At 45.4% G+C, this 121,896-nt stretch overlaps 2 protein-coding genes, 2 long non-coding RNA genes and 1 pseudogene across 6 annotated transcripts; 1 reads left to right on the forward strand and 4 right to left on the reverse strand.

Annotated features, from left to right (window-relative positions):
• Positions 1-45,763: 45,763 nt before the first annotated feature.
• On the reverse strand, positions 45,764-50,875 carry FOXI3 (forkhead box I3). Its single transcript, XM_047851242.1, has 2 exons — positions 50,152-50,875; positions 45,764-47,518 (listed from the first exon to the last, which is right to left on the reverse strand). Exons 1-2 carry the CDS (start codon positions 50,873-50,875, stop codon positions 46,899-46,901), a joined length of 1,344 nt encoding a protein of 447 aa, XP_047707198.1. The 3' UTR covers positions 45,764-46,898.
• On the forward strand, positions 50,571-115,956 carry TEX37 (testis expressed 37). 3 transcript variants are annotated; one of them, XM_047851245.1, is made up of 6 exons: positions 50,571-50,635; positions 63,998-64,059; positions 69,488-69,628; positions 111,765-111,801; positions 112,721-112,813; positions 115,392-115,956. In XM_047851245.1, the coding sequence occupies exons 3-6, from the start codon at positions 69,576-69,578 to the stop codon at positions 115,818-115,820; spliced, it is 612 nt and encodes a 203-aa protein (XP_047707201.1). In that variant the 5' UTR covers positions 50,571-50,635; positions 63,998-64,059; positions 69,488-69,575; the 3' UTR covers positions 115,821-115,956. The 3 variants fall into 3 exon arrangements, with proteins under 3 accessions (XP_047707201.1, XP_047707200.1, XP_047707199.1); XM_047851244.1 differs by lacking the exons at positions 50,571-50,635; positions 63,998-64,059; positions 69,488-69,628 and adding an exon at positions 110,857-110,943; XM_047851243.1 differs by lacking the exons at positions 50,571-50,635; positions 63,998-64,059; positions 69,488-69,628 and adding an exon at positions 110,860-111,341.
• LOC125163195 (uncharacterized) lies at positions 78,984-79,101 on the reverse strand (annotated as a pseudogene).
• Positions 90,411-91,766, reverse strand: LOC125161559 (uncharacterized). The gene is made up of 3 exons (XR_007150668.1): positions 91,691-91,766; positions 91,504-91,602; positions 90,411-90,631 (listed from the first exon to the last, which is right to left on the reverse strand). It is a non-coding gene; the product is annotated as an uncharacterized LOC125161559 (long non-coding RNA).
• On the reverse strand, positions 110,333-110,854 carry LOC125161558 (uncharacterized). The gene is made up of 2 exons (XR_007150667.1): positions 110,608-110,854; positions 110,333-110,459 (listed from the first exon to the last, which is right to left on the reverse strand). It is a non-coding gene; the product is annotated as an uncharacterized LOC125161558 (long non-coding RNA).
• Positions 115,957-121,896: the final 5,940 nt, after the last annotated feature.

Genomic DNA, 121,896 nt, shown 5'->3' on the forward strand with positions numbered 1-121,896 from the left:
GGTTACAGTCAAGAAGACGACCAGGGCTTCATCATCCGAAGGCTGGACTGGGGCTGAGGGATCTGTTTCTAAGATGGCTCATTCACACTGACTGGAGATCTCAGTTGCTTGCTACCTTGGTCTCTCCATAGAGCTGCTTGAGTATCCTTACAACATGGCAGCTGGCTTCCAAAAGAGGGAGTGACCCAAGAAAGCCAGGTAGAAATGACAGTATCTTTTATGACCTAGCCTTGAAAATCACTAACCATCACTTCTGCCATATTCTACTGGCTACACAGACCATCCCTGAAACAACGTGAGAGGGGACTGCAGAAAAGCCTGAATATCAGAAGATAGGGATCACTCAGAGCCATCTTGGATGCTGGTTACCACATAAGGACACAGATGGGTTTCTGATAAGCAGTCTCTTCTCTGGCCATCTATAGTGACTTAACAACTAGTTTTGTCAAATCTCTCTGGGAAGCTTATCGCCCAGCAGTTTCTCTCCTAGCTACATTATATGGAGATCTGTATATTTATGAGCAAGACTATCCTTACAAAGACTGTAATAGCCAAAAACTGACCAATAGCCCAAGTGCAACTCAGCAACTGACTACACATATTGTGCTACACTTACATGACAGCATACTCCACAGCAACAATGGAGTCACACGCAAAAACGTAGCTGAATCTTGGGGCACTCGGCTGGCTCAGTCGGTAGAGCATGCAATCCTTGATCTCAGCGTTGTGAGCTTGCGCCCTACATCGGGTGTAGCGATTACTTAAAAAAATAAAATCTTAGGACAAGCAAACAGTGTAGATGCATCTTACAATGTGGAGCAAAAGAAGCCAGGCTAATATACACTATACGAATCCCCATTTACATACAGCTCAAAAACAGGGACAAGAAAACCAGTGTTTAGGAATGCCATTTAGGGGCACCTGGGTGGCTCAGTCATTAAGCATCTGACTTCAGCTCAGGTCATGATCTCATGGTTCATGAGTTCAAGCCCCATATCAGGAGAGCTCAAGCCCCGCTTTGGGTGAGCTCAAGCCCTGCTTCAGGTAAACCCTCTCTCTCTCTCTCTCTCTCTCTCTCTCTCTCTCTGTCTCTCTCTGCCCCTCACTCACTTGTACCCTCTCTCTCTCTGTCTAATAATAATAATAATAAAGGAATGCTCACTTATGTAGTGAAACTATAAAGAAAGCAAGGAAATTATTAGCATAAAAGTCAGGTTGTGATAACCTTTAGGGGTGAAGGAAGAGGTTGTGATCAGGACAGGGCAGAATGGGGCTTCTGGCAAAGTTCTGTTTCTTTACCTGAGTGCTGACTACAGGTGTTCTCTTTTGAATAATACCTTCAGCTGTACATTTATGTTTGATGCACTTTTCTGTATATTTGCCATATTTCACAACAACAACAAAAAAGCTTTAAAAATGTCTTTGGAATGGTTTTAGTGATAGATTCTGGGTTTCATGCTCTAAGATCTGGTCTCAGAAAATAATCAGCAATGATTAGAGTAAGAATTAGTCTAATTATGCACAGTAGGCCCTGATCTTGTATTAGTGTGGGTGATGGGGATTTACAGTAAGCTCAAGAGGTATGGGGGAACTTGTTCCTTCAGATCAGTGGCACACAGTGCACCCTAACCTATGGCACCCACCGTTACAGAGTCTCCCATCTGGACACTGGGAACTCAACCCTTATTGTGGTGACCTCTGAACTTCTCCTTCTAGAAACCTTGGTGCTGGAGGAACTTCAGTCTGGTTCTACCATCATGGGTTCTCCCCACCCCCATCCGTCTTTGCCTGCTCCCTCCCACCCCTTTCTAGTCTAGCTCTTCTGAATTTCTTTTGTTAAGCTGACAGAAGCCATAAATGAACCCACCGACAAGAGCTGGACTGTGCTTTTCTCTCTCTTTTCTTTTTTTTTTGCAATCTACAATGAACCTTCCAAGTTCATTACCGCAAACGGTCTTGGTCAGGACCCAGGGGCTGGTGGCAGAAGCTTATTATCCAGCCTCGGGGACAGTGAGAGCTGGCTGGCAGCCGCAGTCATTCTGAAGCAGTCATGTCCAATTAGAAGGAACATTAGGCACTTTCCTTCTGGAGCCCCATTAACAAATTAGTCCTACCACAAACTGAGAGGGACTGGATGGGACCGAATACCTTTTGACCACGGGATAATTTGATAATTTGGAGAAGAAACAGTGCAGAACACTGCTGTGTGTGTGAGTGCGTGTGCATGAGTGTGTGAGTGAGTGTTGGCAATAGAGTGTAGACAGGTGGCTAGGGAAGAGGAGTTGGTCCTGCATTCCTGTCCTACCCGGGAATGAAACCTTTCTAATACCTGTTCTTGGGTTACAATAGTCAGGGAACCTGGAAGAATGGCCATCTTTTCTGAGGTTAATACTTCACCCCCGACTTGACGTGATGGGCTGGAGGAGTGGATGCACACGGCCTCAGCCTTGCTTCCTTATGCAGTTTTCCAAGCTTGAGTTCCAGGAAGTTCACGGAGAGAGGGCCAGGGAAACGTGTCTCATGTACTTGCTGTGCTAAAATATCCTTAACTCAACTATTAAAGCTTATCTTAAGTTTTCAAAATATTGGTTATAAATGGCTTGCTCGGGGAAAAGTACTCATTAGACCTCTGAGACCTTTAAGAGTCTGAATCACAAATAAATTTTCATTGCTAAGGAAATAACTATGTGCAAATTACCAGTGCAAATTCAAACTGCCATTTTAGGTTCACTTGCCATAGAGCAAAAGATTGGAGCAAGTCCTCTACAAAGGAGAGCAGGAAAGGAAATAAAGTAAAGAGGAATGAGAAAAGTATTTCTGTTTCTGACCAGAGGCTGAAGATCTAAGAATCTAGAAGCAGAGGGGGCTCCTGAGTGGCCCAGTCGGTCAAGCGTCTGACTTTGGCTCAGGTCACGATCTCAGGGTTCAGTTCATGAGTTCAGCTGTGTTGTCAGCACACAGCCCGCTTCGGATCCTCTCTCTCTTGGGGCGCCTGGGTGTCTCAGTCGTTTAAGTGGCCGACCTCAGGTCATGATCTCTTGGTCCGTGAGTTCGAGCCCCATGTCGGGCTCTGTGCGGACAGCTCGGAGCCTGGAGCCTGCTTCAGATTCTGTGTCTCCCTCTCTCTGACCCTCCCCTGTTTGTGCTCTGTCTCTCCCTGCCTCAAAAATAAACAAAACTTTAAAAAAATTTTTTTAAGAAAAAGCGGATCCTCTCTCTCTCTCTCTCTGCCCCTCCCCCCAAGAATAAATAAATAAACTTAAAAAAAAAAGAATCTAGAAGCAGAGGACCACAGAGAAGACTCAGGCTATCTCTCTTCCCATGACAGTTTGTTAACCCTGGAATTTCCCACTAGAAAGATTATCTTAGAGATTTTCTGCCAACTCCCATGTAGGGCAGGAGGGCTCTTTCTAATGAATAACTTCATACAATGTAATAAAAATCCAGATAAAATGGATAAACTCAAAAACATAACTTACCAAAACAGACAAAGGAGAAAAAAAAAAAAAAAGCTCCATATCTATTAAGTAAGCTGAACTTATAATTAAAACCCACAGAGAAATCTCCAGGCCCAGATGATTTCACTGATGAATTCCATCAAACATTAAAGAGAGAAATAATACCATTGTACGCAAACTCTTTCTGAAAAATAAAGAAGAAACACTTCTCAACTTGTTTTACGAGACCCGTGTAAGCCTGATACTAAAATGTCAGTAGGTGCAAAAAAAGAATTTGTCAAAATTCTTTCACAGTCAAAGCCCTCAGCCACCTAACAGAAGGGGGCTTCCTCAACTTGATTAAACGAACAATGGGGTGCCTGGGTGGCTCAATGGGTTAAGCATCCGACTCTTGATTTCGGCTCAGATCATGATCTCACAGTCATGGATTTGAGCTCTGTGTGGGGCTCCGTGCTGAGGGTGGAGCCTGCTTACGATTGTCTCTCTCTCTCTCTCTCTCTCTGCCCTCCCTTGCACACGTGCGCTCTCTCTCTCTCTAAAAATAAACAAACAAATAAATAAATAAAAATAAAGAGTGACAATACTTACAGCTAATATCTTAGTTCGTAGAGACACATTAATCCATTTCTCACTAAGTTTGAGAACAAAGCAAATATGTCTGCTTTTACCAGTTTTATTCAAAATTGAGGCCCCCCCCCAAAAGAAATAAAAAGCAGAGGGGCTGGAAAGAAAAAATTGAGGCAGTCAGTACAAACAACTTGACTGTGTATGTGGAAAACATGGGAACCTGGAGAACAACTACTGGCTCTTGAAAGAGAATTTAATGAGATTGCAAAATACAAAGTCCACCTGCAAAAACTGTGTTTCTAGATATTAGCAACAAACAAGAAAAAACTAAAACTTTCCAATGCACCATTTATGGGGCGCCTGGGTGTCTCAATCAGTTGAGCATCCGACTTCAGCTCAGGTCATGATCTCCCAGCTTGTGAGTCCGAGTCCCCAGTTGGGCTCTGTGCTAAGAGCTCAGAGCCTGAAGCCTGCTTCAGATTTTGTGTCTCATTCTGTCTGTCCCTCCCCCGCTTGCTCGCATTCTCTCTCTCTCCCAAAAATAAATAATAAAACATTTAAAAAAAATTTTTTAATGCACCATTTACAATAGCATCAAAAAACATCAACTATCTGGGATGAAATTTAGCCAAAAATGTGTAAGACTTCTGCCCCCAAAACAACAAAACACTGCTCAAATTAAAGACCTACAAAACAGAGACATATGCTACGTTCATAGATTAGAAGCCTCTAGTGTTGTTAATATTTCCATTGTCCCAGAAGAACTGAACAGAGTCCAGAGATGAACCTGCCTATATGTGATCAATACATTTTCAACCAAAATGTTGTCAATTCAATGGAGAAAGCAAAGTCTTTTTAAGGCTCACACGACTATGTAGTTTAGGGGGAAAATATGAACCCCAACCCCAATCTTACTCCATACATAAAATTAAGTTGAAATAGATCAGAGAGCAACATAATAGCCAAAACTGTAAAGCTTCCAGGGGAAAAGGAAAACAAAAAGCAGTCTTGGGGTGAGCAAAGATTTCTTGGGCAGGACACAGAAAATATTAACCATGAAAGAAGAAAGTCAATTGACTTCATCAATGCTTCTGTTATTCAAAGACCACGAAAAGGCAAGCCACAGACTGGGAGAAAATATTCTCAATGCATATATGTGACAAAGGTCTTCAATCCCTGTTGAAAAGAATCCATATGACTCAGCAGTAAGAAAAACAACCCAATTGTTTTAAATGGTCCAACTCTTGGGGCACCTGGATGGCCCAGTCGGATAAGCATCCGACTCTTGATTTCGGCTCAGGTCTTGATCTCACGGTTCCTGAGATGGAATCCCACGTCAGGTTCTGTGCTGACAGGGCAAAGCCTGCTTGAGATTCCCTCTCTCTCTCTCTCTCTCTCTCTCCCTCTCTGCCCTCTCTCCCTCTCTGCCCCTCCCCCTCTTGCACTCACATGCTGTCTCTCACTCTCTCAAAATAAATAATAAATAAACATTAAAAAAAATAATAAAACAGAATGGTCAAACTCTTGACCAGAAATTTCATCAAAGAAAATACACAAATGGCTAACATGCATCTGAAATTATACCCAACATAGTAAGTTATCAATGAAAATGATATGAAAAACGCATATGAAAAAATGCAATCATAGCGAAATTTTATTTAATTTCTTTCTTTATTTTTAGGTAGGCTCCCTGCCCGGTGGGGAGCCCAACACAGGGCTTGAACTCACAAACCCTGAGATCAAGACCTGAGCTGAGATCAAGAGTCAGATGCTTCACCGACTGAGCCACCCAGGTGCCCCTCATAGTGAAATTTTAAAAGGCTGATAATTACAACAGTTGGCAAGGATGTGACACAAACAAAGGGTCATTCAAAGACGACAGGAGAGTAAAAGGGAATAACCCCCTTTGAAAACCAGATTGTGACTTTCCTATAAAATTTATAATCGCATCTCTCCTAGGTCAGCCAATTCTATTTCTACGTAAAAGAAACATGTCCACAAAATGACTTTCGTATAAATGCCCATTGTAGCTTTATTCATATTAGGGCCAAACTGCAAGCGATCAGACGTCCACCACTGGGCGAACAGATAGATGAACACATTGAGGTGTACCTACACGAGGAAATACTGCTGCACAACAGAAAACAATGAACTGCGGATACAGTCACATGGATGAGCCTTCACAAGTCCACGGAGTGAAAGAAGCCAGACAAGAGAACGAACATACTACGTATTCCTTTTGTACCAAGTTCTCAAGTAGGCCAAGTGGATAGTCGGTGACAGGAATCGGATTGTGGGTAGCTGGGGTGGGCAGTGACTGAAAAGGGGCTTGGGCTTCCACAGGGGATTCCCGACTCCAAATGGAATGAGTCCTGAACAGGAGCCTTGAGGCCGAGTGACAGGCAAGCTATCTCCCCGAGAGGCAACGGGGAAAGCGAAATCTGGGTGACACCCTCCCCAGGGGGATTATTTCCATTTTTAAGAACGTTCCTTTCCTCTCCTCCCTCCCTCCCATCCTTTCTTCCTCCTCGATCTCTCCTTTTCCGTTCTTGTCCAATTGAAACCTGTGGGAAAGGCTGGTATCCTCCTGAGCCGAAACCTTTTAAAAATTTTTTTATCTGATTTCAGAGAGGCATCTGCTGATCCCTCCATTGTCTGTGATGGAGCAAAATCTCAGACCCGTAATTATCTCTTCTCCTGCCAGGCCTTAAGATGAAACAGACAGGAAGACCTGAACGGATTCTTCCCAGATGCCACCTCTTAGCACCGGGCTTTGTGAGCCTGTTATTTGGGGCACTGCAGAAGGCAAGGCCCGATCCCGCCAAGGATCAATGCGAAAATAAGCGGTTGCTCGTGCAGAGACTGCGGTCTCCTGCCGTTGTCAGGCCTCCTGGGTAATGGCTATTTATCCCCACTTAATTGCTACCTGGGCTCCCCGTCATTCTGTGCTGGCTGGCACTTCCCAACGCTGCCACCCCGGGCAAACTCGGGGCAGCCTGCAGAGGGGCGGCGTGCGAGCCGGGCACCCCCTTCCCAGAGGCCGGGCGCTGCCCACGGTGACCTCGGCCAAGGTGATGGACGTACCACCTTCCCGGACTCTCTCCCGGGGGGTGTCGCCTGATTTCCAGGGCCGGGAGACAGCTGCGCCAGCAGCACTGGCCATGCTAAGCGTCCAGGCGTTTCGTGGGGATGCCAGACGAGTAGGGTGGGCCGTTCTCTTGGACGACGAACGCGCCGGAAAAGTAAGTCTGCATTCTCAGGGAGCGGAAGAGCCCAGAGGACCTCAGAGGCAGGGAACCCCAAGCCCTCCTGCATCTGGACTTCTTGCTGGGTGGGAGGAGAAACGGATGCCCTTCTCTCAAAAGGAGAAGAAACACGTTAGCACATACGCAAAAATCCCACCCCAAATATTATAATCCAAACCAGGTATTATATCATAAGCACATTATATCAGGAACAAATTTGCCCAACGTAAACCAGTGTGAACTTGGAAAATCAAGTACTGTGATTCACAATTTAACCCCATTAAAATAAAAAGCTTAAGATAAAAAAAAAAAAAAAAAAGCCTTTGTTCTCTTGCCGGGCTCTCTCAGAGAGTTACATAGTCATTTAACTCGCCTTACTACCTGTGGGATTCACTTGGCCTCCACGGGGTTAAGCAAACAAGTCGCGGTTTTGTTCCCATCCAGTCTGAGTGCCTGGTGGGCCTGGAGACCAGTGTTGGGGACGATTGTGAGGTCTTCTGCGAGCTTGGCAGGAAAGAGGGCCCGGTCGGAGCAGCGAGCTCTGCGGGGGCCCCAGGGTGGCAGGTAAAGGTGCCCAGACCCTGTATCACATGGTCAGACCGCCTGCGTTAGAAAGTATACAACACTTGCCCAAAGTCTTCTTGGGAAAGAATCAGCTTGTTAGCCCAATTCTGCACACCAGAAAGCGGAGACCAAAACAACAAACTGTAAACCCTCACTGGTTAAGCTGTTTTCTGGTATTTCTGCATTAATTTAGTCCCCTCCGGGAGTAAATGGAGAACTCTATTGCACAGCCATATACTCAAGCTTCCGAAAAAAGTTTTACCTCTTTGGGCAAGTCGTCTGTAAAAGCTTTACCTCTTAGGTAAAAAAGAAAAAAAAAAAGAGCTTCAATTACTCTGAATCCCACTTTTATAACTCAACAAACATTTTGCCTACTTACCAGGTAAAAGGAGAAACAATGCTAGGTCCTATAAGGAATAAAAATTTTAAAGTCGAAGGCATTGTGCCAAGACATTTGATGGGAAAAGAATAGTTTTTTCGATTAATGATGCTGGAAAAACTGGCTATCCCCATGGAAATAAATGAATTTGGACCTCTATCCACACCACATAACAAAAATTTACTCGAAATAGATCAAAGACTGAAATTGAAGAGTTAATATCATAAAACTCTTAGGAGGAAGCACACGCATAAATGTTCCCGACCTGGAATTAGGCAAGGATTTCTTCGATATGACACCAAAGGCACAAGCCACAAAAGAAAAGAATAGATAAGCTGGACTTTATCAAATTAAAAATGCTTGTTCTTCAAAGGACACCGTTAAGACAACTCACAGAACAGGAGAAAATATTCGCACATTATATACTTGCTAATGGTCTAGTGTCCAGAATATGTAAAGAGCAATTATAGCTCAACAATAAAAAGACAATCTGATTTTTAAGTTTGAAGAAACATTTCTCCAAAGGAAATCTACAAATGGCCCATAAGCAGGTGATAGGGTGCTCAGTACTATTGGTCATTAGAGAAATGCAAATGGAAAAGCCACGATGAGATACCACTGCACATCTACCAGAATGTCTGTAATCAGATGGACAAAATTAACAAGTATGGACAGGATGTGGAAAACCTGGAACCCTCATACATTGCTGCCGAGAATGTAAAATAGCGCAGTCATTTTGAAACTGCCTGGCAGTGTCTCAAAGAGTTAAACATAGAATTACTATGTAACTCAAGACTTGAACTCCTTGATACCTATGGGAGAGAATTGAAAATGCATGTGCACACACACCTGGGCATGAATATCCACAGCCGCATTACTGATAATCACCAAAAAGCAGAACCAACCCAGATGTCCATTTACCAATGAATGGATGAAGAAGTCATAGCCACACAGTGGAATAGTATGCGGCCATCAAAAAGAACTTGGTGCTGATACATGCTACAGCATGGATGGACTTTTAAAACATGGTAAGTGGGGCGCCTGGGTGGCTCAGTCGGTTAAGCGGCCGACTTCGGCTCAGGTCACGATCTCACAGTCCGTGCGTTCGAGCCCCGCGTCGGGCTCTGTGCTGACCGCTCAGAGCCTGGAGCCTGCTTCGGATTCTGTGTCTCCCTCTCTCTCTGACCGTCCCCCGTTCATGCTCTGTCTCTCTCTGTCTCAAAAACAAATAAACGTTAAAAAAAAATTAAAAAAAATAAATAAAACATGGTAAGTGAAAGAAAGACACAAAAGACCACATATCGTACGATGCCATTTACGTGAAGTGCCCAGAAAAGGCAGAAAGTAGGTCTGTGGGCTCTGGGACTGGAATGAGTGGACAATGGCAAGTGACTGACGACGGGCAAAGCCTTCTTTCTGGGGTGCTGAAGATGTTCTGGAACCAGAGAGTGGTGATGGTTGGGCAAAGCCTTCTTTCTGGGGTGCTGAAGATGTTCTGGAACCAGAGAGTGGTGACCGTTGCACAACTTCGCGAATATACTAAAAGGCACTGAGTTGCACACCTTAAATTTCATCATCTGTGAATTATGTATCAATTTTCTCTATCACTCATTTTAAGTCTAAGGCCTAGTCGTCAGTCGCAGACAGCTGACAATATTCCTGTTCAACACTACCTAATTATCAACACCATACTCTTTTATTTTCTGGGGTGGTCGCAAATCACATTGTTCTTGGTGCGTTAATCAACTCGTGACCTAAAAATTAAAAAGATAAGTCAGTCTACAAATACAGTGCATCAGGTTTTCAAGTCTTAATCAGAAAGAATGGCGCATTTTGCAATAAACGTTTTTCTAACCCACAAGGAAAATCCTAGTCGTATCAGTGGACCTGAAGACATCCTCATCTGACAGTGTTAGAAGTGATTCCGACTCAAGTGTAATAGAAAAGGCTCTCATGTTTTTATGTGTTCATTCGTTCCTCAAAACCTTATTAGGTATCATTATCTCCTGGGCCTCGGGGAGAGACGGTGAGTTCCTTCAGGGAGTTTCCCCAGGGAGCTCAGTGTCTAAGGTAAGAGGAAAGCTTGTGTACAAATCTCTGTAAGACTACACTAGGAGAGGGGCGCCTGGATGGCGCAGTCAGGTGAGCGCCTGACTCTTGATCTTGGCTCGGGTCATGATCTCACGCTTCACGAGTTCGAACCCGTCATGGGACTCTGCACTGACTGTGCAGAGCCTGCTTGGGATTCTCTCTCTCTCCTTCTCGTTCTGCCCGAATCCTGCTCTCTCTCAAAATAAATAAACTTAAAAAAAAAAAGTTAGGAAAAAAGGCAACTGAAGTCTGCCTCATCTTCCTCATCTGTACAAGGCCCCTGCTGGCGTTTTTACTGTCTCTAAAAGAAGCCTTAAGCAAAGGGCACAGCCTGGTGGCCAATGGCCAGACTTGGCCCACAATCGTGTTTTCGTTTGGCCCGAAGAATGTTCCCCAGTAAGAGTTCGACGTCATAGTTGGGAATCACCTGCCAATTCTCCCCAGTCTTCGCCTCCCACCACGTTGTTATTATTATCTGGCCCGGTAAGGGTTTATGTTCCTTATTTTGTCCATGTAAGTATCTGAATTTTAAAATCTAAGACAGGAGGGATGGTGGTTTTATTCAGTATTTATGCTGGCAGGTAGACTGGCATCACTGATCGTCAAGGGTCTTGAAATCCTGTCTGTCCATCGAGCCTTCCTGTTGGGAAAGATGGTCACACTTTCCATTTAGTGGCTTTTGTGAGCGCCTTCCTAGTTGGGGAGTTTAAAACAGCTCTTTATCTTTCCTCAATTTTTTTTTTTTTTTTTTTTTTTTTTTAAATTTTTTTTTTTTTTTTTTTTTTTTTAATTTTTTTTTTTTTTTTTTTTCAACGTTTATTTATTTTTGGGACAGAGAGAGACAGAACATGAACGGGGGAGGGGCAGAGAGAGAGGGAGACACAGAATCGGAAACAGGCTCCAGGCTCTGAGCCATCAGCCCAGAGCCTGACGCGGGGCTCGAACTCACGGACCGCGAGATCGTGACCTGGCTGAAGTCGGAGGCTTAACCGACTGCGCCACCCAGGCGCCCCTTTTAAATTTTTTTTTTTTCAACGTTTATTTATTTTTGGGACAGAGAGAGACAGAGCATGAACGGGGGAGGGGCAGAGAGAGAGGGAGACACAGAATCGGAAACAGGCTCCAGGCTCTGAGCCATCAGCCCAGAGCCTGACGCGGGGCTCGAACTCACGGACCGCGAGATCGTGACCTGGCTGAAGTCGGACGCTTAACCGACTGCGCCACCCAGGCGCCCCCTTCAATTTTTTATCAAACGATTTATTCTGCGTGATGCCCAGCATCGTCATTAACACCATCACCGTCTCCGACGATGCCTGATTGTTATTAAATGTTCAACAGAAGCAGGTAACTCATGCTGCGACCAAATATGGTTGATACTCAAGGAAATGCAGGAAGTACAAGATTACTTTGAAAAATTCACAACGTTTCTGGCAGAGGAAGAAATGCAACCCAAAATAGGTTTAAGACATTCTTATAGCCCTATTAAGCTGATTACAAAAATTTTTAAAGGTAACGTTCTGTGATTATGGGGAAACAGATACACTTACGAATTGGTTGGGAAAGTAACTTTCAAATGTTACAAGAGCTGCGGTCAGATCATTCCACTTGGAAAATAATCTCCCAAGGAAATAACCAAAAATGAAAGGCACAAAGATAGTCCCACTAGGTGCCATTTATAAGACAGAGGAAAATGTGAGCAAACCCCATGACAAAAACAAATAATAAACTGAGAAGACTCTGGTTTATTAACAAGGTGGCAAACTATAAATTCTTCGAATGACGGTTATGTAGATTATGGGCAATATATAATGAGCCTGGGAGAGAGAAGAAGAAGCGGCTAAAACAAAATGAAACTGAGAATAAGTACACACTGATTTCATATGAATAAAAAAGTAAGTGTGATCATTGACAAAGGTCAGAAGAGAGTATGCAGAGGCTCCAAGGGCTTTGCTTTGAAGTTCATATATGGCACAGACCACTATTTTATTTTATTTTATTTTATTTTATTTTATTTTATTTTTTATTTTATTTTTTTAAATATGAAATTTATTGTCAAACTGGTTTCCATACAACACCCAGTGCTCATCCCAACAGGTGCCCTCCTCAATGCCCATCACCCACCCTCCCCGCCCTCCCACCCCCCATCAACCCTTGGTTTGTTCTCGGTTTTCAAGAAGCTCTTATGTTTTCACAGACCACTATTTTAAAGGGGAAGTTAGAATCGGGTTTGCTGGATGTAAAGGATGTAACATGGTGACAGCATTGTCCTCGTGTCGATGAGGGGACAGAAGCAGAACATGTGTGGGGAAAAACAGCCCATGAACACAGAGGTGTGCGGAAGAATTTGCAGAAACGCAGCTATTACCGAAACACCCAGAAGCTAACAGTCACTGTTATTTATACAAACTGGGCATGGGCTTCGCTTGTGGATTGAATTTCTTAGGGTGTGAGGTGGTGGTTAACCATTTCCCTCTCCTGTTTTTCGTAAGTGTGGTAGCAGGTCTCCATAACAGGTGCCGATGGTACAGGTGTGAGGCGACAGTGAATTCTGTCACCGGCAGGAGAATGCCAAAGAGGGGTCTCGGGAAACCGCAGAGAAGAGGTGACATTTGAAGTGGGCCCGGAAGGAAAAGCTGCAATGTTGTCAGAAAGACCGGAGGAAAGGGTGATTTAAGGAGAGGGAGGAGCCTGGGCAAAGGCATGGGAACCTAGCGTTTGGGAAGTGGTAACAGGCAGAAACTGAGCAGGTTGGGAACAGCAAGGTTTTGTCACAGAGAAACTTGCTGCACACCCACAATCTCTCCCTGTAGTCCACGACTACTTGTACCCCATAAAGCCATCCAAGGATAAAAATAATGTAAACAAATACACCAAAGCTTGAACCATAGCACCCCCTGGCACGTAAGACAGCTACAAACTCTCTCTGGTTGTTCTTTCATTGTTTCTATGAATATGTCTTGTCAGCCCAACCCAATTGTAAACACGTTTCTTGGAAAGAGTATACGGAGCGCAATAGTTTGTGCAGTCCGTAACCTATACAACTGTTCCTGCCCATCCTGATTATGGTTAGTATTAAATGTGGAGGTTAAAAAGTTCTCTGGCTCTGAGATGCTTTTACTGGAGACTCTGATTGACTTCTCTGATCCATCTGCTCCTAAGAGATACAAGGAAACATCTCACCTCTCAGGATTACCTGAAGCCATCCCACCACCTTTTAATTAGATTGCTCTTGATGATTTAATTTATTAAATAATTTATTTAATAAGCATTATCTGAGTAACAACTATGGGCCAGGCTCTGTGCCCAAGCAATGGAAAGAATTAAACTGATGGCAATGAGAAAGTAAGACATGAACTTATCCTCATGGGACTTAGAAAATTAAAGTGAAAAGAGATCAAATATCTCTCTCCTTTATTTTCTGTTTGAAATAATACACAAACTTCCCATAGCCTTTTTAGACTTCTCGCTTCAATCAGCACCTATTCACTCTTCTTTCTTTATCTGCAAGATGAAGCTAGAGATGTGAATAATCTCTATTTCATCAGCAACAAGCCATTTAACCGAAAAACAGCAAAGCAGAGGATAGGGGAAGTTCATGATCCAATAAACTTGGAAGACGAATCAAGTCATACTCTATCTTAGAGATTTACCTTCATGTTCACTAATTAAAGAATCTGTAAAAGAACTTTTCACCTTTGGCTAATCCGGGATTTCCAAAACTTATCTGACCCTAGAACTATTTTTTTTTTTTCATAGATTTTCTAACTCTAAACTTAGGGAATAGTTCTCAGAGTGTGAACAAGCCATAGACATTCTACATGGGAATCACCTGAGGGTGCATTATCAAAATCCTGCAGAGAGGCTTTCAAGGGTATAAGTTAACATTTTAAGATCATTACTGCTTTATAGGCAATAGTGAGTTCACGACTGGCAGGACTGATAACCAGTAACGGAAATGAGCAGGATTGAATGTGGGCAGTGTCCCTGGGAAACTCTGGGCTGGGAACAATAGGACGGAATTAGGAGTCAAACACCTAAGTTCTGATCCCGGTGTCCCTTTGAGTTGACTCAGTGTGATCTGGGGGAAAGTCACTTCCCTCCAACAACCATCTGTAAAGTTCCGGGTTCGAGATTACACTGGGTGGACTGCCCCATTGGGCATTGTGGAAATGTTTGAGGACAGTATTTTTGTCACTGCCTGGGGCTCACCACTGACCCCTACACAGGGGCTATGAGTGCCAGAGGTCTGTGTGGTGCGGGATATTTCCTCACTTTGCATTACCCTGCCTGCTGCATGATTTTCTGATGTTCCTCTAGATATTCACGGAAGAGATGAAAAACCTACTAGCGGTTATCTGAGCCCAGAAGTGCACATAAATGGTTTAACATGCACTGAAATTTCCAGAAATGCAACGACAATGTGAATGAAGAGAAGATTGCACCTCATACAGTCAGAACTTTACCACAGTTTTGGACAATCACAGTACCGATGGTAAAATCACAGGTTTTAATTAAATTGCTAATGTTACGTGCCTTGCAGCTCTCACGTTCGTGTTGATTCTATGGTGCAAGCATCTGATGAGTTCTCTATGTCATCTAGAGCAATGCTCCTTGACATGCCAGTGCACTACTTGATAAGGAACTTGCACCAGAATGTACATCAATATCTCGCTTCCTTCATCAAGAAAGTCTTGCTATGAAAAAAAAAAAAAAGTCAAACTAAATAGTGTGCTTAGTCATGCAGTCAATTTTCATTTCTGGTATAAGCTCTTTATGTCATGGAAGGTCAGTAACAGTTTCATGTTTGTGGCACACGGATGTTTTTATAGCCATATATATAAATGAACCTTATTATCGATGTATTTTATTTCGGGAAAGGAAAGGGGACATAACAAATATTGGTTCCTAAAAAAAGAAAAGTGGGTCCAACATATCTGATGATCGGTGGGTCAAACGATTGCCAAGGGCAGCGTTCGGGGATGGGCTTCATCAGCTGCCTCCCTCCGTCGTCTGAGAAGACAATAGAAGATTTCTCAATCTTGCATAAAGTGGGTGATGGCCAGCTGCCACTTTGGGACACCCCTTTCAACCAGAACATAAGTCCCACTTTCTGTAGAAAGCCTGGAGCACTTGCTAATGATGTCTGCGGTCTTTTTCACACTTAAAAAAAAACAAACAAACAACTTACTCCTGTATCTTTCAAATGTTGCAACTCTAACTTCACATCTGAACGGCTGCCCAAGTCACAGAAAGAACCCGTGCTACTGTATCCACAGAGCAATTCAATGCCTTCTCTTCTGCAGAACAAGGACAGTCACCTGCTCCGCGGCTCCATCCCCTAAACGTGTACTAGAGGGTTGACGAGAGTAAAATGTCTTTGCTCCACAGTCAACGCGGTTCAGCCCAGCAGGGGTTAAAGCTGGCTTCTCATCTCTGCTGGGGAGCCAAGCGGGATGGGGCTCCTCCTGTAATGGGCGCAGATGCCGCCATGCTTTGTTGATTACAGTCTCCCACACCAAGGAAGCTTTGACTAGGTTTGACATAATCAGCTCACAGCCTCTGCCTGCACTCTTTCACAAACAGGCCATTTTCACATCTTTTTCATGGAATCCGACAAGCGGAAAAATAATTAATGTTACCTCAGCCCAACAATGACCCTGGCTCTGATTCAAAAAGAAGGCATGTTGCATAAACTGCCCTTTAATTGAGGGTTGGGGGCAGACCCCACATACTCCTGTATCGGTTCTGCCTCCCTGGCCAAGGCTGATTAAGGCTTTCCTAAGACTGAGGATCCATGGTCACTGAGTACTACTCAGTTTCAGGTTCAAAGAGTTTCTGTGAAAGAATTCTGTTCATGGTATTTAGCAAGCACAGACCTGTTGTGCCTGCCAGAGAATTCCAGATGGTACTGTGGGTTGCTCCCATTTTATTGATAAAGAGGAAGTGACTTGCTTTTTTGCACAAGGTACGCCATTAGAACCCGCAACTATATTTCAATATGTTTCCTTTCCTTTCTTTTGGAAAAGAAAATACAAATGTATTTTACTATAGAAATCTACATGGTCGATTACACAGTTGTGAATGGTGTGGGTCCTTCAAGTCGCAAAATGGTGCAGCCACTTTGATAAATAATTGGGCAGGTCCTCTAAGGTTGAACATAGGGTTACCAAGCAACTCCACTGCTAGAATTCTTCCAAGAGAATTGAAAACATGTCCACTCAAATTCTTGTACAGGAACGTCCAAAGCAACAATGATTCTTAGTAGCCCCAAAGTGGAAACAACCCAAATGTCTCCCAACTGACAAAGGTGGTATATCCACACAATAGAATAGAATAGAATAGAATAGAATAGAATAGAATATCCACACAATAAAAAGAAATGAAATATATGATATAATATGAACAAACCTTGAAAACATTATGCTAAGAAATCAGTCACGCACAAACACCACTTATCCCATGACTCCGTGTATGTGAAATGTCCAGAATGGGCAAAGAGAGAGAAAGTAAGTTAGTGATTGGTTAGGGCCGGGGAGAATGGGGGACTGGGGAGTTAGATAGCTAAGGGGTGCTGAGTTTCTTTCTGAGGTGACGAAAATACATCCTAAAATGGGTTGTGACGTCGGTTGCACAACTCATAAATACACTAAAAATCACTGAATCGTACACTTTTTTTTTAAAGTGTAGAATTTGCTAATTTTACTCCAGAAGAATGATTGTCAAATTGTGAGCCGAGGAACCTGCTGATTCTCAAGATCTTTTGGGGATGTCTGTGAATCCTTACCTTTCTAACTATATACCCACATGAGGCTGGATTTTTCTTTCCTCCTCCTCCTCCTCCTCCTCCTCCTCCTCCTCCTCCTCCGTGTCTTGCACAGTTTTTTAAAGTTTATTTATTTATTCTGAGAGAGCGAGATAAAGTATGTGCCAGCAGGGGAGGGGCAGAGAGAGAGGGAGAGAGAGAATCCCAAACAGGCACAGGGCCCAAAGTGGGGCTTGATCCCACAACCCTGGGATCATGACCTGAGCTGAAATCAAGAGTTGGACACTCAGTGTATCTGGGTGGCTCAGTCAGTTAAGTGGCCAACTCTTGATTTCTGCTCAGGTCATGATCTCACAGTTGGGTGAGTTCAAGCCCCACGTTGGGCTCTGTGCTGACCCTGCAGAGCCTACCTGGGATAGGCTCGCTCGCTCTCTCCCTCTCTCTCTCTCTCTCTCTGCCCCTCCCCTGCTTGTACTCCCTCTGTCTCTCTCAAAATAAATAAATAAACTTAAAAGAAGGATGAGGGTTGGCACTCAACTGACTGAGCCACCCAGGAACCCCTGGGTTGTATAATTTTAATAACATAAGGAAATGTCATATAAATAGTAATGCACAATTGCACATTAGACATCAATAAAGTGTAGCAATCTTCGATTATGTGTAAATTATAAACAAACAAAAAAGCATATGAGCCAAAAGAAATATTTGTGGCCATTATTCGCAAACATTACATTTTAACATCTTAAGTAAGCTGAGTGTTTACAGAATGTTGTTTGCTTTTAGACCCCTTCTCAGCTGTTGTACACAGATTTTCTTCCTGGCAATGTTAAACAGTCATCAAGTCCTAAAACAACCAATAATAATTTTTTTTTTTAATTTTAATGTTTATTTGTTTTTGAGAGGGAGAGAGAGACAGAGAGACAGGGAGTGAGGGGGGGAGGGGCAGAGAGCAAGGGAGACGCAGAATCCCAAACAGGCTCCAGGCTTCGAGCTGTCAGCACAGAGCCTGATGCGGGGCTCGAACTCATGAACCACAAGATCATGCCCTGAGGCGAACTCTGACACTTAACTGACTGAGCCACCCAGGTGCCCCAACCAACAATAATTTTTCAGACAGTCTTATTTTCTCTCCTATTCAAATGGCCAGTTTGTGAAAGAGTCTTTTTGGATGGATCTTGCATATAAATACCATATACTTTTTCCCACTTTTATGAACATAGTTTCTTTTTCTATTGACGTTGAAGTTATTCACTGTTCTTTTTTTTTTTTTTCCTTCCATCTTTCTCAGTCATGTTCTTACTCCTTTTATTAAAGAACTTGAATCATATTCTCCTAGGACAGAGTCAAAGGCTGTTTGAGGTATATCATATAGTGTTATTCTCTAACGATCCTCCCTGCCAGCAATGAACATTTCCTCCAGGAAAATGCCCAGGGTGGATATTTCTTTATATATTCAGCAACACAATATATAGAGTGCAACAAATTGAATGCAGACACAGATGCGAGAATGTAGCTTTTTTTGATCAAACCATAGAAAAGACTTTCAAATATGTAGAAAGAAAGAAAAACCTCTACACGGTCACTGTGGAAAATCTGGGAAAATCTGGAAAAGAAAAGTAGAAGACAGTAAGTATCTTTTGTGATCTGACCAACCGCAGATGACCACTGCCAGCATTTTGACACATTTCCATTTGGTCTTTTTTTCTGACTCCTTGAGTTCTGAGTCTTGTAAAGTAGTGAAGCTCTGGAAAGAGACTCACTCTGTTGAGCAAGCCCCTTCCCTCTGTTTGTTCTTGGTTCTCCTCAAAGTGAAGTATCTAATAACCTCCTTGCTGAAGGTTGGTTGGGGGTAGAGGAAACCCTGATTATACTACCTCAAGGCCATGTTTACTTCCTGATTACAAAAGTAACCGGTGGTGGGGCACCTGGGTGGCTCAGTCAGTTGAGCATCTGACTTCAGCTCAGGTCATGATCTTGCAATCCGTGAGTTGGAGCCCCACATCGGGCTCTGTGCTGACAGCTGAGAACCTGGAGCCTGTTTGGGACTCTGTGTCTCCCTCTGTCTCTGCCCCTCCCCCGCTTACACTCTATCTCTCTCTCTCTCTCTCTCTCTCACTCTCAACAATAAAATAAACATTAAAAAAATTTTTTTAAGTAGCAGGTGGTTATTGTCAAAAAATATTGTGCACATGTGCACATGTGCACATATCTGTGTATCGTGAATATATAAAGCAGAAAACAGAACACACATCTTAAACTCTCCAACCCCAAATCCCTTAAAATGACAGAAAAGTGACTTAGAGAATAAGCTTATTGTAGCAAATGAGAACGGATGTCATGAGCAGACCAGAAATCCTGAAGAATTCCCAGAAGACGGAATGAAGAAAGGGAACAGATGAATAAGAACAAATAAACGACAGGAGAAATTCCAAACACACTCAAACAAAGCTGCAAGTGAGGAAAAACAAATTCACAGACACACCAAGCTCCAAGTCAGATAATGAAGATTCATAATCCCATTTCTGCAATTCCTAAATCCAAAATCTCTCAAAACAAAGTGGTTTTTTTTTTTCTTCCTAAGTTTGGCACAAACTCATTTGCAGCAAAACCTGACTAGAAATGATATGAAGCTATTTCTAGACTTCATCTATCTCACTTCATGTGAATATTCATTTATTTCTTTGCAAGAAAAATTGTTGTATCCGATTTCAGGGTACTGCACCACATCCTGCTAGCAATGTTATGAAATATTCAGTAAGTACAATGAACTACCTTTTTAAAATCCAAACAATTCAGAGTTCAAAAACAGGACTGGCCCCAGGGATCTGGATAAAGAGTGTGAATTTGTCCCTGTATCAGGAGAGGTCCTTGGGAGAAAGTAAGAATTGCTTTCCTATCAACAAGAGAATAAATAAGTTGGAGTATAGTCTAGTGAAAGTAAAGACATGCTGATTGGAAAGGAAGAAATAAACTGTTCCTATTTGCAGAGAACATGATTGTCTAGAAAACTCCAAAGACTCTACCAAAAAACAAAACAAAACAGAACAAAACACCACCACCAAAATTGCCTAGAACTAGTGAGTTTAGGGGCGCCTGGGTGACTTGGTTGGTTAGTATCCAACTCTTGATTTCGACTCATGTCACGATACCAAGGTTCGTGAGTTCGAGCCCCATATAAGGCTCTGCACTGACAGTGTGGAACCAGCTTGGGATACTCTCTCTGCCCCACGCCTGCTCGTGCTCACTCTCGCTCTCTCAAAATAAATAAATAAAAACTTAAAAAAAAAAAAAAAGAACAAGCGAGCTTAGCAGATTTTCAGGATTCAAAGTCAACACACAAAAGCAATCGTACTAACAATCAATGCTATCAATGAGCAATTGGAAACAGAAATTAAAGCACAATAATATACCTGATCTATATACTAAAAACTACAAAATGCTGATGGAAAAACTGAAAAAAAACAACACCCCCTCAAAACAAACAAACAAACAAACAAGTCCTGAATAAATGGAGAGACATACTACATTCACTAGTTGAAAGACCCAACATAGTAAAAATGGCAATTATCCCTAAATTAATCTATCAAAATCCCAGCAGGAGTCTTTGTAGATATAGACAAACTGATCCTGAAATTTGTATGGAAAGACAAAGAAACTAGAATAGCCAAAACAATTTTGAAAAAGAATAAAGTAGGTGAATCACACTACCTGCTTTCTGAGACTTATTTCTACAGCGAGGATGATTAAGACAGTGCAGTGTTAACAGAGGAATAGATACTCAGGTCATAGAACAGAAGGAAGTCCAGAAATAGATACACACAAAGTTTTGCCAGCTGATTTTTGACCAAGGTGCAAAAGCAATTCAATGAAGCAAATATAATCTTTATAACAAATGGTGCTGAAAATATTGGAAATTTGTAGAACCTTGGCCTGAATCTCATAACTTCTACAAAAATTAGTTCCAAATAGATCATAGATTTAAATGCCAAACTTAAAACTTTACAGCTTTTAGAAGGAAACAGGAGAACATCTTCCTTCCCTGGGGTCAGGTGAAGAGTTTTTAGACATGACAATACATGATATTCTTCAAGTGACAGAATGGCAGTGAAGGAAATCAGATCAAGAGTTGTAGTAATATCCTGGCTGTGTTGATGGTTACTGTAATCTACACAGAATAAAATTTCATATAACTGTTTACACACATACAGAAGAGTGCATATAAAACTGGTGAGGTCCAAAAAAGGTCTGTACCTGAGTTTATTTATTTTTTTAAAATTTTTTTTTTCAACGTTTATTTATTTTTGGGACAGAGAGAGACAGAGCATGAACGGGGGAGGGGCAGAGAGAGAGGGAAACACAGAATCGGAAACAGGCTCCAGGCTCTGAGCCATCAGCCCAGAGCCTGACGCGGGGCTCGAACTCCCGGACCGCGAGATCGTGACCTGGCTGAAGTCGGACGCTTAACCGACTGCGCCACCCAGGCGCCCCCTGAGTTTATTTTATTACACTAACCTTGACTCTCTGGCTTTGATGATGTATACTGCTTATGTAAAATATTATCATTGGGGGAAGCCCAGTAAATAGTACACTGGGGCTCTCTCTATTTTTTTCACCCCTTCTTCAGAGGCTGAAGCTATTTTAAAATTTAATACAATGTTATTAAAAGAAAAATAATGGAGGGGCGCCTGAGTGGCTCCGCTGGTTAAGTGTCTGACTTCAGCTCAGGTCATGATCTCACGGTTCGTGGGTTCGAGCCCCACATTAGACTCTGTGCTGACAGCTCAGAGCCTGGGACCTGCTTCGGATTCTGTGTCTCCCTTTCTCTCTGCCCCTTTCCTACTCGCACTCTGTCTGTCTCTCTCTCTCAGATATAAATAAACATTAAAAAAAAAAAAGAAAAACAATGGAATGATCATTGCAAAACTTCAGAAAGTGGTTACCCAAGGAGAGATGCAAGAGCATAGAATAAATAAAAATCTAAAATTAGATGGGTGGCAGGGGGGGTGGTGGGGGTGGGTGCCTGGATGGTTCAGTCAGTTAGGCAACCGGCCCTTGATTTCAGCTCAGGTCATGACCTCACGGTTCTGTGGGATAGAGCCCCATGCCCAGCCCTGTGTGGACAGTGTGGAACCCGCCTGGGATTCTCTCTCCCTCTCATATGCACTCTCTCTCTCTCAAAATAAATAAATAAACCTTAAAAAAAATCGATGCAAGTTACTAGTTATGCTGTGGTTCTGGGTTCACTGGTGTATTTGTGACAACTCATTGTCTTGCAATGCTTTCTATAGACATAGAGTTGGGTACAGATGTTGATAGAGATATAGATATAGATGTAGATGTGGAAATAGGGAGAGACAGAGATCTCATACCTAAACTTCCCTGCCCATCAAGACGATATTCTAAGAGTTAATGAAGAAAAAGAATGTAAATAGAGAGTTCTAAAAGTTTATGTAATAAACTTTTCATTCAGATTTAAAGAAGAAAAACCTCTGTTTCTATATTCACATATACGTGTTTAAATGCGCAGGAAAAAGCAGAGAATATAGATCCAAAGACTAACAAAGAGTCTGGTGACAGAAATGGAGTGGTGCATAAACAGGGTAAGGGAAAAATAAGGAAGGAGGGTAAATTGAGATTTTTCCCCCTTTTATTCTCTATATTTTGTGTTTATAATTTTTTAAAAAATATTTTTTAATTTATTTACTTTGAGAGAGAGAGAGCATAAGTGGGGGAGGAACAGAGAGAGAGGCAGAAAATCCCAAGCAGGCTCTGCACTGTCAGCACAGAGCCCAGTTTGGGGCTTGAACCCATGAGCCGTGAGATGGTGACCTGAGCTGAAATCAAGAGTTGGATGCTTAAGCACCCAGGCGCCCCTACAATGTTTTTTCCCAAGAGAATTAAGTTTCACGGCACCCCTGCTGCCATGTTTTTTTCTGAAATAGACCCTTACTCTTCACATGGATGTGCCGTCCTGTCCACATGCTTCTGCTAATACCCTCACCTGTTGGGGTGCCTGGGTGGCTCAGGTCATGATCTTGCAGTCTGTGGGTTCGAGCCGTGCATCAGCCTCTGTGCTGACAGCTCGGAGCCTGGAGCCTGCTTCGGATTCTGCGTCTCCCTCTCTCTCTCTCTCTGCCCCTCCCCCATTTGTGCTGTCTGTCTCTGTCTCTCTTTCTCTCTCAAAGATAAACATTAAAAAAAAAAAATTTTTAAAGAAAAAAAGAAAACCATTGCCCGTGGAGTTACAGAGTGCTTGGTTCACCTGTATTCACACAGCACTGCTTCTGACCGAGGGATTCTTCGTCTTCTAGCAAATGAGGATAGGGATGGGCTTATGAACACAGAATTCACTTGCCTTATCATGCTCCCTGTCATTCAAAAGCAGAGGCTTCACAGAACAATTGATGGCCTTTGAAGACTCAGTTGTGTCATCGACTGGGTGACATTCCTGGCCGAGTGAGGGCAATGTGTGCTCCAAGTCAGTGACCCCTGTGCTGCTGTTGCTCCCACGGTCAGGATCCACAAGCCCCGGGATCAAGGAGTGGAAATGGCAGTGGCTCCTCTCACTGTCATCCCTTGTGACCCACAGACAGCGTGCTGCTTCCCACTTTCACGACTCTGGGCCCTGCTGGTGGAGAGCGCTTAGTCCCCAAACAGGAGTTCCGCAGGGGACACAGGAGGGGGTCCACAAAAGTGGAAGTTGGGACTGCCATCTGGCCACGATGGCTCCTCACTCCAGCGATCAACAAGCAAAGGGGTCGCTGTACTGTTTGGGGTGATTGATCCTGACTCTCAAGAGAAAATCGGGCTGCTTCGACACAATGGAGGTCAGGAGGAATATGTCTGGAATGCGGGGGCTTCCCTGGGGCTGTGATTCAATTCAATGGAAAACTTCAGCAGCCCGATTCAGACAGGACTGCTATTGGCCCAGACCCTTCAGGAAGAAAGGATTGGGTCACCCCGCCAGGCAAGGAAGCTGGGCCAGCCATGGACAGGCCAAGATGTTCTTCGAGGGCAGAAGGAATATGGAATGAGCGGTGGATAAACTGGCAAAGGATTAAGAAAAGCTGAACTAGCTGCTGGCTCCCATGTTGCCAACTTTTTCTGGACAAACAAAACAATAAAATCCACTAGGACGGTGGTTCTCAAATTCTGGTGTGCATCTGAATCACTGGGGGAAGCTTTTTAAAAATGTTGGGTCTAGGGGCACCTGGGTGGCTCAGTTGGTTAAGCATCCGACTCGGTTTTGGCTCAGGTCATGCATGATCTCACAGTTCGTGAGTTCAAGCCCTGCATCAGGCTCTGTGCTGATATGCAGATCCTGCTTGGGATTCTCTCTCTCTCTCCCTCCCTCTCTCTCTCTCTGCTCCTCCCCTGCTTGTGCTCTTTCTCTCTTTTTCTCAAAATAAATAAACTTTAAAAAAATTTTTTTAAATGTTGAGTCTAGAAGCCTCTGCTAGGCTTCCTGCTCAGAACTTTCCAGGTGCGGTCAGGACAGCTCGTATTTAGTTTTCAAGATGATTCTAACATACAACTGTAGCCAAGACCATTGTACTGGGAGGTGGGTACTTGGGGAACATTCATGCCTGGCCGCTTTGTTCCCTGGCTGCCCAATAGAATCGTTCATTTGATATTCCAAATGAGTGATGCCCCCTAGAACATAGCTCCATAACATGAGAAGATGTACAATGCTCCAAATTTTTGGAACTCAAAATCTCCCCAAGTCAGTCCTCATGTATATTGCTTCAATGAGTAAAATAGAAAATTAAGAAAAGAAAAGAAAAGAAAAGAAAAGAAAAGAAAAGAAAAGAAAAGAAAAGAAACAGTATACACTAGTAAAGGTATTCTTTTATCTTGCTTATGATATTCAAACTAAAGCACCCATAGGATTGAAATTCCCTGGGGCCTGACTTCACCATCCAAGGTGACTGGCTGCTTGGCTGATAATTCAACCCCATTTATGTGGTTGTTGTTGGTAAATCAATAGCAACAATAATAATGTACAAAGCACAATGCTTCCTACGACCTTAGCACTAATCCTCACGGCACCCCCGTGACATGGGTTGAATTGTCTCAATTTCATTTTCTTTTTATTTTTTTAATATTTATTTTTTTGAGAGGGGGAGGGGCAGAGAGAGAAAGAGAGAGAGAATCTCAAGTAGGCTCCACACTGTCAGCACAGAGCCCGATTCCGGGCTTGAACTCACAAACCGTGAGATCCAGACCTGGGCTGAAATCAAGAGTCAGCCGCTTAACCGACTGAACTACCCAGGCGCCCCCAAACTGTCTCCATTTTAAAGATGCGAAAAGTGAAACTAAGAGCCCACAGCATTCAAAAGCCAAAAAGAGACAGTTAAAATCAAGGACTGCCTTCTCCCTAGTCTGAGTGTCCCTGGTAAGATGCTTATCTCTTGCTCCAAATTCCCCCCATCACCACCACCACCACCATATGCCTTATATTAGGTATCTCTGGGAAATGCAATCTTTTCTGTTTTGTTCTGTTCACTAAAGTCCCTACTTCATTCAGATTTTTTTTTTTAGTTTTTACCTAATGTCGTTTTAAGGAAAATACAATCTTAAGTCGTTGTTTCCCAAATTCAGCTAACGATAAGAATTTATCTGTAGACCCTACTAAAAATATGGCCTCTGAAATCCTAGCCCAGACCACTAAATTTGAATCTTTAGCACAGAGGCCAGGGAAGCTGCATTTTTTTTTAAATTTTTTTTTTCAACGTTTATTTATTTTTGGGACAGAGAGAGACAGAGCATGAACGGGGGAGGGGCAGAGAGAGAGGGAGACACAGAATCGGAAACAGGCTCCAGGCTCTGAGCCATCAGCCCAGAGCCCGACGCGGGGCTCGAACTCAGAGACCGCGAGATCGTGACCTGGCTGAAGTCGGACGCTTAACCGACTGCGCCACCCAGGCGCCCCGGGAAGCTGCATTTTTAATGGGGCATCCCCATTTGTGAACAATTGTCATGATCAGAGGGATTTGTACAGCCTGAAAGCCGGATGAAGTAAATCACTGGTGGGGAGAAGGGTCCTTAAGGAGCTCGAAAACCCCACCAGATACAATCCTCCAGGGAACACTCTGGAAGTAAAGGTGGGGGAGGGGGGAAACGAGAGCAAAGGTGCAGGTTCCCCACCCTGAAGCTTGATCTTGGCTAACGTCCCACAGATGACCAAATAATGATCTTTTTTTTTTGACTAAGAATTGTAGGGTCATGCTCCTGGAGTTTGCATCCTGGCTCCTCAACTTCTAAACTCTGTGACCTTGGATGGGCTACCTGACATCTCTGTGCCCCAGCTTTCTCATCTATAAAATGGGGGTAATATTCAGAACCAGCACCTAAAGATGTCAGAATGAAATAACAGGATACTTAAAATAGTGTTCAGTACGTAGTAAGTATTCAACAAATATTATTTGTTACTACGGTGTTAGATAATAATATCAAATGGTAAAAAATAATACTACTAAAGCTCAGGTTCATATAATGCTCATGGCACAAAAGAACTTTCACCTCTTCATTTTTTTTTTTTTAACCTCCCACATATAAACTTCTAAAGTATGTCTGGCATTGTGTCAAGTGCTTTACACATAATTTGAATTTTTTTATTTTGAAGTAATTTAGATTCACAAAAAGTTGCAAAAATAGTACAGACTGGCCTGCATATGCTCTCTGCAGCTTCCCCCAGTAACATCTTATATATACAGACATAAATTTTTTTAAATGTCTATTTATATTTATTTTAAGAGACAGAGAGAGAGTGTATGGGCGAATAGGGGAGGGGCAGAGAGAGAGAGAGGGAGGGAGAGCATCCCAAGCAGGCTCTGCACTGTCAGCAGAGATCATGACCTGAGCAGAAATCAGGAGTCAGACACTTAATCAACTGAGCCACCCAGGGGCCCACATACAATTTTTTTTTTTTTTTTAAGATGAACGTTTCCAGATGAAGAAACTGAAGTGAGGTGAAGCAACTTGCCTAAGACCAGACAAATTCAAGGTCTCCAACTAAAGAAAAATACTGCCCTTAATTTGGGGGTGGGCATGAGGGGAGTAGGCAACAGAGAACAGATAATCAGAAAATAGGGAATTCTCCTTTGGAAGAGGCCTGAGCACTCTCACTGACAAAAGCTTTTTGGACATGGCCACATATTTTATCTCATTTAATTCCTGAAAACAGCCCTATGAGGTGGCAGGGCAGATAATGTACTATCCTAGCTTCACATATGAGGAAAGTGATGTTTAAGCAGTTTGTCTCAGGGCGCCTGGGTGGCTCAGTCAGTTGAGCGTCCGACTTCAGCTCAGACCATGATCTCGAGGTTTGTGAGTTCGAGCCCCGCGTCGGGCTCTGTGCTGACAACTCAGAGCCTGGAGCCTCCTTCAGATTCTGTGTCTCCCTCTTTCTCTCTGCCCCTCCCCTGCTCACGCTGTCTCTATCTCTCCAAAATGAAAAAATGTTAAAAAAAAAAATTTGAACAGTTTGTCTAGAGTCACATGGCAGACTCAGAGACAGTTGCCTTAAAAAACGTGCAGAAAAAGAGTTACCTAAACAGGTACTGAGTCTATGGTTTCATTCTTGTCGTCTATAAATGCTTGTGAGGGGGCGCCTGGGTGGCGCAGTCGGTTAGGCGTCCGACTTCAGCCAGGTCACGATCTCGCGGTCCGTGAGTTCGAGCCCCGCGTCAGGCTCTGGGCTGATGGCTCAGAGCCTGGAGCCTGTTTCGGATTCTGTGTCTCCCTCTCTCTCTGCCCCTCCCCCGTTCATGCTCTGTCTCTCTCTGTCCCAAAAAAATAAACGTTGAAAATGCTTGTGAGAAGAGCAGAAGCATCAGTGTGCTGAGTAAGTGGAGACCCTTCCCCATTTCCTCCTAAACTCCTCTCAAATGATGGCAAGCACACTTGTAATGAGACACAGACACGTGAGCTCATGCTTTCAGCCTGGAAGGCACAGCACAGGGACCACAGGAAAGAGAAACCACGCCGGCCTTTTAGCCGCCCAAAACACCTCCGAGGAAGCCTTTATGCTGGAAAGCATAAAAGTGAACTTGGCTCCCTCTTAAAAACCCGCGGACCAAATTGGATTTACTCTTTGAGTGCAGGAAACTTTACCAAGATTATGGAAACAGAAAAGAATTCGAGATTAACACATACTGTACATTTCAGTACAGGTGGCAGGACAATTAGAAATCGAGTTAAGCTACGGAAAATCTCCATAAATCTGGGAAGGATTTAGGTCTGGGTGTGCCCTGGTGTAACCCATCATCAGATGCATGTTGTACTCGGTCTCTGAGCATCCAGACTCCCCAGGTGCGGGGAAGATGATGTAAAGGGGAAGAATAAAGAAGCGATTTTTCTCTGATCCACCTTTTGTGTGGGGCAAGCAATTAGGTGGCACTGGTGCCTACGAGGGGACCTGAGGGAGTCCCTGAACGCTGCCTTGTGTCTCTGTTTTACAAGTTTCACATTTTCCTTGTAGAAATAACTAAGAGGAGGGGCGCCTGAGTGGCTCAGTCGTCTGAGCGCCCGGTTTCAGCTCAGGTCGTGATCTCGCAGTTCGTGGGTTTGAGCCCCTGTGTCAGGCTCTGCACTGACAGCTCGGAGCCTGGAGGCTGCTCTGTGTCTTCCCTCTCTCTCTGCCCCTCCTCCACACTCTCTCTCTCTCTTTCTCAAAAATAAATAAATGTTAAAAAATTAAAAAAAAAAAAAAAAAGAACTAAGAGTAGTCCCACAGAATTAAAAAACAGCCAAGAGGAAAGAAAAATGGTCAAAAGCAAGGACTACCCTGGATATAACTCCTCTGGCCACCTTATTGGCACATTCACCAAAATGAAATAATAATAATAAGAACACATAATTTTCATTGACCAGGAATTGAGCGAAGGTCTACTTACGTGTGAAAGCTATTTTGCTTCAACAATGCCAAATCAAGGGCTCTACTTTATCTATGATCTCAACCAATAGCACGCTTTTCTTGTAAAGTGCCAGAGAGTCAATATTTCAAGCTTGAAGGATCACATGGGCCACATGGTCTGTGTCCACTGCTCAGCCTTGCAGCGGGAGCCCCTCAGGGGTTTGGGATAATATGTGAATGCATGGGAGAAGCAGCACTCCAATAAAACTTTACTTATGGTGACATTTAGATTTCGTGTAATTTTCACGTGTCACGAAAGTGTATTCTGATTTTTCCCCACATTTAAAAGTGTAAACCCGTTCTTAGTTCTCAGGCCGTACAAAAACAGGCCTCACGGGGGATTTGGTCGAAGGGCCATGGTTTGCTAACACTTTATCTAGACATGATCCCCCTCTTAAATCTCTAATGAAGCGATCCATGTGGGGTTGAGGAAGATAGAGGCGACTCAGGTCTGTGTATGGGTCTGTTTCCCAGTTTGCTGGGGTCCAAATCGTTTCTTCCATATATTCTGACCTCCTGTGAGGCCCATCAGACTTGACCTCTCTTGATAGGATTCCCCATTCCACTCAACGATTACTGTTCCCAAGCATGGGTAAAACATAACCATCGCACATTGATGGGTATCTTAGAAAGCAGCTTTAACCTCTGGATATTGAAATGTCTTCCCAACATTCTGGAGTCTGTCAAGAAGTTATAGTCGCTCCACACTGGGCACTCCCAGAGGCGTTTCACACAGGGTGAGGATGTTTGTCCAGAAAGCAGGCTCAGAGAGGCTAGGTCAGGCTGAGAGAGGTGCTTTCTCTGACCAAGAGAACTGAGGACAGAAAGCCCCCTGCCCTTTTATCAAGGATTTCTGTTGGGTGGGATGAAAGACTGCCTTAGGGTACTTTGGGAATTAGATTTTTATCTGCTTGAGTCAGTTCCCAAATGGGAAGCCAGCAAACATACCTTGAATGTCAGAGAATGGAGTTTCCTGCAGGGAGAGTTTTGCAAGTCTTTCAAAATTCCAACCAAGCCCTGGAGGTTCAGCCCTGTGCCTTAGACCAGAAATAGTCCCAAACTTGGGGAGTCTGGGCTAGCAGCAGCCTTCCCTGTACCCCCAAGGTCAAACCGAGGAAAGGAAGAGAGAGTTTTGCCTTGTCTGGGAATGGGACCACCATTGAGAGGGAGACCCTGGATAAGGAGCCAAATGAAAAAAAATAAAAAACTTCCAAGAGACTGCCAGTCCAGAGAAGGGCAAATAACGAAGGCAGGACCCAGAAAGCACTGATGATAGGGCCTCCTGTGACCAGTGAAGCCACAAATGTACCAGGAGTTGCTTCCAGAGTAACAAGTCCAAATTCCTGTGTGTTAGGGTGGAGCTCAGGGCCACATTCCCTCTCCATCTGCTGGCTAGGACACTTGTGCCTCTGGTCTAGACAGAAATAGGGTGGAGCAGGGAAAAAGGAAGGTCAAGGTAGGGTGAACAGAAGATAGGGGTTGGCGGGGGGAGGGTGCGGGAGTAGAGGAGACTTATAACAAAGCAGTTCTATCCAGGCTCTGGTATTGGCCTGACCAGCCCTGAGCCTTTCTCTGTAGGATTTTGCCAGAAGTTAGAGGATTTTGTTTAGTTGGTTGACTGTCTAGTTTTCCCACTAGTAGAAAACATTTAAAGCCTCAAAAGCAAGCCAAACTGCACAGCCCTCTTTCCATGCAAAGCTCTGGCATGCAATCAGCAGTAGGAATTCATTGTTCTGACAGGAACCAATTACCAACGGTTAGCAGAGGGCAGACAGAAGCCCAGAGGGAAAAGGGTCCCCTGTCCCTTGAAGACTGAAGAAATTGAACTCAGAAACTGAATTCGAGGAAGACTGTAGCCCAGTAAGGGTTTCTAAAGAATTGTCAGCAAAGATGAGGCCCCGGGAGACAGTCAGTAAATATTATGATTTTTGTTCTGTGGAAGATGAACCGGGGGACCCCGAATTGAAGCAGCAGGCTTGAAGTCGGGTCAATAAACAGAGGAAGAGAAAGAAAAGAAGACATTACAGTCCTTGCGGTACGATGTAAAAATGAGACAGAACAAAACAGCAGAGCAGAAAAATAATTAAATAAGATGACAGAAGTTAGATCGAACCCTTGTGAAAACAAATGTGGGTGTGAAAAGCTCACCCATGAGAGAGCAAGGTTTTCAGAAGGCCCCGGATACGAAATTCCACAATATGCTGTGTGAAAGAATCATCACTTCAATAAAAATGGATGTCCAAAGGTTGTACTGTGGAAGGCAGGTGAACGGACGCCAAGAAATGCTGAGGCAAGAGCAAGGTTATACATGGATAACAGATGATATTTGTGCGTATCTTTTTTTTTTTTTTTTTTTTTTTTTTTAATGTTTGTTTCTGAGAGACAGAGCAGGGCAGGGGCAGAGAGAGGGAGACACAGAACCCGAAGCAGGCTCCAGGCTCTGAGCTGTCAGCACCGAGCCCGACGCGGGGCTCGAACTCACAAACCGCGAGATCATGACCTGAGCCGAAGTCCGATGCTTAACTGACCGAGCCACCCAGGCGCCCCAAATAAGTGTGCTTTAAATTTTGGTATGGATGCTGCCCTCGGAATTGCTAAGTAGTAGGACCAATTTATGTTGGCACCGATAAGATATGAGAATACACATCACCCATGTTGAAACTTATCCATCTTTCTCGATTTGTTCAGATGAGTAAAACCCACTGTTACTTGTTTTCATTTGCATGTCCCTGACTGCTAATGAGGCTGAGTATCTTTAGGGATATAGTGGCATCTTGTATTTCTTCTGTGAATTGCCTGCTCTATATTTGTTGTTTACGGGTTTGTTGCTGAAATATATGGAAAGTATTTACCTTTCATATGCAGATATTTCCAAGATTATAAAAATATCCCCTTATATCTTCTTGTGATAATTGTATACTTTTGTATTTGTTTTTATGATATTTCTCTTTAATTCATCTGGATGTTATTTTTGTGTATGGTACAAATTTATGTTTTCTTTATGGAATCCAATTGCTCTAACTCTCTGAGTGTTTTGCCTTTTCTCACTGGTTTGAAATGGCCCTCTGATAATATTTTAAATTCCAATGTGAGATGTGTCCCTTTGTGGAATCACCAAACTGTTTCCTTCATCCATTTTTATTTCCTACACCCATACATGCTATTTTGGAGTTTGTAAGTGTTATGTCTTAATAGCTGGTGAGGGGTCGAGGAAAATACATGTATCTTCTTTTTCCAAAATTGTCTCACATATTTCCTGGTCCAGATAAGCGTTGGAATTCATTGCTTCCATTAAAAAATTCTTTTGGTACTTCCACTGCCATTACATTAAATCTATTAATTGTTTGGGGTGGGGGGGACAGTGACATCTTTACATAGTGAGTTTTCCTATTCAGGAATGTGGCATTTTTTTAAATGGCATTCAGTAATATTTTGTGGATTTTACTAAAACTATTTACCTATACTGTGGAGCCTGCCTTTTCCTTGTCAGATTATTCCCAGGAATTTTATAGATTTTATTGGTATTAGAATGGGACTCTTCATATCCATTTTCTAATTGATTATTGACTCTATTTAAAAGCCATGACTTTGTCATATATAAACTTTGTATCTGATCATGATCATATTACTTCACTATCCCATTAGTTTTAATAATTTTTTAGATGACTCTCTTGAATTGTTTAGAGAGTAGTGTTGCCCGCCCACTAGTAAAATGGCAAATCTTTCTCTCCTTTTTCAATATTTATTCCTCTTGTTTATTATTCTTATTGACCAGTTAACTCCAGTTCAATGTTGAATAGTATAGGTAACAGCGTAAAAATTTTCCGTGTTCCCGTCTTTAACAGGAATGCTTAACAGTACTGTTGTTAGTTCCTGGTAAAAACATTTTCTTAAACTAAGGAATGTTTCTTTTATTCTTAGCTCAGGGGCACCTGGGTGGCTCAGTTGGTTAAGCATCCAACTTTGGCTCAGGTCATGATCTCACAATTCGTGAGTTCAAGCCCCCCATCAGGCTCTTTGCCAGCAACACAGCCTGCTTCACATCCTCTCTCTCTCTCTCTCTCTCTCTGCCCCTCCCGCACTCGTGCTCTCTCTTTCCTCTCAAAACTAAAAATTTTAAAAATACTTTTGTTGATGTTCACTGTTTTATTTAGCTTTAATAAGAAATAAGTGATAAACGTTAACACATGATTTTTTAGCACATGCTTTATTTTATTGCTCTTTTTAAAAAATATTTTTTAATGTTCATTTTTGAAAGAGAGAGACAGAGTGCAAGTGGGAGAGGGGCAGAGAAAGAGCGAGACACAGAATCTGAAGCAGGCTCCAGGCTCTGAGTTGCTAGCACAGAGCCAGACACAGGGCTCGAACTCATGAACTACGAGATCATAACCTGGGCTGAAGTTGGATGCTTAACTGGCTGAGCCACCTAGGTGCCCCTGTTGTTCTTTTAATAGTCACCTATGTTAATAGATATTTCGGCGATGATTAGCTTGATTAACTAGAATAAATCCTATTGTGCCACGATTCGTGATCTTTTAACACATTGCTGAATTCAGCCTGCTGATAGCTTACTTAAGACCTTATTGAGAATTGTAAAAGGTCTGAGATTTTTTTTCCTTGCTTGCAAGCTAACAAGATAGCTTGCCATAGCATCATACAAGTTGACAGAATACTCGAGACTCCGGGACACAGATTGATGCCATACACACAGCCAGCCTGCTTCACAGTCAAGAAACTCTGGGCTTCAGGAACTGGAATCTTTTATAAAAAGGAAGTAAGCAAGATTACTGGAGGGCGACATTGTTTTCATCATACTTACCAGTAAGCAAAACTGCTTTCTCTTCCAGATGGAGGTTCTATCACTATCTCCAAGGCTGTTCACCATACAAACATCTTTGAAACAAAGCGTAGTTAGTACCTCAGTTTGCAAGCCATGTAGAAACACAACAGTCCCACAGAGTCTGTCTCTCAGCAGGCTTTTGTATTGGCATAGATTTGGAAGTGAAATTGGGCACAGTTTTCTTTTGGAGCTATCCAGTTTAGTAGGTATCAGGATTTTGCTGGCTTTCTAGAACAAATTAATAAGTTTTTGCATTTGTACATGTTTAAAAGTGACATGGGGATAATACGGTCTTTGAAACATTGGTAGAGCTTATTCATAAATCTGTCTTGGCCTAGTGCCTTTTATAGGTGCAGATTTTTGACTAGTATTCACATTTCTCTAGATCTGGTTATTGATCTATTCAGGGCTTCTACCCCTTTTGTGTCAATTTTATTAATTGATCTATTCCTAGAAATTTTTCCATTTTGTCTAGATTTAAGTATTCACTGTAATACAGCATTCAATATGCAGGAACTTACTTTTTTATGTTATTTCTTTAATGGAGAACACTGTAGAACTTTATTTTCTGGGCAGAACACAACTTTAAATCTGGCTTAATTTACTGATAGGGATACAGTTATCAGAGAATTTTCATTCAGCGTGTTAGCTTGGGTAGCTGATGGAGGCTATAATAGTTTACTCGATACACTCATGTACACCTGGATCAATTCTACCCCACACTAAATAATATTGAAATATCAGAAAACTTTGGCACAAGAAAGATGCAAGATTGATTATACTTTTCATACTCACATTTAGTTTTCCAGTTAGGCAAGTATAAAAAGTAAAGGGCTTAGCTTATAGCAATATATTATTATGCACTTAATGTGATAATAACTCTAATAACAGTTACCATTCAAGATATCTCTCTATTAGAGAAAATCAATATAGCTTCATTATCTGATATGGAAGTCTTTAGTGGACAATATTTTTCTTCATTCAATAAACAGAAAATGACAGGTGGTTTACTTTTAGCTGGCAGGAGTAACTACAGACCTCAACAATTCTGCCTAGGGTATATGCTAATTCTCTAAGCGCACGCTGCAGGTTTTACGGGCTGGTAATTTACCATTTTATCGTCTCCCAGGACATCGTGCTAGTACTCTCCATTAGTGACATAACAATAATGAAAAGCAAGAAGTGACTAATCATATCTGCTTTTACAAGATACATATATGGGAGGAAGCCAAAAAAAAAAAATAAATCTTTAAAAACATATAGGGCCACGACTAATGAAGTTTCTGTAGGACATAATCTGCAGCATGACAAATATCCACCCAAAGTGAAAAACTAATTTGAGCAATCCGTACCCTCTATAACAACAAAAAAGAAGCCCTTACTTGATGGGTCAACATACCTGCTCCAAGGGTGAACCTACAATCTGACATCTTTGAATGGAGCCCAGAGAAAGAGAAAGCTCTCTAGTTCCCTCCCAAGTGGAGTAGCCCCTTCCTTGTCTCGATATATACATGTTGCTTGATGTGTCCAACGCAGATTGGAACGGAGAATGGAGCCTATGACAAGTTGTTACTGGAGGATGGTTGAAGCTATTAAAAATCGTTTAAAGTTTCTTGATTTATTATGAGAGAGACAGAGGCAGTGTGAGTAGAGGAGTGGCAGAGAGAGAGAGGGAAACAGAAAATTCCAGGCAAGCTCTGTGCCACCAGCGCAGAGCCCAAAGTGGGGCTTGAACTCACAAAGCTATGAGATCATGACCTGAGCCGAAACTGAGTCTGACCCTTAACCCACTGAGTCACCCAGGTGCCCTGAATCCTTGTCCTTAAATAGCACTTTTATTATTTTATAAGGACCACATTTGTTTAGATTTTACCCAAATGTTCATCACTTTCTTTGCTCACCATCTTTTCTTACATTTCTTCACAGATGTTTTCTTTTATTTTTTTTAGTGTTTATTTATTTTGAGAGAGAGCGAGAAAGAGAGCAAGCACACGTGCACACAAGCAGGGAAGGGGCACACAGAGAGGGAGGGAGAGAATCCCGAGCAGGCTCTAGGCTATCAGCAGAAAGCCCCACTCGGGGCCAGACGTCATGAACCGTGAGATCATGACCTGAGCTGAAATCAAGAATTGGATGCCACCCAGGTGTCCCAGGTATTTTCTTTTTTGCTGAAGTAAATCATAGGGATGTTCTTTCAGTGAAGTTCTGGTCAAACACTTCCTCAGTCTTTATTTATATAGAAATGTTTCATTTTACCCTTGTACTTGAAAGATAGTATGTTTTCAGGACACAGATATCGAGGTTGACATTTGTTTCTCCTAACTCTTTAAGGATGTTATTCCATATCATTTGGCCTGGGGAGGATCTCTGTCTAAATCATCTTCCCAGGGAGGCCTTCCCTGACCATCCTATACGAAGTGGAAATTTCTCCACACGCACTAGCCCCTTCTTCGGCTTTTCTTGTCTCCACAGCCAGCACCAAGAGTGTAGACAAGCCCAGGGCCCCTATTCGCACAGAAACCAACCACTGCTCCTCCCCGAGCACAACTACAGGGCTCTAGGCTGTGCCCTATGGAGACCTATCCATGGTACCTACCATTGTCTATACCTTCAGGGCACACTTATCCACAGATCTGCAACCCTTCTCAAAATTTTGGAGGCCAATTGTGTTTCGTAATACTGAATTTTTCAAATTTTGGAAAGAAACAGGGTACCTGTACTAGATTTTATAGACCACCGTGGTTCCAGGGACAGCATCTCCAATCACATCCGTTAACATTTCCACTCTCAAATATGAGACTATTCTCGCCATTGTGTGTCCAGCCCAGGGCACAGGGCCTAACAAAAAGCAGCTGCTAAGAAATATTTACTAAGTGGCTAAATTAAATCTTTCACCCACATTCTGACACCTCCCAGATTTATGTGGCCAGCCTGGCCCCACCTCCTGATCTCAGCCTAAGGGCTTCAGCTCCTGCTGGAAAGGTCCTCCCGGGTGACCCACAGATAGTCGCTCCTCTTCTGAAATGTCCCGATCTGGTAAACACCTCACCCTATTGCCTCAGGCAGAACCCCAACAGTCATCTTGGAGTCTTCCTTCTCCCTCAACTGCCACTCTCAGGAAATCACAAAGCCTCCCCTTCCTACTTCCTAAATGTGTCTGAGACCTCCCACTGTTTCCTTCCCTGTAGTCCCTGCCTTACTGCACACTCCCATCACCTCTTGCTTGTTCCTCTACAGTAGCATCCAGAGGGGTCTGTCTTAGGAGATCTTGCCCTTCCAGAGGATTCTCCACAAAGCACTCTATTTGAAGTACAAATTTCATTTTTTTAAGTTTATATATTTTTGAGAGAGAGAGAGAGCGCGCACAAGCAGGGGAGGGGCAGAGAGAGAGGGAGAGAAAGAATCTCAAGCAGGCTCCACACTGTCAGCGCAGAGCCCGACTTGGGCCTCGAACTCACGAACGGTGAGATGACCACCTGAGCTGAAACCAAGAGTTGGATGCCTGACTGACTGAGCCATCCAGATGCCCCCAAATTTCATACTTAAAGTGAAATTTGATCCATGCCTATCTGTTCTGTTCTGCTCAGTTCTATTCTCTGGACGGCTTATTCGACTAATAGATTCACCTTGCGTGTCCCCCACTGCCCTTCCTCACCTGAAACTGCAGAGTGCCACCTGCCTCCAAATACAGCTTCTCTCAGTTCCCCATGGGAACCATGGCCTCTCATTTCCAGCCCCCCACTCTGCTTCCGCCCCCACCCAACACCTGCTGCCTCCCTCTCCGCCCTGTTCACCTCAGCAACTCCTACTCCGGTCAGGGTTTTGACCTCTCCCATGAGATTCCCATGGCACCCCACACTTCTCTGATCAAGGCACTCGTCGCCCTACTGTTCTCCCCCTCTTTGCTTCTCCTCCGCTAGAATGTAAGCGCCATGCTTACAGGGACCTTGATTTTAGCCGTGCCTCCTAGGAGGTGTAGGAAGTGGTCAGTAAAAATCGCTGAACGGAGGAAGGGACGTTAAATCTGGAAGCATCAGAATGAGCCGTGACGGTGCCCTTTCGAGGAACTGAGCACATAAGATGCTGGAAAGGAGGATTATTTACCACACGAGTGCCAGCAGCGCTATGACTTCATCAATGCTAATAATCCTGTAAAGGTAGGACGTGTATGTTCTCAGTAGTTCCTGAGCTAGGAAACGTAGATGTAACAGGGCGTCGGAACACATCCCGAGCAGGCGGTGGACGTTGCTAGGGTTCCGTGGCCGACATTGCTATTGTAAGTGGCAGTCATTGTTGTTAATCCCATGGAAGGAAGGTTTTCTAAAGCCTTTGCTGAAGTAGCAATTTTTTGGCTTTTACCACCAGTAGGCAAGGAGGTGTGCAGGGTAACAGCGGCTATGGGTGTTTTTCCCTTCCCCGAACCTGCCGAAGGGGAGAACTTGAAAGTCTTCTGGATGAAATGAGAGCAGGGGGCAGCTGTTGCCTACTGATCAAAGACTGCAGGTGTTTGGCTGAGACTCGTTGCCAGGAGAATGCAGGGGAGGTAGGAACGCGGAAAGGGGGGAACTGATGTGTGGGGGGACGGTTGGGCTCTAAATCCAGGCTGAACATAGCAAAAATTCTTGGGGTTTTGCCCATCTAAAACCAAAGGACAAAGACAACTTTTTCCATTTTATGTACTGAGGGATGCCACAGTCAGCAAGTGAGGTACATCATAAATGAGTCTTGGGAAAATGGATGCCCCATGCCTTGGTTTCCCCAAACAGGAAGGAGGAACAATGTGCTTTTTCTATAAGATCAATTAGACAATCATTTCTCTCGGACATAGGCTTTCTTTGTATTTATTTATTTTTAGGGGCGGCTGGGTGGCTCGGTCGGTTAAGGAGCTGACTTCCGCTCAGGTCATGATCTTCCGGTTCACAAACTCGAGCCCCGTGTTGGGCTCTGTGCTGACAGTTCGGAACCTGGAGCCTGCTTCAGATTCTGTCTCCCTCTCACTGCCCCTCACCTGCTCGCACTCTGTCTCTCTCTCTCTCTCAAAAAAAAATAAACATTAAAAAAAATTAAAATTTATTTATTTAAAAAAAAATTTTTTTTTCAACGTTTATTTATTTTTGGGACAGAGAGAGACAGAGCATGAACGGGGGAGGGGCAGAGAGAGAGGGAGACACAGAATCCGAAACAGGCTCCAGGCTCTGAGCCATCAGCCCAGAGCCCGACGCGGGGCTCGAACTCACGGACCGCGAGATCGTGACCTGGCTGAAGTCGGACGCTTAACCGACTGCGCCACCCAGGCGCCCCTAAAATTTATTTATTTTTAAAGATTTTTTAAATGTTTTTTATTTATTTTGAGGGGGGCAGTGCAGAGAGAGGGAGAGAGAGAGAATCCCAAGCAGTTTCTGCACTGTCAGCGCAGAGCCTGATGCGGGGCTCAAACTCACAAACCATGAGATCGTGACCTGGGCCGAAATCAACAGCTGGACACTCGATCGACTGAGCCACCCAGGTGCCCTTAGGCTTTCTTTTTAAATATGGAGGAGACAGACCTGAGGGCGCCCATGCTGGCTCCTGTTCCTCTGCTCACCTCTCACCCCCCAGAAATGATCTCATTGAAATAATGCTTTTGTTTTATTTTTTAAGGCACAGATTTAGTTATAATGGGAAGAAAACTGTACAAAAGGCAGCTTGAAGGGAGTTGGTGGAAGAGGGGAGGGTTAGAAGCTCAGGGACAACTGCTCCAAAGGCCCGCCTTTGAGCAGAAGCTTGACAAGATCCGGGGCATTAAGCTTGTGCAACTGCGAAGACCCTAAAACCGAAGAGTCTGGAATGTTTGAGGGGCTCCAAGCAGTGAATGGCTGGAGCCCAGTAGAAGGGGGATGTGGGAGAGGGGCAGGACCTAGTTCATGCAGGGCCACAGATGAGCTTTGGAGTTTGCTAGTAATAGAGGTTACAGAAAGGTTCTAGGCGGGAAAGCAATATAATCGTTATCTGTTGTTTGAAAGATTACTCTGGCTTCTGAGTAAAGGATGAGCTCAGAACAGCAGGGGTGAGGGCAGCGTGAATAGCAGGGAACTAGGGGTTGAGGCCGGGAGCCAGGTAGGAGGCTGCTGCGACCTCTGGGCACAGACCTGGTGACACAGGTGAACAGGGCTGAAGTCATGGGCTGGAGACCAATTTTGAACATGAGAGCCAACAGTTCTTTTCCCGGGCTTGGATGTGGGGTTCGAGGCAAACAGAGGAAGCAACATAAGAGCTGGTCAGTGTTCGGTACACTTAGGGACAGACCGGTGAGCGAGCTGGAGTCCACGAATATGTGACTGTCCCTTTCCTGTGAGATTTCCTCAGCTTCCGGCGGCTGGCTGTTTGCCAACCTTATTCTGTTTTTGCCTTTCTGTAATATGAGGCTAATAATACTCACCCTTCAAGGCTGCGGGGCAAAGGCTCCTCCTTTCTGAGGAGAGACAGGAGGAAGTGGATGCTAAGGCCCTTCTCAAGGGTACTGTGGGGCAAGCACACAGATTCAATACAAAATAGATATGTTAACCCTCTCGACAGCGCTGTGAGGCAGGGATTGATTGCTTTTGTCCTTTTTCCTGAGGGGAAGACTGAGGCCCTGAGAGTTTGCATGTCTGGCCTCAGTCGCGGTGCCTGTGGGCCGGCCCAGACATGGAGTTGGAAGTGGGCAGCTGAGGAACAGGGTCAGTTGGCATCGTCCTTGGAGAAGAGGAAGGAAAGAGATCCTCTTGCTTGTGAATGCCCCAACCCCCACCCCATTCCGATCCCAGATCCCAGCGAGGAGCAGGAAGATCCTGGGGCTGTGCTTTGCTTAATGCACATCAGGAAGGTAAACTGGGAAGGAGAAAACCCCAACATGGCAGGTAACCTTCTTTGAAGTGCGGAGCAAAGAAGCCAGGCTCCGCTCCCACCTCAGGTTGGGGCTGAAAGCTGACGACCAGGAGTGTTGATGCACAGACACCAGGAGGGAGTTCACACAGGCCAGGCCCCAGGGCCTTGAAGACAGTCCACCTGACTACGGTTGCTTCTGTCGCTTCTGTCAGCCCAGAAGCATCCCTGCTTTGGGTAACCCCTGGTCCTGGTCTCCCGGCACAGGCTGCACGTCGGGGAAGGAGTGTAGGCAGGACTCTGGGGAACCTCCTGCCGCTCTTCCAGAAGGTGAAACCACTCATCTCCCTCGGTGGACACTGGCAGCCAGTCGGGAGAGCACAGGCCGACCCTGTGGATCCTCTGTACCCTGCACACATCTGCTCTGGCCCTCAGACGTGCTCGCTAAGTGTCCAGGTGGGTCTCAGTCATCTTACTGTCCCCAGTGCCCAGCACCGGGACTCGTGCCCAAAGGGATTTGCTGAGTGCGTACTCAGTGCGTACATTTCCTGAGTGCAAGGTTCCAAACCAGCGTCTCCAATGTCTGGCTTCCCTTGGCAACTTCAGAGCCCAAGATGTGGGCCATTGACTTAGCTGCTGGCTGATCCTGCAAGGGAGGACATGTCAAGGAAAAACAACTTCCCTTCCCACTGCTTACCTTCCTGTAGCCACGAAAAGGGAGCCCCAGATGCAAAAACCAACCTCAAGGAAATGCCTGCAGGGAACGTCACTGAGTGGGTGGGGGTGGGTGGCAGGGCAGGAGCCTGGGTTCTGAGCCCCCAAACCTGCAACCAATAAGATGTGTGGCCTTGGGCAAGTCACTTAACCTCCCTGTGCCTCTCCTTTCTCATCTTCAAAAGGGAGAGACAGGGGCACCTGGGTGGCTCAGTCGGTTAAGCATCTGACTTCGGCTCAGGTCATGATCTCGCGCTCCGTGAGTTCGAGCCCCTTGTCGGGCTCTGTACTGACAGCTCAGAGCCTGGAGCCTGTTTCAGATTCTGTGTCTCCCTCTCTCTGACCCTCCCCCATTCATGCTCTGTCTCTCTGTCTCAAAAATGAATAAACGTTAAAAAATAAAAATAAAAAGGGAGAGACAGAATAGTTTAAGGGCAGGTACGTCCTGACATCACATAACCTGACTTTGAATGTCCGGCTTCACCACTTACCTGCAGCAGCTACTTAAAGAGTTTTGACCATGGCCCTGGTATTAAACAAACTCTGTGGTCCTCAGCATTCTCATTGGTCAAATGAATATTAACAGTGTTTCCTTGGGGTGCCTGGCTGGCTCAGTCGGTAGAGCACGCGACTTTTGATCTCAGGGTTGTGAATTCAAGCTCCGCGTTGGGGGTAGCGTTTATTTAAAAATAAAACAAAACCCTATGTCTACTTCATAGAGTTGTTGCTAAGATAGCTGTTGATTACATTCAATATATTTATTTTTGTATATTTTAGGACAATGCCCAGCACCTAGTAAGTGAGTTATTATTATTGTAATTTTTGCCTTTTTTAAAATAATAAAGGACTGCTCTCCAGGCCTCCTAGGTTTTTGGTAAGGATCCCCAGACATCATGAATAAAAAAGCAGAGAGGAATTCAGTAGGTAGCTGGTCTTTTTGACCTTTTTTTTGTTTTCAAATCTGACAGGAAATTCCTTCCTTCTCCAGCCCTGCCTGCCACCCAGCCACGCACCCCAGCTGACCACTTTCCATGACAAAAGGCCAGGTCACGTGGGCGGCCGGTTCTCGGCCCCAGAACCCGCAAATCCCTGCCTCAGGTAAACCACTGGGAGTTTCTTCTTTAAAAGCCTCTAGGTTTTTAGCTACTAGAGCAGCTAAAGAAAACCAGTTAGACCCTGTGGACTTAGCCTCTTTCCAAGTTCTGGGCAGTCGCAGGGAGGAAGAGAACAGCTTTAGTGATGTTCCTCATGGCCAGAGCTTGGCCCACTTTGCTCTGGGAGGGACTTGTCAGGGCCCTGGGGAGCTGGAGAAGTTGGGGTGCAGTTCCTGAAGCCTCTTGGCCCCCCTTTCCTAGTAAGTTTAAGAACAAGATTAAGGTTCTCAAAGTATCCAGAAGGAAATGTGAATCCGGTTTAGTAGTTTTTAAAATTCTCCTTTGGCCTTGTCTTATTCTAGAAGGTACACTACATCCCAAAAGGCTGGAAGGCGGCTGCCTTCACTTACTTATACATGTGCCCAAATGGTCTCAACGTGGGCTGCAACTCGACGTCAGTCCCCCGGTCCCTGGCCACCCCAGAGAAGGAAGGTCACTCATTTATAGGCCAAGGGAGCACATCTTTCCCTCTGCACTGTCCCGAACAACAGAACGTGAAATCTAGCTCAGATCCAGAATGTCTGACCTGGTTCTCAGGCAGACAACGTCACAGATGCAGGAAACCGGTGCCAGCTGTAGGGCTGGTACAGACTTTGACCTGGAAATCTCACAGGCATGGGCAGCTTCCTCGGGTAGCCTTGGGTCCCATGCCCAGCAGGAGGCAGTTCCCTGATCGAGACTTGCCCACCTTACAGTTTCTTCAGTCCCGGGAGTGGAAACTGAGCGGCCCTGCCACCCTCCGCGGCTGTTCAGCAGGAGAATGACACGGATTCTGCTCTTCGCCTTTGTCCTCATAAATGCCATCATCCTGGCCTTTCATACCAACCACTCAGATCTAGATACTTCCAAATATGGGTTACTCATGTGCTTTTTGCATGTCTTTCTTTCCAAGAAATCCTTATGCCTGTCTCCATTACCGCCCCCCCCCAACCTCCGACCATGCCAAAAAACAAACAAAAACAAAAATAAAATCCCAAAACTCGGGTAGCTTATTGTTGGTCGAAATTATTCCGGCCTAGATCTCTATTAATAGAAATAATTAGATGTCAAGAAGGAAGCTGCCATAAACAATCTATAGTCAGCAACTAAAATATTGAAGGAATCTACCTCCAATGTGACAGGGCAAACCAGTGGATCTCAGTTCTGAGAGAGCAGCTGATTTTCTTTAGAAGAAAAGGCATCTCAAAGGACAGAAACCGTCCTACGCCAAAAACCCAGAGGCCTCCTTCATCCAGGGCTCAACAACTAACTAGCCCACAATTTTCCAATTGTGGGTGTTAGTCTAGATCAGTGGTTCTCAAGCAGGGTTAATTTGGTCTCCCCCCAACTGGCCAGGAACATTTGGCAATGTCTGGAGACAGGTCGTCACCATGTGGCCAGGGCCGGGTGGAAAGGAGGCACTTCTAGAGTCTAACGGGTAGAGACCAGGGAGGCTGCTAAATACCCTGTGATGCACAAGGCAACCTCTACAATGAATTACCCAACCCTAAATAGCGGTAGTGCGGAGGCCGAGAAACCCTAGTCTAGAAACCTCGTTTTCCTGGTTTCTTCTAGATGGGGGCCCAGTCTCAATAGTTTCCTATTTCCTTGGCAGTGTGCAGTGATGGGCTGCCTGTGGCCCCATTGGGGGCCACCACACCCAGGGCTGCGGAGGCCACCTGAGGACTACTGCCAGCTGGTGAGACCTCACAGCACCATTTCATTCTGGAACAGAAGTTGTCTGGTACACTTAGGTTGGTTGATCTAAGACAGAACTGTTACTCTGTTAAAAATCAATAAAATGGGGGCGCCTGGGTGGCGCAGTCAGTTAAGTGTCCGACTTCAGCCAGGTCACGATCTCGCGGTCCGTGAGTTCGAGCCCCGCGTCAGGCTCTGGGCTGATGGCTCAGAGCCTGGAGCCTGTTTCGGATTCTGTGTCTCCCTCTCTCTCTGCCCCTCCCCCGTTCATGCTCTGTCTCTCTCTGTCCCAAAAATAAATAAACGTTCAAAAAAAAAATTAAAAAAAAAAAAAATGGGGCGCCTGGGTGGCGCAGTCGGTTAAGCGTCCGACTTCAGCCAGGTCACGATCTCGCGGTCCCGGAGTTCGAGCCCCGCGTCGGGCTCTGGGCTGATGGCTCAGAGCCTGGAGCCTGTTTCCGATTCTGTGTCTCCCTCTCTCTCTGCCCCTCCCCCGTTCATGCTCTGTCTCTCTCTGTCCCAAAAATAAATAAACGTTGAAAAAAAAATTAAAAAAAAAAAAAAAATCAATAAAATGCTCACATGCCTATAGACCATCCCCAAGAGTAACTGTTTTGTTCCAGCCTTTCAGACGTGGGTAGGTGGGACCAATCCAATGGGAACATCATTTGCTTTTGCTCTCAACAAAGTCCCTGTAGTGGCTTCAGTGTCATGCCCCTTACATCTCTATTCCTTTAGGAGAAAGACGCTGAAGACAGAAACACAGGAACGCGTAAAGGTGGCCAGAAATCATCCCACTTAAGAGTTTATTTCATGTGATTCTCAGCATGCAGTGTACTTTCTTGGGAAAAAAAATTTTTTTTTGTCCCAGTTCACATTATAAATTAATTTACAAATATAGAACTGTGTTAGAAATAATATTTATAAAAGTCCCTACGATTTTTCACATAGAAAAATATCCACAGAAACAGTTTTTTTGTACACACAATCTGGGGGGTAGGTAGTCTCTTTGGTTGTCTTCGTCCATAATATTTAAAAAGTAACGGTGATGTTATTTATACCTCAATAAAACTTTAAAAAATAGTTTTCTGTATTGTGTATTTCAAAATAAAAATTTAAGAGTAATGCTGTGAGTCTCAAAAAAGAATACACAGGGAAAAGTTAAAAATTTTTTTTTACAATATACTTACTTGCATTCCGTTTTCTAAAAAAAAGTAAATCCCCAAACCAGCAACTCTCCTATCAAAGATCCAACAACAGGGAACAAAGGCAACTCAGGACATTATCAGCTGTTCCAATGAAATCAACAATTATCTACATTTTAATTAGCACTTTTTGGGTGAGTTCAAAAGGTGGCTAAAGATCTGCCAAGGACCAGACACTCAGCTGGGCACTGGGAGGGTGACCATAAAAACTATTCAAATGCAGGTACCTCTTGAGAAGTAAAAGGGAGTGCTAAAAAATAAATTATATTAAAAAATTTTAACAGACGGTTTATTAAGAAACTATTAAAAAATTCCATTTCAAAACTATTTTTTAATAACATTCTAATATTGTCTTAAAAAATGAAAGATCTAGGACACATGCTAAAAGGGACAGGACACCAAGTTAACTAGGACAATGGTCACCCTGGGCATATGGCAGCAGAAGGCAGAGGGAGGTGTCTGTCCTTGTTGCTCAGGAGAACATCTGCAATGGTCACTTATTTCAATCTTTGGTCAAATGAGATGTAGCTCATTCCCACCCCCTGCACACTGTGTCTGCCTATGGATAACGGCACCTTTTGTTTTTTTCAGGACCAGAACAAATCTACCAGCACCAGCTCTGGAGCCAGACTGCCTCGACCTGATCCTGGCTCCTCGACTTCTGTGTGACATCTTGGGAGATGCACTGGCCTCATATAGAGAGCACAGGGACAGTAATAATACTGATCTCCCAAGGCTGCTGTGGGATCACACGTCGAGTGTCTGTCTGAAACGGCACTCCGCACACAGCTTGCCTGGGCAGTTCTATTGCTATTAGTATCCACCGAGTCCCAGAAGCGGAGCCTCAGCAGAGGTGATCTGTGAGCTGGATGCAGCTCGGAGGATTTGTGGTGTTTCCCGGTACAGTATTTTAAGAACTTTAACTGGTGGCAAAGAAGGCAAATGGAGGTTTTCTAAAAAAAAAATCCAGACACCTGACTTTTCCAGAAAAATCAAGATGCTGCCAGGCAGGAAAGAACTAGCTGCCCACAGCGGCCTTCAGCTGGTCAGTCGCGACCGCTCCCCACTGCTGCAGTTACCAACTGCGACCTTTTTTCCTACCCAAGACACTTCATTCTTTTGTTTCTTAGCTGCCCCGTGGGCACATCTGAGCTTGTAACCCTGATATACAGCGATGAGCAAAACAGACGCTGTCCAGGCCCTCGCAGGGCTCGCAGGTACTGGCCCAGAACAGAGGTGGCTTTCTCTCCAGGGAGGCCCTTCTCCAGAAGAAACCTGTGACAGCTTGCTGGGCTGTAGAAAGAGTCATCTACGACTCCCGTGCGCCTCCAGATGTGGCCAGTGGGCCCACGGGATCACCCGGGGCTCCAGGGAGAGGCAGAGCCTCCCTTCCTGCCCCAAGACCTACTGCCTGGGAAATCTGCATTTAACAAGATCTCAGGTGCGCATATTCAAGTCTGAGAAGCTGAGGCTGGCGCGTCCTATACCTCGGAGCCCTCGCGGGGGTAGATGAGGCTGTTGACCATGCTGAAGTTGTAGAAAGGGCTGCTGAAGGGGCTGCTTTGCCCCCCGCTGGAGCCGGCAGGGAAAGGGCTGCAGTAGGAAGGCCTCTGGCTGCTGCTGCTGGCGCCGGAGCTCAGCGGCAAGGTGTCCGGCGCGGCTTCCGAGACCGAGCTGGGGGGGAAGGCGCTGCTGGAGGGCAGCTGGGCCCCCTGGATCCCCAGGTGGCGGCCGCCAGGGAGGGCCCGCTGGGTGCCCCCACTGCCGCTGACACTCAAGGTGCTGAGGCTGCTGAAGAAGGTGTTGAGGCAGGGGGTGGAGGTGAGCAGGGAGCCTCCCGGGGACGAGGCGGTACTCTTGGTGCCCTCGGGAGGCTCTGGGGACTGGGACGGCCTTAGCAAAGCCGTCGGGCTGTCCCCTTCCGGCTTCGCGGCCACTCCCGACCCCAATCCTGAGGAGAGCCCGTCTTCCGATTTTGTGGTCCCTGGGGCCGCCGCGGAGGAGCTGCTGGCTTCGGAGCGGCGCTTCCGCTTCCGACGGAAGTTCCCGTTGTCAAACATTTTCTCACAGTTTGGATCGAGGGTCCAGTAATTCCCCTTCCCTACGGGGTGGAGAAAGAAACCCAGGTCAGAGAAGGACCCAGTCCGTGCCCTCGAATTATTCAGCCTCAGTCCCGGAGGGAGGACGGACTCTCATGAAACCCTGACAGACATGCTCAGTCCCCTCTACTGGTTACATTTGTCCTTCCGGGGGAGGTTTTATTCTTCACCTCCAAGGAGAAATCTTGAACCCAGATGTTCTGGCCACTTCCACTCTCTCCTGGCAGTGCCTGCTACTTAAATCGTGAGACCTAATTCTAGGCCCAAGACATTTTTAATGCCCCAACACCTCCCCCTCCAGACTCATGGCGTGCGCCCTTGCAAAATCCTGGTGCTACTTAAACGTGAGCCTACATTTCTTGATTTATAAAAGCAGGCATGAGATTATACCCATTTTACAGATTGGCCGTGAGGGTCCTGGTACCTGTTATTATTATTTGCTCAAAGGGTACAATATTTGTCCCTTAAAACAAAATCACTCCACTGGAAAAAGGCAACCTCAAATACCACAATCATTTGTCTTGCCAAACAAAAATCACAAAAGTTATTACTGGGTAGTCAGTTGTTTTCACACCACCTTGGACAACGTGTGTTCAGGGGACAAGGGAGCTCCTGGAATCTACATCCCTCCCTCCCTCCCCTTCAACAGGAGGTGCCCCAGGTCTCTTTCCAGCTTTTCCTCCACCGGCAAATCTCAGACCAGAGCCCCATTTAGTGCATGTGGTGCTAGTCTTCTGCTTAGAAAATCCCCCTCACTATCTAGCATAATCGAGGGAAAAAAGATCCACCCTCTTGGAGGATCTTCTCTCTCAACAGCTTTTATCACTTCTGGTAAACAGAATCTTTGGCATTTGAAAAGTACTGGTAAGCACTTGTCTTGTAGAGTGCTTTCCACGGGCAGCTTCGGTTGCTCCTCTCAGCTCTGTGGAAACAGGCCACATTGGTTGTTAGTAACCTGCTGTGTTCCCAGTTAGCAATGGTAGAGCTGGGCTTTAAGCAGGCTGCTTCTAGACTCCGCATTCTTACCTAAACACTGTGTTAGGTTGCCTGCATGAACCAGCACTCATTCCTCCAAACCCAGGATCTTCAGTAACACATTTTTTGCAAACAGTTGCAAAAAATTTTTTCTTTATTCATACAGCTGCCATCTGAATACCAGCACCTGTACCTATCAGGATATTTAGTGCTTTGACAAGATACTAGCTAAAGACGCTAACTTTTTAGACAGTCCAGAAGAATATACATGACCGTTAACATGACAATCTCAGGTGCTTTACGGGCCAAATGGGGAAGGTATCTAGAAGATACCTTCTAGAACTGTATGCCCTGTCCAATACAGTAACCACTTGTCACACATGGCTGTCGGGCACCTGAAAAGTGGCTCGCTAGTCCAAAGTGCCCTGCAGAATCAAGCACACACAGGACTCTGAAGACTTAATATCAAACAAAAAGCATAAAGTATCTCACTAATAGCTTTTATATTCGCTGTTGAAACAATATTTTGGGTTACTTAAAAATAATTCCACCAGCTTCTTTTTACCTTTTTAACGTGGCTGCTAGAAAATTTGCAATCACACACGGTTTGTACCGCATTTCTCTTGGAAAGCACCGCTCTCGAGTGCTTTCAAGGTGCGAACGCTCCAGAGCATTTACACAAAATCCTGCATCTCTTTTTCCTATCACGCCTCTGTCCCCACCTCCTCTCTCCCCAGCTCCTTCTGAAAACCTCAAGTAGAATCCTGTTCTCTCGGGTTTTTTTTTTTTTTTTTTTTTTTTTTTTTTTGAGCTTTTCTTCGGCCTCCACTGCTCCGATAGAGGAAAACCACTCACAGCGCTCCACTGCAACCCAGCCCTCCTCACCCGGGGCGGGGGGCTCGGATCAGAAATGCAGTACACTTGGGGTTTTCATTTTTACATTTCTAAATAGTGAAGGCACCAAACCACACTCTGTAGGACCCAGCTTTAGTTCTCGGATTCCTCTATTCCCTGTCCCCGGATGCCTGTGCCACGACTTCAGTCGTCTCTCTCAAGGCGGGCGCCTACTCCACGAAGGACACAGAGAGGACCCTGGTGCAGGAAGAGGGTCTGTTAGGACCCCGGTGCAGAAGGAGGTGTCTCCAGGGGCAGCTGGGACGGCCGGCTGTTGCTCGGTCTCTCACTACCTATTCCGTGAAATGTGCCGGGGCTCTCAGCGCTCCTGAATCCCTTTATAGTCGTCCCTTATCCGAGAGCCCACGCGTGTTCCTATTGCTAATCTACCTCCCTGTACCTTGGTCCCTCCCTTCCACTGGCACCCAGGGGTGGCTTCCCGTTTGAGGATACTGGCTTTTTTCGTTTTTCTCTAACCGGCCAGCCTCTGCGCGTGTGTGTGGTGGGTGTGAGTGGATGCAAGGGGCGAGCCCCCCACCACCGGGCCCCCGCGCTCGTGGGTCCTCTGATAGTTCTCTTTGTCCTCCGGTTTACCCCCGCCCCAGCCAGACGAGGTTCGGGGTTCGGGCGGTTGTTCCGTCCGCTCTGGCTCCCAGTCCCAGTTAGCAAGAGAAGACTCCGCATGGAGCTCCATCCAAGTCGGCCCCTGCCCGGGCGCCGCCTCCCCGCCCTCCCGGCCGGGGAAGCACCTGTCCCGCGCCCTCACCTGGGTCGTCCTCGTCGCGGGGCACCTTCTTGAAGCAGTCGTTGAGCGACAGGTTGTGGCGGATGGAGTTCTGCCAGCCGGCCTTGCTGCGCTGGTAGAAGGGGAAGCTGTCGGCCACGAACTGGTAGATGTGGCTGAGCGTGAGCTTGCGCTCGGGCGCGCTCTGGATGGCCATGGCGATGAGCGCCGAGTACGAGTAGGGCGGCCGCACCATCTTCATCAGGTCCTCGCGGCTGGCCATGGACAGCCAGCCCAGCTCGCCGGGCGCGGCGGGCCCCGCGGGCGAGGCGGGCGCGGCGGGCGCGGGCTGCGCGAAGGCCCGCTGCGCGCAGCCGAAGGTGCCGGCGGCGGGGGGCGGCTGCAGGAAGGGTCCGGCCGCGCCCCCGGGGGGCGGCGGCGGCGGCGGCGGGGCGCCCAGGTACGCGGCGGCGGCGGCGGCGGCGGCTGCGGGCGGGCCGCCCACGCCCGGCCCGTTGAGCCACAGGTAGGGGTTGGCGGCGGCGGCGGGCGGCGCGGCGTAGTCGGCCAGCCCGTAGGGCGCCCTGGAGGCCGGCGGGGCGCCCGGGGCGGCGGCGGCGGCGGCGGGCGGGGGCAGGCCGGGCTGCGAGTACACGCCGAAGTTGTCGCCGCAGTAGAGGGCCATGTCGGCGGCCGTCGGCGGGTGCGGCGCGGCGGCGGCGGCGAGGGGCGAGCGGGGCTGGTGTCGCCGCTCGGGCGAGAGCATCCCTTTGGGGGAACCTCCCTGCGGCCCCGCCTCGGCCCTCGCTGGGCGACCGGTGCCGGGGCGGGGGTCGGCGGAGGCGCGCGGAGCGCCCGCGAGCCGGCTTCTTATAACCGTCTGCGGCGCGGCTCCTCCCGGGCCGGCCCGGGGCTGGGCGGCGGCCCGCGGGCCCGGGCTCTCCACGCCCCCGCCACGCCCCACCTGCCCGCGCATCCCGGCGGAGCGCGCCCGAGCCCTCGCGCCGCGCGCCCCGCCCACCCCGCCCCTGGAGCCCCTCCTCGGCGGGCCCGGGAGCCCGGGAGCCCGGGGGAGGCTGGCGCAGGCCCGCGCCTCCAGGTTGAGGGCGAAAAGCACCCCACTGCCAGCCGACGTGTTCTTAGCACAGGGGTGGGATAAAAGGACGAATGTGGAAACCAGGAGAAGGTAACCCAAACAGTACAGCGGTTTTCTAAAAAGTGCCCAAGATGAGTTTGGGTGGCCACTCAGACCACCTGCTTAGCCCCCTTTGGTTTTCTACCTCGAGCTTCTGCACCCTTTGTGATTGAGTTCCAGGATTCACGGCCGGTCTCAACCGATCGGCTTCCAGTCGAAAAGAATAGACGCGATTTACAACTCTTTGGGGGCTTACGGTAGATTTTAGTAACGGGCATCCTTGGAGTGTCCCCACCTCCTGGGGGATTCTGTGATGGGAGGGACTGAAATTGGTTTTTAATTCTTCTAACCATGTCTCTAAACACATAACTATATGTCGTTCACATTCGGGAAGTATTTGTTCATTTTAAGTCCGGTTTGTGCAGTCCTTTGGCGCGATTTGTTTTCTTCAAAAACAGAAGGGTGTATGTTTTCAGAGACATTTAAATAAGTGGGTTCGGAATTAGCATTTTAAAGCCAACTGTAATTTAAACTGTGCAAGAAGCGCTCATTTACAAAAACGGTCTTAACGAATTATGGTACAGGACTTGCTTTCTACTTCTGTAAGTTTTGAAATGTGGTTCCTGCCCGGGAAAAAAAACAAAAACAAAAAACAAACAAACAAGCAAAACAAGTAAGATACTGTGGCAACCCCACATGTCACACAGTCATTAGTTATTGGCTCCGAACAACAATAAGAAAACTGCTTCTTTTACAATTAAAATCGTTCCTAAATATGTTCTTACTAGGTAGTGACAAGTCTGAGATTCGCATTTAAGGGAGAGGGGTGGGGGGAAGTTTTTTGTTTGCCCATTGCAGACTGACAGTTCAGAATATTTAATAGTTTGGAAATCCACCCCCCTCTACTCCACTCTTATTTTCGTGATATAAAGTTAGTTATGTACTTTACAGAACGTTATCATCATGTGTTATCTCATTTCTTAAAAAATGATATCCAGAGATACTTAACTAGTAAATTTAATACCTAAAATGCAAACCACAGTTCCAAGTAACTATTTTCTTCATCTTTTCTGGACTCAGAGAAGAGTTATTCTGACCTCTAAATTCAGCACACTGTTTCTTTTAATCTCTTGGCAAATGCTATAGAATGGAATAGTGTTTAATTGTATTTTGATTTAAGGATCTAAATTTGATCTAAATTTTTCTTAGAGAAGAACAACGTGTGTGTGTTTTCTCCTTTCCCAATAGTACAAAACAAAGTTGTTTTATTTCTTTTGGGATGTTAATAAAGATGACAACTATAACCCAGGAAATTTTAAAGCAATTTTTAATAAGTTATAATGCCCCAATTTAATACTTGTTCTTAAGTTTAAAGATCTAAAAAAAGGGAGAGAGAGAGACAGAAAGTCCAAAAGAAACTCTAGAAACTGAGATGACAGTAAATTAGAAAACATTTGTAACCATCTCCCCTTTAGTCATTGATGTCCTTAAGGCTCTCACACCCTCCCTTATTTTTTAACAAATGGCTTATGTGTACAGACTTTGCAGTTTTGCAGGGCTGTTGTTGTTGTTCTTGTTCTTGTTTTAGTCTAATTCTTAACCCAATAGCTCCAAATTATTTCTGAGTAAGAGGCCATGATTGCAAATTATCATCTCTTGCTTTGATGAGAGGTTCTGCCTACCAGAGATTTTGTTCCTTAATCATGCATGATCTTTTGCGGACTTTAGTCTTACTTAAAAATGACAGAGCCACCTAGTGGTTCTTTGCCTGTGTTACAGCATACATCTAGGCAGGGATCTGTAAGGTGTGATACCCCCTCTAGGGATTTGGAAGTTTTACTTTTCTATCCGTTTTCAATCACATCTTAGTTAGATAAGGTTGAAACTATTATTGGTCGTGGCCTGGGGTTTTTTTAATGTCAAAGTTAAAATAATTTTTAATCCCTATTTTTTAAAATTAAAATGTAAAAGCATGTGGGTGCACTCAAAAACAGGATAAATAATGTACTTAAAATGCAAGCACCCAATAATAACATTTTGTCAGATCGCTTTTTCACAAAAAAGATGTAATCAAGGCAATTGATTAGTGCTTCCATGCCAATGGGAAATGGTGAGGCTGTTACATGTTTTCATCACTGGGAAAGAAAACATTTGGGGAAAATACGGTAAAAAGTAAATAAACTCTGGTGCCAGTGGAGATGAAAAATGAACCAGAGGAGGTGAGAAAAGAACTCCAGAAAACTTAGATTGTAATTGGAGAGTACAGTTTGGGGAATCATGGAGGGAAGATAACCACCAAAATATAGAAGGCTAATTAGCGCATTTGTTGTTTCCATGAGGAGAGGATAGATTAAGGTGTTGCTGACCAACTAGAGCTGGACCCGTCGCCTCATTTTTTATTTACTGTCATGTTTTTCCAACTTCCGACCCCTTAATCGGTTCCAGTTTTAGAGCTGGGAGTATCGTTAGTTGGGGGGCACACCGAGGAGCCTGTCCTGTCCTCTCCAGTCCGTACCTCAAAGGCTGGGACCTACAGATGGAAACAGAACTCAGAGGGACCACGCATTTGCTCCTTTAGCGAATATTTAGGGCTCTACTTACTGACTGTAAGCATTAGTGGAAAACTGAGGCAGCTCTTTCCCCTCCAGGAGGACAAGCCTTCCACCAACTTGAGATATGTCTTCTGTGCCAAGAATATTTTTCTCTTATAAGCCCTGTAAGTTGACGTTGGCCAGATTGCCCCTGCCAGTCACCCCGCTCAGCCACCTGGGAGTCACGGAAGACTGGAGTGAGCTGCAAATATGGAATGGGGCAAAAATCCAACCCGGGGAGGTTCAGAAGCAAGGGCGTGACCCAGGGACCACCCAGCCACCTGCCGGCTGACCCCAAAGTTCGAGCCCCTCTTCCTCAAACATTAGGCATGACGAGTATAACAAAAAGGATGAATCCTAAGGACCCTAGAAACCTGAAACATCTGAAGATACCACAGAAGTTCTGTGTACTTAATGCAGAAAAAGAAGAGAAAAACTACGGGCCGAAACAGTGGTGCTCCCACAATTCCTTTGAGCAAAGTTGTTCATAATTGGCTCCTCTGCTTGATCCCTACACCTCTTCCCCACCGCCTCACTCTCCCCTCCGCAGTTCTCTGGAATGCTTCCTGGCCTCTGGCTCTCCCTGATTAGCCCCGTTCTTGGGCTTCCTCCGCTCACTTCTCAGACTCCTGCTTCTGCTCCAGACCAGGCACCCAGGGTGCCTCCAGCGGTCCTAGGACCGCTTGCCTGGCAGAGCCTGCCTGCACTGAATGCATCTCCCAGGATCCTCCCAAAGTGTCCTGAGGCCATCTCAGCTGAAGGCTGCACTTCCCTCCACTCTTCCGTCCTCGTCCTCGTCCTCGGGGCAAGAAGGCCCTCAAGCCCTGCCCTCCCGCTGGGTGGTGCCAGCATCTGCCTGGGTGGCTCATCCAGCCCCCTGGCCCCTCATTCCCAGTAACCAACTCCTCCCCTCCATTTCAGTCACCCACTATACTGGGTGTTCTGGATGGAGGATGGGGACTGGGTCTCTTCTCGCTCCCTTTTTTTTTTGGCACTAACAATTAAGGAATGTGTGCCAAATACCTAACACGGGGCTAAGCACTTTACGTGTATTATCACATTTAATCCTTCCAGCAGTCCTGTGAGATAAGAACTGTTAGTCCATACTTCACGAATGAAGCAACGGAGAGAAAGGTTAAGTGATTTAACTGTGGTGTCCCGACTTCTAAGCGGGGAGCCAGGATTCAAACAGTGCGGCTGAGGAGCCCATGCCAATAGCACTCAGCTTTAACTGCCTCCTGCATTATTTCCTTAGCGCCTAGGCCAGTGCCTGACATTAGTAGGTGCTCAATTATTGTTTGTTGCTTGAATAAATTACAAAGTTAAAAAGAGGGGAGCCCCGGTGGCTCAGTCAGTTAAGCATCCGCCTCTTGATTTCGGCTCAGGTCATGATCTCACAGTTGTTCAGATGGAGCCCTGAGTCGGGCTTTGTGCCGACAACGCTGAGCCTGCTTGGGATCCTCTCTCTCTACCCCTTCCCTGGGTGCTCTCTCTCTGTCTCAAAGTAAATAGATAAACAAAAAGTTAAGAAGCATTAAATGGTATCGCCTCTATGACATTAAACGGTGCGACCTCTTTCCCTCTCTTTACGTAGTCTCTCTCACCAAAGGCAACCACTTGCCCTCAGTTTCTTATGCTCTCCTCCAGAAAATGTTTTGAAATACTTACCAGCACAGCTCTATATGTATTTAAATATGTACAAAAATGGCTTCCGTGTTGTTCACCTGGCTCTGCACCTTATACTTGCATTAACACGTTCTGGAGAACTTTCTAAAACAGCCCGTATGTCCAAAAATCTACCTCATTTTGTTCACCTGGTGTTCCCTTTTTCCCAGGATGTTCAGTGGGGACCCACCAGTATGGCTGTATGGATGGTTTCTAGCCAGTGTCTGTTCTGATTTGTTGGGGCCCCTCCATACCTGGTGGGCAGTATTTTGAGTTTAACTTTTTTTTTTTTTTTATGAATCTCTGGATTATTTCCTTTTTAATTTTTTTTTTTTTTTTTTTACGATTTTCATTTCATTTTTTTTAAGGAAGCTCTACACCAATGTGGGGCTTGAACTCAACCCCCGAGAGCAAGAGTTATATGCTGTACTGACTGAGCCAGCCAGGCACCCCAGAATTATTTCCTTTTTTTTAATGTTTATTTATCTTGAGAGAGAGAAAGCATGAGTGGGGGAGGGGCAGAGAGAGGGAAAGAGAAAGAATCCCAAGCAGGTTCCATGCCCAGCGCGGAGCCCAACTCGGGGCTTGATCCCATGAACTTTGAAGTCATGACCTGAGCCAAGATTAAGAGTCAGACACTTAATGACTGAGCCACCCAGGCGCCCCAGGATTATTTCCTTTTTTTAAAAAAAATATGGCTGAATTTATTTGTGATAGTAAATCCCTAGCTGGGATTCGTTGGGTCAAAGAACCTGTACCTTTATTATTTTTTATTTTTTAATTTTTTTTATTTTTGTTTAGAACACGTACCTTTAAATGTTTGATTCCAACAGATTGTTCTGCCAGAAGGTCCTGCAGTTCATACCACCGGCAGGTTCCCCATGGATGCCTATTTCCTTTCACCTTTACTAACCCTGGATTTGTGCAGGTCTTTTTATTTTTGCCAATCTTAAAAGCACAGAGAGGCATATCTTGAAAATGTTTTGGTCTGTTTTTCCTTATGAATGAATTTACCTGGTCATAGGTCATTTTAATTTCTTTTTTTATGAACCGCCTGTTCTGGGGGCGCCTGGGTGGCTCAGTCGGTTGAGCGTCCGACTTCGGCTCAGGTCATGATCTCGCGGTCCGTGGGTTCGAGCCCCGCGTCGGGCTCTGTGCTGACAGCTCAGAGCCTGGAGCCTGTTTCAGATCCTGCGTCTCCCTTCTTTCTCTGACCCTCCCCTGTTCATGCTCTCTCTCTCTCTCTGTCTCAAAAATAAATAAATGTTAAAAAAAAAAAAAAAAGATTTGAACTGCCTGTTCTGATTTTTTGCCCATGTTTCTATTTGTGTGTCTTTAACAACAACAACAACAACAACAAAAGGTGTGTCTGAGCTTCTTGCAATTAAAGACATTAACTTTTTTACTCCTGGGTGTTGCACATCATGGTTTCTCTGTTAAAACTGTCTCTTCTCTTGGGATCTGCGGTAACACACTGTCCTGGTTTTCTTTCTTTCTCTCCTGCATCTACCGAAAGGATGTCGGTTTCTCATCTTTCATTCTTTGCATATTGTTTTTTGTTCCCTCAGGGCCCTAACCTTGGTCTTCTTCTTTTCCTCTACATATTCTTCATGGGTTGCCACACCTTCTCCCGTGGCTTTAATCATTGGAGTGGGCCTGGCTTGTTGTAGTTATTATTGCCTGTTTAGCAACGCTATAAAGAAACACTCTGTCATTACTCCCAGTTTTTGAGGTTTGCATGGGATGGGCTGGGGACTCAAACTTGGTCCTTGCCCATGTTACTTGCCCCTACACAAGTGATTTGTTTGAGGTGAGTGAGTGATTTGAGGCAGGTCATTTAAGATCTTTCTCAGGACTGGGGCGCCTGGGTGGCTCAGTCAGTTAGGCATCCGACTTCAGCTCGGGTCATGATCTCGCGGTCTGAGTTCGAGCCCCACATCGGGCCCTGTGCTGACAACTCACAGCCTGGAGCCTGTTTCAGATTCTGTGTCTCCCTCTCTCTCTGACCCTCCCCCGTTCATGCTCTGTCTCTCTCTGTCTCAAAAATAAATAAACGTTAAAAAAAAAAAATATATCTCTCTCAGGACTTCTGCTGGGCTTGTCAGGAAGAAGTTCCTTTCTTCACACGGATTGGTTCCTGTACAGAGGTTGTAATGCTAAAATGGCTACCTTTGGTACCATGAGGGAGGGAGCCTGCCTGAGAATGCAGGTGACACCAAGTAAAACTGAGTGGCAGAAATGAAGACACATTCTGGATGCAAGATTTGAATCCCTTGATCCAACATCCTTCTTCGTCCCCTTGGTTTCATTAGCCAACAAATTTCCTTTTTGATTCAATAAGTGAGGATGCTGTTATAGGCTGAATTGTGTTCCCCCAACATTAACATGTCAATGTTCTAACCCCTCGTACCTCAAAATGTGACTATTTTCTAATGTTGATTTATTTATTAAGTTTATTTATTGATTTTGAGGGAGAGGGGTGGGGAGGAGAAGCAGAGACAGAGAGAAAGAGAGGGAATCCCAAGCAGGCTCTGCATTGTCAGTGTGGAGCCTGACATGGGGCTTGAACTCACAAACCGTGAGATGGTGGCTTGGGCTGAAATCAAGAGTCGGATGCTTAATTGCCTGAGTCACCCAGGCACCCCATATTTACTTATTTTTGAGAGAGAGAGAGACAGAGAATCCCAAGGAGACTCAGCACTGTCAGCGTGGAGTCTGACATGGGGCTGAAACTCATGAACCGTGTGAGACCATGACCTGAACTGCAATCAAGAGTTGGACATTTAACCGACTAAGTTACCCAGGTGCCCCAGAATGTGACTGTTTGGAGACAGGGTCTTTAAAGAGGTAATTAAGGTAAAAATAGGTAATTAAGGCAGGCCTTAATTTGATATGATTGGTGTCTGTATAGAAGAGGGGAATTTAGGGCACAGACATGTACACATAGAGGGAAGACCATGTGAAGACACCAGAAGAAAACGGCCATCTGCAAGCCATGAGGAGGGGCCCTCAGAGGAAACCAACCCTGCCAATACCTTCATTTTAGACTTCTAACCTCCAGAACTATGAGGAAATAAGTTTCTGGAATTTAAGCCGCTCAGTCTGTAATACTTTGTTTTGGCAGCCCTAGCAAACTAATACCGGTGAGTGTTTATCCCTTTGAAATGTAAGTGCTGGGGCGCCTGGGTGGTTCAGTCGGTCGAGCATCTGACTCTTGATTTCAGCTCAGGTCATGAGCTCACAGTTCGTGAGTTCGAGCCCCGCATCGGGCTCCACGCTGGCAGTGCAGAACCTGCTTGGGATTCTCTCTCTCCCTCTCTTTCGGCCCCTCCCACCTGTGCGCTCTCTCTCTCTCTCAAAGTAAGTAAACAAGAAAGAAAGAAAGAAAGAAAGAAAGAAAGAAAGAAAGAAAGAAAGAGCAAAAGCAAAAGAAAGGAAGGAAGAGCGAGCGAAGGAGAGAAGGAAAGAAAGGAAGAAAAGTGCTGGTGACTTCCGGTCCTAATTTCTCACGCAAGCTCCTGGCCCAGTGATCAACTCCTACCGGACCTTCCTCTTCATTGTTTTGTAAGTTGCCTCAAATCCAGCGAGTCTAAGCAAGTAATCTTGATCCTCGTAAAACCTACATCTCCTTCTGTATTCCACACCCCTGTGAAACCCTCTCCCCAACTGAGCCAGTTATCTAAGCCAGAAACCAGAAGCTCTTCTACTTCGTTGACCAAGTCATGCCATGGTCACTCTTCACTCTCTCTGTCCTACTGGCAACACCGAGCGTTAAACCACCATTACCCCCTCCCCTGGATTATTGCCATCGGCCCCTCTTGTCACCTCCCAATCCTCCCTCCACACCACCTTCTTAATGATTTTTTTTAAATGGCAAATCCGATCACAACACTCCCCTGCTCTCAGGTCTTTAGTGGCTCCTGCTGCTCTTAGGACAAAGTCCAAACTCCATAGCGTGGCATACGTGATCCCAGGAGAAGGAGCTCAGGTCGTTAGCCAGTCTGTTTCCCGTGTCTCCCCTCCATGCTCGCTCTGATCTCTCTTCTAAAGCTCAGTGTTTCCCCAAATCCAGTCATTCTGGTATCCTCTTCGTGATTCTCTGTATCATACATGCTTTCTTCCTTAACATTTTTCTCTTAAATTGATGCAGTTTTTAAAATTAAATTCCACTAGGGGAGGTAGGTGGGGAGATGGGTAAAATAGGCAATGGGGACTAAGGAGCGCACTTGTCGTGAAGAACCCTGGGTCACGTATGGAAGTGTGGAATCACTATATTGCCCACCTGAAACTAACAACACTGGATGTGAACTGTGCTGGAGTTAAAATAAAAATAAATAAGTAAATAAATAAAGTAATTAAATTAAATTCCATTATTTGGAAAGGCAACCATATGGCACTACTGTAAATATTATACTGTAAATTTAATATTATACACACACAGATAGAAGCTCTGCCATATGTAGAAGGTAAACAGTTTAAATGGATCATTGATATTGCTGATAAAACTGGTCCCTTAAAAAATGTTGATAAATTTCAGGGGCGCCTGGGTGGCGCAGTCGGTTAAGCGTCCGACTTCAGCCAGGTCACGATCTCACAGGTCCGTGAGTTCGAGCCCCGCGTCGGGCTCTGGGCTGATGGCTCAGAGCCTGGAGCCTGTTTCCGATTCTGTGTCTCCCTCTCTCTCTGCCCCTCCCCCGTTCATGCTCTGTCTCTCTCTGTCCCAAAAATAAATAAACGTTGAAAAAAAAAAAAATTAAAAAAAAAAAAAATGTTGATAAATTTCAAGAAAGTTTTAAAATAAAAACGTAAATAATGTAGGGGCACCTGGCTGCCTCAGTAGGAAGAACACGCAACTCGATCTTGAGGTTGTGAGTTTGAGCCTCATGTTTGGTGTAGAGATTACTAAAAAGCAAATTAAAAAAAAAAAAATATATATATATATAATGTAATACAAGTAAGAGTAAACTTAATTTCATTAACAAAGACCCAAATCTGAAAATAAATTCCTCAATAAGAACAGCACTGCTTATAATGTTTAGTAACAAAGGGATGTTCAGTTTAATAATGCTTATTTTATTTTTAAATGTTTACTTAATTTAGAGAGAGAGAACATGTAAGTGGGTGAGGGGCAGAGAGAGAGAGGGAGGCAGAGAATCCCAAGCAGGCTCCGGCCTCTGAGTTGTCCGTGCAGAACATGATGTGGAGCTCAAACCAACGATCCATGAGATCATGACCTGAGCTAAAGTCAGAATCTTAACCTATTAAGCCACCAGGTGCCCCAATGGTACTTATTTAAAATTAAGGTGAAGACAAACTTCCACATTAGTAGTAAAAAAAAAATTCTGTTTTTTGAACCTTTTTTAACCAACATAAAGACTTGCAGTTTACAGGGGCACCTGGGTGGCTCAGTCGGTTAAGTGTCCGACTTCAGCTCAGGTCATGATCTCGTGGTTCGTGATTCGAGCCCCACATCGGGCTCCATACTGACAGCTTGGAGCCTGGAGCCTGCTTTGGATTCTGTGTCTCCTTCTCTCTGCCCCTCCCCTGCTTGCACTCTGTCTCTCTCTTTCAAAAATGAATAAACATTTTTTAAAAATTAAAAAAAAAATTAAAGAATTGTAGCTTACATGTGTTTCCATGGGAATGGAAAAGGATATTAATTTGCCCCATGTGATAGGTTTGGCTAACTTTTATTTTAAAATGTTGGATTCATGGGGCGCGTGGGTGGCTCGGTCCGTTAAGCGTCCGACTTCGGCTCAGGTCATGATCTCACGGTCCGTGAGTTCGAGCCCCGCGTCGGGCTCTGTGCTGACAGCTCAGAGCCTGGAGCCTGTTTCAGATTCTGTGTCTCCCTCTCTCTCTGCCCCTCCCCTGTTCATGCTCTGTCTCTCTCTGTCTCAAAAATAAATAAACGTTAAAAAAAAATTTGTTTTTAAATGTTTGATTCAGGAAACCATCTGAGGTACTTACTCCTTGGGATCTATTGTAAATTTGTGAAGACATAATCCATGATGATATCCAAAAAGGAACAGAGAGAGGATTTCTTGTGCCCTGACAGCTGCCACTGGACAATGTTTATGAAATATTTTTATCAACCTTGTCCAAGTGTTTTCCATCCCCTGCAGAACATTTTCAGCAAGTATTTCAGGTTGAGTTTAAAATTAGGTTCATTTATAAATTCAAGAAGGATCATTTATGAACTCCAGAAATATATATTGAGCATGACAGATCCTGGCCCTGGCTCCAGGCAGACATGATAAGCCATGAATCTCTGCACTCACATGGCTTTCAGACAGGAGAAAGTTCTGACTCTGTATGACCCAGAGGACCAAGGGACCCAGGAGACTCAGGCTACCGGTTTACAATCCCCAAGGTCACTTTATCTTGCCTGGGAATACTGAAATAAGCATGTCTTTTAAGGATAAATTAGGCTTTCAGATGAGCAAAACTTATCTATAAGATATGCTAATTTATAAACCCTCACCCAACCATGCATATGATGTCTATGAAGATAGAAGTTTCCTCCTAGGAGAACTCAATTCTTCTCCTATCTTGAAAAGACAGGTGTGGAGCTTCAGTATGAAGCAGTGGTCCTTACCCAACACTTTCCAAAGTTGAAATGGTTAAGAATTCTGTGACCTATGTTTAATGTAATTAGTAAATTTAACTGCTATCTTCTTATCTTCTATCTTCCTGTCTTCCTGTCTATCTTCTGTGACCTAGACTTCTCCACTGACAGGACAATGGATAGTCTTGGCCATCCAGCCTGAATGAAAGGAGTCCATTCCCCTACTGAAACAGCATGGCCCTAGCACCCTCCATGGTTTGCCCAATGCATTGGTCCTAAACCTGTCATGGTTTGCCATGCATGAATCAAGAAGTTTAAAAACCAGTTCTCTTCTTTAGTTGTATGAATTGACAGGTCAAGATGTAACCAGGATCTTAAGTCAACCTGTGTCTGGCAAACAGAGAAAGATTAGTGGATTTTATAGTATCAGTGGCTCTATCAGTTTGCTAGACTCCATTTTACGTAAACTTTTTGTATAAGCATCATATATTTTACTACCTCACTGTACCTCTTCTTACCAACCTCCAATTGAACTAAGATTCATTCCTCTAAAATCCCAGTTCCCAGGGGCACCTGGGTGACTCAGTCAGTTAAGAATCCGAATTTTGATTTTGGCTCAGGTCATGACCTCATGGTTTGTGAGTTCAAGCCCCACATCGGGCTCTGTGCTTACAGTGCAGAGTCTGCTTGGGCTTCTGCATCTCCCTCTCTCTCTGCCCCTGCCCCGCTTGTGCTCTCTCTCTCAAAAACAAATAAACAGTTCCCAGATTTTCTATCCTAGGACCTTTGCTTTGTCTCTACCTTTTGAGAATAGCAGTTACTTTCAAATAATGGGCACTCTATCGATGGTTTTTTGATGGCGATGATGATGAAGAAGGAGAAGGAGAAGAACCACCTATGGCTTGAACCTTGAACCTATGGCTGCTCCCTTAGTCTAGATCTTCTTGAGTTGACCCCACCCAGTCAAGGCTGAGATTGGAGAAGCTGGACTGACCTAATTTTCCAACCAGTGCTTCTGAGTCCTGTGTCAGAGTCACCCAGAGAGCACATTCCTTGACTCTGCCCACATGGAGTCTGAACCCTTAGAGTGGGATGCCTGCAGGCTGTATACTTTTTAATCTCCCCCTCACCCCCACAATGATCCTGACATTTGAGTTTGGGAGCATAATTACCTATTCAAAACTTTAAAAATGAGGAAAAGTGCTGCTTTGTAGATACACATAAGTGATAAAGAAGTGATTCGCAAGTTGGAGAGATCAGTGAGAGGTATCCGAATCAATCAAAGTCTTCCTCAAATAGTAGGACTCCTGCTCTTGTCTCATTTGGAGGTGACATGGAGAAGCCATGGCTACCATGTATGTGCCTGTAGCGTCCGTCAGAAGCAGAGAGGCAGTGGGAGACGGTTGAGAGCCATGCTAAGGAGCAAAGAGTATACAAGTGGTGGGAAAGTCAAGGAGCACTTCATATGAATGCATTAATATGTATTTGGGGGAAAAAAGATGGTTTGAGGGGAAAGGAAATCTTAGATGGAGATTTGGGAGGTGAAAATGGAGTGAACTTGAATTGAGGGAGCGCATGTCATTGTGGGGCACTAGTTAGATTGGTCCTTCTAAAGCAGAGCCTCTGAGGAACCTGTGATGGAAGGTCTCAGAAGTATTTCTGGCAATCAAGCAGAATGTTCCAGTTCTCTGGTTTCTGAAGACAGAGAGACCTGGGCTCCGGACTCAGCTTTGGTGCATATTAAACTCAGGGAATAGTACCCCCAGCTAAAAGCCACTTGCATCTACTTGATTTTCTCATGTATGAGGTATAGATGGCTATAACCTAAATTGTTCGAAGGGTTACATGTGATAACGTGTGTAAAGCACTAAGCATTCAGTAAATAATAGTGTTTATTGTCTGAATGCCTATTTTTTATTTTCTGAACAGATAAACTTGGGAATGGAGTAGACTGCCTTTGATCGTGGATGAGTCACAGATGAGAACACAAGGTAAAGATTAATGGACACCTTCCTGCTTAGAAAAAATAAAATAAAATACATGATTTGCCTGAGAGCATTGTTTGGACCGATCTTCTTAGGTGAGAAAGCATTTGGCAAATGAAACACTAGACATTTCAACGTTTATTTATTTTTGGGACAGAGAGAGACAGAGCATGAACGAGGGAGGGGCAGAGAGAGAGGGAGACACAGAATCGGAAACAGGCTCCAGGCTCTGAGCCATCAGCCCAGAGCCTGACGCGGGGCTCGAACTCCGGGACCGCGAGATCGTGACCTGGCTGAAGTCGGACGCTTAACCGACTGCGCCACCCAGGCGCCCCTATTTTTGAGGGAAAGAGAGAGTGGGAGAGGCAGAGAGAAAGGGAGGCAGAGGATCTGAAGCAGGCTGCCAGCGAAGAGCCCAATGTGGGTCTCGAACTCATGAACGATTAGATCATGACCTGAGCCAAAGTCAGGCTCTCAACCAACTGAGCCACCCAGGCACCCCACTCAAAGCTTTTTATATTCAAAAATCCGCTGTAATTTATTTGAATGAGAGCTGAGGATTCAACTTTCTTTTTTCTAGAAGGCCACCTGGGGTCCTAACATCATTTATTGAATAGTCCCCTTAATTTATTGGGTTTGTAGATAATATAAACCAATTTGATGTTGAGTTCTGAGATGAAAGAGTCCTTGGTATTCATTAATATTGACCCTGAGTCATCAACAAAAGATTAAATCATGTTGTATAGTCTCTAAGAGGCAAGGGGAGTGAATGATTCATATGGAATAATTTTAAGCACTCGTGTTAACACTTTTTGTTTTGTTGCTTAGAGGCCATAATTTCAAAAGTTTGCATCTTATCTCCCCCTAGCCAAGATAAATTTCTTGGTAACTAAAACTAAAATAAATATGAAAATGTCAGAGAAAGCCTGTTTGTAGTGACAGGTCAGTGGCTGGTCAAATGTTGTTCACGTCCAGGATCAGCTGGCTAGTTATTCGCACCCCTGCATTTATCCTAGATCAGAAACCCTGAGAATGTAAAGCATTGTTTTATTTGGAATTCAATGATTAGTTCTGAAACTCTGGGTCAGAAGAAGCCTCATGCTAATTAACAAGCCCATCAGCAGCATGAGAGACTGTTTCCTCACATCCTTATTCAAGATTCAATATAACCAAAGTTTACTAATCTCATAGACAAAAAAATATCTCCTTTCTCATTTCCACATTCACTTCTTTAATTATGAGTGATTTTGGCCATCTTTTCGTATGTGCGTTCTTCTTCTGTGAACAATGTTCTTGGCAAATTTTGTTGGACTGTTTGACTTTTTGTTATCCATCTAATAGAATCTTTGCATTAACCCTGTCAGGGAGAAATCACAGCCTCTCTAAGCCTGTTTTCTGGCCAGGAGATTGAAAGCAGTAATGTTAATGTTAAGGATAACCGTCGGGACGCCTGAGTGGTCCACTTGGTTGAGCGTCTGACTTTGGCTCAGGTCATGATATCGCGGTCTGTGAGTTCAAGCCCCGCGTTGGGCTCTGTGCTGACAGCTCAGAGCCCGGAGCCTGCTTTGGATTCTGTGTCTCCCTCTCTCTCTCTGCCCCTCCCCCATTCGTGCTCTGTCTCTCTCTTTCTCTGTCAAAAATAAATAAACATTAAAAAAAATAATAAAAAAATTTTAAAAAAGGATAACAACTGTCAACTTCTACTGAGGACCTACTTCGGGTACTTCGCTCAGCATTAACTCATTTGAGAGCTCCTCGTCCATAAGTCACCTTTGCACCAATTAGACAAAGGCATCCCTACCTTTGTGCGGGCATAGCCTGCCCGACTGTTCAGAGCAATGCCGTCTCATCTAATTTTCATAAATAATCCTACGAAGAAGGTATTACTATCCTTATTTTAGGTCATTTCCCCCAAGCCGCTCGGCGAATCAGCGGTGAATTTGGAGCGCATGATTGGTCATTGTGCTGTATAGTGCCTGCTTCACATGGTTACAGTCAGTATTACTCAAGACAGTCTCATAAAGTACTCAACACAAGTGGTAAATAGTTACTAAAATATATGTAGTATTAGCCTGTGGTCTGTCGTGTGTTGCAAATATTGCTTTCCAATTTTGTCATTTGGCATTTAGTTTGGCTCGTGTTTGCTAACCAACAAAATTTTTCTATAATCAGATTTTATCTTTTCGATTGTGACTGTGTTCATGACTTCTGTTTTGGTTGGCATTATAAAGACAAAATAATTGCGTGAGATAACCACTCCCGTGTTCATGAGGGGACGGGCTAACTTAAAGAGAGCCCTAAATTGAAGACCACATTTGCCTGCTCGGCCACGGAACAGCCTTGATGTGGGATGTGCGCTTTGCAGCACAGGCCTCCCGGTGACCCGGCTGCTTTTTCTCTGTTGGAACAGAACACGGGAGGAGAGGGGGAGAGGAACTGGAAAACAAGCAATTTCCCTCAAAGGAAGGGACATTTGTTTCCACGTGAATCCCATTGGAACTTAATCAGGTGGACGCACTTGACTTTGAAAAAAGCTGGAAAATGTAGTCTCGGGCTGGGGGGGCTGTGCCCTGCGGAAACAAGTGATATGGTGGGCAGGGGCAGAGCTTGTGTACTAAAAGAGAGGAGAGCGTACCAGGGTACGAGGAGCACCCCTCCCCAAACCCTGCGGCCTCATATGTGAAAGTCCTCCCTTCCTGAACTAACTTCTGTGTAACTTTTGCTCAGCAAAGAACTTCAGGTCTTGTAGATGCAGTTCTTTTCTTTTCTCTACCCCCCCCCCCCCCGGCCTCTTTTTGTTGGGGATAATTACAAGAAGTAACTCAGAGTTAAGAGAAGAAATAATACTCCTTGCCTCCTGAGGGTCTTGGCAGATTCTCCTTCCTGGGTCTGGACCACTTTCCAGTCTTTCAGCCAGTTAATTGCTACCTGTTCTTCAGATGCCAGCTTCACCCTCAGAGAAAGGGCCCTAGCTCCTTCCCTCACCAAACAGACAAGGGCTTCTTCATAATCATCTCCTAGTATTTTTCATTCATAGCGCTTTTGCAGTTGGTAACTGGGGTGGGTTAGCGTGACTGTTTGCCTGACATCACGCTGGTGGCACTGGACTGTGGATTTCCAGGGGGCGGGGGCTCACCTCCAGGGACAGAGCCTAGCACTGGGCACAGAGTAGGTGTTCAATAAATGTTTGCCGGACGAATGAATGGGTGTTGAGAGTCAGGCAGCTGAGCTCTGAAAGAAAGGAAGGAGGCTGAGACAATAGCAGCTGATACCTTAGCACCTCCTGGGTGGCCTGTCTGAGGGGAGGGGCTGAACCCGGGGAAAGGGCGGGCAGCACCTGACAGGCCTGATGGACCCAGGTCCAGAAGCTGTCTATCGGCAGGGCTGGCAAGGGGAAAGCCCTTGCAGGGCAGAGGGGTACGGGTGGGAAATGCCTGCTCAACTCTGGTGCCACCATTGAGGCCTCTGATCCTTTAGAAGAGGCACCCACACCTACTAACTGGTGAATTGATGAAATGTTATGTGTTGGGATTTTCCTGCCTCTTCTGAGAAATAAAATTACTCGCTCCAGAACTTCATTCATTTTTCTGGAACGAAGCTAAATCCTCTGCCAGACACTTATTTGGACAACTTGCATTTCAGTCTACAAGTGACATTGACATTTAAGGCAAATCTGTGTCAGGAGTGGTGGTGAAACCAAAGTAATTAGGATTTCATCCTCTCCTATCGTTGGTGCACTTTTGGACGTTACTATTGACGTTTGACCGTGTCCTAATCAATAAGGTAGATAGCATATTGACCATCAAATTAAACCGCAGAGATACTGTTTCATTTTGGGCAGGCGTGGGCTACATCATCTATATCGCATTCATCTACCTATCTCTCTTTTTTTGTAACCTCGGTTCCTCAAAGTTTCTGCCTCTTTTGTGGGAATGGTAAGTCAACTAGAAGCAAAGATAAGAGAAACAAAACACTTTGGAAAGCATACAGAAAAGGCAGTTGACATGAAGTCACTTATAGGATGGAACCTCAGGGCGGTTGCAGAAATGCACCTTGGGTCAACTTTTCTTTCTTTTCTTTAAATTTTTAATGTTTATTTTTGAGAGAGAGAGAGCGTGCGAGTAGAGGAAGGGAGGAGAGAGAGGGAGACACAGAATCCAAAGCAGGCTCCAGGCTCTGAGTTGTCAGCCCAGAGCCCGATGCGGGGCTTGAACTCATGAACTGTGAGATCATGACCTGAGCTGAAGTCAGACGCTTAGCTGACTGAGCCACCCAGCTGCCCCATCAACTTTTCTTTTTTAAATTCCTCATTTGATTTCATGTCCCAGTGCACATGGAAATGACAGCTGCCAAGAGAGGTACAATGTTGGAAAAGATTCGGGGAGAATCAAAGGGCCTGGGGTTGTACTCTGGGAGTCTCTTGGGCTTCTCTTTCGTGGTCTTACTGTCATCTGTCATTATCACCCAGGAGGGTGAGTAGCCATAGTAACCGCTGGTGAAAATGCCACCCAGCGTCTTCACCTCTGGGACTGTATGTACCTATTCTTTTTTTTTCTTTTTTAATTTGTTTTTTTAGTGTTTATTTTTGAGAGACAGAGACAGAATGCGAGTGGGTTAGGTGCAGAGAGAGAGGGAGACACAGAATCTGAAGCAGGCTCCAGGCTCCGAGCTGTCAGCACAGAGCCCGACGTGGGGCTCGAACTCACAATCTATGAGATCATGACCTGAGCCGAAGTCGGTCGCTCAACCGGCTGAGCCACCCAGGCGCCCCTGTATCTACCTATTCTTGACCAGTGAAGAACCTTTGCATTTGTTCCATTTGGAATAGGAAAGCACTCCACAATAGACCATCTTCCTTCTTGCTGCTTAGGTTTTCTCCCGTCCGATGATTTCAGCTTCAGGGAGGTGAGAGAACAGAAGAGCCAGAGCGGGTGGGTCAGGAGCTCCTCCAACCCTCAGTCCGTTCCATCGCGTAATCCAGGCACCGTTGGCTCTTGCAAAAATTATTACAAGAGTAAAATGTGATTCTAACTTTCCCTTATGAACACCTGTGCTAGATTTTACTGCCTGGATAATCAGTCCATTTTTACTGTTGACATTATTTCCGGAGAGTCCTTGGAGGAAAACCATTTGAAAATAAGGCTGGTAACCTCAGCCTGATGCATCTGATGACGCTTTTGTTCTCTCCGTTGAGTCACGTCTGACAGAGCATTCGAATTGCAGCTGCTTGAAAATAGGCAGTGTGCCTGCTTCCGAGCCTGTGACAACGCGTCTCGGTGTCACTGTGTTTTCTAGTCTTGTGTGGCAAGAGGGGTAGATCTGAAAAAGAGAAGTAATTCCAAGTTTAGAGAAAGTGGTGGGGCAAAGCAGAAGGACCACGGCTAGAAGCACCGGCCTCAGATGGTTTATTTACACACCAAAGCCGTCTTTCCAGGGGCAGCGTTCCGCATTTCCAGAAGAAACTCAGATCAGAGGCTTGGCTGGATCGCGCCTCCAGACTTGAAGGAACAGGAGCTGACGCTATGCTCTTCACACTGCGCAGAGGAACCTGGCCTGGGCCCAAGGCCTTTGTCAGGTGCGCTTTCTCTATTGTTCCCCAAATGGCGAGGGATTAAGATGAGGGGGTTGGAGTGGCAATTTTTTTCTGACTCTTCCTAAGCCAGAAGAGACACTTTTCTTAGAGAGCTGTGGGAAGGAATGCAGACTGCTGAGTGCTTTGGGGAGCTTGTTTCCAAACACCTGGGGTGTGTGTGTAATCCGCACTTGAAAACAGCTGACTTCTGCTTCCTCCAAGCCACCTCCCTCCCCTCCCTTCCCTTCACCACTGCTCTTCCTCCAGCCTCCAAAGCCCCGCTCTTTGAGTCTTAGGACTAGAAGGAGCCCCACCGCTCACAGCTACAAGTGGGGTGCGACCTCCTTTATTTAGGCGAACCGGCTAGCTTTGCCGCCCTCCATCCCAACCACTGAGGTTGCAAGTAAGGGAGAGAGTTGGATTTTCAAAATGATCTGTGCCTGGCTCTGAGCCTCTCATGCAAATGTGCGCCGCAGGCTTTTGGGAGGTTAGGACACCTCTGGTGTTGGTATGGTTGATTATTCATCAGCACCTTTGAGCCCTCAGAGAAAGGCCCGATAGAAATACAGAGAACAGAAGGTGGCTCCTCGAACTGCACCTGGCCCCACTTTATTGGTCAACTTACTCCCTCAGAAGTCCTGAGAGCCAGAATAGAAATTACCATATTGCACAAGATTCTTTTTTTTTTTTTAAAGATTTTAATTTTAAGTGATCTCTACACCCACTGTGGGGCTCGAACCCACGACCCCCAGACCAAGAGTTGCATGTTCCACTGACTGAGCCAGCTGGGTGCTCCTACACAAGCATCATTTTAAATTTATTATTTTCTTTTATTTTTAATATATACTTTTAAAGTTTATATGTTTATCCTGAGAGAGAGAGGGAGAGGGAGAACGAGTGGGGGAAGGGCAGAGAGTGGGGGACAGAGGATCCAAAGTGGGCTCTGTGCTGACAGCAGACAGCCTGATGCAGGGCTTGAACTCACGAACCATGCATGAGATCGTGACCTGAGCCGAAGTCGGATGCTTAACCGACTGAGCCACCCAGGCGCCCCTAAATTTTTAAATTTAGGGAATTTTCCCCTCTCAATTTGGGTTTGGTGGCTAGGTACTCAAATAAATCTCCTGTACAGCTGACTTGTCTGTAAGCCCTAAGAAATAATAGCTGCCAACCTCGCTGCTCAGAGATTTAAAGCTGCCTGAAAAGGTTTTTTTAAACTTCTCAGAAACAAAACTGGTTCTGTGAGTAGCATGTAAAGGATTAGAATCAGTCCCGCTTCCGAGAGAAGTAAATCAAGCAGGACACCGGACTGGTCAGCTGCACTCTGTCCACAGTGTGCAAAAAAACAATTAAAAATTGTTTAATGCTCCTCACCCAGCTCTGGAGTCCCAGCCCGTGTGGCACCGGTGATCACCTGTGGGGACCCCTTCTCTCCGTGATCAGCATGTTCACGGAGGGCGAGGGCTGTGGCTGCTGTGTCCCCTGCTCCAACGTGGAGTCTAACACACTGACAGCTTGCTGACTAAATGCTTGCTGGTGCGTCTTGTTATTAATCGGTGAGAGGGTCTGACAACGCCGTACCTCCGCAAGTGTGTTCGTTTAGCTTCTTAAAAATCTGCTGCTGTGAAAGGTAAGCTGTGTTTATTTCGAATCTCAAGCTTACCCCTGAAGGAGTCTGTAACTGATGACGGCACTGAAGGCTGTAACTTACTTTTGTTCTGCTGTTTCCACCTACGAAATACGCAGGATGGCTGATCTGATGATGGCCTCTTCTGTGGCAGGTTGTGGGCTTTCTGTAGGAAATGGGCGTGTTCAGATGGTGCGGGAAAATTGCATATTCTCGACCATTCCTACACTCTTGCATCTATAAATCCAGTGTCTCTTTGCCATAAAGATTTTATATAAAATGGGGAGTATCGAAACCATTTTTCTGTTCATATCAGTCCAGGTTTGCATTTTATCTATTTATTTTTTTATTATTATCTTTTAGTAATCTTTACACCCAACGTGGGGCTTGAACTTACGACACCAAAATCAAGAGTCACATGCTCTTCTGACTGAGCCAGCCAGACGCCCCTCTCGGTTGGCATTTTAAAACAGATTTCTAAATACATACTTTCAATAAAAATAAAAGCTCTACTCAGTTAAGTCACTACTTTGTATTATATTCCAGTGCATAAATAAGATTAATCCTAGACAGTAAGTCTTAAAATGCTTAGGAAGAAACAATTGAAGTGTAAATAATGTAGGACTTTGCCCCGGTTTGTGTTTGGAGCCCCGAGATCCTAGGAACGGGATGCGGTAGGGTTACAGGATTCAAATCTAATTATTAATTGAGTTGGAAAAATAACTACTTGGAAAGAGAAAATGTCATTGCTGGAAAAAAATAACATGCTATCCAGCGGTTCTCTCTTACCAAGCAGATATATTAAGAGTACAGCTGCCCCTTGAACGACATGGGTTTGAACTACACACATCCACTTACATGTGGATTTTCCCAGTAAATACAGTACAGTGCTGTAAAATGTATTTTCTCTTTCTTATAATTTCCTTAATAACATTTTCTTCTCTGTAGCTTACTTTATTATAAGAATACAGCATATAATACAGATAGCATACAAAATATGTGTTGACTGTTCGTGTTATTGGTAATAGTCAACAGTAGGCTATTAGTACTTTACAAGAGGCTATTAGTTGTTAAGCTTTGGGGGAGTCCAAAGTTACTCATGGATGGGAATGCAAACTGGTGCAGCCACTCTGGAGAACAGTATGGAGGTTCCTCAAAAAGTTAAAAATAGGGGCGCCTGGGTGGCGCAGTCGGTTAAGCGTCCGACTTCAGCCAGGTCACGATCTCTCGGTCCGTGAGTTCGAGCCCCGCGTCGGGCTCTGGGCTGATGGCTTGGAGCCTGGAGCCTGTTTCCGATTCTGTGTCTCCCTCTCTCTCTGCCCCCCCCCCCCCGTTCATGCTCTGTCTCTCTCTGTCCCAAAAATAAATAAACGTTGAAAAAAAAATTTTTTTTTTTAATTAAAAAAAAAAGTTAAAAATAGAACTACCCTATGACCCAGGAATTGCACTACTAGGTATTTATCCAAGGGATACAGGAGTGCTGATTCGAAGGGGCACATGCACCCTGATGTTCATAGCAGCACTATCGACAATAGCTGAAGTATGGAAAGAGCCCAAATGTCCATCAACAGATGAATGACTAAAGAAGATGTGCCATATATATATACACATATATATATACATATGTGTATGTATATATACATGTGCATGTATATATGTATGTATATATGTATATATACATATATGTATACACGTGTATACATACATATGTATGTACACACATGTGTATATGTACGTATATGTGCACATATATGTATATACATGTATATGTATATATACGTGTGTGTGTGTGTGTGTGTGTGTGTGTGTGTGTGTATATACACAATAAATGACCCGCCAGGCACACTATCACAGAATTTTAGTGTTAGGAATGGAGAGAATATTCTGAAAGATGATAGAGTAAAAGTTAGAAGTCACACACACAGGATTCCATAAGATTGCAGTAATAACTGGTCAATAGGGGAAGATACATGGAAGTGTCTTCAAAATTCAGAAGGATGTGATGTGGATGGAGCGAGAATGTATTATGCTGAGAGAAATAAGTCAGTTAGAGAGAGACAAATACCATATGATTTCACTCATATGCAGAATTGAAGAAACAAAACAAATGAACATATGGTCAGTTGGGGGGCGGGGGAGAGAAGAGAGGGAAACAAGCCACAAGAGACTCTTAATCATAGAGAACAAACTGAGGGTTGATGGAGGGAGGTGGGTGGGAGATGGGCTAGATGGGTGATGGATCCTGAGAAGGGCACTTGTGATGAGCACTGGGGGTTGTATGTAAGTGATGAATCACTGAATCCTGCTCCTGAAACCAACATTGCACTGTGTGTGAACCAAAATTTAAACTCAAAAAGGAAAAAAATAAATTGGTACATTTGTACTGGAAAATGTTATGACTATACCTAGCAATATCTTCATAGCTCTCGTCCTGGAATCCCACTTATGTTCCTAGTGAATAATTTAGCAGAAGCAAAAATAAATGAGTAAGTAAGTAAACACATAAAGAGCCATGTTTTTGAAAAAAAAACTTCAAAGGGATAACAAAAAAAGGAGAAACAACACAAGAACCCATTAGCTGATGAATGGATAAATAGAAGTGGTATAGCAATGCAAGGGACCTTGTCTGGCAGTAAAAAGGAATGAAACACTGTTACTTGCTACAACATGGATGACGTTGCAGGCATGATGCTCAGAGACTACATGTTGTAGGACTCCATTTATATGGGGGGAATGGGGAGTGACTGCTAATGGATACAGAGTTTCTTTGGGGGCAGCGAAATTGCTTTCCACTGGATTCTCAGGGCTAATCACTGTTCCAATTTGATGGTTTTATCATCATACTCATTTGATATACTCATTTGACCATTATCACTCGGTGGCTTTGCATGCTAACGTCTCTTCAAGAGTCATCAGACTAAATGGAAATGTCCTTTGGAATGGGTACACTTTATTAGTAGCTAACACATCAGTTAGTTAATCCTTTACTAGAGTTTAGCTGCCTGGGGGCATGTGAGAATCTCTCAGACCCAAGCTTGCCAGTCAGGGATGCTTGTACCTACCCACCTGTCCTTCAAAGACCAATGACGAGTGGTGGGAACGAGTCTTCTCAGGTGGCTGAGACATGAGGTGATGAGGAAAGCGCTCAGCTCTCCCTGCAGTGGAGACAACAAAGAGGAGAATCTTTCTTTTAGGTATCTGCACCTGCAAAGACATTTAAAGAATCGTTTGATTCATATATCTACCCATCATTCTGCTGGCCACCCCCTGGATGCAGGTACTGTGCCAGATGCAGGAGTAGAGAGACTAGAATAAGCTATCGCCTGCTCCCGGGAGCTCTTGATCTCTTGAGCAAAGTGTGGGGATGCTTGAGACATAGTTCCTGGTATTTCTGTTCCTCATATTTTTGCCAAACTTGGCCTATTCCTGTAAGAATAGATCGCCCTTCCTCACCTCTACCCCTTTGGTGTCATTAATTGAAAACTAAGTCAGCTTCTTGTTTCATAGTAAAATATGTGTCATGGAAGGATTACCTGGCTGTGACGCTGTGCCCCTCCGACTGTCTGGGGTGACCCGTCCCTGTAGGCTGGCTAAGTCTGCATCAGTCAAAAAATATCCATCAAGCTGCTTCTATGGAATAAGACTGACGAGGTCCCTTCACTCCGGCTGGGGGAGGAGGGAGGTGAAGTGAGGGCTACTTTGGATAGAATGAGCAAGGGCAGACAGACCTCTCTCAAGGATGAGCATGAAGACAGCCAGGCTATGAGCTGGAGAACAAGTATTTTCCACCACACCGCACCGGAGGCAGGCATTATCAGTCCAGCCTCACAAGGGAGGAGTCCCGCCCCCAGAAGATGAGGAGCTCATCTCGGGTCCTGCAGCCTTCAGCTGGCAAAATAGACATTCACCTCCTCTTTCTCCCCCTCCACGCTAGCCATTCTCTCTCCACCACCTCCCGTGTCAGCTGGAAGTGAAACAGCAGAGGGCCATGAAGTCGGATTGGGGAGGGAGAGAGAGCCAAGTTGAATGTTAAAGAACAAGAGGGAAGTGGGCGTGGCCCAGTGGAACAGGATGGGGTCATAAGCAGGGTTCCTCTTGCTTCTCTGCTGTTCTCTGGTCATTTTCCTTAGACACTGCACGTCTCCAAAGAATGGAGTCTTATTCTTGCCCCAAGAGAAAGCTTGAACAAAACACTGGACTGAGTTTTGAACATCAGAGAAGTGTGTGGGAATCTCCCCTGCCCAAGCTTGCCGGCCAAGAATGCTTGTATCTCCTTACCCGTCCTTCAAAGGCCAACGACAGGTGGTGGAAACTGGTCTGTTCAGGTGGCCGAGGAGAGGGCAGGGGGGCGGGGGGACACCCACCTCTCTCTGCACAGGAGGTAACAGATAGGATGGGTTCCCATGTTGTGCCTGCAAACATTAACGCACATTCATAAAAAACGGGGCTTTCACAAAGCATGAGGCCCCCAGTCTGTCATCAGCCAGGCTGGGAAACTGGGGTCCCACCTGAGCCATCCTTCTTCTTCAGGACACTTCACCAACCAGGCCTCTGAGAACCATAAATAAAGATCACTGCGAATGGCTTTTCTGTCTGACCCTTTAACCTGAAATAAAAATAAAGCTTGGAGAATGTAATCCTGACTCAAGTCTCCTTCGTGGGCTCCTCCTTCCCTTACCTGTTGACAGGTGCCTGCCAGACCTCACAGTTACCTTTGATTTAGCCGTAATGGCATCTCCACACTTAGCCGAGGTCTGCCCTGTAATCCTTCCCAAAGCTTAAGTCAATTTATATGGTAACCTGAGAGCCATTTCTTGCTTCCAGATGATGTCACTGTCTGTTAACACCTACTGGAATGATCACCATACTCATGCTCAGGGCAATGGAACAGATTACTCGCGAAGCCAGAGCTGGGCTAAAACAAATGTTCAACAAGTTTTCAAAATAGAAAAAGAAGCGTTATTCCCATAGGCCTTTTTGTAAACTCCTCCGATATCACAGTCCTTATTTGCAGAGAGCCAAGAATGGTTTTTCCGAATCAAAAATCTGCACCTGAGAAGTTGACGTGTGTTTACGGAGAAAAAGGTGGCAAATCTGAGACTGGAGCAGAAGAGCATAGACGTAAGGATCAAAACCTCCAGATGAATTTTAAACCATATATTTTGCTCCGTTTGAACCCTGAAATGAGTTTGCATCAATAAAAGTTAGCCCCAGCATTTGTTTGCTTGAGCACAGTTCTGGGTACAAAGGGGTCTTAAGTTTCTTTGTTCCCGACTTCTTTGGGGTCACGGAGTGAACAAGGTAACCGTGTCTTTGCGTTAACCAGCATCTGCTAACCACAGCAAAATTAGGACCGTTTTGTTACGGGACAGATGGACTATGTGGGTTAAGCGGTGGACAGAGAGCTGTGTTTGTGTGTGTTCACATTTCGCTTTGTTTTAAATGTATGGAAATGATTAAAATAAAGCGTCTTTGGCTTTAAATTTTATGAATAGGGGTGCCTGGGTGACTCAGTTGGTTAAGTGTCCAACTCCCTTGGCTCAGGCGATGATCTCCTAGTTTGTGAGTTCAAGCCCTGAGTTGGGCTCCACGTGACAGTTTACTAGACTCCATTTTACACAAAATTTTTGCATAAGCATCAGCCATCTTTTACTAACTTACTGTACCTCTTCTTACCAACCTCCAATTGAACTCAGATCCATTCTTCTAAAATCCCAGTTCCCAGGGGTGCTCGGGTGGCTCAATCAGCTAAGCATCTGACTCGATTTGGGCTCAGGTCATGATCTCATGGTTTGTGAGTTTGAACACCACATCAGGCTGTGCTGACAGTGCAGAGTCTGCTTGGAATTCTCTCTCTCTCTTCCTCTCTCTCTGCCTCTTCCCCGCTTTCTCTGCCTCAAATAAACAAACTTGAAAAAAAAAAAAAGTAAATTTTATGAATACGTCGGATGCCTGGGTGGCTCACTGGTTCAGCGTCTCACTCAATTTTGGCTCAGGTCATGATCCCAGGGATGTAGGATCAAGCCCTGCACTGGGTTCCACACCGAGCTTGGAGACTGCTGGAGATTCTCTCTCTCCCTCCCCTTCTGCCCCTCTCCCGTGCTTGCACGCTCTCTCTCTAAAACAAATAAAAGTTAAAAACCTTAAATGCTGTGAATATATCAATGTTCTCTTTCCCTACTGTATGATTTTCCTATTGCTGCTGTAGTAAGTTACTACAAACTTAGTGACTTAAAGCAATATAAATGTATAGTGCCAGGGATCAGAAATCTGAAGTTTTCAGAGGAGGATCTGTTTCCTTGCCTTCCCCAGCTTCTAGCGGTCACCTGCTTTCCTAGGCTTGTAGTCCCTTCCCTCTGTGTTCAAACATGTCACTCCAACCTCTGCTTCTGTCCTCGCTGCTTTTTCTGACTCTGACCCTCCAGCCTCCCTCTTAAAAGCACCTTTGTGATTCCATTGCACCCGCCCTGATAATCCAGGATAATCTCCCATCACGAGATCCTTAATTTCATCACACTCGCAAAGCCCCTTTTGCCATATAAAGTAGCATAGTCCCAAATCCCAGGGATTAGAACACCAGGCATCTTGAAAAGGCATTCTCCAGCCTACCGTACCCACTTTCACAAGTGTTTCCAAACGTGGGAGCTGGAAGTCCTTGCTGAGATGCAGATGAAGAGCCATTCGCACACCCAGAGTGTGCCCCTCACCGCAGCTCACTCCAGAGCTTTTGTGTCTGTCCCTGGACCCAAAGCCTTCTCCGCAAGGGGTCATGGCTTCTCTGCCTCTTGCTGCGAGGTGGCTGAAAGGGCATTGAACTTGGTGCGACTTTAAACAAGACTGTTTAACATCTCTGAGGGCAGTTTCATTGGGTGTAAAAGGGAAGAGGGAAATAACACACACTTCTCATGGCCCTCGAGGGGTGAATGAGGTCAGTGCTGGAAGCACTTCATAAACTGTAAAGACTTTGTAGGCATATCCTCCAGCAGGACTCATTTTAAGGTATAAATTATGTAGCCAAGAGATCGTTAGAGGAAGAAGAGACTTGAGATCCAGTGTTCCAAACCCTTGTGACAGATGTGACATCTGGGGCTCGTATGGCTTCACATGCCTGTCACGAAGCTCGTGACTGGGTAGGCCACGATTAGTTCCATGTTCTTTCCATTGTCAACCCAATGGAACGGTAACGTGTTCCACTCAGTACACGGTGGGCCATTCACTGGGCTTTTCTACTCAGGTTTATCCAGAGTCTCCCATCCACTGTCACCACTAATTCTCCAATCTATACCTCTCTTCTCTATGTCTCACACCTGATGTTTGTTCAGTCCTCTCTTTTCCAGCATCTCCTTCGACTGTTGCTGGGTTTTTTTTGTTTGTTTGTTTACTTACATTTGAAAGAGGCAGAGAGACCAGGAGCAGGGGAGGGAGGGAGGGAGACAGAAAGAGAGAGAGTCCCAAACAGGCTCTGTACTCAACACAGAGCCCAATGTGGGGCTCCATCCCATGAACCGTGGGATCATGACCTGAACAGAAATCAAGAGTCAAATCCTCAACTGACTGAGCCACCCAGGTGCCCTTTACTGTTTTAAACACTTACTGATTTCTTGTTTTTCAACATCTTCTAGTTTCTTCAATATAAGCTGAGGTCATTGACTCAGGTTATTTGATGGAATACGGGATGCTCAATTAAATTTTCATTTCAAATACATTTTTAGCGTAAGCATATCTCAAATATTTCATGGGACATGTCTATAGTAAATAACATTTCATTCTTTATCTGAAATTCAAATTCAGCTGGGTATCCTCTTTTTTAGTAACAAACTATAGACATGATCCCTGAAAGTATAGTCTTTATTCTGTAATTTTTTTTGAGACCTGTCTCCATTTCTAATAGAATTATTTTTTAAAAATTTTTAAACGTTTATTTTTGAGAGAGAGACAGAGCTTGAGCAGGGGAGGGGCAGAGAGAGAGGGAGACACGGAATCTGAAGACACAGAATCTCCAAGCTCTGAGCTTAGGGTACAGAGCCTGATGCAGGACTCGAACCCACAAACCATGATATTATAGCCTGAGCTGAAGTTGGATGCTTAACCAACTGAGCCACCCATGCGCCCCTCTACTAGAATTATTTAATGTTATAAATTTCTCCCTAAACTTCATCTGTATTACACAAATTTTGATGTTACCTTTCCATTTTCATTCAGTTATAAGATCCTTTTTAATTTCCCTTTATATTTCTTTTTGGGTTATTTAAAAGTATGTTACTTGGTTTTCAAATACTTGAAGACTTTCCAGAGATACTTGATTTTATTTCTAATTTAATTCTATTGTGGTCAGAGAACATGCTTTGTATGATTTTAATCCTTTTAAATTTATTGAAACTTGTTTATGGCCCAGAATGTAGTCCACCATGGCAAATGTTCCACGAACACTTGAATTTGAAAAGAATGTATATTTTGCCATTGATGGATAGAGAGTTCTAAAATGCCAATTCAGTCAAGTGATGGATCATTGACCAAGTCTTCTTACTGATTTTTCACTCTACTTGTTCTAAAATATTGATAGAGGCACATTTAAATCTCCAACTTCAGCTGTAGATTCATCTATTTCTCCTTATAGTTCTCTTGGTTTTTGTTTTTGTTTTGAAGCTCTGATATTCGATGCATAAACATTTAGGATTGTCCTGCCTTCTTGATGAATTGACCATTTCATCATTATAAAATGAGTCTCTTCCCTGGATTCTGAAATCTTCATTGTCTGATGTTAATACAACCATACCAACTTTTTCTTTTTTAGTGTTAGCATGGTATGTGTTTTTCCATACTTTCATTTTATTGTATATTTAAAATGCATTTCTTATAGGCAACATCTAGTTGCTTTTTATTCAATCTGATAGTTTCTGGCTTTTAATTGTGATGTTTAGGTGGTTTTCTTGTATTTACATGTCAGACATTTAAAGTAGCTCTTTTGCAGGGCGCCTGGGTGGCTCAGTCACCTAAGCATCGGACTTCAGCTCAGGTCATGATCTCATGGTTCTTGAGTCTGAACCTCGCATCGGGCTCTGTGCTGACAGCTTAGAGCCTGGAGCCTGCTTATGATTCTGTGTCTCCCTCTCACTCTGCTCCTCCCCCGCTTGCACTCTGTCTGTCTCTGTCTCTCTCAAAAATAAATAAACATTAATAAATAAATAAATAAAGTAGCTCTTTTGCTTGAAAGAAGGAATACCAGTATACACAGATTGAGCAGAAGCGCTGACCTTACGTGCTATAAAAAAATAAAATGTTTTCAAGAGCTACATTTCATTCGTGATGGATTTATTCACTTGCATTTGTGTTTAAATGTAAACCAATACAAAAATCATCAGGTTTTTAAATTTAGGTTCCTGGGTCCCACTCCCAAAGAGTGTGATCTGGGTCTGGGTCTGGTCCTGGAGCTTGTACCATAGGACACAAACCGCGCCGCTCTGCCATCACCATGGTAACCATGGTGTTACCATGGCTGGTAACACCGCCAGCGCAGGAAGTTCTCAGATCACAGCTGGAGGAACACTGTGTGCAAAGCAGCCAGGTCCACTGGATGTACCATCATCTGTTTTTCTTTTTCTTTTCTTTTTTTTTTTTTTTTTTAGGTTATCAAAAGTAGTAAACAAATATTTTGGGGTTTGCCCTCCCATTCCCAGCTGTGAGACAGCATGAGCCGATTACCATTTAAGTCAAGCCAATTTCCAGTGACATAAGTTGAGTCCTTTATTTTTTTTATTTTTTTATTTTTTTTTTTTAATTTTTTTTTTCAACGTTTATTTATTTTTGGGACAGAGAGAGACAGAGCATGAACGGGGGAGGGGCCGAGAGAGAGGGAGACACATAATCGGAAACAGGCTCCAGGCTCTGAGCCATCAGCCCAGAGCCCGACGCGGGGCTCAAACTCACAGACCGCGAGATCGTGACCTGGCTGAAGTCGGACGCTTAACCGACTGCGCCACCCAGGCACCCCAAGTTGAGTCCTTTAGGGAGGCAGATTTCTTCTTCAGGGCTAGATCGCCATCCTTTAGTACAACCTGTGTTACCAAGAAATGAAAGAGAAGAAAGCAGCTACTCAAATGAAATCTGAGTTTAATGAAGACAAAAGGTTTTGGTGATTTATTTAATTGCAACAATAAGAGCATATATGTCATGGAAAAGTGTCCTACATTTGCCAGTCATCTATTTTGAAACTTTCTGTTGTTGTTGTCGTCGTGATTGTTGTTGTTGTTGGTGGTGGTGGTGGTAGAGAAAAATCACACTCTGGAGTGTTCCTTCTCACCTCTCCCCTATCATGGCTCTTGCCCATTTTTCGGGACCAGCCCAAGCAAGTCCTTTTCTACAATTCTGCCTCTCAGACTCACTATAAAGCTAGAGTTGATTACGCAGGTTTGTCACTTGGTCAATTGATTTTCAGCCACCTTCTGGGCCCATGACGTCACAACAAACCAACTTTGGAAGCCAGATGTCAAATGAGGAGAAGAAATTTTAACCCGGGCCCATAAAGGAGAAAAAGTATTGGTTCCCTGGGTGCTGGGATGGGTGGGAAATCCCACCTGCCAGATCAGGTGCTGAGAAGGATTAACAGGTATGAGGAGAGAGTACCACCGAATGCAGAGCACTAGAGATTAAAAGAAATGTTTTTCCTTGTGCTAGTACCCATGTATGTAAATAAATTCAGTAAGTGTTTATTTAATATTCTAGCAGCAAAAAAAAAAAAAAAAAAAAAAATCATTTAGTATCTCCCATACCAGGAAATCTCTACTATAGTCTCAGACTCTTCGGCGCAGGAGGCAGGCACATGAGCAGACCATGCAGCGAAAATCTGGGGGAAACCAGAAGAGGCTTCTGAGGAAGGTGGCATAGGAGCTGGGTGGCCACCAAAGGAAGAATGGGCATTTCTAACGGGGATTTTTGTGGGGGCGGATGGAAGTGGCAGATGAGGTTGCAAAGGTTGGATTGGGACTCAACCAAAAAGGGCCTTAGATGTCAGAAGTTTAAAATTCATAAGAAGCCAGGATCTTTCAGGTTGACCGTGGGACCTCAGCTCATCCAGGGCCCACAGGGAACCGTGCAGAGACACAGACACAATATCTTGCATCGTGTAGCACTTAGATTTGCATTTGATTTTTGTTGTCATTGTTTTAATGCGTGTTGAGGTTTCTAGACCGTTTGACCAACGATGGGCAGTGATCCGTGCACAAACTGAGTGGTCCGAGAAGACAGATCGCTGAGAGAGGGGCTCTGTTTATCCACAAATACCTTGACAACTTGCAGTGATGGAAAAGGAGACACAGACAAAATGTCATGTGGAATAGGGCAACAGTCAGATTGGCAATGCTTCCCTTCCCTGTCTCAACTTTGTTCTTTCCCTGGCATTATTTCTGCAGCCTGGGATCGCTCATATTTCATGCGAATGACACCAATGCAGAGATCTTCTCAAAGTATTACTTTCAGCACGTGTTTATGTGCCATCGAATATAATCTAGGCAGTTTCAACTCTATGCAGGAACGAACACAGGAAGAGAAGTAGGGATATTGGAATTTCCAAACTGGATCCCTAAAATATGTGCCTCTCTGTGGCATCTCCCCAGCTGCCATCTAAAACCATGCCCGGCCCCTTTTTCATCCTCCTATAATTTCTTATGTCTCACAAATAATATAGCTGCTCAATAATCAATAGTAAAGGACTTCTTGTGGTGGTGGTTTGGATGTATACCTGATATTAGGATACTTCTCATAAAAATATAAAATAACAAAGACTATGAAAGAGAATATAGGCAGAATAGAGGCTTGCCTGTTTTAAATATCGGTTCAGATGATCAGTGAATTGTTTCTTCCATTATTATTGTTTTCTTTTTTCTTAAGTAAGCTCTACACCCAGTGTGAGGTTTGAATTCACGACCCCAAGATCAAGAGTCATGCATTCTACTAACTCAGTCAGCCGGGTGCCCCTGAACTGTTTTCTTTTAAGATAAAGTTTATAGGGGTGCCTGGGTGACTCAGTCGGTTGAGCGTCCAACTCTTGATTTCAGCTCAGGTCATGCTCATGGTATTATGGGATCAAGCCCTGCGTTGGACTGCATGCTGAGTGTGGAGCCTGCTTGAGATTCTCTCTCTCTCCCTCTCCCCCCTCCCCCTCTCGTGCTCTCGCGCGTGCTCTAAAATATAAATAAATAAATAAATAAATAAATAAATAAATAAATAAATAAAGTTTATAAAATGAAATATTACAGGGGCACCTGGGTGGTTCATTTGGTTAAGTGTCCAACTTCAGCTCAGGTCATGGTCTTGCGGTTCGTGACTTCCAGCCCTTTGTCAGGCTCTGTGCTGACAGCTCGGAGCCTGGAGCCTGCTTCGGATTCCGTGTCTCCCTCCCTCTCTGTCCCTCCCCCGATCTTGCTCTGTCTCTTTCTCTCAAAAATAAATAAACATTAAAAAAAGAAAATTTTAAATGAAATGTTATAAACTAACACATACACAGTATAGAAAACTTAGGAAATACTCAAATGTTGAAAGAAAAGAAATAGTACATAGTTCCACCAATCTAATACATGTGTCGTTCACATTTTGCTGATTTCCTTTCGGGCTTTTTCTTTACGCACAGTTCTGATCTATTTCTTAAATAAGAAAATGAGCTTCTGTCAAAGTGTCAGGGGAGCACATGGAATCTCTGAGAATTACTTTTTAAGTGGGAGAAAGTTTGAAACACTCTTAAGCCTGATGTCACCCAACTTCTGGATCTGTCAATAGAAACCCTTTGCTATCTGGAAGCTTTAAGGTGAAAATGAATTTGGTCCTGCATTTCCTTGGCCAGCACTGAGCCCCTCTTCTGTGGTCTGCACGGTGCTAGGCACAAGGTCACTTAAAAACCACCGAGTTCTCCAGGTGGCTGGGTGAGCAAAACAGGACGATGCGCTGAGTCAGAACTTGTAAAAGCCCTGAAATTCCGAAGTGTCCATTAGTGACAGACGCTAGCTGACAGAGGATTTGCGTGAGGACAAGGACAGTGACCAAGTCTGGAAGATAAATGGAAGCCATGGAGAGAAAATGACTTTTTTAAAAATGTTTATTTATTTTTGAGAGAGCATGAGCAAGGGAGGGGCAGAGAGAGGGAGACACAAGAGCCAAAGTGGGCTCTGTGCTGACACCACAGAGCCTGATGTGGGGCTGGAACTCACAGACTGCAAGATCACAATCTGAGCCGAAGTCAGATGCTCCACTGACTGAGCCACCCAGGCGCCCCGAATTTCTTTCTAATTCAAAAACAAAAAAAACAAAAAACCAGTATGTGGTTAATGTGCAAAGACGTAACAGGATTACATGCTGTAAGGACATGATCAGATTGCCCCTTCAGGTAAACTTCCTTTAGCTTCTGGATAAAGTAAGTGGCAGAAGGATGCCTTGGGGGAGCAAATTGCCTTCAGAGAGGAAGCCTGCTGTTCTCCTGAAGAGGGAACAGTGTGGAGACAGCCCCATGATAAGTCATCAACTGTACTTCTCCCTACAGCCAACCTGGACACTAGTAGTACCTCTGGCATCTAGTAATAGCCGCTGAATTTCCAGAGAGGTCTGGGAACCCTTGCGAGCCCACAGCCCAGAAAAGTTTGAACCCAGGATTCAAGCAGTCCTTTCTATTCTTGGAGAAAAAAAAAAGAAGAAAGAAACGCCTGCCCTCTTTGAGCAGCGGACTCGCACTGTTGGCAGGGCAGGAGGACGTATCAATCACACTATCAGGTTCCCAAAAAACTCACATCTACAAATCAAAGAGCAATATCTCCGTGTCTTAGCTTCATCTACAGCGAGTAGCTAATCAGTGTCACCTTCAAATCACAATGGCAACTATTCGGAGTTCTAGAAAGCCCGTGACTCTGAAGGATACTAGCGATACCTCTGCTCATTTCCAGGATGGCTGATTTATAAAAACTTTGGGCTTAGCCAAATTAAGAAAGGTAGGGAAAAGATTCCTGGAATAGCGGCTCTGGTTTCACAGTGGCTTATCTCTGCTCTGGCTAATCACTTTGAAATTAATGGGCCTCAGGGCCTTGCATTTAGGGGCTAGCACAAAGATGCACGAAGAGAATTCCAAATTTTACTGCATTGCTAATGAATGGTATGAAGCCATAAGAGGGAAACAAAAGAAAAGATAAGAAGAGAGATTTAAGAGGAGAAAAATCACTAGAGAGCTTCGTCATTACCCTTTCCACTCAGCCTCCCAAATCAGATAAAAGCCCTCTTTTGCATAACTGTTCTTATCTGTAGGATCTTCAATTTGTGATAATATTCAAGGAGTAAGGGACAAAGGAGTGGGCTGTAATTGAAGGGTTAAGATGCCATGACTTTCAATTAAAATTATTATGATGATTCTTTTCAATAGTACAGAGACCTAGCATTTAGTTTCTGGTGACAAAACTGAAACTCACATTTCAAAAAAATCAGAGAAGCCTCCCAAAAAAACCCATAGCATGCCCCAGAGCACACAGATTTCACATTTCAGAAAGCATGGACTTCATTTTGAGCCTCTGAAAGTTTTGGGGGAAGAGCAGCTGACAATTCCGGGGCAGGTTCATTCAGGAACACGGAGGGTAGATTTTCAGGAGAGAGGAAGTGAGACGGGATGTCTGGGGAAAAGCAAACACTTCACACTTCAAGGTGGACTGAAATTTCTCCCTTGCCCTGCCCCTCTTCTCCCATGACCCTTAAGATCCTTGATGCACCTTAGCTGAAGTACAGATCAAAGGGAGAGGGGTGACTCTTGACACAAACTGAAACCACCCCGTTGTTTAATTATCTCTTGATGCAAAACGCCAGGTCTTGCTTTGCTTCTCCATCAGTGGAGGCAGGTGGTTTAGTATCGCGGCATTTCTTTTCCGGGAGAGGTTTATATTACCTAACAGAGCAAGAGTGGGCCGATAATAGAAAATCTTGGACTCAGTTATACGTTTTGGAATGATTGAAGTAATGACTCATTTTGGAACGCACAAAATACTTTTTAAGCATATGAAATGTAGGCATTACATTTTCAATTTAGAATCTGACGCTGGAGGACGTGGTAGACATTTTTCCAAAGAAGACATGTAGATGGCCAACAGACACATGAAAAAAATGCTCAACGCCACTCATCATCAGGGAAGCGCAGATTAAAACCACACTGAGATACCACCTCGCACCTGTTAAAGTGGCTAAAATCAAAAACACGATAAGATAAGTAACAAGTGTTGGCGAGGATGTGGAGAAAAAGGAACCCTTGTGCACTGTTGGTGGAAACGCGAACGGGTACAGCCACTGTGGAAAACGGTATGGAGGTCCCTCCAAAAATTAAAAAGAGAACTGCCATGTGACCCAGTCATTCCACTACTGAGTATTTCCCCAAAGACAATGAAAACACTACTTCTGAAAGCTGTACGCACCCCTATGTTTATTGGAGCATTATTTAGATAGCCAAGTAAGACCAAGTGTCCATCCACAGGTGAATGGATAAAAAAGACGTGGTACATGTGTACGATGGAATAGTATGCGGTCATAAAAAGAATGACCTGTTGCCATTTACAACAACATGGATGAGTCTAAAGGGTATAATGCTAAGTGAAATACATCGGTCAGAGAAAGACAAGTACCATGATTTCACTCATATGTCGAATTTAAGAAACAAAACAAATGAACAAGCAAAGAAAAAAGAGAAGCAAAAAAACCCGACTCTTAAATACAGAGAACAAACTAAGGGTTTCCAGAGGGGAGGTGGGTGGGGAATGGGTGAAATAAAGTGGTTGGAGAATACACTTACCTTGATGAGCACTGAGAAATGCATAGAATTGTTGAATCGTATTGTACATCTGAAACTAACATAATACTGTATGTTAATGATACTGGAATAAAAAATATTTACTGAGGCAAAAAAAAAAGTAGAATCTCATGCTAACTGCATGTTTAGACTTAAAAAAAAAAAAAAAAGGCCTACAATTAAATTGTCAAATTCCTGGGGCACCTGAGCGGCTCAATTGGTTAAGCATCTGACGCTTGGTTTCAGCTCAGGTCATGGTCTTGCTGTTTCATGAGTTCAAGCCTCGAGTTGGGTGCAAAGCCTCCTTGGGATTCTCTCTCCCTCTCTCGCTGCCTCTCCCCTACTCACTCTCTCTCTTTCTCTCTCTAAATAAATAAATAAATAAACTTAAAAATTTTTCTTTATTTTTTTATTTTTTTTCAACATTTATTTATTTTGGGGACAGAGAGAGACAGAGCATGAACTGGGGAAGGGGCAGAGAGAGAGAGAGACACAGAATCGGAAACAGGCTCCAGGCTCCGAGCCATCAGCCCAGAGCCTGACGCGGGGCTCGAACTCACGGACCGCGAGATCGTGACCTGGCTGAAGTCGGACGCTTAACCGACTGCGCCACCCAGGTGCCCCTAAAAAAATTTCTTTAAATAAATAGTCAAATTCCTTACTTACTCTAACATCAAACTAAAATATTCTCTGCTAAGTTCTGCTTGAGTATCCCCTTCCCTTTGTCAGCTTCAAGTTTTAGGAGCATGAAGAGTTTCAGTGAAGGCAGCCCTGCTCAAGGATACAGTGAACATTTCTACTTGCAAGGGGGGAGGGTTACTTTATAAGCATGAGTCCAAGTCCAAATGGAGGCCATAGCCAGAGAGGCAAAGCGGTAGCTGAGAAAGAGCAGACTTTTAAGCCAAACCATCATGGACTACTTTCTGGCTCTGTGATATTGGGCTTCGGTGTCCTCCTCTGTAAAATTGACGTTCTGATATATTACGGGATCGTTGTGAGGATTAGTGATGATGTACATGGAGGAAGAAGCACACGGTCACTCTCTAAGTGATCCTGGGTAAAGATTATGATAACATCCTATTCTCAGAGCTATATCATATCATACCGTATTATGGCTCACCAATTAGCTCATCGTACTTTTTCAAAAAAATTTTTTAAGTTTATTTATTTATTTTGAGAGAGTGAGCAGGAGACAGGCAGAGAGAGGGAGAGAGAGAATCCTAAGCAGGCTCTGTGCTGATAGCACAGAGCCTGATGTGGGGCTGGAACTCATGAACCGTGAGATCATGACCTGAGCTGAAGTTGGAGACTTAACAGACTGAGCCACCCAGGTGCCCCATTACTTTTTTTAATTTTTTAATGTGTTTATATTTTTGAGAGAGAGAGAGGGAAGGAGGGGCAGGGGATCCAAAGTGGGGCTCAAACTCACGAGCCATGAGATCATGGCCTGAGCTGAAGTTGGACCCTTAATCTACTGAGCCACTCAGGTGCCTCTATGGCTCCCCAGTTAGTACCCTAATTTTAAAATGCAGTCCGGTAAATTTGTGGATCTTAAGAGTTGTGCTTTCACAGCGCAGAGTACTAACCACTATACGATCACGGCTAGAGTTGTGCTTTCACATCCAAAATGTTGAGCCATCAATTAGATATTATGCTGGAAGTGAAGTATGCATGAAGTACTTTTAAATCCAGAGTCCCCTGCAAATAGTAACCAGAAGAAATGACTGTGTTGTCAACTATTTGTATTTCTCTTAGAAGAACAGGTGAACTAGTTTTGTAGCAAGGGTGTAACCTATCCCAACAGCCCCCTCCAATGGATCTGGTTTTTACGGGGAAACCATAGCAATATTGAACATACACTTCAGGAAATCTACAAATCAGTTCAAAGGCAAGTCCAGATTGAAAATTAAAGGCCCGCACACTGGCTGCAGCATCATTTTAGCCAAATGATATAGCTAAAACTTAGTTTAATTTATGTTTTGTGAGATTGAAGGGTTTGTTACAGTAACTTTTGTTTGAAATGTAGAATATTAGAAAGGGAAAACTACTCTGATGGTAAAAAATGATGATGGTAAAAAAAAAAAAAATGGTGATGGTGCCAGTTCATGAAATAATATACTACGTTATGTGTGTGTGTAGAGGGGGGAACGGAGAGAGAGTTATAAAATGCAAGTCGGAGGAAAAACATTTGCTTCACAAAGGATTCTCCATTTGTAAATTCAAAAAACAACAACTTCTCACTAGAGTCAATGGATGGGCCTCTGGGCTCTGGGAATTCCTTACAGGTGAATGTATGATTTTTTTTTTTTAATTTCTTTATTTTTATTTTTATTTTTGGGACAGAGAGAGACAGAGCATGAACGGGCGAGGGGCAGAGAGAGAGGGAGACACAGAATCGGAAACAGGCTCCAGGCTCTGAGCCATCAGCCCAGAGCCCGACGCGGGGCTCGAACTCACGGACCGCGAGATCGTGACCTGGCCGAAGTCGGACGCTTAACCGACTGCGCCACTCAGGCGCCCCATGAATGTATGATTTTTTTACATGTAAATATCCATGTTTCTGGAGAAAGTGTCCACAGCTTTCATCTGATTTAAAAATAATAGGAAGAATAATAATAACAATAATAATAATAAAGAAATGTGGAGGGTAGGCAGTAACAGTTGCTTTAAATATTGAAAATTTTATTTATTTTTAAAAATTTTTAAGTAATCTCTATACCCAACACGGGGCTCAAACTCACAACCCCGAGCTGGCTTTGGTGGCATAGTCGTGAGCATAGCTGCCTTCCAAACTCACAACCCCGAGGTCAAGGGTCACACGCTCCACCAACTGAAGCAGTCAGGTGCCTCTAAATATTAAAATTTTAAAAACATTTCAAGTGAGTTTTGTTACCTATTTATGGGAAGTCTTAAAACTGACTATAAACAGCCCTTGTATTGTGGTTCATCAATGAACACCTTAATTTTAAATGCAAGTCAAGGGAATTTGGGGACCATAAGAGTTGTGATTTCATATCAAATCTGACTCACCCACTGGACATAATGCTGTCAGTAAAAATGAGAAAAATAAGAAAAATAAGGTAATAATGGTTTCTGTTGCAGCTGATGATCTTTTCTCGTGGGGCGCTTGGGTGGCTCAGTCAGTTGGGCGTCCAACTGCGGCTCAGGTCATGATCTTGCGGTTTGTGAGTTCGAGCCCTGCATCAGGGCCCCGTGCAGACAGCTCAGAACGTGGAGCCTGCTTTGGATTCTGTGTCTCCCTCTCTCTCTGCTCCTTCCCCGCGTGTGCTCTGTCTCTCTCTGTCTCTCAAAAATGAATACATTTTTTTTTTTAATTAAAAAAAAAAAAGACACTTTTCTCAGGCAGTAAGTAGTACAGCACAGTGGTCAAGACCTAACCGGCTGAGGTTACATCCTGCCTCTGTTACCGTTGTGTGATCTTGGACAGTGACTTGACCTTGCGAGGATAATGGTTGCTGGTTGTCCTGTGAGAGTACCGTGAGGATTAAATGGACAAGCAGGCGGATTCTTAGAACAGTCTCTGGCTCGGAATGAATGCTCACAGGTGTCTGCTGTGATCCTGTAAAGCATCAGACAGGAAAAATGTCGCGCAGGATATTTCCCAGAGAAGCAACAGGGCATTTTCCTATTGATATCCCCTGTGAGGATCAGCGTCCCCTGGGCATTACCCATTGTTTTCGACTGGACACATAAAACTTACTAAGTGGTATGTCCTTACTGGAATGGGTACCACCATCGGTGGTGTTGCTGATGTGCCTCACCGCTGGGCTATGCTGGCTTCTGACCAACCAGCGGGGAGCATTGCCCTGAACCAGCATAGAGCTGGTCATTGACACGGGCTAGCAGAACCCCCGTAACTGCATTCAATTCAATAGTGGTGTTGGAGGACGCGAAACGGAGTGAGGTCAACTGCGTTTGACACTGAGTGTGGCACTTCATTACCTTTGTGATTTAGGGCAAGTTCCTTAACTCTCTGAGCCTCAGTGTCTTCATCTGTAGGATGGGCTTGCTAACGGGAGCTCCCCCTTTAGTACTGTCATCAGTACCCACTGCACTCTCAGCCAGTTCTTTGAACATCATTTTAAAAATGTTTATTTATTTTTGAGACAGAGATCGAGCACAAGCGGAGGAAGGGCAGAGAGACAGGGAGACAGAGGATCTGAAGCCCAGAGCCCAATGTGGGGCTCGAACTCATGAACTGGAGATCATGAGCCCTGAGATCAACCCTGAGCCGAAGTCAGAGGCTAAACTAACTGAGTCACCCAGGCGCCCCTTATCCACGTCTTCGTTAGATCAAGAGGCCTATGTGCCTGCCACTGGCCATGAGCCTCCAAGTTCCTCCACACTCAAGGTGACAGGAAAGGAGGATGAGGAGCAAATCCCTGGGTCCAGAAAACTGTCCCTAAATCGCTCAGATCCCACAAAATGTACCAAACGGTCATCAAACAGTGATGTCTTAGGTCCGCCTGGCATCTTCGATACGCGGGCACGTAGAAATCTGTGCATGAGGTCTTTGTGTGCTAGAGGAACCTGCAGGAAAGTAAACAGCAGTGGTGGTGAGTGGGTCAGAGCACTGTGAGAAAAAGGATCACCAGCAGCATTTAGGGGAGGGCCTCACTTCGAGGTCGGGTTTGCCTAAGGCAGAGTTTGAAGGAAGTTTTAAAGGAGTTGCCTCCTAATTGCAAGACGACTCCCCACCCTGTTCTGCAGCCAGACAGGCTCTGCTCTGCCCTTTTGGCCAATCAGTGTCCTCTGAGTTAACAGTAGGGGGCCTGGCCTTTGTGACTCTTCCCAGCCCAACAATCCTATCTCTAAGGCTGTTAGTGGCAGTATCTGTGTAAATGCCCTCCCTAGATGGAGCCCTTCATTTGGCCACATGGGTGGGCCTTGTCATTTTAATAAGATCAAGGCCCTCGGAACTGGAGGTGGCTGTCCCAGGGCAGTCAGCGTAGAAACAGCATTCCATTTTAGCTGTTCACATCTCCTGGTCCTAAGAACTAGAAGAACATACACTTCTGCAGAAATAGATGTTCTGGGCACCCGCTGATGGATTGACTTATGTTCAAGTTACTTTTCCAGAAATATGTAGGGAAATAAACTTGATATTTCAGACTTCACAAGTGGTCAGATGAAGCCAAGGACATCTTTGCAGCAAGAAGATGGCTAAAATATTTTTCAAATATTTATAATATTTGCACATAAGTGTACATAGTGGTGTTACAGCTGTCTCTTCTTCCGGCCTCAAGGAGGGATTGGCTTTAAAGAATGTGAAGAACTGACTATATTCAAAAGCTGCGGAAGGTGTCGGAGGGAACTTAAGAAGTCTGAATTCGGACGTTCACTTGGATGTCTCACGCCATGTCAAACTGACCATGGCCGATGCGTACTTGGGGGATAAACTAGAAAGAAAGTCAGGGAGGCAGTATGCTAAATCAGGTTATCAGTTACCTCTGTGGGGAGGGATACTTGTGATCAGGAAGAGCCTTGGAGGACTGGGTGATTCACCCGGTTCTATTTCTTGATCTGAGTAGATGTTCACATGCATCCAGTATGTTGGAATAATTCATTAAACTGTGTATGTATATCTTAAGCATTTTTCTTTAAATGACCTTTTTATAATGGCCAAAAAAGAAAGATTTCACCCACACAAGCCTTGGCCTCCTCCATTCTCTACCATTTTAGTAATTGGTCACGCCACCATTGAGGTTCCAAGACCTGAGCATCATTCTTGACTCTCTTTGCCTGCTTTCGCCTCCACCCATCCCATTAACAGCCCGGAAAGTTCTCTCCTCGCTCCAGGCCTCAGCACCTCCACTGCTCCCACACTGTCCAACCTCCGCCATATGGGTGGTGGATGTCTCCGCCACGGATAGCTGGGATCTTCTCGTCCACACGTCCTCCCCATACAAAGACAGTGAACCTATAAAAGAACCTTCCATTTGAAGTGATTATAGATTCATAGAAAGTTGTAAAAATAGTAGAGAGAGGTCTCATGTGCCTCTGTTTGTCCCCAGTGTTAACATCTTCTGTGACTCCATTGTATAATCAGTACCAGGAAGTTGATATGGATATAATCCACAGAGCTTATTTGGATTTCACTGGTTTTATTTGCACTTACCTGTATGTGGAGTATGCACGTGTGGGTGAGTGGGTGTCAGTCTATGTAACTTTATCACGAGTTTAGACTCATGGAACCACACCACAATCAAGATACAGAACCGACCCGTCACCAAGGACATCTTCCCCATGATACCCCCTTCGGTTCCGCCCAGGCTTCTCCCCTTCACCTTGTCCCTAAGCCGTGGCAACCACTAATCTCTTCTCCATCTCTAGAATTTTGTCATTTTGAGGATGTCATATAAATAGAACCATGCAGTATGTCACCTTTGAGATTGGCTTTTGTCACTCGGCATAATGCCCTTGAGATGCATTCATGTTGCTCTGTGTATCAGTAGTTTGTTCCTTTTCACTGCTGAGTCGTATTCTATGGCACAGGTGTAGAGTGTTTTTGTTTTGAGAGAGTGAGAGCGAGAGAGAGAATCCCAAGCAGGCTTCACGCTCAGGGCAGAGCCCAACACGGGCCTTGACGCCACTACCCTGGGAGCACGACCTGAGCCAAAATCAGGAGCCAGAGGCCCAACCGACTGAGCCACCCAGGAGCCCCTAAGGTAGAGTAATTTTCAAAAACAAAGCCTTCACTTCCTTGTTCATATGGGGCTTTCCCCTCGCACTGAGGCCAAACTATGCTCCCTGCCTGGCCTGCCTGCTGCCTTGTCTCTTGCTACCCTGCCCCTCCCCCTCACACACGCTGGCCTTCTGTCCCTCCTAAAACCCATCCAGCCTGTTTCTTTGTGCTCTTTCCCCGGGGTGACCTCCCCAGCCTCCCTTGTCCTCCTGGTCCCTGCTAAGTGTCACCTTCTCACAGAGGCCATCCTGGCACTTATCCTATGTAAATGCTGCCACCCACCCATTTTCTTGCTTATTTCTCTTCCTCGGCACTAATTACAGCTGGCGACATTTTGTTTGTTTGTTTACTTGTTTAATATTTGTCACCCTCCCCCTACCAGAATGGCCAGCGTGTAAAAAATACCAGGGAATGGATTGAATAAAGGAGGTAATTGGTCCCTGAAAGAGAACGCTGATGATTAGTAATACACTTGGCCTGAATCCAATGAGAGTCCTCACAGAAGATACAACAGGGCACGCAGAGAAGACGGCCACGTGGACACTAGGTAGGCAGAGATGACAGTTATGCTCCCACCGGACAAGGAACACCAGGGAACACGAGAAGGTGGAGGGGAAAGGAAGGATTCTCCCCCAGCGCCCTCCAGACCACACTCCCTTTGGGCTTCTGGCCTCTAGAACTGTGAGTGGACGTGTCGGTCGTTTTAAGCCAACAAGTTCCTGGCATTTGTTCTGACGGCCTTAGGAAACTAATACAAGGGACCCACTGAAGGGAGTTTTAACCGCTCAGGCAGCCACCACTAGACACAGAAAGCTAGTTATGGCTGAAGAAATATACATTTGACAGAGAGCTCTGAGAGAGTGAGTGCCCAGCTTAGGGGAGGGACAGAGTGTGACAGTACACGTCCTGCATTCACCCCGTTAACCAGCGAAGCAGGCAGCCTCATTCTACAAAGCTCACTGGAGGAAAGTAAAATTTGCGATGGAAATCAGGTGACTCATTACTGATAATGGACTCTGTGTTTGCAAGGCAGTAGCCTAAGGTGGTGGTGATCAGGGCTTGAAAGAAGCCAGGCACGGTTCAGCCCAAGGGAGGTGGAATGCGACACTCAGAAGAGGGATAGCAGGACAGAGACCAGGCAGAGGCTGACCCAGACCAGCTCCCGGACTGCTCCCTGGCCACCTGGTTAGGGTTATCGCCGGGTCTGCTGTGAGAAGAGAACGGATGTCTTTGCGTGGATCGACACATTACTTACTGAGCACCTACTTAGTGCCAGGCTCAGGCCCAGCATGAAATACTGGGGAGACCAATGCAGTTCTCACCAGCACAGGGCTGAAGGTTTCGGCTGCAAATAACAGAAACCTCAACATACGTTGCCTTGAGCAACGAAAGAAACTTACTCATTCCAGGAACTAAAAAGTCCAGGGATCTGAGGCGTCCAGCCACCACTCAGCCAGGACTCTGCTTTATTTCTCCATGATTCTCCTGGGCCTCCTCTCTTCTGTGTATCACTTCCAGCCTCAGGTTGATTTCTCTTTCGTTCAGAAGAGCACAGTCTTGCACGATTGCAAGTTGGCTACCAGCACTATTCTGCAGCCACCTGCTTTACATTCAGGGAGGGAGAGTGCGGCTGTCCTGTGGACACTGGACCATCTTAAACCCGAGTGCCCATCCCTGACTCAGTTGTAAGGCAAAGGAAATCAGATACCCTAATTGGCTCAGACCAGTGCTTCTCAAAGTGTGGTCTTTGGGCCAACAGCATGAGAATGTGCCAAAAATGCAAATTCTTGGGATCAGAACCTGAATTAAGAACGGTGGGGGTGTGGTCCGGCAGTGTGCACTCAACAAGCCCTCTAAGTTTTCCTGATGCGTGCTGAAGTTCAAGAACTATGCTTGGGAGTATCAGATCCCACCTGTGGAGCTGGTGCGGGGTGGGGTGGGGGGGTTATTCTATCCAAACTGCATAACTGTTATGCCATGCCAGAAGGATGGGATGGGTACTGGGGAGGCAACCATCATGGCCACTACCTTGAGTGGTTATGACGACTGTCATGGTAGCCAGCTTTTACTGAATTTTTATTATACACCAGGCCACTGTGCTGAACACGTGTGCACAATCTCATCGAACCTTCACCACACCCTGTGAGGTAGGTACAGTTATTACCCGTGACAGCTGAGGAAACTGAGACCCAGTGTAGTTGACTAAAGTTATTTAGGGCTTCATAGCTAAGTATCAGGCTGGAGTTCGAAGCTCTGTGCTAATAAATAGCCAGCTGCCACGATGTGTGATAAACCTCATGACAGAGGAAGTTCAGGCGTGTTAGGAGCACTGTGGAGGCACCTAATGTGCTCTAGTGGGAATCATGGAGGGCTTCCTGAAGGAAGTGACAAGCTGGGGAGGAGTTTGCTAGCTGGGTAAAGAGGAGGAGGAAGAGTGTGCGAAGCCTGGAACCGAGAGATGGCTTGTCCTGCCTGAGGGACTGGCTTCACAGTATGATGTTGGAGGTAGGAGGCAGGGAGGGGTGACAGAAAGTAGGGAAGAGGCTATACCCGGAAGGGCCTTGTGGACCAAGTTGAAGAGGTTCGGCCTTATCCTACAGACAGTCCGGAACACAGGGAGTTCTAACCCCAGGGGATGAACGCTTCGGACTTGGCCTTTATAAAGATGCTCCTGTTTGCAGGGTAGAGAATTGAGTGAAGGCAGAAAAGCTAATTAGAAACCCGTTGCAGGCAGGGGTCCATCTCAATAAAAATGATGGTGGCTGGAAGAAGGGTACAGAGAAAAAACAGATGCGTTTGAGGACTTGTGGCTGTTGATTTTCTGGCTTGGGTTGATGTGTGTCCTTCTTCACAAAGATGAGAGTGAAAGTTTTGGGGGAGTGAAGCTCAGTTTTTGATCTGATAGATTTAACAAGAATTGCAATGAATTGTATATGTAGTTTTATTATTATTATTATTATTACTATTCAGTATAATTAACATGCATTGCTATATTAGTTTCAGGTGCACAATAATAATAATTCAACAATTTTATACATTTCTCAGTGCTCATCGAAGTAGGTATACAGTTCATCCCCTTTATCTATTTCACCCATCTCCCCACCCACCTCCCCTCTGTTCTCCGTATTTAAGAGTCTGATTTTGTTGTGTCTTTTTCCTTTCTTTATTTGTTTTGTTTCTTAAATTCCACGTATGAGTGAAATCATGTGGTATTTGTCTTTCTCTGACTGACTTGCTTCCCTTAGCGTTATACCCTCTAGATCCATCCATGATGGCAAGATTTCCTTCTTTTTATGACTGCATACTATTCCATTGCACATATGTACCACGTCTTCTTTATCCATTCATCTATGGAAGGACACTTGGTCTTACCCTGGCTGTCCCTGCTATCGTACATCATGCTGCAGTAAACATAGGGGTGCATATAGCTTTTAGAATTAGTGTTTTCATTTCCTTTGGGTTAATACCCAGTGGTGGAATTACATGGCAGTTCCCTTTTTGATTTTTGGAGGGACCTCCACACTCTTTTCCACACTGGCTGCACCAGTTTGCATTTCCACCAACAGAGCACGAGGGTTCCTTTTCCTCCACATCCTCGCCAGCATTTGTTTTTCACTGTGTTTTTGGTTTTAGCCATTCTGACAGGTGCAAAGTAGTATCTCATTGTGGTTTTAATCTGCAGTCCCCTGATGGTTAGTGATGGGGAGCCTTTTTTCCTGTGTCTGTTGGCCATCTGCATGTCTTCTTTGGAAAAATGTCTCTTCAGGTCCTTGCCCATTTTTAATCAGATTATTTATCTTTATATATTTGGATATTCATCCTTGATCGTATATATCATATCATCCTTGTTGAAAGAAATTGGAAATGACACAAATGGAAAGACGTTCTATGCTATGGAGTGGAAAAACCAATATTGTTAAAATGTGACAAAGTAAGCTACAGATTTACTGAAATCTCCACCAAAATACCAAGGGCATTTTTCACAGAACTAGAGGAAATAATCTTAACATTTGTGTGGAACCATGGAAGGCCCTGAATAGCCAAAGCAATCTGGAAAAAGAACAAAGCTGGAAGAATCACAATCCCAGATTTCAAGATAAACTACAAAGCTGTAGGAATCAAAACGGAATGGTACAGGCACAAAAATAAACACATAGATCGATGGAATAGAATGAATAACCCAGAAATAAACACAGATCCTATGGTCCATTAATCCATGACAAAGGAGGCAAGAATATACAATGGGGAAAAAGCCTCTTCAACAAATGATGTTGGGAAAAGTGGGCAGCTACACGCAAAAGAATGAAACCGGGCCACTTTCTTACACCACACACGAAAATAAACTCAAAATGGATTAAAGACCTAGATGTGAGGCATGAAAGTATAAAATTCCTAGAAGAAAACAGGCAGGAATTTCTTTGACATCGGCCATAGAAACATTTTTCTACTTATGTCTCCTCTGGTAAGGGAAATGGGAGCCAAATATATAGTTCTTTAAAAAATGTAGAGCTGGGAGTTTTGGGGTCGGGGAGGGTGGCTATCATTTGTTGAGCTTGTACTGGGCGCCAGGTACTTTATATACTTATTATTTCTAACCCAGTCAACTAATCCACGAGACAGGCATTCTTCTCTGCATTTCCTGTAAGAGGATGCAGAACTAAATAGCCTTCCCCAGGAATCACACTCACAAATAGTAGGGCAGCTGGGTTGAACCTAAATCTGTGTTCCCTGTAGGGAGTCCTGCTGCTTCCCCAACCGCAACCATCACTAGGGCCTGCTATGGATCAAGTGTGTCCGTGAATTACTTCTAATCATTTCTATGGTTATGCTTCCGTGATTAGTTATGACTACAAAACCCATCCCAGCAAGTGGAAAAGGTAGGGCGTGCCCTTCGTTCACTAACCCATTCCCAAATGCCAGGCATGTATCAGGTGCCCAACAAATATTTGTAGAAAGAATGAAGGCAGGGAGGGAGAGAGGAAGGGAGGCCGTGGGGGAGGCTCCAGGCATTGTTACACTTAGGTGGTTAATTGCTTTTGACCAATGAAACAGTTACGTTCAAGGTTTTGGTAGAAAGAGCGGGGAGAAACAAAATTCTGTGTATACCACACGTTACAAATGAATACGAAGAGAACATCCCTGAGAATTGAAGACAGGTTCTTTTTCGTCACCAAGTTTTAATACTTTTTTTTTTTTTTTTTTTGACAAATTCTCGTGTATGGCTGTGAGCTGTTTAATGTTTGCTGATTAAGGGAATCAGTAAATGGCATGTGTCTACACAATCTTCTTCGAAGTCTTATTTTATGTCCCGAGGTTGTTATTCTTGGTGTTATGTCCGGTGTTGCTGAGCTGTAACACAGGAGCCACTTAAATCAGGTTTCATTTATTTTTCATAATTTGCTACACCAGGTAATGGGGTCGTGGTCGCTTGATTGCTTGCAAAAATTCTTCACGTAAAGATATAATCAGTCATAATGGGATTCCCCAAATACTTGCTTACGGGCAAAATACTGCCAAGGTCCCCAAACTTCAGCGCACAAAAGAATTCCCTGACAACAAGTTTACCAGGCTGATCCCCCGGCCTGACCCCAGGCCCCCATCAGATTCTGATCTGGGAGGGATGTAGTGAGGTCTTAAGACCGTGTTCTCAGCAATCGCTTCGGGAGGTCCAAGGGCCACACTTTAAGATCCACCAACTTATCTAGAAAGTGTTTGTGACCAAAAAAGTCTTTCCCAACCTCCCACTGCCAGATTGCGTTATATGAGGTGTGAAGGGGCTGACCTCAAACTGACTGACCAATCTGTCAGCGCGACTCCTAGGAGAGATGCTCCTCTCCGCACTTCATTCCAATGTGATGGCATGAAGGGAGATCCCCTCACAGATTACGCTGCCAGTGCCAGGTCAGGCCGGGAGGGACAGGGGTGTGACTTACTGGTCCCCTTGCCCTTTCAACATCTAAATGGCCCGACCCACCACTGACCCCAGACTCGAGGCCCAAAAGGCATGTGAAAGAACTTAGCAAAGTTGACAAAGGTCCACGGAGAAAAAATAAGCACTTCTAATATGTTGCTGTAACTTCTAGGCAGAGCAAGATCTATAAGGGGCAGTATTCTTCTTCTAACTCTTTTGGGTGTAGAATCTTCACCATTACCTTCTTCATCTTCATGATCATCGTCATCGACAATCACAGTAGTCAATAGTTACTGAGCCCCCATAGAACGCGTCTTAGATTTATTATGGGCCAGAGACCCTGGAGGTCAGAAATGCCCATTCCATTCCCAGGCCTCTGGGCAAAAGAATTTTATTCAGCCATCTCTGAGGGTCACAAATCATTCTTTAGTATCTTCACGGAAATGGTTTCTCCTTCTCATGAACAGGGACATCCTTCCATATCAGTTCATCTGAAGATCTATCTCATTTTCTTTAAAGGCATACTAGCATCTCATAGTGCGGATGGACCCATGTTTATTTAATCACCTCCTGCTGATACAGATTTAGCTTGTTACAGGTATTTGTTATTTCAAGCAATGCCATAATGAACGTGTCCTGCCTATCTCTGCACACGTGAGTGATCGCTGATGTAAGAGGCAACATCTAGAAGTGTAGTTGCCAAAAAGGTCAGAAGGTACAGCCATTTACATTTTTGGTAGGCACCTCCGATTGCCCTCAAAAAAATTGTGGCAGCTTATACTCCTAGCAATAGTGTATGAGGAAGTACCTGTTTTCCTCACACCAGGACTGGAAATTATATTTAAGACTTTTTTTGATGTTCTGATAAACGGAAAATTGCATATGTTTGTTTGCGTTCCTTTTAATTTGTAATGATGTGTTTATTGGTCATTTGTGGGTTTTTAAAATGTCTATTTTGAGAGAGAGAGAGCAAGCAGAGGAGAGGCAGAGAGAGAGGGAGAGAGACAATTCCAAGTAGGCTCAGAGCCCGACATGGGGTTCGATCCCATAAACCGTGAGATCATGACCTGAGTCAAAATCAAGAGTCAAGTGCTCAACCGACTGAACACCCAGATGCCCCCGTCATTTGTGTATTTTAATTCTGAGACATGCCTAATCTTTTACTAAACATGTGAAAAATTTAAAAATTATTAAACAGGTTACTTTTTTGATATGTCATTTTGAAAATAGTAAGCTTCATTGATTGAGAAAATTTATGCTATGAGGACACTCACTGAGCATCTCATTCCTCACCTATATCACATATTTTGAGATTCATTGTAATTGAATAGAGAGAGAAGCTAATCATATGAATTTCTTAAAAATGTTTTTTTTCTTTTACTTTTTTTTTTCAACGTTCGCCCCTCAAACTACAATTCTTAATTTGTTTTATTTTATTGTTATTTTAGTAATGCTTAAAAACATTTTTAGGGGCGCCTGGGTGGCGCAGTCGGTTAAGCGTCCGACTTCAGCCAGGTCACGATCTCGCGGTCCCGGAGTTCGAGCCCCGCGTCAGGCTCTGGGCTGATGGCTCAGAGCCTGGAGCCTGTTTCCGATTCTGTGTCTCCCTCTCTCTCTGCCCCTCCCCCGTTCATGCTCTGTCTCTCTCTGTCCCAAAAATAAATAAAAAACGTTGAAAAAAAAGAATTATAGTTTGAGATCTCTCTGCCAGTCACCATACTAGAAGTGGCCTCATGTTCAATCTTCTTAGCAGTTCCTTGGCATCAATAAGATCTTCCTCCTCACTTCAATAGAGAACTCTTCCCCTTTCTATGGGAGAGATGAGAGAAACACAAAAATAGCCAAGGCATAACACAAAATAACACAAAAGCAGCCAAAGATAAGGGCAGTGGCCCTTTCCAAGGCCCCAGCCATGGCGTGGCCTGACAAAGATTCGGCTTCTGATTGGAAGAGGCAGTCTGGGAAACAGCTTTGATGCCAAAACGTTGGGATTTCCAGAGAGATGTCAATGACTTCCATCCAAAGACCATCAGGAAACTGCCCGGACTTGAACAAGTTGGGCTTATGTCCAGTTGCAAAGAGGGAGAAGACATGTGATGAGAAGCATTTAGAAGAATGGGGAATCAAAAAGTATTTATTTCTGAAGTATTTAGAATGATTTGATCATTATATAGTTGTGTCTGAAGGATGGGACGAGCCGAGGGTCCTCCTCCTATAGTGCCATCTTTCCCATATGCTTTCAAAAATTATTTATTACAGGCTTTGGGTTTGTATTAGGTGATTTGAGGGTGGGTTCAAGGAAGCGAGGCTTTGCTCTGGATTGGACACTTTCAGGAAACAGGACTCGGTAAAGGGGCTCGAGAATTCTTGTCAATCAGGCAGGAGGAATAATACGTTTAGGGCCGTGTTTGGTCATTCCTGTGTTTTGGACGATGTTCGTGGTTTGTGTGTCTTCAGACATAAATAGCTGCTTGCCTTACTTTTGTCGTGATCCATCGTGATCACAGCAATCTTGTCCAACGTGAGTATTCTCTGAACTCGTTGATGTTCAGCTGGAGAACCCCACGTCCTCAGGGCGGGTACCAGCCTCCAGATCAGGGGCCCCGTTTCACGTTCTTCAAGGAATTCAAGATATTGTTTGAAATAGAGACTACCCCCCAAATTCCGGTATATAACTTGCCTCTTTAGAACCCCATCCCATTTCTCTCCAGGTGTGCAGAGGCCACAGGGCTCAGGGATTGAAAACATGAACTCCGGCCACAGGAAGCTGGGGCCGCGATCCTGTCTCTGTCACTTAATAGCTGTGTGAGACCCTAAGCAAGTCACTTATCCCTTCTGTGCCTCATTTTCCTCATTTACAAAATGGGAGAGTAAGGATTCATACTGAAGGACTGGGGTGAAGCAGTCGGGACATAACCCAGCAGTTGTGCTCTGTTGTTACCATCGTCACCAAATGTCCAGTCAATTCTCAAGTGCCTGGCTGCTTGTAGGTGCCTCCAGCTGCTGTCATTTCTCTTGTGCCCTCCTCTTCCCTGTCTGTGCTGCACACTTCTCCCACACTGGTCTTCTTTAAAAAAAAAAAAAAAAAAAAAAATGTAATGTTTGTTTATTTTTGAGAGAGAGAGAGAGAGACAGAGCAAGAGTGGGGGAGGGGCAGAGGGAGAGGAAGACACAGAATCCGAAGCAGGCTCCGGGCTCTGAGCTGTCAGCACAGAGCCCAACGTGGGGCTCGAACTCACTAACTGTGAGAGCGTGACCTGAGCCAAAGTTGGATACTTAACTGACGGAGCCACCCAGACGCCCCACCCGATGGTCTTTAAGAAGTCCCTTTCATCACGTTCTGTTGAGGGACATGCTCCGCCCTCATTCTTGTTTAGCGAGCACATGCGACGGGCCAGGCATTGGGCTGAGCTGGGAATTTACAGCATTTTAGTCCATTCTCCTGCAGGGGAGGTATTTTGAATCCCCATTTTACCACTTGAGAAGGACACCGAGAAGATAGTATAAGGAACTTCTCCGAGGGCACGTGGTTTTTAAGTGGCAGAGCTGGGTTCAAATGCAAAATCTTCTGACTCTCAAAAAGAACACTATTGCAGGGTCTAGCACTTGTAAGCCTAGTCCGGCAGGCTCGGGAGAGGCAAAGGGCAGTTCACATCTTTTGGGGAAGCAAGAAAAAAAGGGCGCACCTAAATAAAGACACGGAAATAGCATCAGTTATGTGACAAATACCTGCTGGAGTGTTACAAATGCTCAGAGAGAGGGGTGTGGGTGAGCGTGAGCGGGCAGGAAGTGGTTGCTGCCAGAGGTCAAAGGTTACCTGAACCTTCAGAGATGGGCCAGATTTGGACAAAACGAGGCTCTGCATTTAAGACTTGATTTCACCACATCTCTTCTGCCATTTGTGTAGTCCCCTGTCAATACCAGATGGCCCTCCCTTCTGCACCCCTTACCTGTGCTTGCTCACCCTCCCTTTGGGCCCTTCCCCCTCCTCCCTGTCACCAGTTTGTAAAATTCAGATGGCAGAAACCTTGTGCTTTCCATCTCCTATTATCTCCATGACAATGCCCCCTTCCTCCTTCTCCCCCCCGCCCCCCCCCCCCACCCCGGGGACTGGACACGCACAGCATCTGACCCAGTGTCTTGCTCACCCAAGGCAGCCAGTAGTTGCTTTTCAACAAATGAAGCAGCAGATTCCAAGTTCTTATACCAGTTTAACAATTTCACCGGCATTTTTGGTATCGATTCACATGAACTGTGAATCACATCTACCATTCTGCATGCACCCCAGGCTGGGCCCTGACTGGCTCTCTGCACTTGTACAAGTCTCTGAAAGACCCTGGTCCTGGCCTCCCGCCTCTAGAAAAAGCTAAGGGTGGGGCGCCTGGCTGACTCAATCAGTTACTCTCACAGTTCGTGGGTTCGAGCCCCGCCTCGGGCTCTGTGCTGATAGCCCAGAGCCTGGAGCCTGCTTCAGATTCTGTGTCTCCCTCTCTCTCTGCCCCTCCCTGACTTGTTCTCTCTCTCTCTCTCTCTCTCTCTCTCTCTCTCAAAAATAAATAAAACATCAATAAATAAATAAATAAATAAAGGCATAAAGCTAGGAGTGGCCTGGCCATAGTCTCCTTGTAGTTGAGTATAAGAACCATAAGAATCTCTGGGGCACCTGGGTGGCTCAGTCAGCTGGGCGTCCTACTCTTGGTTTTGGCTCAGGTCATGATCTCACGTTTTGTGAGCTCAAACCCCGCATCGTGCAGTGTGGAAACTGCCCGGGATTCTCTCTCTCTTCCTCTCTCTCTCTGTCCTTCCCATGCATGCTACCTCTCTGTCAAAATGAATAAATAAACTTAGAAAATATTAAAAAGAATCATAAGACTCTCGTGAGGCTTGTTAAAAGGTAGATTCTGGGCTTGGCTCCTACTCCCAAAGATTCCGACACGGAGGGTGGCAGCAAAAATCTAGGTGTTAACATATATCCAGGGGACTCTGAAGCAGCCGGTCAGTAGGCTGCCCTTGGAGAAAGCCTGCTCTAGGTGACCCGGCTAGTTGCTATGAATCTAGAATGGAAAAGGTTGACAAACCCTGTGTTGGGGGCCGGTGAAGGCATCTGTGCGGGGACAGACCTCTCTGAAGCACTAACCCGTCTTAATTTTCAGAGTTGTCCACTTGAAAGCTAATGACCCAGTTGTGTGCGTCCCCAGGGGAAATCTAGAAGAGCGAAACTGACGCGCTCTAGTGCCCGGCCCCCTCCGGCCCCCTCCCGAAGATGTGGGGCCTCTTGCCCCCTGAGCTGTGCGGCAGGGGCTGATTCTGATTAACTCCACAGGATCTGTTTTTGTTTGTTTGTTTGTTCTTCACCTGAAGGGGTGTCCGTTTCTGCTGAGGGCCCTCCCAGCTGAGGCACCCTGTTTGGGAAAGGCGGGAGTTTGCTAAGCCCTTTGGAGGCTCCTGGCTCCTGGAGAGGGATCGGTATCCCCATTGCTCTGGGAGGAGGCCTTTGTAGTGTCGACTTGCTGTTTGTGTTTCAGGCTCTAAGGGAAGGTTTGCTCCTAATTAAAGGCATAAATGCTTTAATCCCTGGCCTGAGGGCTTCCCATAGCGCATTAGCCGTATTAGGAAGGAAATGGATTGTAATCCCTTTAATATAAGCCTGGAGGAACTCGAAGGCTTCTGGTTTGGGAAAAGAATTTCCTCCTGTGATTTAACAATATTAACATGCTGAATTTGCATAGACAGAAACTTGGGGCCCAGCTTTCCCTCCAGAAGGAGCCAAATTGATTCTCTCTCAAATGAATGGCTGCTACCATAATTAGGCTCCTACAGCATACCAGCTCAGATGCCAAGGCATTGTGCCTATTTTTCTCCTTTAGTTTTGTCATCCAACCGTGTCCATATGTATTTTCTCAAAAAGGAAATGAAGATAGAGAGGTGAATGTTCTCACCGAAGGAAGGAGGGGAGGATCTCGTCGAGAGCCTTCCGTGTGCCCTGTGCTTTGCGGATTCTGCTTATTGATTGCTGTCCACACAATATATTTGTGTGTGCTTTTAAACGTTTACTTCACCCTGACCACGTTTTTGGCAACGCACTCATGCTGGTTTCTAGCGTGCCACGTAGTTTGTCTTCCTCTATACGATCTGAACCCAACGCCCGTATTTAGGCTTTTAAAAAGCAAACAGGATTTGTTTTCTGGTTTATTTTTCATCCCTTACCAATGTTGAAAAGATCCCCCTTCGTGCTGCTGGAGGAGACAGCAAGAACCATGAGAAACTTACCTGTGCTGCTTCAGAAAAACAACAAGGATTGCACCGTGGGAACTTGAACATCGGTACATGGCGATCCAGCAGTGCGTCCGTGTGAGCTTACGACACGTCGTAGCTATGTTGTAGCCTAGATGGAGGAAGAAATGGGGGCACTGAGGCTCTCGGCGTGAACCTGCCCACGGTGGCTAGCCGTGGGGTGGCCCATCTGAGGCCTCGGCCCTGCTCCTGTAGGTTAATGCATTGACGTTGCTGCATGAACCCTGAAGCCCAGAGATTCTGCAGAAACCTGACCGCGGTGGAAGTGGCAAATGCCAGAAACTAAAAAAAAAAAAAGGCTGAGTACAGGGACCCCTTCACCTTTTCACTCCCGTGGCCTTACTTCCCTTCCTGCTGCCCTTTTAGAGAGGCAGAAGAAAGCTCTTTAGGGCAGGCTCGCACCGCAGGGCTGTGTGGGAGGGAGCTATGCTCCCCAAACGTGGCAAATCCTCTCTGTTAGCTTCAAATACCGCCTGTGTCACCAGCAGTTCCAGAGTGTGTATCACAGGTCCAGAGCTTTCTTCTGGGGGCTATAGATTCTCTTACCCACTTGGAAGCCACACAGGCCGCACAAATGCAATATTTGTCTTACTCCCCAAGCTGGCTCCTCTGCTGGAGTTTCCTACCTTGCCAAAGGGGGACCAACCCCCAGCGGCTCATCCCCCAAATCTGGGAGCCGTCTTTGATACTTCTGTCTTGCTCCTGCTGATTCCTGATAATGAATTCTATAGGGTTTGGGGTGACTGGGCGGTTCAGTTGGTTACGTGTCCAACTCTTAAAATCAGATCGTGATCTCAAGGTTATGATATGGAGCCCCACACTGGGCTCTGCACTGAGTTTGAAGCCTGCTTGGGATTCTCCCTCTCCCTCTCTCCCTGCCCCTTCCCCGCTTGCATTCTCTCTCTCAAAATAAATAAATAAACATTGAAAAAATTCTATAGAGTTTACTTCCAAAATGCCTCTTGAATCTGCCCATTCTTCTCCCTATCACTGTCATCTCCTCTGACCTGTCCCAGCCGCCACCATCAGCTAGTGGCCTGCAAACTCCTTGCCTGGATCCTATCTCACCCTCCGCCCCCCCCCCCCCCCCCACCAGGCCATTGTCCATCAGTGATCTTTTTGATATGTTGTTTCATGCTTCTGCTTTAATTCCCCAGTACTTCCCATTATTTTCAGGATAAAACCCACCAATCCCCGTGTACCCCACTGGACAAACCACCCCCACCCCAGCCTCATCTGGAGTCAGTCGCACCTGTCTCTCCTCACTCTGCCCTAGTAGAGCAGCCTCTGTCTTCCACACAAGACAGGGCTCCCTCGAGTCCTACAGCAGTCACACAGGCCAGAGCATTCGCCTTCCTCCCTAGGACTGAGTTATAATGTCACTACTTGGCGCAGGTCTCCCCTCTAAGACTGGATCAGGTCCCCGCACCCAACTTCTCTTCGACGGCATCGTCACCGTTGTATTTAAAGACTCACTTATATAATATATTTCTCTATCGCTAAGCTGTAACTTCATGAAGGCAGAGACCACTTCTGTTTTACGTCACCACTCTGATCACAGGCCGTGTACAACGTCTGGTCCAGAGCAGAGACTCAGAAAACATGAGTAAACACTGGCATGAAGAGCCACTAAGTACCGTCACAGACTTATTATCCATTTGGCTTTCTTTTTTTTTTTTTTTAATTTTTTTTTAATGTTTATTTATTTTTGAGACAGAGAGAGACAGAGCATGAACGGGGGGAGGGTCAGAGAGAGAGGGAGACACAGAATCCAAAGCAGGCTCCAGGCTCCGAGCTGTCCGCACAGAGCCCAACGCGGGGCTTGAACTCACAGACTGTGAGATCATGACCTGAGCCGAAGTCGGACGCTCAACTGACTGAGCCACCCAGGTGCCCCATCCATTTGGCTTTCTACATTCATTTCAGGTGGAAATCACACACCTGTTTTACAGATGATCAAACTGGTTTCTGCTGAACTTACCTGGTTTACCCAAAGGCGTGAAGATACCAAGTATCACGATTTGAAGTCAGGACTCCACTTGGTTTTATTTTCCTGGAAATATATCCTTGAGGCACAAAAGCCTCTTGTTGTGGCCCGGCTGTCCCTTCCGCTTGTATCTCTGCCGCGATTGCATTCTTTACCGAGTTCTTTACCATTTCCTTCAGTGTTATTACGTTCACAAGCACTTCTTGGGACATCTAAGGGACAGTGCACTGAGGGATAAAAAGGTGACTAACACCAAGTTCTTTACCTGAAGGACACCACAGTTTGCTAGGAGAAATAACTACTTTCTCTCTCCAACCTTGGATTTGTTGGAACTGTTTTAGCTGTAAGTTGTGCAAACTCCACTAAAACTGGCTCCAGCAGGAAAAGGAATATATCGGCTCATACACACTGCAAAGTCTGAATGTCGTTTAAGCTTCAGGCATGGTTGTATCCAGGGGCTTGGTGTCCTCGTGATACAGTCACTTTCTGTCTCCATCTCATGGGTCTTCTTTTCCCTGCTCATTTTCTTCTCTGGCCAGGCTCCCTTCGACTGGTGGCAAAGATGCCCTCGGACAGCTCCAGGCTCCAACAGTTCTTAGTGCCTGCTATCTCGGAAAGAGAGAGATGCTTTGCCAGGAGCTGGCATGATGCTCATCAGCCCGCCTTGGGTCACGAGCCTCTCCTTGAATCAATCGTGGTGGCCTAAGGGACGGAATATTGCTCACTGTTGAATCTGCACAGTTGAGAACGGTGCCCAACACAAAAATAGTGCTCAATACATATTGGTTGGATAAATGAAAAGCGTCTAGTAAAGAGAACAAAGGAGAGCTTCGTGGGAGAGGTGGCCCTTAAAAAGAGTGACTAATTTTTATTGTGGTAAATATATGTAACCTAAAATTTACCATTTTATTTATTTTTTTTTTTTAATTTTTTTTTCAACGTTTATTTATTTTTGGGACAGAGAGAGACAGAGCATGAACGGGGGAGGGGCAGAGAGAGAGGGAGACACAGAATCGGAAACAGGCTCCAGGCTCTGAGCCATCAGCCCAGAGCCCGACTCGGGGCTCGAACTCACGGACCGCGAGATCGTGACCTGGCTGAAGTCGGACGCTTAACCGACTGCGCCACCCAGGCGCCCCTAAAATTTACCATTTTAAATGTACAATTTGGTGGTTTAAGTATGTTTGCAACACTGTGCCACCATTGCCACTAGCCATTTCCAGAAAGTTTTTATCTTCTTAAAACTCTGTACTCGGTCCTCCCAACCCTGACAACCACCACTCTACCGCCTGTCTCCCTGATTTTTAAAAATCTTTTTTTTTAACGTTCACTTATTTTCGAGACAGAGAGAGACAGAGCACAAGTGGGGAAAGAACAGAGAGAGAGGAAGACACGGAATCGGAAGCAGGCTCCGGGCTCCGAGCCAGCCGCACAGAGCCTGACTTGGGGCTCAAATTCATAGACTGCGAGATAATGACCTGAGCTGAAGTTGGACGCTCAACTGACTGAGCCACCCAGGTGCCCCTCTGTCTGATTTTGACATCTCTAGGCACCTCCTATAAGTGGAATCCCACGATATTTGTCCTTTGTGGTCTCGCTTATTTCACTTAGCATAATGTTCTCAAGGTTCATCCATGTTGCAGCACGTGCCCCGATCTGCTTTTTAAAACTGAATAATAGGGGCACCTGGGTGGCTCAGTCGGTTAAGTGTCTGACTTGGGCTCAGGTCATGATCTCGTGGTTCACAAGTTCGAGCCCCGTGTCGGGTTCTGTGCTGACAGCTCGAGCCTGGAGCCTGCTTCCGATTCTGTGTCTCCCTCTCTCTCTGACCCTCCCCCATTCATGCTCTGTCTCTCTCTGTCTCAAAAATAAACGTTAAAAACAAAACAAAACAAAAAAACCCTGAATAATATTCGAACAAAGGGAAAAAGAGACAAACCAAAAAAACCAGACTCCTAACTATAGAGAACAAACTGGTGGTTACCAGAGGGGAGGTGGACGGGAGATGTGTGAAACAGCTGATGGGCTTTAAGGAGGGCACTTGTGAGGAGCACTGAGTGATGTATACGACTGTTGACTCACTGTATTGTACATCTGCCACAAGTATAACACTGCATGTTAACTACACTGGAATTAACAATTTTTAACTTTTTACAAAACAGAATAGTATTCCATTATGTGTATGTATCACGTTTCGTTTATTTATTCACCTGTTGATGGATATTGGGGTTGTTTGCATCTTTTGGCTATTGTGAATACTGCTGCCATGAACATGGTCGGGCAAGTATGTGTTCGAGCTCCTGCTTTCAATTCTTTGGGGCACACACTCAAAGGAAGAATTGCAGGATCATGTGGTAATCCTGTTTAGGTGTGATTTTTGGAGGAACCGCCATCTTGTCTTCCACAGTGGCTGTGCCACCTTCCGATTCCCACCAGGGGCACACAAGGGCTCCAGTTTCTCCGTATCTTTGTCGACATTTATTACGTTTCACTTTTGGATTATAGCCATCCTAAAGGGCGTGAAAGAGGGTGAAATTTTGACAGAGGATGGACAAGCCAGCCTTTCAGCCAACAGAGGCCTGCCTGGAGGGGCTATGGTATGCAGTGGATTGAGTCACACAATGTCTGATGTCAAAATCCATGTGGGGTTCTGTTTACCTTCCTTTCCTGGAAACGACCGGCTGTAGAGCACCGTAAAGGCCATGCCTCCCATGTACCTTGCAATGCTGCTGCTAGAGCTCATGCTGGCTCAGGTGTGCTGGAACATCAGTGACTTGCTCTGAGAGGCTGAGTCAGGGGCAGACACCCGGGAGGTGAGCTGGCCACCCATCACAATGACCAGGGGCTGTGATCAAAGCAGCCTGCATCACACAGGTCAGGGTTCATCCCAAAGACAGGTGTGGTGGTGGGGCACAGAGACAGGACTCTTCACGAGGCAGAGGCACCTGGAGTTGGAAGGGCAGGAACATCGTCATCTGCTTGGTAGAAGGAAGGGTAGGTGCTGTTTGCACTGACGCTGGCCCCCAGCCCCAGGAGGGGAGCTCTTTATGCACAAAAAGGAGGGGGCGTAGGGACTTTTTGAGGTCTGGCAACCACCCCACTGGGTCACAGCCCACTGAATGGAATAGGCTCGGGGCTGTGTTCCATGGGAATGAAATGGAGTACCAGTCAAGAGCCTAGGGGCCCATGCACACGAGACAGGGTGAGCTCAGATTGCTCCCCAGTGCCCAGCTGTGAGGCTCCCCGCTAAAACTTCAGGGCTGGGGGGGTCGAGGGGCAGGATCGGACCTACCTGTGGCTATCATTCAACTGGGAATGCAGAACCTTCTTCACCCTGGATGCTCCCGATCCCTGCTGGAAAACATGATTTGTGCTTCTGAATCAGGGCGCCTGTAAGTCCTAGGCCCGGCCCGTGGCTTGCTTCCTCAGTGCAGCGTTATGTGGGTAGCTTGAAATGGGCCATGGTGGGAGCATTTGCACGACAGAAATGCAGAAATCGGTAAACGCTTATTTATTTGCCTCCAAAGGTGGTTGTTAAATATTTACCAGCACACGACTTGCCCTGCTTGAGAGGTGAATCCGATGTTCTCATCGGCTCAGGTTCGGTCTGGGGCCTGCTCATGCCCCTTTGTCCCAGGACCCCTGTCCACCTGCCCATTGATCCCTGCTGCCATCAACCCCTGGGTGACTGAGTCATGTGCAGGGTGGGGCTGAGAGGATTGGGGCAGTTGTGCTCGGTTGGCACAGCTTTGGGGACAATGGCTGTTTCCCCGGCATGTGACAGAAGCAGGGCTAACCAACTTGTTTGCGTCTAGGTCATCTGCCATGGCAGGTGTGGTGTACTCCAGACAGGTGAGTGTTGTGGCTTTCTGTCTGTCCCTTGTGGCCACTTCGAGGTTGGGCAGATTTTTTTTTTTTTAATTTTTTTTTCAACGTTTTTTATTTATTTTTGGGACAGAGAGAGACAGAGCATGAACGGGGGAGGGGCAGAGAGAGAGGGAGACACAGAATCGGAAACAGGCTCCAGGCTCCGAGCCATCAGCCCAGAGCCTGACGCGGGGCTCGAACTCACGGGCCGTGAGGTTGGGCAGCTTTAACGAACAGGCCCAGGCGCTTTGGGGATCCCTATGATGATCATTCTGAAATGGTGGGGGTTTTTTTTCTTGTTTTTTAACCAGTAGGGGAAAGCTAAGGATTTGCAATGTTCTGAGGGTTCATTTACGTATTCAGCAGGCATGTATTAGGTATGGTGGGTGTGTCGGTCCCTGTGCTGGATTTTGAGGCTGCAGAGATGTCCAAGATTAGGTCCTAACCTTGTGTGCTTCATTAAATCCATTACAATTCGCCACAATAAGTGCTGCAACAAGGGACGTAAAATGTTGTGTGAAAGCGGAGGAGAAAACGTTTAATTTGGGGGAGGCGAGGAATAAAAGGGTGGGATAGATGTTTGGGGGCGAAATTTAATCTGGGTTTTGGAGAATGTGTAGGAGTTTGCCAGTCCGTGAGGGGTACCACTGGTGTTTCCGGCGGGAGATAAGAGCATGTGCACCTGCGAAGAGTGGACTGTAGCGAGGCTGGTGTACAGAGGGCACGGGGGGGAGCCAAGTGGGATGAGGTGGTAAAGGTCAGTAGAAGCCAGATCGTGAAGGGCTCTGAATGCCAAGCCCAAAAGTTGGTCTTGGTCCTGTAGACCATGAGAAGCCACGACTGCCTTTAGGTGGAAGAATGGCAAGACGGGATCTCTTGTTTTGTAATCTCCCTTGCCCTTTAGGCCCCTGTGGACTTAGATATATACCAGAGCTCTTACACGATTGACTATCAACCCTACGGGAAGCACAAATACTCCAGGGTCACACTACAAGAGGTAAGAAGTGGCTCGGTCTTGTCTTTTCTTCAATGGCCGACGGAAATCATCTTTACTGCATTTGTATTATGAGCGTGGATATTGGGGGCACTTACTTAGAACAATAGCTGATGCCAGGAGATCTAAAGAAGTCTTTTATGTGTATGTTTTGTGAGTATGTATGCTTTAAAGTGTACATCAACTCTAGGGGCGCCTGGGTGGCTCAGTCGGTTAAGCGGCCGACTTCAGCTCAGGTCGTGATCTCGCGGTCCGTGAGTTCGAGCCCCGCATCGGGCTCTGTGCTGACAGCTCAGAGCCTGGAACCTGTTTCAGATTCTGTGCTTCCCTCTCTCTGACCCTCCCCCGTTCATGCTCTGTCTCTCTGTCTCAAAAATAAATAAACGTTAAAAAAAATTAAAAAAAAAATAAAATGTACATCAACTCTAAGTCATGCATACAAAAGAGTGTAAATAATACACATTTACAGTTTAAATAACATTGACAAAACAAACACCAATATACCCATGATCAGCCAGCTTAAAACATAGCACGTTAGAAGTACCAGAGAGCCCTAGTGAGCCCCTCCCTGCTCCCACCTCCTCCCACCTCCAGACGTAGCCACTATTCTGAATTTTGGGCTCATCATTCCCGTGTGTGTGTGTGTGTTTATTTTAAGTTTATTTATTTATTTCTGAAAGAGAGGCAGAGGCAGAAAGGGAATCCCAAGCAGGCTCCTCACTGTCAGTGCAGAACCTGACGTGGGGCTCGAACTCACGAACCGTGAGATCATGACCTGAGCCAAACCAAGAGTCGGATGCTCCACCACCTGAGCCACCCAGGCTCCCCTCCCTTGTGTGTTTCTTTAAAAAATAGCTTTACTCTATATGTATGTGTCCCTTCAAACAAATTGTTTAGGTTTGCCTTTTGAGCTTTATTATATATTGGATCATACTATTCATCCTCTTCTGTGACTTTTATTTTTTGCTGAACATTGTATTTTATATAATATATTATTCATTTCTGCTGTGTGGTACTACACTGCATGAAAGTGCCACCATGCCTGTCCCGTTGGCCATCTGGGTTTTTACTTTTTTGTTACCCCTCCCCACTGCCCAGTGCTGCAATGCGGATTGCACAGCCTAATGTATCCACCGCCCCGGGAGTGGAATTGCTGGTCACAGGTAACGTCGCTATTTGCCAAAGTTGTTACATCGATGCAGCAGAGACAGTCAGTTCTGTAACTCTCCAACCTTGCCATAAACTTGGTATTGATAGACTTTCAGAGTTTTGCCGCTTTGGTTGGTTTGAAATAATATTTTCTTGTGATCCCATGTTTCCGGATATTTATTATTCTGTGAGATGTCTGTCCTGCCTTTTGCCCATTTTTTTTTTAGTGGGATGTTTGTCTTTTTTCTTATTAATTTGTAGGAGTTCTTTACATATTGTAGACATGTTTCATTTGCTAGTTATATAAAGTGGCAAAAGTTCACAGGCTGTGGTTCATCTTTTCACTTCCTCTCAGTGAATCGCAATTCTTACCCAATTCTTACTGGCAAAATATAGCATCTTTCCCTGTATCATCTGCTCTTTTGAAGTCTTAAGAAATCCTTTCCTATTTCAAGGTTTCGCCCCTAAAAATAAGGTCTAGACAAACAAAGGGGACAATTTCTGGGATATAGTATTTGGTGGAAGCAAAGTGCAGAGTGGGATTATAATGTGCATTTGTGTACAAACCAAGGGTGTGTGGAACTTCATTATATGTTTATATGTACATAAACTATATCTAAAAAGATACATGGGGCACCTGAGTGGCTCAGTCGGTTAGGCGTCTGACTCTTGATTTCGGCTCAAGTCATGATCTCTCAGTGTGTGAGTTCAAGCCCTGAGTTAGTCTCTGTGCTTGCAGAGGGGAGCCTGCTTGGGATTCTGTCTCCCTCTCTCTCTGCTCCTCCCCTGTTCACTCTCTCTCTCAAAAATCAATAAAATAAACATTAAAAAAAGAAGAAGAAGAAGAAGAAGAAGAAGAGGAAGAAGAAGGGCACCTGAGTGACTCAGTCGGTTGAGCATCTGACTTCTGCTCGGGTTCTGATCTGGAGGTTCATGAGTTCAAGCCCCACATCGGGCTTGCTGTTGTCAGCACAGAGCCTGCTTTGGATCCTCTGTCCCCTTCTCTCTCCCTCTGCCCCTCCCCTGCTTGCACTCGCTCAAAAATAAATAAAACATTACAAAAAAATTTTTAATAAAAAAATTTAAAAAACCCTTTGTATTATTTCAGTATTGCCCTCAGTCATATACATTACCATTCAAAAACTAATTAAATTTTTTTTAAGAGAGCGAGCATGAGTCGGGGAGAGGGGCAGAGGGAAAGAGAGAGAATCCTAAGCGGGCGTCACAGGGAGCATGGGGCTGGATCCCACCACCCTGGGATCACAACCCAAGCTCAAATCAAGAGTAGGACACTCAAAGGACTGAACCGCCCAGGCACCCCCAATGTTTTTTAAATAAAGGGAAGTGTGCTCCCTGGAGGATGAGGCCAAGGAAGCTTTGCCTCTCACCGAGCTCAGCTTTCAGTTCGTTCATGTGTGATTTATTTCCACAGCAAGTGAAGCTGGATGCCCAGCTCCGGGACAAAGAGTTGTACAGGCCGATCCCCAGCTCCAAGCCCAAGCTAGAGGATGGGTACCCCGCCTTCAAAACTCCTCCCATGACCGCCAGAGACCTGGGGCTCCCAGGCTTCTTCCCACCACAAGACCAAGACCGGGCGACCACGGCAGAGGGCGAAGGCAGGTTCACCGGTCTCTGCCATTCCGTGTACCCGGTTTCCCACGCTCTGTACCTGGCCCAGGGCGATCCCAACCGCGTCCACCAGAGCGCCCACTTTCCGTGCCTCCTGGAGCCCGAGCGCCAGCCTGCCGCCAAGGAGGGCAAAGGCTACCTCCTACTGCCTGGCTGCCTCTGTCCTCATCACCACAAAGTCAAGTTCCCCGTCTTGCACCGATGGGGGCCCTTGATGCCATTTTACCAGTAGGAAGTGTGGGGCGCCCGCAGGGGCACTGTGGAAACGCTCCCTCTCACCAGGCAATCCCCCACTGCCCTTGGAGAATGGACAGGAGAAGTGAAAATAAAGCCGTGGAAGATGATCCAGGAGCCCCGCCTGTTCTACTTTGCGCCCTGCCTGCCCTGGGACCACATCTCTGCCCACCTGTAGGAGGAGGGGATGAGGGAAGGAGGGCAGGACGGAGGGAGAGAAGGAAAACTGGCGTCTTTGGAGGCTGGAATCCGTGTCAGCTGAGCGTCCTGCTGTAAAGATTCTTGCTGCTGCAGGCATTTACTTACGAAATGGGAAAAATCACGTTCCCCAGAGTTGTCTGGATGTTGAGTGCGATTGCAAACTGGTCCCACGCTGGAGCCACCCACAGTGACCACTTCAAGGGTGTCATTTTACACGGTCCTCCTTGCTCAGCGGTGCTTTTGCAAACCTGCATATGCCCTCTTAGGGGCACAATGCAGAAATGACATTCTTCCCTTCCAGTTCTGCCCTCTTGGCCACAGCCTGGCCACATGGTCCCACCAAACTGCAAGGAAGGCTGGGAAATATACCTTTGTCCTGGGTGGCCATGTGCCGGGTGAAAAACAGGAAGCCAGCAGAATAGAAGGAGAGGGTGTATTGGGGTGGACGACTGTCCATTTTTGCCCCAAAACCTGAGGAGGCTTGCCCATTGGAATCACACCAGACACCTAGTGCTTCCCCAGGGAAGCTCGTTAAAATGCAGATTCTGAGCCAGTCAGTCTAGGACAGGGGCAAGATTCTGCATTTCCGACAAGCTCCCAGGTGAGGCCAGCACTTCCGGACAGGGGACCATGCTTGAGTAATGAGGTCATACACAATACTCTGCACCTTCCGTTTCTCTTCACAAGCCATCACTTACAGATCTATTTTTTCTTTCTTTGTTTTTGTTTGTTTGATTTTAACAGCCTCCATGCCCAGTGTAGGGCTTGAACTCACGACCCTGAGACCAAGAGTTGCATGCTCTACCTAGTGAGCCCGTCAGCCACCCCGGATGCAATTATCGTTATTATTTTAAAGTTTATTTATTTATTTTGAGAGAGAGAGAGGGAGTAGGAATGAGGGAAGGACAGAGAGAGGAAGAGAGAGAGAATCCCAAGTAGGAGCCGAGCTGTCAGCACAGAGCCTGATGTGGGGCTCCATCTCACAAACCATGACAGACCTAATTATATATTTTTTTTAACAGCTGCCTGATATTCCATTGAATTGATGGATTGTGACGTATTGAAGGATTCTCTCATTTGTGGGCAGTGAGGCTTTTCCAGTTTCCTTCCTACAAATAATACAGCAGTAACAATTCGTGAACATATACCCTTGCTGCTTTTATTTCTGTAAGAGTCTTACAAGGGCTGGGTTTGTGCTGGGTCTGATGGGGCGGGTGTTTGCTGTTAATAGTTACCATTAGAAGTGCCCCCATCCTCCCAGCAGTGGGTACTAGTGCCTCTTATCCCCATCTCCTTATGATGGACATTATCAATCCTTCTGATTTTTGCTATTTTGATAAATAGAAAATGCTATCTCATTGTGGTTTTAATTTGTCAGTCTAGGATAACTTGGGTTACTTGGGTACTGGTGAGATACAGGATCTCTTCTTTTTTTAAGCTTATTTATTTTGAGAGAGAGAGAGAGAGGGGGAGACAGAACACAAGTGGGGGAGGGGCAGAGAGAGTGTGAGAGAGACAATCCCAAGCAGGCTGCACTCTGTCAGCAAGGAGCCTGACTTGGGGCTTGATCCCCAGAACCATGAGATGATGACCTAAGCTGGAAACACATTGGTCACACTGCCAACTGAGCCTCCCAGGCACTCCCATGGTCTTTATTATATCATTTGCCATTGGGTTTCTGAGTCACATCTTTTGCCCTGAATTATCTTTTTTCTTATCAGTTTATAGGATTTTTTTTTTTTTTTGCACATTGGCCATGCTAGTTCTTTGTATAGCACATGTTCCTAATATGTTCTTCCTGAACTTTTAAATACCCAATTTAAAATATGTAATCGGAACATATTTTTTGCTAACATAAAATGAATAGCTTCAGTGGGAAATGCTGCAAAGTGAAGAAAAGCACGAAGAAGAAAAAGAAATCCCCTCTAATCCCACTGCTCAGCCAGTAACTACCGGTAACATTTTGATTCCCAGCGTAGCAGATGCTCGGTCAGATCCTTGGGCTGTAGAGCCAGACAAATCTAGGGCTCCACCCATGCCTGAGTTTACTACCTAGCACCTGAGGGGTATTCTAGAAAGTGATTTCATGTCTCTGAACAGCAGTTTCCTCATCTGTAAGAGGCATTCATAATGCTCCCACCTTTTGAGTAAACACTGCACAGCATCTAAGATATTGTCAGTGCTCGGAGAGACCTTTTATAGGCATTTTTACAAATCTCATACTGGATACGTAATTTTATTTGTTTTTTTAAGTTTATTGTTGAGAGAGAGGAGAGGGAGGGAGAGACTATGCAAGAGGTGGAGGGGGGCAGGCAGAGAGAGAGAGGGAGAGAGAGAGAATCCCAAGCAGGCTCTGTGCTGTCAGCGGGGAGCCCTAACTCGGGGCTCAATTTCATGACTATGAGATCATGACCTGAGTCCAGATCAAGAGTCGGATGCTTAACCAACTGAGCCATCCAGGTGCCCCTGAATACGTAATTTTAAACGCTGCTTGGTCTTCGTTGCATTAGCAATAAGCATCGCCATTCAGCCTTAAAACTTTATAAATATCCTTCATGAGTTCAAGCCCCGTGTTGGATGTAGAGATTACTTAAAAATACAATCTTTAAAAAAAAAAAAAAACTTTACAAACACGCTTGCATGTTCATACCGTACTTACCAGTTAGATGTTCAAGTTGTTTCCAATTATGTCTTTTTCTCTTGCAAATTAGGCTACAGAATAAACTTTTTTCCGTAATTAGAGAAAGCAGCAAAGTTATTGTGTCAAAGTGTATGTACATATTCTCAATGAGCATTACCAAACCACGTTCTAAACAGGCGTATCTTTAATATCAAGGAATCTTTTTTAGGTGTGATGATTGCCTTTTGGTTATGTTAGACTTCTTTTTTTTTTTTTTTTTACATTTATTTATTTTTGAGAGACAGAGTGAGAACAGAGTGCAAGCAGGGGAGGGGCAGAGAGAGAGGGAGACACAGAATCCGAAGCAGGCTCCAGGCTCCGAGCTGTCAGCACAGAGCCTGACACGGGGCTCGAACCCACGAACCCTGAGATCATGACCTGAGCCGAAGTCGGTCACTTAACCGACTGAGCCACCCAGGTGCCCCAGTGAGATTTCATTTTGAAATACAGGAGAGATGATGTCTGAAACTTACTTTATTGATTTATTTTTTCGTGATGCTTACTTATTTTTGAGAGACAGAGAGACAGAGGCAGAGGCACAGAGCTTGAGTGGGGAAGGGGCAGAAAGAGAGGAAGTCACAGAATCCAAAGCAGGCTCTAGGCTCTAAGCTGTCAGCACAGAGCCTGATGTGGGGCTCGAACTCACAGATGTGGGGCTCAAACCTCATGAACCAGGGGGATCATGACCTGAGCTGAAGTCGGATACTTAACTGACTGAGCCACCCCGGTGCCTCTGAAATTTACTTTAAAATGCTGCAGCAAAGCAGTGTTACTGGAACAAGGGAATAAATAAAACAAGATCAGTGACAAAATAACTGTAGCCGGTGATGGGTGCATGGAAGTCCATCGTCCTGCCTTCTTTTCCACTTTAGTGCATGTTTAAATTTTCCGTCATAAACAGTAAAACAGGATGAGGCACCTGGATGGCTCAGTTGGTTGAGCACCCCGCTTCAGCTCAGGTCATGAGCTCACGTTGTGGGTTTTGGCCCCATGTCAGGTTTTGCGTCGACAGCATGGAGCCTGCTTCAGATTCTCTGTCTCCTTCTGTCCCTCCCCACGCACTCTCCCTTTCTCTCTCTCAAAAATAAATAACAAAAAATTAAACAGGAAGGAAAGGAGGAAGGGAGGGAGGAAAAGGGAGAAAGGAAAGGAGGAATAAAAGGAAGACGTACCTTTAGACTATGGCTAGCCATCTTTAAGTGTATTCGTTCATAATATCCTTGTCATCCTTGCTATTCTGAGTAAAAAAAAAAAAGAGAGGAAGGAAGGCTGGAAGGAAAGGGGGATGGAAGGGGGAAGGGAGGGAGGGAAAGGAGGGGGAGGGAGGAAGGAAGAAAGGAAGGGAGGGAAGGAGGAGAGCGTGAAAGAGAAAGTCTGTTAGTTGGATAGTATAATCTGATCCCCGGTGAGGTTGAATAATTTCACAAATGACCCTTATCTCTTCATGGGTTGCAAAATGCTTTCTCGCTAGCGTGTCCCTTCTCCTTGACCTATTGCACTCTTTCGTGAATCTGTTTTATCCAAAATGGCTTCTAGGATGTCTGTAAAAGAAAGTTTATGAGTGAAATCTCACCACTTTTCAATGCTTGTGGACGTTTTTTCCAGTGTTGGGCCATACGGTCCGCTGACAGTTTTAACACATAGTTACTTCCACAAAGTGATTTGGTTGTAAAAATGTAACAACAGCCACCCCTTTACCCATCACCTGTTGTAAGCCAGGCTGTGTGCATACATCACATTCTTCTGTCCTCACATAGGGATGAAGAAACAGAGGTTCAGGGAAGTTAAGTATCGGCCCAAAGCCACACATGGCAAAGCTAGAATCTGAACCCCAGAAGCATCTGATTCTAACCCCAGTGGTCCAGTCAGTTTTAGAATGTTGCATGCCATTTTGTTCTAAATAAATGATAGAAAGCCCTTTAATGTGATAGCTCTCTTGCTCCCTAATGTCCAAGTTTCCAAACCTGCCATTTGGTGTGAACAATTGCCCCACCAAGAAGATGGGCAGATGCAGGGCTCCCTCTGGATTCTGAATCCGAGGTGTTCAGGAGGTCACAGCCCTCGTCATGGACTTCCAAGGGCTGGGACTGGCCACGCTGAAGATCTGAAATGGATCACAGAGTCATGCCCGGACAGGTCCACGGGAGCCAGAGCAGGAAGGCTGGCCGGGACCTGGGCCCCTCGGAGCAGGACAGCACAGGGAGTCGCTGGCTCCAGCGACGATGATGAATAGAGACCCCCACACACAGCGCGTGAGGCACTGGTCACACAGTCCCACACGCAGGCCCCAAGGTGACCCTGAGCTGTGTCTGGGCAAGAGCCACTGCAGGCACGACAGCCCCACCCTGGAAATCTCTCTGACTTGGTCTTGCCTCAGACCCCACCGCAGCCGGAGCGCCCCCTGCAGGCCCTCCCCATATCATGCTTCCCCATTCTTTCTCATGGGCAGGACCTGGCCTCTGGGGCCCCTCACCTGCGCCACCCTTCCTACCAGGCTCCCTGCCTTCCCCAAGTTCACAGGCAACAGGCCGACGTCGGCGCCTGCGCACTTGCTGTTTCTTTCTGTCTTCCCCTCCCCTCCCCCCCACCCGAATTATTGCCTCCTCTGAAAAGCCTGTCTGGCCAATCCCCCGCCCCTAACACTGCAATTCCCGAGTGTTCCCAAGGCCTGCCATCCCTGCATCTCTCCGAGGGGTGCTGTGCGGATTACCTGGCTGAACCCCAAGGGCCTGGCCGAGACCGCTCAGTAACTGTTAGATCTTTTTATTTTTCGTTTTTATTGTCTTTAGAATTATGACGGTTTTACTTATCTTTGTTGTTCCCGGAAGCCGGCCTATAGCAAGTGCTCAGTAAATAGTGAAGGAATGAAGGGGGCGAGAGGGAAAAAGAGCTTTCTGAGGGGAAGCGCAGCAACGAGGTGGCCCCGGGCCTGACCTCCAGGCATTTTCTGTAGCAGCTCTCTTGGCTCTTGCCTCTGGCAGTTTCAGCCTCCAGGCCGGGCTGTGTGTCCGCCTTCAACCAGGGAAGCTCTCGGTACCTGGTGATGTCAGGTGAAGTTACCTGAGTGACATTCCTGAGGACGGCCCACGGCTTTGCCCAGTGAACTCTACTCTTTACCAAGTGGAGTCTTCTTTGGGGAGACAGCAGGACGGTGGGAACTCCAAACTGGGTTTGGGCCACCCCCTTGCACGTC

The sequence above is a fragment of the Prionailurus viverrinus genome, chromosome A3 (assembly GCF_022837055.1).
Source record: "Prionailurus viverrinus isolate Anna chromosome A3, UM_Priviv_1.0, whole genome shotgun sequence".
Taxonomy (NCBI): Eukaryota; Metazoa; Chordata; class Mammalia; order Carnivora; family Felidae; genus Prionailurus; species Prionailurus viverrinus.

Coding starts and splice junctions, on each gene's coding strand:
- FOXI3 (XM_047851242.1), bottom strand. CDS start 50,875: ATGCTCTCGCCCGAGCGGCGACACCAGCCCCGCTCGCCCCTCGCCGCC. Junction 47,519..50,151: donor CCGCGACGAGGACGACCCAG/GTGAGGGCGCGG, acceptor TCCACCCCGTAG/GGAAGGGGAATTACTGGACC.
- TEX37 (XM_047851243.1), top strand. CDS start 111,265: ATGCAGAACCTTCTTCACCCTGGATGCTCCCGATCCCTGCTGGAAAAC. Junction 111,342..111,764: donor GCTTCTGAATCAGGGCGCCT/GTAAGTCCTAGG, acceptor GTTTGCGTCTAG/GTCATCTGCCATGGCAGGTG. Junction 112,814..115,391: donor CCAGGGTCACACTACAAGAG/GTAAGAAGTGGC, acceptor TTATTTCCACAG/CAAGTGAAGCTGGATGCCCA.